The sequence below is a fragment of the Hemitrygon akajei genome, chromosome 2 (assembly GCF_048418815.1).
Source record: "Hemitrygon akajei chromosome 2, sHemAka1.3, whole genome shotgun sequence".
NCBI classification, from domain to species: Eukaryota; Metazoa; Chordata; class Chondrichthyes; order Myliobatiformes; family Dasyatidae; genus Hemitrygon; species Hemitrygon akajei.
In genome coordinates, this window is record NC_133125.1 from 59,829,325 (window position 1) to 59,960,698 (window position 131,374).

General features: G+C 41.1%; 1 protein-coding gene across 2 annotated transcripts; it reads left to right on the forward strand.

Annotated features, from left to right (window-relative positions):
• The first annotated feature begins 69,371 nt into the window (after window positions 1–69,371).
• LOC140737480 (cyclin-dependent kinase 4 inhibitor B-like) lies at window positions 69,372–119,862 on the forward strand. 2 transcript variants are annotated; one of them, XM_073063941.1, is made up of 4 exons: window positions 69,372–69,483; window positions 112,063–112,187; window positions 117,489–117,641; window positions 119,447–119,862. In XM_073063941.1, exons 3-4 carry the CDS (start codon window positions 117,519–117,521, stop codon window positions 119,708–119,710), a joined length of 387 nt encoding a protein of 128 aa, XP_072920042.1. In that variant the 5' UTR covers window positions 69,372–69,483; window positions 112,063–112,187; window positions 117,489–117,518; the 3' UTR covers window positions 119,711–119,862. The 2 variants fall into 2 exon arrangements, with proteins under 2 accessions (XP_072920042.1, XP_072920049.1); XM_073063948.1 differs by lacking the exons at window positions 69,372–69,483; window positions 112,063–112,187 and adding an exon at window positions 115,963–116,064 and having other exon boundaries at window positions 119,447–119,861.
• The last annotated feature ends 11,512 nt before the right edge of the window (window positions 119,863–131,374 follow it).

Here is a 131,374-nt window from a genome sequence, read left to right on the forward strand (position 1 = left end):
ATTCTGTTAGTTTGAAGATAACTATGAATAAGGTTAGGACTGGTCCTTGGGTTGAGATACTAAACTGGAACCAAGCCAGATTTGATTGCATCAGAAAGGATCTGACAATCGTGGAATGAAAACCGTTGTTTTCTGGCAAAGGGATACTTGCTAAGTGGGAGCCTTTCAAAAGTGAATTTTTGAGAGTACAGTGTTTGTATGTTCCTACTGAATTTTTTTTAAAAAAACAACACTAACAGGGAACCTTGGTTTTTGAGGTATTTTGAGGCCCTGGTTAAAAGCAAGAAGGAGGTACTTAGAAGACATGGGCAGCAAGACACTATTGAGGTGCTTGAGGGTTATAAGAAATGCAAGAGAACACTTAAGAGGGAGATCAGGAGGGCTGAAATAAGGTATGAGGTTGCTCTGGCGGGCAAGGCAAAGGAGCATCCCAAGGATTGGGATTGGGACACCGAGTCTACAGAACTGAGGCAAAACAGCAGGGCAGTCTGAACCATATATGTATTACAGAAGAAGAGATGCTTGCTATCTTGGGGCAGATTAGGTTGCATATGTCCCGAGGACCTGACAAGATGTCCCCTTGAACCTCGTGGGAGTCCAATGTAATAATTGCAGTGGCACCAAGAGAGGTATTTAAAACATCCTTAGCCAGGGGTGAGATGCTGGAAGACTGCAGGATAGTTAATGCTATCCATTGTTCAAGAAGTGCTCTAAGAATAAAACTGGGAAATTATAGGCTGATGAGTCTGATGCCAGTAGTGGGTAAATTATTGGAAAGCATTCTAATGCCCAGATATGTAATTATTTGCATAAGCAGGGGCTGATTGGGAATAGTCAGCATGGTCTTGTGCATGGTAACTATATCTAACCAATCTTATTGAGCTTTTCAAGGAGGTTACCAGGAAAACTGATGAAGGAAAGGCAGTGGATGTTGTCTACATGGACTTTAGCTAAGCCTTTGACAAGTCCCTCATGGGAGGCTGGTCAAGAAGGTTCAGTCGCTTACCATTCAGGATGAGGTAACAAATTGGATTCAATGTTAGCTTTACAGAAGAAGCAAGAGGGTGGTTGTAGATGGTTGCCTCTCTGACCAAAAACCTGTAACTAGTGGAGTGCTGCAGGGATAAGTGATCAGTCTGTTGTTGTTTGTCATTTATATCAACAATTTGGATGATATTGTTGTAAATTGGATCACCAAATTAGCTGAAGACACTAAGACTGTGGACATACTGGACAGCAAGGAAGACTTGCAGTAGGATGTGGACCAGCTGGAAAAATGGGCTGAAAATGGCAGATACAAACAAGTGTGAGATGTTGCACTTTGGGAGGATAAACCAGGCTAGGGACTGACATAATAAAACTTAGTAGGACACTGAGGAGAGGAGGAGAACAGAGGGATCTGGGAGTACAGATCCTTAATTCCTTGTAAGTGGCATCACAGGTAGATAGGGTCATAACGAGAGCTTTGAACACATTGACCTTCATAAATCAAAGCACTGAGTACATGACTTTGGATGTTATGTTAAAGTTGTATAAAACTTCGGCGAGTCTAAATTTGGTGTATTGTGTGCGGGTCTGGTCACAGACCTACAGGAACAATATCAATAAGATTGTAAGACTACAGAGAAAATTGACAAGGATGCTGCTAGACTTGAGGATTTGGATTGGTTAGGACTTTATTCTCCGGAGTGCAGGAGAGTGAGAGGAGATTAGGCATATTGATAAGGTTAATATACAACAACACACACAAAATGCTGGTAGAACACATCAGACCAGGCAGCATCTATAGGGAGAAGCGCTGTCGATGTTTCGGGCCGAGACCCTTCATCAGGACTAACCGAAAGGAAAGATAGTAAGAGATTTGAAAGTAGTGGGGGGAGGGGGAAATGCAAAATGATAGGAGAAGACCGGAGGGGGTGGGATGAAGCTAAGAGCTGGAAAGGTGATTGGCGAAAGTGATACAGAGCTGGAGAAGGGAAAGGATCATGGGACGGGAGGCCTCAGGAGAAAGAAAGGAGGGGGGGGGAGCACCAGAGGGAGATGCAGAACAGGCAAACAACTAAATATGTCAGGGATGGGGTAAGAAGGGGAGGAGGAGCATTAACAGAAGTTAGAGAAGTCAATGTTCATGCCATCAGGTTGGAGGCTACCCAGGTGTTCTTCCTCCAACCTGAGTTTGGATTCATTTTGACAATAGAGGAGGCCATGGATAGACATATCAGAATGGGAATGGGACATGGAATTAAAATGTGTGGCCACTGGGAGATCCTGCTTTTTCTGGCGGACCGAGTGTAGGTGTTCAGTGAAACGGTCTCCCAGTCTGCGTTGGGTCTCACCAATATATAAAAGGCCACACCGGGAGCACCGGACACAGTATATCACACCAGCCGACTCACAGGTGAAGTGTCGCCTCACCTGGAAGGACTGTCTGGGGCCCTGAATGGTGGTGAAGGTTAATATACTCTGGCTTTTTCCACTATGGTTGGGTGAAACTAGAACTAGAAGTCAAAGGTTTAGGATGCAAGGTAGGGAATGTGAGGGGGGACTTCTTCACTCAGAGGGAGGTGAGAGTGTGAAATGTGCTTGTAGTGGTGGTTTGATTTCAACATCTAAGTGAAGTTTGGCTATCAACCGGAGGACATGGAGGGCAATGGTTCAGGAGCTGGTCATTGGGACAAGGCAGAATAACAATTCAAAGGGCCTGTGTCTGAGTGGATGTGCTCTGTGACTCTGTGACTCTATGGCTTTGTGATGGTGCACGCTGTCAGACTTTTGTATCTTCTGCCCGATGGAAGAGGGAAGAAGAGAGAATGTCCAGGGTGGTGGGGTTTTTGATTATGTTGGCTGCTTACTGAGACAGAGTCCACAGGGGAAAGTTGATACCCCTGATGTGTTGAGCTGCGACCACAACTGTCTCAGTTTCTTGCAATCGCGTGCAGAGCAGATACCATACCAAGCCGTTATGCATCCAGACAGAATGCTTTCTACGATGCATCATTAACAATTGGTAAGAGTCAATAGTTGGATTTTTCTCAACCATCCACATCCAAACAGTCCTGCCCTCCACTTTTCAACAATAAAGCTCTAACTGCTGTGTTTTGCCTCCGTATGTCACATTTACTTTCTGGTTCCCTTTGGGAGACATTTTCTTGCCTGTGTAGGTCTTTAGCATCACTGAGGTCTTTTCTAATGGTAGCTTAGAAAACAGTCTCTGAAATGGTGATCAGTCCCTGAAGTTATAGACAAAGCTAATCCTGTTTCCAGCTCCATTATCAGTTTTTCGCCGGACACATCTATTGTGACCAATGTGATTTCGCGATCTGCTTCAGTAATACTATGCATTTCGAGGCATGAAAGCTCACCTTTGTCATACTCTGTGTTGTCTAATTCAGTTGCACATTTGGTCACTTTATTCATTTGTTTAGTCTTGCGTTTGAAACTTTTCACTCTGTGTGTTTTTCTCTTTGGCTGTGCTTTAATCTGATCTTGTCTGTGACACATTCTGCAAACTTCTTTGAACCAACAGTCATTTGCATCATGGGAGGATTTGCCACATGGATAAAATTTTTGGCTTTTGGCACCTTTCAGGGACATCTTGTGCGTTTCACATTCTAAACTCTTTTGCTGTAGCTCTGCTGCATCTTTTGCTACAGTCTCTAATGAAATGGCAGTGATCAATGCCTGTTCTAAGGTTAGGTCTCTTTCTGCCAGTAGGCTCATTTGAGTGTGTTGATTATGCATGCCACGTACAAGCCCGTCCCTTAATGCATCTGAACGTCCATCTCTAAAGTCACAGTACAGGGAAAGTTTGTGCAGTTCTGCAATGTATTCAGAAATGCTTTCATCCTTTGACTGGTTCCTTTTGTAAAATCTAAATCTCTCTGCTATTACCAGCATTTTAGGGCTCAATTTACTTTGTAAAATCATAACAATTTTGTTGAACAGCCTTCTTGCTGGCTTTTCAGGAATTACTAAGTTGTGTACAAGCCTTTATGTTTTAGCACCCATTAGCCAAGAAGCACGGTGGCTTTCCTTTCCTCATCCACATTACAATACAGTTCATCTCCCTCGATACACAATTCCCAGTCCTCATTAGCTCTATCAGATTCATCAACTTTCCCAACTAAGGCCATCATCATGTTATTTTCACTTTAACTTTGCTATTCTGCGTCTTTCACTGTGTACTATGCAGTTACTCATGCTTCCCTTTGTTAGGATTCATGACGGTCTTCTCCGTACTGTTTAACTCTTTCCACTGGCTGTCTCTTCCTCTGAATCCTGTCATCCCGTAACTGTTGGTGCTGTTGCTGATACTTACTGACTTTCAGGTTCATACTCGTCACTTATTTGTTGTGTCTGTATAGTTACATACAAATTAAAATAAAAGTATACATGTGGAGATGGCTTTAACTGGCATTCCAATCACAAACAAGTGAAAGAGAGAGAGCGCAGATCAATGCGCATGCGTTGACAACAGATCAATGCATATAGTTAAGTTATCAGTCCATGAGTAGCACTAAGGGGAGTCATTGCTCTAAGAGAAATAGATCCATACATCACAGTTGAAGTAGACGAGGACAAGGGCAGAGGACGGGTGGTTGTTCAGTGGCGTCTGCCTGCATTTGGCCAGTCTTCCGCTCCCCCTCGCCAGCTGCTGACGGAGGAAAGTGCAGGAGTCTTGGGATCCACATAGCAAGGATTGATCAGAGAGGCTGTGTACTCATTTTTGGGGGACTAAAGGGTTCATGTTTCTGGATTCTGGTTACTTTTTTTTGCTGTTTTTGAGTGGTTTGATCAGGGTGATCGATACATTCTAGGGCTGTTCAGTGAAGAATGCTTTGCTTTGCAGCATAAAATGAGTTAGCAGTATGACACTGAACTGAACTGAACTAAACTGTGTACTACTGGACTCCTGGTTTGATATTTGAGACTCTATGTGTTGCCCACTTGCCTTTTGCTGTTTGCAAAATCTGTTCTTTTTTCACATTTTGGGTGTTTGATGTTTTCATTGAGTGGATTCCATGGCGTTTTTTTGTGGTTGCCTCTGGAAAGACTTATCTCAGAGTTGTATTCTGTATTCACACTTCAAAAATAAATGTACTTTGAATCTGTGAATCTTTGAAAAAGGTGGGCAGTTTCAAGTTTCTAAGCAACAGCATCTCAAAGGACCAATCCTGGGTCTGACATATTGATTCAATCAAGATGAAGGCATGCCAGCAGCTAAACTTCATTATGAGTTTGAACAGATTTGGCACATAACCAAAGACACTCACAAATTTCTGCAGATGCACCATGGAGAACATTCTGACTGGTTGCGTCACCGTCCGGTATGGTGTGCCAATGCCCAGGATCAGAAAGGGCTTCAGAGGGTTGTAGATTCAGCTACTTCCATTACAGACACAAGCCGCCCCACCATCAAGGACATCTTCAAAAGGCCGTGGCTCAAGAAGGTGGCATTTCACTTGAAGACCACACAACCCTGGCCCTCTTATTATTACCATCAGGGAGGGGGTACAGGAATCTGAAGACCCCCACTCAATGGTTTAGGACAGTTTTTTCTCCTCTGCCAACAGATTTCTGAACAGTCCGTCAACTCATGAACATTAGCTCTTTTACCCACTTTTACCCACTCAAATATCCTCTGAAATAGCCTAGCAGCCCTTCAGTTGTACCATTACCATTACATTCAAACCCAGAATGAACATAAGCAGGTGGAACCAGCACTGATGAAGGCACTGTTTAACTATAGTAAACTCACTTCTGGTCCAGGGGACCTTGCAAAGTCCTCCTGGACATCTGGGAACTGGTGTCTAAATGGGATCGGAACCAAGCTTGGCAGAGTCGTACCCACAATATCAAAGCTTACAGACAAGGTTTCAGATTCTCCCATCATTACTCTTCCATACATATGCTGCCATCAGTGGAACAGAGGTGTCAGCTCTCTGGTGTACAGGTGGAGGGGTTTGTAGTCCTTGCAATCTTCAACATTGACTCCACACCTTATAAAGTTTCAAGGCATCAGGTCACCCATAGGCAAGGAAACTTCCTTCTGATTATCAGCTGCTATGCTCTTTCAGCTGATGAATCAGATATGAAGCATCTATTGTTGTGCCACGCACCAGTGAGGGTAGAAGCGTGTTGTTTCGGCAGAGAAGCTGAAAAGCTGGTGCAGGGGGCAGGGCTTCAGGATCTTGGATCATTGGGATCTCTTCAGATTGTCAGGTATGATGGATACTGCTAGAAAATGAGGCCAGAGAAATAATAACAGGAGGCAAGGAGATGGCAGATGAACTAAATGAGTATTTTGCATCAGTCTTTGCTGTGGAAGACATTAACAGTGTGCCAGATGCTGAAGGGTGTGAGGGAAGAGAAGTGAGTACAGTTACTACTACAAGGGAAAAGGTGCTCAGAAAGCTGAAAGACCTAAAGGTGTATAAGTCACACAGACCAGATGAACTGCACCCTAGGGTTCTGAAAGAGGTAACGGTAGAGATTGTGGAGAAATTAGAAATCATCTTTCAAAAATCATTGGACTGTAGGATGATTCTGGAAAACAGGAGAATTGAAAATATCACTCTACTCTTTAAGAAAGGAGGAAGGCAGCAAAAAGGAAATTATAGACCAGTTAGCCTGACCTCAGTGGTTGGGAAGATGTTGGAGTCAATTGTTAAGGATGAGGCTATGGAGTACTTGGTGACACAGGACAAGATAGGACAAAGTCAGTATGGTTTCCTTAAGGAAAAATCTTGCCTGATGAACCTGGTGGAATCATTTGAAGAGATTACAAGTAGGATAGATGAAGGGGATTGGGTGGATGTTGTGTATTTGGATTTTCAAAAGGCCTTTGACAAGGTGCCATACATGAGGCTGCTTACCAAGTTAAGAGCCCAGGGTATTACAGGAAGGTTGCTGGCAGGGTTAGAGCATTCGCTGATTGGTAGGAGGCAGTGAGTGGGAATAAAAGGATTCTTTTCTGGTTGACTGTCAGTGACTAAAGGTGTTCCGCAGGGGTCGGTATTGGAACCGCTTCCTTTTATGCTGTGTATCAGTGATTTTGATGTTGGAATATATGGCTTTGTTGCCAAGTTTGTAGATGATATGAAGATTGGTGGAGGGGAAGGTAGTGTTGAGGAAACAGGAAGGATGCAAAGGACTTAGACAGATTAGGAGAATGGGCAAGTAAGCGGCAAATGAAATACAATGTTGGACAATGAATGGCCATTCACTTTGGTAAAAGAAAAAAAATTTGCAGACTATTTTCTAAACAGGGAAAAAATCCAAAAATCTGAGATTCAAAGGGATGTGGGAATTCTTGTACAGAACATCCTAAAAGTTAACTTGCAGGTAGAATCAGTGGTGAGAAAAGCAAATGCAATGTCAGCATTCATTTCAAGAGGTCTAGAATACAAGATCAGGGATGTGATGCTGAGGCTTTATAAGGCACTGATGAGGCCTCACCTTGAGTATTGTGAACAGTTTTGGGCTCCTTATCCAAGAAAAAATGGAGAGAGTTCAGAGGAGGTTCACAGGGACGATTCCGAGATGAAAGGGTTATCGTACGAGGAACATTTGATGGCTCTGGGCCTGTACTTGCTGAAATTTAAAAGGATGAGGGGGGAATCTCCTTGAAACCTTCCAGATGTTGGAAGGCCTAGACAGAGTAGATGTGGAAAGGATGTATCCCATGGTGGGGGTGTCAAGGACACAGCCTCCAGAATAGAGTGCCGTCTATTTAAAACAGAGATGCGGAGAAATTTCTTTAGCCAGAGGGTGGTGAATTTGTGAAATCTGTTACCATAGGCTGCTATGGAAGGCAGGTCGTTGGGTGTATTTAAGACAGACGTTGACAGGTTCTTGATTGGACATGGCATCAGAGGTTACAGGGAGGAGACCAGGGAGTGGTGCTGAGGAGGGGATAAAAGGATCCCCTTTTATGATTGAATGTCAGAGCTGACTCAATGAGCCAAATAGCCTAATTCTGCTCCTATGTCTGATGGCCTTATGAAAGTGGCTTGGTCACACTACCACAGACCATGATGGCTAAGTTCTGCAGGGCTTCGCTGCCAGACTGGGTCTGTAGCAGATAGTGAGAGAAGTAAAGCAAGCAATAGATGTATTTGACCTTGTCCACACCACTCTACCTTTGGCAGATGCCAGTATCAAAGACACCATTGGTTAAAGTGACAACACATGGTCAATGACATCATTGGTCAAAGTGACGACATATGCTCATTGCAAGGATAAAGGACACCCTGATTTGTGCGTGTGGCATTCTAAATGTGCCGGATGGGATAGACTCAGAACACATCTGGCAGCTCAAACATGGACAAGCATGAGGAGCAATAAACCAGAACAACGCAACAGAAAAGTACACTGCCACAATTCAGAAAGATGTGACTGAACCTATCCCTCAGTCTACCTTTGATAACAAGCTAGGTAAATCTACCCGGCCGAATGAGGTGTGCAGAAGGACCTTCTGGGAGCAGAACCAGACATTTCTAAAATGACTGAGGTGCCACTAAAACTACTGAAGTCATGCAGATCACCCAATCAACAAATAGGATCAAAGTCCTATCATATCTAGTCATGAGTATTAGTGGACAATTAAATAGTTAACAAGATGAAGTGACTCCAAGAATGTCCCCATGCTCAAAGATAATCCATTTCAGCTTCTTTCTGAAATTCCACCATCACATTCCAGGCTTCAGCCAAATCAATTGCATATAGTATCAACAAATTGTTAAGAACACTAATTATAGTAAAATCTGTGGGACCAGACAATATCCCAGCTCCAGTGCTGAATAATATGCTCTTGAACTACTTGCTGTTCTAATCCAGTTACAAGATAAGCATCTACACAGCAATGCCAAAAATTGCCCAGATTCATCCTGTCCACAAAGAAAAAAGCTGGATAAACGAATTCTGGCTAATAACCACACACAGTCTGCTGTCAATCATCAGCAAAGTATCAAGCAATGCTTAGTGACTGTATTAATATCCTTCTTTCCAATACTCGGTTTTGGAACAGGATTACTTTGCTCAAACTTCATTCCCAAACATGAACCGAAAAGCTAAGTTCCGAAGATGAGGTGAAACACCAAGGCAGCATTTGACTCTGTGACTTCAAGGTGCAAAGCACCAGTGTTTAAAATCATACCTCAGACAAAGCAAGATGGTGTTGGTGTTAGAGTCTTTCATTTCAGTCTCAGGGTATCAATGTAGGAGTCCATCATAATAGTATCCTGAGCCCTGCCATCTTCACTTGCTTTACTTGTGGCCTTCCTTCCAACATAGGGTCAGAATTAGGGATGTTTTCCGATGATTGCACAATGTTCAACTTCATCCACAGGTCCTTAGCAAGGGAAAAAGCCATGCCTGCATGCAGAAAAACAGCATATGTGTTTGGTAACATTCACATCACAAAACAGCCCGGCTATGATCATACAAAACAAAACAAAACAAAATCTAGACATCTGTCCTTGACATTCTGTGGCATTAACACCACCTACCATCAATAATACAGGATTAACTCTACTAAACTGCAACAAGTGCAGATCCGAGACTGCTTACCTGCTTTTCAAAGTATTATATTTTCTATTACTGTAATTCATTTTAATTTCTTAAAATCCAAAGACCAGTTACTTCACCACAGGTTAGTGTAGATAACTTCATTACTAGGTACATGAAAGTGAACTTTAGACAGTGTAGTCCTATATCCAATTGCAAAATAAACCATAAAGTAAATCAAAATGTCAAAAGTTATTTCAATGTTCCAAGTGCTCACTGTCATCACAAATATCATATTGACTTAATGCCATGATGTCTTTCCAAGAAGATTAAATCTCACAAAGATGCTGATTCATTTCTTCAACTTTACATGACCCTAGTCTTCATCTAAATGTCTGTATTGACCACATTCCTGTGGCTTCATCCTTTACTCCTTGGCCCAGCGAGACTACTTATGGAGGTATGTTAGCAATCTGCTCCTAACATGATTTAAGCATTTTAGTCAAGACACGGTTATAAATTTCATTTTTTCCCCCTCATCTCTATTGTTCTTGACTTAAGAACTTAAAAATTTCTGAGATGTTTTAGATTTTCTGTCTGTCTCGGTATGTAGACAGGTCCTTTCCTTTTTCCTTTGACCTTTTATCGCTGTGATGGAAAAATAAACTAAAGGAAACAACAAATTGATGTAAAAGGGGAGGTGATGGGGTAAGTGGCTCTAATAGTCGATTTGCAATTGAAACTTGCGTTTGTGTAAATGGAGTACTATCAAGAAAACTCTGATCAGTTAATCAGGAGAAGAAGGAGGTAGGTGTTAAGGAATGTCTTAAAGAGGTAGAAGGAAACAGAGCAATTAAGGAAAGAATGTCCAGAAATTCTGTCCTATGCACTTGAATTCAGGAAAGTGGAAGATGAAAGGATTGGGGGGCATAAAATATCAATGCTTTTATAAACAGAAGAGATTAATGATAGAAAGGGAAGAGAGCAAGGTTGAGAGAGAGTAAGCAAGAGAGAACAAGAGGGAACGTGGGGAAAGGAAGAGCAACATGGATGGAACTGAATAATGGAATAAAATTTTAACCGGGGTTTTATAGACTGGGCTGCAAACGGGACAACTAAAACTGGGATAGCAGGTGAGGTGACTGAGTTAGGCTAAATTGGCAGAGCTCAGATTTATCAGGGCAGAAATTGCAAGGCTGACCATTCCAGAGGTTCCACACAAGTCCAGAAGTAGCAGAGGCGTTCGTGAGGTAACAGTTGAGCTGAGGTATTCTGTTCCTTAAAAAATGGTTTGTGGACTTTGGTCCTCATTGGCTTACAGCCAATTTCTAATTTTTGGGCAAATTTTTGGGGGATATTTGGTCAGCACCTTATGATGGCATCAAATAGAAGGCCATACTAGATCTCATATTGGGAAATGAGTCTGGCCAGATGATCAGAGTTTCAGTGGCAGAGCATTTCAGAGCAGTGATCATAAATCCCTAAGTTTTAAGATAATTATAGGTAAAAACAAGGCTGGACTTCAGAAAAAGTTCTAAGCTGGGGGAAAGCTAATTACAGCAGCATCCGGCAGGAACTGGGAATGGTAGATTGGGACTGGCTGTTGTTGGATAATTCCATACTTCACATGTAAGACAAAGGAGGCTGCAAGTGCTTTATTATGGAGCAACACACAAGGTGCCAGAGGAACTCAGCAGCTCAGACAGTATCAGCAGAGGGAAATGGACTATCAACATTTCAGGTCAAAGTGAATCTAGATCAGCGGTTCCCAACCTTTTTTATACCATGGACTATTGCCATTAAGCAAGGGGTCTATGGACTTCAGGTTGGGGTCCACTGGTCTTGAAGCATCCCAACCTGAAATGTTGATTGTCCATTTCCCTCCACAGGTGTTACTTGATCTGTTGAATTCCTCCAGCATTTTGCATGTTGCTCTGATTTGTGGCAGTTGTTTAAATAGCAGCTGGTGAGAATTTTGGACCAATATGTTTCTGTGAGAAGGATGAAAGACAAGAATGGCAAGCTTCATGAACCCTGGATAATGAGAGATGTTATAAACAATCAAAACAAAACAGAAGCATATGATATGATTCAACAGGTACATTTAATGTCAGAGAAATGTATACAATATACATCCTGAAATTCTTTTTCTTCACAAAACATCCATAAAAATGGAGGAATGCCCCGAAGAAAGATTGACAGTTAAACGTTAGAATGCCAAAGCCCCCCAGCTCCCCCTCCAACGTACAAGCAGCAGCAAAGCGACAACCACACCCCCACCAGCAAAAAAGCATCAGTGCCCTCTACCGAGCACTCAAGCGTGCAGCAAAGCATCAATAAAGACAGACTTGCAGTACCCCAAAACCTACTCGTTCACCCAGTAATTCGACATACCACAGGCCCTCTCTTTGGAAAAAAGGGGAAAAAAAAGTGTCCCAGTTTACAGCAAGAGGGGAGACATAACAAACAACTCACTGATTTATGATGTTACAAGTCTGTTGCATCACTTTTTCCAAGCACTGCGCCCAGAGAGTCAGCCCCAAAAAGGCTCAGGTCTCTGAACACACAGCCAGCAGCTAACCCACTGCTCCCGATGTTCTGTGTTCTCCTGTGATGCCTCAGTCGGGGCACCGGCCTGAATCAGCTCATCTCCAGAGCCATGAAAATCCGGCACCCTGAAGGTACGCTAGTCTTCAATCTTCTATCTGAATCTGAAATCAGTCAGAGCCTTTGAGGAGTGTAAATGAAGCAGGACAGAATTTAAACAGGGAGTCAGTAGAGCCAAAGGGTTGTATGAAATATCCTTGGCAAGTAGGATTAAGGCAAATCTAAGTCATTTTATACATAGAATTAATAAAACAAGAGGGTAGATAAGAAAAGGGTTTAACCACGCAGGGTCAAAGGAGAAGATTTATGCCTGGAGCAAAAGGAAGTGGACAAACTGCTCAATAACCACTATGCACTTGCAATCACAAAAGACAAAGATATGGAGGGAGGGGTATGCTGATATTCTGGGGCACATTCTTAAGGTGTTGAGTCTTTTGAAGAACATTAGGTTGATAAGTCCCCAGGGCCAGTCTATTCCAGTTTATTCAAAAAAGCTAAAGAAATTGTAGTGGCCTTGACAGAGAGTTTTGCAACTGCTAGCCCTTCAGGCAAGATCCTGAAGGACTAGCAATAGCCTGTGTTGTTCCTTTAATTAAGAATGACGATAGGGATAATCCATCATCTTAATGGCCAATGAGCTTTACATCAGTTGGAGGAAAATTATTGGAGAAGATTCTTAAGGATAAGACTTACTCACATATGAAAATACATGGACTTCCTAGAGATAGTTACCATGGCTTTTTGCAGGGGAGGTCATGGCTTACGGATCTGACTGAGCTTTCTGAGGACATAACAAGGATGTTTGATGAGTGTTATCTGCATGGTCTCTAGAAAAGCATTCAACAAGGTCCTTTGCACCAGACTGATCTAGAAGATTAAGATGCATGAGATTCACACTGACGTGGTAGATTGGGTTCAAAGTTGGCTTGGCTAAAAAATACGTAGTCTGGTGGGTAGTATTCTGAGCGGAGGTCTGTGACCAGTAGTGTTCCACGATGGGATCTCTGTTGTTTGTGAGTCGAGTGAAAATGTAGCTGAGTTGATTATTAAGTTTGCAGGTGACACAAACATTGGCAGAGTTGTGCACAGTGAGGAAGGTTGTCAAAGGATGCAACAGGATATAGATCAGTCAGAAATGTGGGCAGAGAAATGGCAGATCCAGTTAATCCAGACCAGTGTGAAGTATTGCATCTTTGGAAATATATGTAAAAGGAAAGTTTTCAGTCAACAGCAAGACCATTAGGAGCACAGATGTACAGAGGGATCTTGGAGTGTAAGTCCATAAGTTTCTGACAGTGGCAATACAGGTATATAGGGTAGTAAAAAAGGCATATGGCATGCTTGCCTTCATTGGTCAGAGTATTAAGTTTGAAAGTCATAAAGTCATGTTGTATCTGTATAAAACTTTAGCTAGACCACATTAGGAATATTGTGTGCAGTTCTAAGAGGCAGGATGTAAAGATTTTGGAGTGGGCTCTGAAGAGATTCAGGATGGTGTCTGAGTTAGAGAGTAATAGCCAAGAAAAAGATGAAACAAAGCTGTTTTCTCTGTAGCATCAAAGGCTGAGTATATAAAACTGAGTTGCATAAACAGGGTTGGAAGTCATTTTCCAGGGTAGAAATGCCAAATATCAAAGGGCATGGCTTTGACGTGAGGGGAGAAGGCTTTTTTTAGGAGATTTATGAGGTAATTTTTGTTTACATGAAAAGAGGTGGGGTGCCTAGAACTTGCTGCCAGGGGTTGTTTTGGAAGCAGCCACGATTACAACATTTAAAAGGCATTTACACAGGCATATGAACAACAGGAAATTGAGAGATTAAAGTCCACATGCAGGCAAACGATACCATGGTCAACACAGATATTGTGGGCCATAGTGTCTGTTCCTGTTTCTGTACTATGTTTTAAGTTTAAATTTGTGAGTTATCTGGTTCAAAAAGTGACAGAGTATCAGAGGGTGGCTATAGGTCAGAGCTAGAGTCTGTTATCAAAATATCCCTAAGAAGTTCCACTGTATCTTTCTTGGAACCCACAGTGTCACTGAACATAGCACTGGTAAGCTGACATGTACAAAGTTTGTATTTCATTCCTTCATCCACTCAGTAGCATAGAATTTGAGCAGATACAGCCTCAGCACTGATCGCTGTGCCACTGGTAATTATAGCTTCCCAAGACAAACATAACAGATTTATTCAGAGGGAGTGAAACTACTACAATCTTGTGGTGATATCACGTGTAAGAACGTAATTGGACAGAATTTTAAGCATGCACAGAAATGATAGAAAGATCTGGAAGCATGGCGCTGTAAGACAAGTGTGGTTGTTGTTATTAAATGAAAGTTCTATTCTTCCAGAATATGGTTCTTTATTAGAAACCCATGGTACGTATTAATATAAAGAACATAACATGGTGTCAGAAGTCGATCTGGAAGAATAATACATTACCTAGCATGGGAGAATCCAAGATAATCGAAAAGAGTTCAAACTGTTTTGGTGTTTGCTAACAATTTTACAAATGGAAGGTTTGCAACCTCCATCGACACTTCAGTTGTCTGGGAACGTAGCCGAGAACTGGAGAAAATTTAAGCAACGTTTTGAATCGTGTCTATCGGTGATCAAAGTGGATCAAAAACGGGAAAAAACTAAAGCTGCGCTTCTACTCCACATAATAGGTGACGATGCAATTGAGGTATATAATCATTTTATTTTTGAAAAAGGAGATAATTTAAAGTTAAAATCGATAATGGACAAATTTGAAGCATTTTGTATACCAAAGCATAATGTGACGTATGAACAGCATAGATTATTTACAGGTACGCGGAGAGCTGGTGAAACTATTGATCAAAATGTTACTGAGTTGAGACACTGGAGTAAAACATGCGAGTTTGGAGAACTGACAGACTCTCTCTTTGAAGACAGAATTGTTTGTGGCATTCTGGATAATGGTCTGAGAGAAAGACTGTTAAGAGAACGAGACTTAGATTTGGAAAAAGCTTTGATGCTCTGTAAAGCTTTGGAAACCGTGACATCACAGGCTAAAGAACTTTTCATTGACAGCTGCAATGTAGATGAGTGCGAACATATTAGAAAAAGTAATAAAACGACAACAAAACGGACAGAGAGCAAGACGTCATCTGAGAGAAAAAGGCTATGTGATTGCTGTGGGTGGCAGCATCGGCCAAAACAGTGTCCAGCATATGGGAAAATGTGCAACGACTGCGGCAAGAGTAATCATTTTTCACACTGTTCCAGAAGTAGAAAGAAAATAAAACAAGTGAATGCAGTATTTGAAATGAACATGAGGAGTTTTATATAGATGTGCTTTGTGAAATAAACAAAGTAAGATTGACTGGACTATTCCATTGCAAGTGAACCAAAACAATATTCTGTTTAAACTTGATACTGGAGCACAAGTAAATGTTCTTGCAGAATCTGAGTTTAATGCATTAAAACCAAGACCAAAGTTACATCAGACAAATATAAAAGTGACTGGGTATTCAGGTGCAGACATTCCAGTTAAAGGAACATGTGTGGCAAAAGTATCACACAAAAATATGGTGCACACGCTTTCATTTGTGGTGGTGCCAAGGAATGTACAGTCAATACTGGGTTTATCTGTCTGTGAGACACTGAATTTGGTGAAAAGAGTACTAGTCCTGGACAGTGACACAGAGTCAGAATACAGTGACTTGATGAAAGAGTATGAGGACTTGTTCAAAGGGTTTGGTTGTCTTCCAGGAGAGCACACAATTAAAATTGACAACACAGTGCCACCCGTAGTACATCCATGTAGAAAAGTGCCTTTTGCATTACATCATCATCTGAAAACAGAGCTTGACAGAATGGAATGGCTAGAAGTCATAACGAAATCTCCCAGACCCATCCCTTTGTTACCAGCATCTGACAAAGCATTGCCACCAAAACCAGGAGTTGCAATTTTGACCTCTGGTAGTAACGAACATGCATCAATGGGCCATGCATTCCATCACCTCAGCAGGAGGACAGAAGCCAGACTTGCTGGTACAGTACAATACTGATCTGAAGCCAAAGCGTGACAAGAATCAGGATCCAACTGAAAAAGTGAAAGCACAAGTGAAGGAATTGAGAAGTTTTATTGAAATGATGAAGTCTCAGCATAAAAACGAGATTACACAGTTAATGAATGAATTAGATGAAGAAAAGAAGATTCATATTTCATTACAAATGGAAGTGGAAGGAATTGAGAAAGCTACAGTACTTAAGGAAGTACAACCCAGATCATACATGGTCCAAACAGAAGGAGCAGTGTTAAGAAGAAATTGCAAAGACCTCAAGAAAGAGCCAACTTCAGAGTTTCAGTTAACCTTTGCAGACCAGACAAAACATGGAAATAATAATGAAACACAAGAACTGTGTGAACCACTTAGAAGGTCTACTCATGTTCATAAAGCCCCAGAGAGACTGATAGAGACATGCTAAATGATGCATTTACTATGGTCAATGTTGCTAATTGTTTTTCTTTTTAAGGAAAGGACGATGTGGTGATATCACGTGTAAGAACGTGATTGGACAGAGTTCTGAGCATGCACAGAAGTGATAGAAAGATCTGGAAGCATGACGCTATAAGACACGTGTGGTTGTTGTTGTTAAATAAAAGTTCCATTCTTCCAGAATATGGTTCTTTATTAGAAACCCAAAGTACGTATTAATATAAAGAACACAACAAATCTATCTAAGGGAAACAAGGCATTTTGAAAGTTCTAATGGAAGTCGACATAGATTTACAACAGGGAAAGTGACGTTGAAGTACCTCATCGAGCACCTCCGCTCCATCTGCCAAAAGTGGAACTTTCCGGTGGCCAAACATTTTAATTCAGATTCCCATTGCCATTCAGCATGTCCTCTTCTACCACCATGAGGCCAGCCTCAGGGTGAAGGAGCAACACCTCATATTCAGCCTGGGTAGCCTCCAACCTGATGGCATGAATATCAATTTCTCAAACTTCCAGTAACAAAAAATCTCCCTCCCCATCCCCTCTGCCTCTATTCCTCACTCTGGCCTCTTACCTTTCCTATCACCACCCTCGGGTCCCCTTCTCCTATGGTCCATTGTCCTGTCCTATCAGATTCCTTCCTCTCCAGCCCTTTATCTTACCTACTAACCTGGCTTCACCTATCATCTTCTAGTCGGTCCTCCTTCCCCTCCTAACATTTCTTTATTCTGGCATCTTTTCTCTTGGCATCCAGTCGTGAAGAAGGGTGCCGGCACAAAGCGTTGACTGTTTATTCATTTCCATAGATGCTGCCTGGCCTGTTGAGATCCCCCAGCAATTTGTGTGTGTGTTGCTCTGGATTTCTGGGATCTGCAGATTTTCTCATTTTCTCATGTTTATGTGTAGAAGGAACTAATTGATGCTCTGTGGCCTTTCAGAAGGCCTGTAATAAGGTGTTAAAGAGATTATGGAACAAAATTGGAATGTACAGTATCATGGGTAACATATCAGCATGGACTGAGAGTTATCTAAGGAACAGGAAACACTGCAGGAACAATTGAGTTACCCTTGAGGTGCAAGGCTGCAACCAGTGGGTGCTGGGCCCCTACTATTCTCAATCAATTCGGGTGAGGCAACCGAGTGTAATATATGCATTCTACTGATGTTACAAAACCAGACAGCGGGGTGCTCTGTGAGGGGACGCAGATGCTTTGGCGAGATACAGGGAGGTTAAGTGAAAGGACATGGCAGAAGGAATTTAATGTGAAAACAGGCGAGGTCATCCACTTTTGTGGAAAACTATAGAAAAACAAAGTAATTTTTAAATAGTGATAGATTCAAATGTTGGCATTCAGAGGGACTGTGGTGCCCGGGAACATGATTCACTGGAAGTTATCATGACAGTTCAGAAAGCAGTTAGACATGCAAATAGGAAAGTGGCCTTCAGAGGAAGAGGATGTAATACCAGAGTAGAGAGGGCTCGCTCCAAGTATACAAAGCCCTGATGAGACCACACTGTGCACTGGTTTGACCTTCCTACCCAAGAAAGATTACACTAGCAACAGGGTGGCCCAATAATTCACCAGACTGAAAGTGAATTTGTAATAAATAACCATACAACCATATAACAATTACAGCATGGAAACAGGCCATCTCAGCCCTTCTAGTCCGTGCCGAACGCTTACTCTCACCTAGTCCCACTGGCCCGCACTCAGCCCATAACCCTCCATTCCTTTCCTGTCCATATACCTGTCCAATTTTACTTTAAATGACAACACCAAACCTGCCTCTACCACTTCTACTGGGATCTCATATGCAATAAGATTAGTCCTGTACTCTTTAAATTTAGAAGAATAAGGCAATTTCTTCGAGATATACAAGATTCTCAAGAAGCTTAACAGGATTGATGACTTGATGTTACAGAATAAGGCGTCACACTCTCAGCATACCGTGTGGCCGTTCAGGAGACAGAGATAAGGAAAGGGTTTCTTCAGCCAGTAAGCGGTGATTCTTTTGAGTTCAGTACTCCATATGGAGGTTCAGTCACTAAATATATTCAAGGCATACATTGATTTCTTTCAGAATCAGAGATATGGGTTTAGTGCACATGGCGAGTCTGAGGTAAAGGGGAATGAAACATAGTCTACTGCTTCTGATTCTGCTGATCCTAACACAAAGTGCTCTGCTTATCCCAGATCTCTGTGTTATGTCATTAATTAATCCTCAGTACATGTCAGTATACTGCCCATAAAGCCATATACTATAATTCTGTTTATTAAATCCTTGTACAGCACCCTAACAAATGCCTTCTGAAAGTCTAAATAAACCACATCCCTTTTCTGCTATTCTGGAACAAACTCAAAAATTCCACTACATTTCTCAAACATGATTTTCCTGTCATCTGAATTGATTCTGTTCAATTGCATTATTATTTTCAATGCCGTTGCCATTTCAATGATAATAGATTCTGCATCTTCCTAACCTCTGATGGGAGGCTAAGCAGTCGAGGATTGTTTGTTCACCCTTTCTTCAATATGAAGTTGCATTTGCAAACTTTCCACCTAGGAATCAAGAAAATTCTAAAAAATGACACTTAGTGAATTAATTCTACTGACCACTTTTTTCCAAACTTTATAATTTGGATTATCAGGGCTAAAGGGTTTATTTGCTTCTTTTCTGGACCTGCTGTCTGTCATTATTTCTATTAGCTTTCTTGTATCTTCTCTTGTCCTTCTGTTAATCCATTCCTTTTTACACATTGAAGCTTTAACAATGCTTTACAGAATGTGCTGTACTACTGCATAAATGTGATATATTAAAAATTATCACATTCAAAATCCTGATGGAGGGTTTAAACATATCAACCATTTTACTTAATCGCAGCTCCGGGGAGCATCTATGTAACAAAATGTGTATGACCAATCAGCAATAAACATACATACGTTTCTCTTGAAGAGTTCTTCTGAATGTCAGCAGGAAATTAATATTATCAATGAGCAATTCCTTCTCCAGTATGAAATGAATGCACTGAATTTTTTTGCTTCCGAGAGATAAGTCATATTGGACCACACAGAGACAAGAATTGATTATTGTCCAAAACAACATCAATTGTGCAGGTCAGATCTGGTTTACGTCATCAGCAACTTACAACTTCCAGTTTTTTCTAAGTTACGAGCATTAATATTAAAACATTCCTGAAAATAAAGTTAGCATTCTATTACAATTAGCAAAGTAGATATTTTTCGCAGGTCCCTGCTGGAATTAAGCATAAAAATATCAAGCTTTATCGTTTTACAAATATGTTACTAGCATTCTTCTGGAGAAAAGGTAATTAATTGCTCTTTCACTACAGTAGTATGTAATTTAGTTATATAATATATACCTGGACACTTTGTGCATTTGTACTGTATGGTAACTTCAGTCTTCTGTCTATACCTAACCAAAATTAACTAACATATACCTCATTTTAACAAAAAGTCAGGCATTATGAATCACAGGCAACAAATTTGATATAACACATTTAACTTCATCAACCAATATTTCTTGCTCCTCAGTAATCCTGCATTGCTACTGAACTATAAGAACAATTAGAGTAATGTTAAAGTAATCCACATTAATAGAGGAATTCCTTTCATTGGAGCCAGCAATGAAAAGTGACTAATTCGATATGCTAGATCCAGAACTAAATAGGTAATTACAATTTCACATTAGGCACAACATCTATCCATGGATTATAAAGGTGACAACATGGATAAACAATAATCCTTGAATCAATTCACAGGACGTTCAGTGCCATGTTCAAGAATTAAGCATCAAGTGAGAAGGATGGAAGACAAAAGCAAGACCCACCAAAAGTTTGAATGTAAGTTAAGAAAAGGGCCCTATTACTCAAGGGATCAAGAAAAAGATAGTGAGAGATGTTCTGAGGAGGTCCCTGGAGCTGCCCCTGGGTACCAGACCTGTGCTGCTGTTTGCTCTGATATATTTCTATGATTACACGAGTATCCACTGACCCTTACAAGTGACGTATCCTTCTACTCATTCAGTAAGGTCAATAGAAGATCCTGAAGCAAGTGCCCAGGTCTCATTCCATGTTATGTCTCCATTAGCATTTCTTTAGAAGAGTCTTTTATTGAGCTGATCAAATCTAGATACTAAGTCACTGGCTAGTTAATCAAACATATTTGTGGTAGTTTCCAAGGTCACATTCTTTCCAATGGAATTTGCTTCTCCCACAAGAGGCTCTTTGGTTCTACTTCCATCCATTAGTTTTTCACACACTCTTTCTTCCTTTTCCAAGTAAATTCCAAACATGCCACTTGGCTATGATTCAGGTCTCCTTGTAGATCACATCCCCTAAATCAACCTGGTCATAACTCTGCAGGTTTTCATTCACCACTATGGGCAAATCCATCGGTATTTGCAAATTAGCCCTGACACTGTTTGCATTTGAGAGAGGGCATTATAATCTGATGGCACAGTGCCAGAGCAATTGGCATTGTTGACTCACAGCTCTGGGACTAGCTTCAATCATGACCTCAGATTCTGCCTGTGTAGAAATTGCACATTCTCCACATGACTGCGGATTTCTACTACATCCCAAGGTTCATTGGCCATTGTGAATAATCTTTCAAAATAAGTAAGCAATAAAAGAATCAAAACAAGGAGTTGAAGGACATATGAGAGGGAGCAAAATAAAAAGCTGAATAGGAAACACAAAGTGCACTGCAAATGCTGTGGTCAAATCAACACGTACAAAAGCTGGATGAACTCAGCAGGTCGGACAGCATCCGTTGAAATGAGCAGTCAACGTTTTGGGCCAAGACCCTTCATCAGGACTCCTGGTGTGGATAGGATCAGGATCTTGGTCCAAGATGGATCTAGAGTTGGGGGTGTCAGAGCCTGTGGCCAGCAGGGCACCAGAACTGAGGTCCGAATCAGAAGCGAGTGAGTCCTGACAAAGGGTCTCGGCCCGAAACATTGACTGCTCATTTCAACAGATGCTGCCCAACCTGCTGAGTTCATCCAGCCTTTGTACGTGTTGAAAAGTTGAATAGGGATTGCCCTACTGTGAGCTGACATGGAACTGCTGGGCTGAATAGCCTCTTTCTGTATTGTATGACTGGTTCGTTTAAATTACTTCCATGCTATTTGGACATAGCATATCTTGTTCTGGTCAAAGCTACACTAACCAGATCTTTGATACAATTATAAATAATCCCTTACATTTTCTAAATTTGATTTCTTTGACTGGGTGTACAGCAACACTTTATATGATTTACATCACTGGTCTGAATATTTCAATTCAATATTCATTCAGTTAAAACTACCTTAAGAAAAGTGCCCAGTCTAATTACGGTCAAATTGTAATTACTAAAATTGGTGACTTCTTCACTAACACAATGTTAAATTCCCCACATGATTGGAGAAAATGTAATAAATCAAATCTAACACATTTAGATTCAGAATCAGTTTCAGATCTACTCAGATTTGAAAGAAGAAGTTATTACCTAAAATCAGACCCCAGTATTGCTTTATTCATCACAGTTCCTTCAACCTCTTTCTGTTTGCACTTACAATATATTTGCACCTCCACTGAGGAAATCAAATAAAATGCAGCTAGTTATCACTAGAGATCAAATAAGACATCGCTAGTTGTCTTTTTCATTATCATTGGTGAAACTGCTTTTATTACTCATTTCCACTCTTGACTTCAATACAACAGTTTCAGAAATGTTATGTAATACCAGTCACTACAATACATTGAATTTGAACACGTTACTGGGACAAATCCCTATGCAACCGAAAGGATCAAAGGCCACTCTCATTTTTTTTCTTTGAAGGAATCCAGTTGGCTCATTCGGCCTATACCAGCTCTCAGGGCAATTGCAACATTCCCATTCCTGCACCTATTTCCAAGTAGCTAATTCTTTCACCTGATTCACCTGCCACCTACCTACATTGGGAGCAAGTTATAGTAACTAAATAACCAATCAGATTGTGTTTCAATGTGTTAGGTAACAATAGGGAGCTAAGTAAGTAGCTGAAAAGGAGGACTTAAGGGTAGTATTCTCTGGATTGCTGCCTGTGCCACGTACCAGTGAGGATGATTTAGCAGATGAATGCATGGCTGAGGAACTGTTGTAGGGTGCAGGGTTTCAAACTTCTAGATCATTAGGTTCTCTTCTGGGGAAGGTATGATCTGAACACCAAGGAGGGTTACACCTGAACTCACAGGGGACCAATATCCTTGTAAACAGGTTTGCTAGAGCAGTTGGAGAGGTTTTAAACTAACTTGGCAGGGACGGAAATAAGAGTGATAGAACAGCGAATACACACAAAATGTCAAGTCAAGTCAAGTCAAGTCACTTTTATTGTTATTTCGACCATAACTGCTGATATAATACATAGTAAAAATGAGACAACGTTTTTCAGCACCATGGTGTTACATGACACAGTACAAAAACTAGACTGATCTACGTAAAAAACTACACTAGACTACAGACCTACCCAGGACTGCGTAAAGTGCACAAAACAGCGCAGGCATTACAATCAATAATAAACAAGACAATAGGGCAGTAAGGTGTCAGTCCAGCCTCTGGGCATTGAGGAGTCCAATAGCTTTGGGGAAGAAACTGTTACATAGTCTGGTTGTGAGAGCCCGAATGCTTCGGTGCCTTTTCCCAGACGGCAGGAGGGAGAAGAGATTGTATGAGGGTAGCATGGGGTCCTTCATAATGCTGTTTCCTTTGCGGATGCAGCGTGTAGTGTAAATGTCCGTGATGGCGGGAAGAGAGACCCCGATGATCTTCTCAGCTGACCTCACTATCCGCTGCAGTGTCTTGCGATCCAAGATGGTGCAATTTCCGAACCAGGCAGTGATGCAGCTGCTCAGGATACTCTCAATACAACCCCTGTAGAATGTGATGAGGATGGGGGGTGGGAGATGGACTTTCCTCAGCTTTTGCAGAAAGTAGAGGTGCTGCTGGGCTTTCTTTGCTATGGAGCTGGTGTTGAGGGACCAGGTGAGATTCTCCGCCAGGTGAACACCAAGACATTTGGTGCTCTTAACGATCTCTACTGTGGAGCCGTCGATGTTCACCAGGGAGTGGTCACTTCATGTCCTCCTGAAGTCAACAACCATCTCTTTTGTTTTGTTCACATTCAGAGTCAGGTTGTTGGCTCTGCACCAGTCCGTTAGCCGCTGCACCTCCTCTCTGTAAGCTGACTCGTCGTTCTTGCTGATGAGACCCACCACGGTCATGTCATCAGCGAACTTGATGATGTGGTTCGATAAACCTAATATTTAGTTTAAAGACACACTTCAACCCATCTCACTGACTGCGGTTTTGCCCTATTAACTGCCTATCCTTCCTCAAAGTCTCTACACATTGCATCCATTTGTATTCGAACTGCTCTCAGCCCCTGTTTTATCACAAAGAGAAAATCTGTAGATGCTGGAAATCCAAGCAACACACACCAAGTGCTGAAGGAACTCAGCAGGCCAGGCAGCATCTATGGAAAAGAGTAAGCAGTCAGTCAACCATTGGTCTCGACCCGAAACATCAGCTCATTTCCATCAGAATCTACATCAGAAGATGTAGACTCATTGTGATGTAGTCTTAAGAAACTGCAATTGTAGAAAGATCCTTATGGGAATTATATACAGGCCTCCGAACAGTAGTCAGATATTGGGTACAAATTACAATGGGAGATAGAAAAGAAATATAAAAAGGAAAATGTTAAAACAATCATGGGAGATTTCGATATGCTGGTAGATTGGGAAAATCAGGTTGGTGCTGGATCCCGAGAGAAGGAATTTGTAGAATGCCTATGAGATGTTTTTTTTTAAAGCAGGTTGGGGTTGATCCACAAGGGAAAAGCAATTCTGAAGGATCAGGTAGTGTTGAGGGAGTAGGAAGTCTGCAGAAGGACTTAGATTAGGAGAAAAGGCAAAGAAGTGGCAGATGGAATGAAGTGCAAGGAAATGTATGGTCATGAACTTTGGTAGAAGGAAAAAGATGTAGTTTGTTTTCCATTTGGGGAAAATTCAGAAATAAGAGGTGCAAAGGAATTTGGGGGTCCTCACAAAGGATTCCCTAAAGGTTAACTTGCAGGTTGAGTCATGTTAAGAAAGTAAACTTCAATGTTAGCATTGTAATGTAATGCTGAGGTTTTATAAGGCATTGATCAGACTGCACTTGGAGTATTGTGAGCAGTTTTGGGTCCCTTATCTAAGAAAGAATGTGCTGGTTTTAGAGTGAGTCCAGAGGTGGTTCATGATAATGATCCTTAGAAAGAAAGGGTTAATGTATGAAGAGCATTTAATGGCTCTGGGCTTGTATTCACTGGAGTTTCAGAGAATAAGGGGGCTCTTATTGAAACCTATCAATAACTGAATGACCTAGATAGAATGGATGTGGAGAAAATATTTCAAATAGTGGGAAAGTCTAGGACTAGAGGGCACAGCCTCTGAATACAAGGACATCCCTTTAGAACAGAGATGAGGTGGTGAATCTATGGAATTCATTGCTAGTGATGGCTTTAGTGGCCAAGTCATTGGGTAAATTTAAAGCGGGAGGTTAATAGGTTCTTGATTATTACGGTCATAAGGAAAAAATATACAGTCGGCCCTCCTTATCCGTGAGGGATTGGTTCCGGGACCCCTCGCAGATACCAAAATTCACAGATGCTCAAGTCCCTTATTCAACCTGTCTCAATGTGATGGATCTTAGGACCCAGCGGAACCCCAGACCTTATTTAACCAGTCTCAGTGCAGTGGACATTAGGACCCAATGGTAGAGATCTGAATCCGCAGTGTTTCTGTTCACGAAAATAATCACGATAACGATTGAAAATAAAGTGGAAATAATAAAGCGATCGGAAAGAGGTGAAAAGCCATCGGTCATTGGAAAAGCGTTAGGCTACGTTGGTCAATGATCGGAACAACTTTAAAGGATAAAGTGAGAAAGGCTATGCCCCGATGAACGCTACAATTATTACTAAGCAACGCAGTGGTTTAATTATTGGGTTTTGGGGTTTTGGGTTTGTGATCCTCCACGTCAACCCGGCACGGTGGAGAGCATACTCCATAGAGATCCATCACTAGATCAAACTCGGGAACTTCCCAAGCCCGGTGCTGAAATATACGTTCTTAAGTGTTTTATATGCATAGAAAGGTAAAATATATACTATATATGAATGCAAACGTTTGACTAACTGACGCTAAATAATACCAGATGTACCCGTTCCAACTTACTTAGTAAGAAAACTTCTGATTTTTTTCGATCCTGATCCACGATAACCCACGCACATCCTCCCGTACACTTTAAATCATCTCTAGATTATCTATAATACCTAATACAATGTAAATGCTATGTAAAATAGTTGTTATAATGCATTGTTTAGGGAATAATGACAAGAAAAAAGTCTGTACATGCTCGAACAACAAGTGCTGGAAGAGCACTTCCGGGTTTTCGCGATTCGCGGTTGGTTGAATTTGCGGATAAGGAGGGCCGACTGTATAGCCCAAGTCCCTTCAAACAAGCACCAAGCAAACAATGGAGGGTAGCACTGAGCGAACACCAGAGGGCAGCACTGAGCAAAAACTGGGAGGGACCAACCCCAATTCAGAATGGACTTCAGTGCACCCCACAGAGGTTCTCCCACACTACTTCGATGTCTACTGATCCTACGGCCTAGGCCTCGTCCTCAACACAACTGAGGCAACGCAGCTTCCCTGCCATCAGTTTCCTCAATGAACCACTAAACCGGACTTGCAGTGTTCGACATTACCACTGTCCAAGAGGGTACTGAGACCACAACAAAAACATCCAAGACAACCACTCCAACCTTTTCTGGATGACACTCTATCCAATGGTACAAAACAAGTCTGGGCAGCAACACGGCAGTACGCATTAAGTCCAGCTCCATGATGGGATAGTCCTGCAGTCCCTGATGTTCTTGGTATCTAGCAGTGACTTACCATTGCAAAAAAGACATACAAGATAAACAAATACACCTTTATTGGACCTGGAGTGGCCGCTGCTTCTGTGTGTGCTTACTAGAAGTACTGAGAGTTTCTTCCTCTCTGCTATAAGATTTCTAAATGGTCCATGCATCCATGAACTCTACTGTACTGTTTTGCGCTCTTTCTGTACTGCTTACTTATTTATTGTAACTTATTTAATGTTTTATGTACTGCTGCTGCAAAACAACAAGTTTCACGGCATACCGTATGTCTGTAGCAGTAAACCTGATTCTGATTCTGACTGGCATAAATCATGAAATCTGTTAACTTTGTGACAGCAGTACAGTGATAGATACAGAAAAAGCTGAATTACGCTAAGTGTGTGTGTGAGTGTGTGTGTGTGTGTGTGTGTCAGTGTGTGTGAGAGAGAATGTGTGTGTGTGTTAGTGTGTGTGTGTGAGTGTGTGTTAAATCAGTTAAAATAAGTGCAAAAACAGAAATTTTTTAAAAATAGTGAATTAGTGATCATGGGTTCAAAGTCTATTTAAAAATTGGATGGCAGAGGGGAAGAAGCTGTTCCTGAACCACTGAGTGTGTGTCTTCAGGCTTCAAGTATCTCCTTCCTGAAGGTAGCAATGAGAAGAGTGCATGTCCTGGGTGTTGGGGGTCCGTAATGAAGGATACTGTTTTCCTGATGTACTGCTCCTTGAAGATGTTCTTAGATACTGCGGAGGCTAGTGTCCATAATGGAGCTGACTAATTTTAAAACTTTCTGCAACTTACTTTGATCTTGTGCAGTACCAGATGATGATGGAGCCTGTCAGAATGCTCTCTACAGTACATCCATAGAAGTTTGAGTGTTTTAGGTAAAAAAAAACAAATCTCAAACTCCTAATGAAATACTATATAGCCAATGTCTTGTTTTCTTAATAGCTGCATCAATATGTTGTGAGCAGGTTAGATCCACAGAGATGTTGACACCCAGGAACTTGACATTGCTCACTCTCTCCACTTCTGATCCCTCTATGAGGACTGGTGAATTCCCTTGTCTTACACCTTCTGAAGTCCACAATCGGCTCTTCGGTCTTGCTGACGTTGAGTACATGTTTTTTTTGCAACAACACCACACAACTAGCTGGTATGCCTCACTCCTGAACACCCTTTCCTCACCACCTGAGTTTCTGCCAATAATGGTTGTATCATCAGCAAAATTATAGATGGCATTTGAGCTATACCTAGACACACATGGTCATGGGTGTAGAGAGAGTAAGCCCACATCCCTGTGGACCACCAGTTTTAATTGTCAGCGAAGTGGAGATGTTATTTCCAATCCGCACAGATTGTAGTGTCTGGTTAGGAAGTCAAGGGTCCAGCTGCAGAGGGAGGTACAGAAGACCAGGTTCTGTAGTTTATTGATTAGGACTGTAGGAATGACGGTGTTAAACACTGAGCTATAGTCAATAAACAGCATCCTGACACGGGTATTTGTATTGTCAGGTGATACAAGGCCGTGTGAAGAGTCATTGAAATGGTGTCTGCTGTACACCCTTTGTGGCAATAGGTAAATTGCAGTGGGTCCAGGTCCTTAGTGAGACAGATATTGATTCTAGCTAAGACCAGCCTCTCAAAGCAATACATCGCTGGAGATGTCAGTGCCACTGGAGTCATATTGATTCACCAACTTTAAGCAACTCCTCCTTTCTTTCTGTCAATATTATAATTGACTTCTTTTTTGCTCAGTTTTTCTTTTTTCCTTACTTTTCTTTTCCTCTTGAGTAGACCGGCCTGCTAGACACATCTCACAGTTCATCACCAACACCTTACATAGACAAGGAAGCTTAATCTGATCTTAACCGCTTTTTAACCATGCACGAGATCCTCCAATCTCAACCTATTAGTGACATTTATTCAACACATCCCTCTCCTCACCTTCTCTACAACATAAAACTAACTTGGTTTCCTTCTTTCCCAGTTCTGATGAAGGACCCTGGACCTGAAGCTTTGATAGTTTCTCTTTCCACGGAGGCTGTTTAACCTGCTGAACATCCCAGCATTTTCTGTTTTATTTAAGATTCCTGGCATCTGCTTGTTTTGTGTGTTTTCTTCTGATTAGTTAAATTCCACACCACCCAAGATGTCTAACTCAATGGCACCAGTGGTGCAGGTGATTGACCTGCTGCCTCACCACACCAGAGAGTGGATTCAGTGCGGATCTCTTCTCCCTGTTGTGTACACGTGAATTTCCTCAGGATGCTCTACTTTCCTCCCAATCATAAAGATTTATTGATTGGTAGGTTAGTTGGCCTCTGAAAATTGGCTGTGGGGGGAGTTGATGTGAATGTGGACAAAATAAAGTGCAATCGGCCTAAATGATTTTTTTTACCAGTTGGCAAGGGTTCAGTGAGTCAATTGACTTGCTTTCATGCTTCGTTTTATTCTCGATGACACAACTGACGAGACGCTGGGTGAAATTGGAGCGTAACTTGTGGCCAATTACCCTCCCCACTACAAATGCTCTCACACAGTTTCTCCTTCAATGACACAGAAATCAGTGGGCTTTGATTTTCATTTGAAAACAAGCTAAATACATTAAAATTGTGAAAAATGAAGCAATTAGAAACCAAATTATTCAGGAACCTTGAAGTAATTTGGTCAGTCATTTACTGTATTTCACTTTTGTTTTCATTGCTGCTTTCCTTGGCTCTATCAATCTGAACACGTTTTTCATTTTCATAGGTTTGCATATATACTTTGATCGTAAATCAGCACATCTCCCAACAGCAGTTAGGAATTAGACAATATTCCTCTCTATCCTCCCAGGAAGCAGTGGCCTACTTTTGAACTATGATTGTAGTATAAGCACACTCGGCCAGGATTGCTAAACAAATCTTTACTAACAGTTGCATCAAGGAATCTGTCTCTAGATCTGTTTGCAATTTCACTTTAGATATCTGCAAATACCACAGTAAATCCAATAAAATGCTGGAGGAACTCAGCAGGTCAGGCAGCATGCATGGAAATGAATAAACAGTTGATGTTTCAGACCAAGACCCTTTTTCAGGACTGGAAAAGAAGGGGAACAGGAAGGAGGACAGCTAGAAGGTGACAGATAAAGCCAGGTTGATAGGTGAGGAGAGTCGACCTTAGGAGAAAGGGAAAGGGAAGGAGGAGGGGATCCAGTAGGAAGGTAGGCAGCTGAGAAGAGGCCAGAGTGGGGAACAGAAGAAGAGGGGAAGGAAGGGATTTTTTTTTTTACTGGAAGGAGAAATTGATGTTTATGCCATCAGGTTGGAGACTACTGGCACAAGAAAAGGTCGTGGACCAAAATGTCAGAACAGGAATGGGAAATGGAATTAAAATGTTTGACCACTGGGAAATTCCACTTTTGGCGGATGGAGCAGAGGTGCTCGACAAAGTGGTCCCACAACTTACAATGGCTCTCACCAATGTAGAGGAAGCCCCATCAAGAGCACTGGACACAATAGACGACCCTAGCGGATTCACAGGTGAAGTGTTGCCTCACCTGGAAAGACTGTTTAGAGCCCTGAATGGAGGTGAGAGAGGAGATGAATGGGCTGGTGTAGCACTTTGACCACTTGAGGGGATATTTTCTGGGAGAGAAAATAGTGGGGAGCGACAAATGGACAAGGGAATCAGGGAGGAAGCGATCCCTGCAGAAAGCAGGGGAGGAGGAGGCAAAGAAATGTTTGGTGGTAGTATCCCTTTGGAGATGGTGGGCATTGATCTTATGAATGCAGAGGCTCATGGGGTGGTTGGTAAGGACAAGAAGAAATCTATCACCCTGAAAGTGGCAGGAAGATGGAATGAGCGTGGATGGAGGAGATGCAGGTGAGAGCAGCATCAATAGTGGAGGAAGGGAAACCCCATTCCTTGAAGAAGGAGGCATCTCTGATGTCTGGGAAGGAAAGCCTCATCCTGGGAACAGATGCGGACGAGATGAAGGAAAAGAGAAAAGGGAATATCATTTTTACAGGAGGTAGGGTGGGAAGAGGAATAGTCAAGATAACCATGGGAACCAGTAGGTTTATGAAAGATGTTAATTGACAGTTTGTCTCCAGAGATGGAGAGAGGTGTCAGAAATGGACCAAGTGAATTTAAGGGCAGGATGGAAGTTGGAAGCAGAGTTTTACCATAGTAAAACTCTGCTATTCTGGCACCCTCAAGACTTTGATGGTGCTGGAAAAAATACTTTATCCGCATGCTCCCAGTAACATATTCTTAATTCACTTTCCTTTTAAGATGTTACAGATTGGTGTGATGAATTTTCAAGGAAACACCAAATTAAGAAAAGAGCAAGGAAGCTACCTCAAACTTACATCTGTAACAAACAGGATTTATATGGTAATAAAAATGAGCCAACTTATCCTTGGACATATGGGCCCTATGAAACACCTTAAATTGTATCAAGGCATGTCTAGTGCACATTGAAGAAGAGTTAACTAGTTGGAGAATTTTCTCCCATTTCTCTATAGGTAAAGATACCTGAAGTTCTCTTTCCCATTCATTCTTAATTTTATCAGATGTACCTAGATGAATTTTCGTAATGAGATCATAAATAATTGCTATTAAACTCTTCTGATAGGGGTTTAAACCTAAAAAAATTTCTGTAATTTCAGATTGATGTGATACCGAAAAAGTAGGTAACATAATATTCAAGAAGTTTCTAATCTGTAAATATCTGAAAAATGTGATCTAGACAATTGTTCAAAAGACATGAGACAGTCTTTTGAGGTAGCTTCCTTGACACGTATGTTCTGGTCTCGTCCTCTTTTGGAAAAATATTGGGAAGATATTTTTGATATTATTTCAGCAGTTTTGCATATTGACTTACAACCTCATCCTATTACTGCAATTTTTGGATTACCAGTGATGGACTCTAGTCAATTATCCCCTTTGGCTTACTGATTGATTGCATTTGTTACATTAATAGCCAGAAGACCCATTTTATTTAAATGGAAGGATTCTAATCCCCCTGCTACATTTCAATGGTTTTCCCAAACTATAACATGTTCAAACTTGGAAAAAATTAGAAGTGGCACTATCGACCCTTTGGTTAAATTTGAAAAAACTTGGAGGCCATTTATTCAACATTTTCATATGATGTAAGCCGAATCCTTCTCAACAACGTTTTGTTTGTGTATAGAGGAGTGGTGTTAATGACAAATAATAATTTTAACCAATGAAACAAGGCAGCCCAGCTTTTGTTTTGTTTTGATTTTATTCTGGGTTTTTTTTCTTAGTTTAGGGGGATATTTTTTCTTGTAAAAATCTTTTTTCTTTGAATCTTTCTAATGTTTAGTTACTAAGAGATTGGGAGGCTCAGATTATACATGTTACTTGGAGTCTGTTTATGTATACTATACTTTACTTTATTGTCACCAAACAATTGATACTAGAGTGTACAATCATCACAGCAATATTTGATTCTGCCCTTCGCGCTCCCTGAAGTACAAATCAAAGTAAATATAATAAAAATTTAAATTATAAATCATAATTTGAAAATAGAAAAGGGAAAGTAAAGTAGTGCAAGTCAGGTCCGGATATTTGGAGGGTACGGCCCAGATCCAGGTCAGGATCCGTTCAGCAGTCTTATCACAGTTGGAAAGAATCTGTTCCCAAATCTGGCCATATGAATCTTCAAGCTCCTGAACCTTCTCCCGGAGGGAAGAGGGACAAAAAGTGTGTTGGCTAGGTGGGTCATGTCCTTGATTATCCTGGTAGCACTGCTCCAACAGCGTGCGGTGTAAAGTGAGTCCAAGGATGGAAGATTGGCTTGTGTGATGTGCTGGGCTATGTTCACGATCTTCTGCAGCTTCTTCCGGTCTTGGACAGGACAACCTCCATACCAGGTTGTGATGCATCCTAGAAGAATGCTTTCTATGGTGCATCTATAAAAATTAGTAAGGGTTTTAAGGGACAGGCCAAATTTCTTCAGCTTTCTCAGGAAGTAAAGTCGCTGGTGGGCCTTCTTGGCAGTGAACTCTGCTTGGTTAGACCAAGTCAGGTCATTTGTGATATTCACCCCGAGGAACTTAAAGCTCCTTAAAACTTAACCGTTATTAATGTAATCCCAATCTCTTTGTATCACTATCGTTGTTATGTTTATCTATTTGAAACTTAATTTTAAAAATTGATAGAGAAAGAAAAGAGCATGAGAAAAGGGAGTTTAGGAGACAGGGAATGCTGTGCACAAACCCACTGCAATGAGCTTAAAGGGAAAACTGAAAATGGGGCACCGATCAGTTTAAAAGGAGCATGGGAAACAAACACGGTCAGGTGCCAAACCACTGGATTTCCAGGAAATCACTCAGGGCATCTAGCAATTTATCTAGGGGTACAAGATGGAGCAATCCACAAGAATGGAATCAAAAACATACCCAATATTCCCCTCATCCTAATAACCATCTTCATCTTCATATATCACCTTTTCTGAGGTAAATTGTGTTAATGATTGACGTGAACAGTGAGGGGGCTCTTAAAAGGCAACACGAGTGAATCTGCAGATGATGGAAATAAATAAAAACACAAAATGCTGGCAGAACTCAGCAGGCCAGACAGCATCTATGGGAGGATGTAGTGACGACGTTTCGGGCCAAAACCCTTCATCGGGGGCTCTTAAATATGTTTTGTAAGCAAGCAAATCTCAAGGTTGTATAATTTATGCATTCTTGGATAATAAATGTACTTTGAACCTTTGAATCTTGGAATATGTGGTTGCATGGTGCAGTGTGTGGATCCAAGGTGCAGCACCAAGTGCTGAGGTTCTACCGTCCTGATACTGCAGAGGATGGACCTGGCCCCATCAGTGAGACATTGACTTTGTGGCCGAGTTCTTCCAAGTTAACACCTTCCACCACAAGTCTATGACTTGGTGTTCAGCACAGTCTGTCCTGCAGATATTGTTTGACAGGCACATCTGCAAACTGTTCAAACCAGCTGACATAATGCCACACCACCAGTTCTCGCCTACAAACACCCAGACTTCATTTGGCTAGCAGGGGAAGGGACTTTCCAGTCAAATCATTCCCTGTCAGATATCATATCATCCCCAATGCATTCTGCCCTCAGGATGACTGCATTGGAAAACAGACAGTTACTCACTTCTTTGAAATCTGTAAGTTTTCTACAAAGGTGTAGAGAAGGATGCAAGGATCGGTGTCTCAGTTCATTAGCAGCTGTGTAAGAAAGGACTGTGATCTACAGGCTGCTCCCAAGGTCCCACTGTGCTGCTGGAAGGTCACGCACCAGGTGAAAAATGCCTTTTGCTCCTCCAGCACACTGGGATGTCCACAAAGGAATGCAGGAGTACATGCTGAGGCTTGGAGCAGTCAACGCCAAGGCTCAGCGGGGAAAGCACCACAGTCTAGATTCCTTGCACTCCCACACATGGAGAGGATGAGCTGGGCGGGGAAGCCTCCAACTATGAAAGGGCTTATCATTCCAGGGAGATGACAAGAGCCTGTAGGGTTAGAGTTTTTTTCTTTTAAAAAGATTGCATGACTGAATGTAATGACCATGTAAAATGGTGCACTGCTTCGTCCTTTATTCATTATAATAAATATTTATAAAGCCAATATTTGAAATTTTGTAAAAACCCCAAACAATTGGACACAATATTATTGAAGTAATACCATACATTGAAAAGCTACAGGCCAGAAAACTGTCTGTTCTCTGGGGCTTGATTGGAATGAAAGCAAATGTGTAAACTTATATTTTACTGACATTGTTACTAAAGACAGTTACATTTAACACAGCAACACAACTGGAAATAGAGTCCATCTTGCAATCAGTAGTGGAACATGTGGCAACTTTAATATGTAAACAGTTTGCTCCTTTGGCATCAGTGTTCATGATTTATGCTTTAAGGCTGAGAAACCAAGCAAAATACATGTGTCCAAAGCCCTAAAGTGTCAGGAACTCTTTTCCTGGCACAAATACATTGCGATCCTACAAGAATCATCATGTCACTCTGAGAAAGCTTGAACTAATGACCAGGATTACGAGCAATTCTTGGCGAATATACTTTTCGGACATTAAATGAGAGAACCTGTAGTCTTTTGTTGCTTGGAGGAATATGGGAAATGCTGAAAAGAATGGGCTGACAGTTAAGAACTATCCTATCAGCTAACAAGGAGTCTATTTTCATTTCTCAGCATAGGGAGGGGATACACTGTGAATACAGACATATCAGGCAGCCAACAGCAAGATCAGAGATGGAGGCCACGTGATGAAACCTCCCAGGATATACTGAGATTTGACAATCTAAGGCCCAGGTTAATACCATTAAAATTATGAACTTGTTATTTTATTTTAAAATTGACAGTCATATTTCTATCAAACTAAATAAATTTCTCTTCAAAAAGTAAAAGTTGTGTATGATAAAAATGAATGGTAAATATTATTTGTTTCTATGTTTGCTGATTTACAAGAGCCCTCTTGACCTTTTATTTCAAACTCTTGACTGAAAAGGCAGAGGAGTACTTTAAGAATACAAAAGTTGATTCTTATTGGCAGAAAATGTTTACTGCTTATGCTTCCTCTTAAAATCAGTTAAAATAATTTTGAACCACTGGAAATAATTCATCCACTAAGTTCAATTGAAAATGGAGCTCACATACATCAAGAATTGTTGTGCCAGCAATTGCAATTTATCATTCCTCTCCATACCCATTCTCTTTCACAAACCAGTCCTTTCTTTCTTTTTTATCTTTATTCGTGTTAGTGCATCTGACTATTCCAAGCAACTCAAAAAAAATTACACTTTGAGTCCTGTTCTCTTCCAAACTTACTCTTAGTTGACATTCAAGTTATCAGGCAGTACGTGGATCCAAAGTATATGGTCAACAATCGTCGCTATGTGCTGCTAGGGTTAGGCCTGGCTCTGTTACCTAGCAACGGCCCAGTCAGCTAGGCGTTGTCTTTGGCGATGAGTTCTTCTGAGTAAACATCTTTCACCAACAATCCATATGGCAGTGGTCAGCACAGAACGTCCTGTAGATATTCGGACTACTGTGGAGTGGTTCCCTCGGCAAGCTATTCAAACCAGCTGGCAAACTCTATCCCCTCCTCACACCATCAACGTGGAATTTTAAGGCATTAGTGTCCGCAAATTAAGATTAATGCACTTTTTTCTCAATGCTTAAAAAGTGCAGGTATGCCAAAAATTATTATAAATTGCCAGCTGCATTAAAACTGGTCAGGACACTTTCATGGGATACTTACTCGTGTGCAACAGGCCTTTATAGTTATGATTTGTACAAGTAATCATAACTTGTAACTGCTGTGAAATATCCCCTCTTCCATTTCTAAAATAAAGAACTGGTCTCTTTGGTTTAAACTTACTGCTTCTCAGATTCACTACAGTTCCACTGTGAGTATATGGTATTACTCAATAGCAACTTGCATGATTTAATGGAACATCACTGATCTTCGAGAATCTGATTAACCTCTACCAGATCAGACTAACTTGCTGAAACACCCTACAAAGCCAATGTAGGTACAATCCACAGAGAATTTCTTTTACATCATTTAACATGCAATGAGGCCTCAGTAAATTACTTATTATTATTATTAATATTATTATCAAATGTACTGGAGTACAGTGAACAACTTGTCTTGAATACTGTCCACGAAGATCAAATCATTGCAATGGCCATTTAATGGAATATTCTGGAATTATGTAAATATTAATATAATGGTATTAATTCAAGTAAGAACCAAGGTTCAATTCTTAATGTAAGGGAGCTTTCATTTAGCCTTCAGTTAGTTTTTGTAGATTGCAAGCAGTATATTCAAGTTAAAAGTACATGCTGCTGCACAGAACAAGAGATTACATATGCAATAGCCAAATGTTAAGATAATGGGATTGTGTTAACTGGCTTGCATCAAACCAGGCATCATCACTAAGTTATTTGCATCATTGTGACTGAGTTCAAGCTGGAAGACCAGAAGGATGTTGTTATTTAGCAAATCAAGCACGGTCACATGTATAGGCAATCAATATTTTTGTGTGCTTCCCATATTTGTGTACCCAGAGTCAGCCCTGACCAGAATAATTTTGGATGTCTGACTCTCTGTTTGTCAAAGGTTTTTAGAATATTTGTATTAATTAGTTACTTCCGAAGGTACTTGGACCTTCAGAGGTGTCTTATCAATTACAATGTCCTCCCACTATGTATCTCAAAGGAACCATTTGTCAACCCAAAGTATTGAAGTAAACAATGTCATTGTAACTTGAAATTGTATTGAATCACTTGCTGTTACCTTTGATCTTAAGGGTATCAAACTGCGATGTACCTTTGGGTTTGAGAGCCTCTACCGAGAATGTCTCCAAAATGATCCCTGCTTGTTGGGCTGAATAAAAGCTTCATAACTCACCAGTGTCAGTGTCTCTGTGGAGTCTCCCTTCATAGTCACAACAGGTCCATTGAGATAGTACAAGGTAAAACAATAATAGAGTGCACAATAAAATGTGCTGTGCAGGTTGACAGTCAGGTGCAAGGTCTCAACAAGATGGATTCTGAGGTCAAGAGTCCATCTTATCATACCAGGTAAACATTGAATGCTGCTCTTGAGCCTTGTGGCATGTGCTTTCAGGCTTTGTATCTTCTACCCAGTAAGAGGCCAGGAAAGGAGGGGATGTTCAGGGTGGGTGGGATCTTTGACCATGCTAGCTGTTCTGCCATGGCAGTGTGAAATGCAGACAGAGTTCCTAGAGTAGAGGCTGGTTTCCATGTACCTAGCTGCATCCACAATTCCCTGCAGCTTCTTGTAGTCATGGGCAGAGCAGGTGCCGTTCCAAGCCATGGCGCATTCAGATATAATGCTTCCCATGATGCTTCAATAAGAATTGGGGAGGGGCAATGGGGTCATGCCAAACTTCTCCAGCCTCCTGAGGAAGCAAAGGCACTGCTGAGCTTCCTTGGCCGTAGTGTCAATATGCTTTTGGTGATGTCATTCTTAGTTACTTGAAAATCTCAACTCTCTCACCCTCAGCTCTTTTGATGTAAACAGTGGCATGAACACTGCCCCCTTCCTGAAGCCAATGATCAACTCTTGTTTTGCTGACATTAAGGGATAGGTTGTTGCCATGAAACCATGCAACAAGATTCCCCATCTCCTTCCTGTGCTCGGGCTCATCATCATTTGAGATACAGCCCACTTTTGTGGTTGCCAGAGGGTGCTATCTCTTACCAAGGACTTGATCCAGTGATGATTCATTACTGAGGGTGAGTCAGGAAGGCATAAACATGTCATTCATGATCCATTTGCGAGAAAACCACGAGAGACAATGGTTTCTATCTAGACCAGCCAAACAAGTACCATCTTCATAGGATCCAGTTTCCAGAGCATACATGACAATGGCTTTTTGTCCTCCTATTGAAGATCTTACTCCTGGCTCTTGCACTCCATACTGAGGTCAAGATCATCTCAACTATCAGCTTCCTAGCCACTAGGTCATTCCAAGCAACCTCAGCAGATCTCTACCATGTATCCTCATTTGCTGCTCACCCATGGCTTGGAGAGTACTTGAACTTTTCTCAATGAGGATGAATTTATCTACTTCATTTTCAAAGAGATCATTTCCAAGGCACCAAGATTTGCTAAGTGTGCTGATTTACCCCAGTACAGGCAGCTATTGAGAGCATCTGTGTGCCAATATGAACTCCCCATAATAAGTCAATCATCTCATCAGCAACAACAGAAAAGCCTTTAACTCACTGAACAAAGTGCTCGTGTGAATCATCAAAGCCTCTTCTTGATGGTTGACTGCATCCTGGCAGCATATACAACTCATTCATCCACAGAGACAGTCAGCTGCCAGGTACATTCAGAGACCCAGCATCTTGGATCTTGAAGGACACTAGCCTCTTCTTCCCCAGCTCCTTCCTCCTGTGCAACAGAGCACCACCGTAAGGAAAGCCATAGGAGAACCAGAATCATTGTCTATGCCTTTTGATCTCTCAGGATGTGATTCAGATGCCTCCTTCAAACCAGGAGAGTCCTCCTATACACTCAAATCAATTGCACGGATTTTGTCACGGCACACAGTGTTCTGAAAAATCTACCAATGTGTAGGGCAGCACTGTGTCAAGTGAGAAGCTGAAGATACGCTGGAAGTTAAAGACCCACCAGGAGAGGAAAAGGTCTGAGAATAAGAATCTCCGGCATTAGGGTATGGTGGCGGAAAGGGTGAGAAGACACTTCCTTTTAGAGGAATGCTTCTCAAAACCTCTTGCAAGAATAGAGTTCCATGACAGACAATGCACCAGACGAAGCAATCCGTATTTCTCCAACACACAGCCAGCAAAGTATGTCTGCCTGTCTCTCACTTACTGTTTAGTTGCTGCACAAAGGAAGCTCACTGAAGTTCAATGGAAGAATGCATCACTGCAAATACTCGCTGTTCCCTATAGACTGAAACACATTCAATGGACTGTCACATAGCACTGCGGTTCTTCTGCATGAGCATGCCCTCTGTGTTCCCCTCCACAACAAAAGGGGTGCATGATGGAGTATATGACATCTTTACCACATAGTCTCTCACGACCAGACTATGTAACAGTTTCTTCCCCCAAGCTATCAGACTCCTCAATACCCAGAGCCTGGACTGACACCTTGCCTTATTGTCCTGTTTATTATTTATTGTAATGCCTACACTGTTTTTGTGCACTTTACGCAGTCCTGTGTAGGTCTGTAGTCTAGTGTAGCTTTCTCTGTGTTTTTTTTTTACATAGTTCAGTCTAGTTTTTGTACTGTGTCATGTAACAGCATGGTCCTGAAAAACGTTGTCTCATTTTTACTATGTACTGTACCAGCAGTTATGGTCAAAATGACAATAAAAGTGACTTGACTTGACTTGACTTGAGAAGTGTGTGTAATAACTAGAGGAAAAGACCAGATGAGCTATCAGGAGGAGAGAAAGAACTTGGCATCGGGTCTCAGAAGCAATCTTCAGCAGAACGGCATTTAAGCACTGTTGTGAGTACCGCCATCACTCATTATGAAAACTGTATCTCCCATTCAGCAAGTCCCTCCAATGGGAAGTCGTCAATCAAGTGAGTAATTGTCAAGAGAAACATCCATTTAATAGGCTCCAAGATGAGGCACAGCATCCGCAACTATACCAATTTAGGACACATGGCCAGCTAATGCTATGTGCAAAATAAAAATCAGCAAAACCATTTTTGAATGTGGCTGTTTATTTAAACAAAATTTAAAGAAAATTTTAAGAAGGTATATAAGATGATGAGAGGCATTGATCATGTGGATAGTCAGAGACTTTTTCCCAGGGCTGAAATGGCTGCCACAAGAGGGCATAGGTTTAAGGTGCTGGGGAGTAGGTGCAGAGGAGATGTCAGGGGTAAGTTTTTTTACTCAGAGAGTGGTGAGTGCGTGGAATGAGCAACGGTGGTGGAGGCGGATACGATAGGATCTTTTAAGAGACATGGATCTTCACACTGCCCTTTATCTCCCCCCTCAGTTTCCTTCCCTCCACAGAGTATGCCTTCTTGTTTGTCCCCGTCCTGTAAATACCAATGTAGGATGGAAGGCCCTCACATTCATGCATAACTACAGATGTCTCTGGTGTTGCGCACAGCTGATGAACTCAGTAGAAATGCTGATGCCATTGCAGCATACCCAGGGCAGGTTTCTCATTACACCTGCTCTAACCATTTGCAGCTCTGTGTTGCCTTTGCTCATATATGTTATGGTTAATGCCTGACTGGTGAGATTTTGCCTGCTGGGGCCCCACATCCACTTCTATTTTATGATACCTCCTGTTCCTGCCAGTAGAGTTATCACAGGTCTCCCTTTTAATATTTGGATTCAATGGGGACTGTTGGATTGAGCGATCTGGCCAGAGAGGTGAGAGGCCTAACTGGTGAGGTGAGAGGCCTGGCTGGTGAGGTGAGAGGCCTGGCTGGTGAAGTGAAAAGCCAGGTCGGTGAGGTGAGAGGTCGGGCCGTTGAGGTGAAAGGTCGGGGAACTAATGAGCACTTCTAATTCGCACAGCATAAAAGAGGAAGCTCACTGTGGTGAACTAGATATACCTGTCTGACTGCTCCTGTGGCTCCTCCCAAGACCCTGCTGACTACCCCTGTGGCTCCTCCCACAGACCCCTGTATAAAGGCGACTGTGGCCTGCTGCTCTCCCTCATTTCCCCAGGATGTAGTGTTCTTCAGTCAATAAAAGCCGATATCTCACTTCCTAAGTCTCGGCGTGAGTTATTGATGGTGCATCACTCACTGCTCTTCCCTGGAGTCTTTATGAAAGGACTTAACATCATCCTGTGTGTTTCTGCTAATGGTGCTTGCTGGGGAGAGTGTTGTCAACCTAGTCGTACAGTATAGGTGGCAGCAGAGTGTTCGTCAACTTATTTAACCACAGTGTCTAGTTTGTATAACACAAGTGGTCACATGCCTGCTAAAGGCAGCACTCAACAAGTTTGTCTAAAGCCCAAATTATAGGCATAAATTAACTACAATTACAAGAGAACAACTTATTTGGTACTGAAACACTTAATTTATGCCAACGAAACCTAATCCCTCAGAATAATGTAAAACTGTCATCGGTGATTTTAAGCAGTCACATGCTTCAGCAAGCAATGGTTTAGTCAATAACACAGAGAATGAAGACTGTGGATTCAGAATCAGAGGCAGGCTTAATATTACCAGCATGTGTCGTGAAATTTGAAGTTATGCAGTAGCAGTACATGGCAACACATAATAATAAAAACTGCAAATTACAGGAAGAAGTATAAAAAGTTAAATTAAGTAAGTGCAAAAATAGCAGCGAGGCAGTTTTCAAGGGCTCAATGTCCATTCAGAAATCGATGGCAGAGGGTAAGAAGCTGTTCCTGAATGATTGAGTGTGTGCCTTCAGGCTCCTGTGCCTCCTGCCTGATGGTAACAGTGAGAAGAGGGCATGTTCTGGGTGATGGGGGTCCTTAATGATGGATGCCACCTTTTCGAGGCACTGCTGCTGAAGATGTCCTGGATACCCCAGAGGCTAGTGCCTGTGATGGTGCTGAATGAGCTTACAATATTCTAACCCACTTCAGTGAAACTATAACAAAAAGAAAATTCAGGCTTACATACCAGTGTGGTTACCAATATGTGATGCAGTGTTTGATGGATATATTGATGAGATATTAAACCCTGGCCCAATGAGCTTCCACAGAAGACATAAATAATCACATAACACTACTTCCAGAAACAGAAAGGGAGACATTCCATGTCTCTGAACAATATTTATGCCTCAAAAAACATTACTTAAAGAAGATTCGATGGGAACATACTCACTGTAAATTGGCAGCTGCATTTCCTGCACTATACTAATCAATTCACTTCAAAAATGGGTGAAAACAGCTTTAACGTGATTTAAAACAAGAGATGACAGATGCTAAACTCTGGAAAAATCAAGCTGCTGGAGGAACTCTGCAAGGCTCTGGTAGATCCTCTTGCAGCTGGTTTTCTCACTGTTAGAGATTATTTGAGTTTGATAGAGACGCTTCACAAATGAAGTAAACTTTTTAAAAGTTTGTCCAATCTATTTCACCATCCACAATAATCCAATGTAACTTGGCCCAATCTTTAATTTGCCTTCTGCAAAATGTTTAAAATATTGAGCATTTATAGGTTTTATTTCCAGGTTTCCTACCTGAAAGTTCTTTATTGGCTTTGGTTATTCAGGCATCTTTTTGATAGTACTGCTTTGAGACACCGTAGACCCTTTCCAGGAGGTTCCTGTTAGCAACCATGAGGGAAGTCAATGCCACAGGAGCCACTCTCTCTGCAGGCAGCTCTGATCGGCTTCTGCATCAAGCAGAATTGTTTTTTGGCACCCAAATGATTATGTAACAATGCATATTGTACAACATGTAAATGATTGTAAGCATAATTCCTTCATATTAAAATAATAAAAGTGTACAATACATAAAAACAAAAAAAATTCTAGGTGGGAAATGATTCTTCCATATTCTGCACACAACATGGTGACCTTTCCACATTGTGCTCTGTCTTCTCAATTGAGTCAGATCACGCAGGTTACGACGCACTGCTTGGACTTGTCCTCGGCGGTGAATACCTTCTTCCCATCTGCACTGAGGTTCTGTGGCCACTTGGCTCCCAAATCTGACTGCTCTCACTGCTGTGGCTTCTCTCCTGGGCACAGCAGTAATCGGCAGGCCCCGTGGGGTAGCACGGTAGTGTAGTGGTTAGCACAGTGCTTTACTGTATCAGTGACCCAGGGTTCAATTCCTGTCACTGCCCGTAAAGAGTTTGTACATTCTCCCTGTGACTGCATGGGTTTCCTCCAGGTGCTCTGGTTTCCTCCCACAGTCCAAAGATGTACCGATTTGTAGGCTAATTAATCGTCATAAATTGTTAAGATTAAATCAGCAAACTTTGAAAGGCCAGAAAGGCCCTATTCGGTGCTGCGACTCAATAAGTAAACAATCTGTACATCTTTGGACTGTGGGAGGAAATCGGAGCACCTGGAGGAAACCCACACGGTCACGGGGAGAATTTACAAACTCCTTACAGGCAGCAGTGGGAACTGAACCCAGGTTGATGATACTGTAAAGCATTGTGCTACCCACTATGCTACTGAGGCACCCCAACATTTCTACTCTAAGCTGTGCCCTCTGGTCTAGACTCCGCCACCAGAGGAAACATCCTCTCCACATTCACTCTACCTAGCCCTTTCGATATCCAGCAGGTTTCAATGAGACCCCCTTTCATTCTTCTAAACTCCAGCGAGTACAGGCCTAGAGTCATCAAACTCCCCTCGTGTGTTAACCCTTTCATTCCTGGTATCATTCTCATGAACCTCCTTTGGGCCCTATCCAAAGCCAGCACTAACTCTTTGAATTCTTAGAATATTACCCAATTTCTTTGGTCTTCTAAGAGAACAATTTAATTTCAAAAGGTAAAAAAGGTAAAAAATTGTTCTTGAACTTAATTTTTCTTCATCTCTATATTTAATCCAATTTTCCTTACCTATATTTGTTTTTATGTGTTTAATTTAAATCTAGTTCTTTCTCTGTAATCTCCCCCCCGCCCCCCGGGTATTACTCAATTTTTTTCAGTAACTTTTAAAGGTTAAAGAAATAAATTTTGGTTAAATATGTACAACGTTTGTATATTAATCATGTTCCTAGTAATGCAAAATTTTCAAGCTGAAGAAACAAAATACCTTCTTACAACAAATTTTGTCTAATGTAATAGATCTGCATAAGCTAGAAAAAAAAATTGAAAGCTGACCAGAGAGGATATCTTCACTCAACTCCACTCGCTCCATCACTGAAATGTTCCCACAAACAATGGACTCACCTTCAAGGACTCTTCAGCTAATGTTCTCAATATTTGATGTTTATTCATTTATTTATTTTTCTCTTTCTTTTTGTATTTGCACAGTTTGTTGTTTTTTGCGCACTGGTTGTAGTCCGTCCTGTTGTGTGTGGTCTTTTATTGATTCTATTGTGTTTCCTTGTATTTACAGTGATTGCCCACAAGAAGATGAATGTCAGGGTTGTATATGGTGACATGTATGAAGTTTGATAATAAATTTACTTTGAATTTTGGACTTTGAACTTTGAAACTGCCCCGAAAGGACAGAGGCATCATCCCTGATAGTGCACACAAACACATCTTGCACTGCACGCTTGAGCAGCTCCAAGGTAATCCCAGACCACTTCCGGATGAACTTCCACTAGGATCCTCTTGCTTGGCCAAAGTAAACACTGGAAAAAAAACATGGAGATCCCTATAGAAAAAAGGTGCTGTCTTCTCACACTGTCTCTTTTGGGAATTCAAGGTGGAACTTAACAATAAATTCAACTGAATGACTATATTTCCTCTAAAGCCATTGTTTAAATAGTTACTTGATCCAGCTTAGAGTGCAAATTTATCTTGAGGCACCATCTCCATTGCATACTGCAAAACTCCCACACAGGTCTTGATCGCTTAAGATGGATAGTTTCCAACTCTCTTGCAACAGTAGCATGCCAATCCAGAGAATATGACTCTTGATTGGACCAATTTCTTTATCACTTAATAGCTTGCAAGATTTTTTTAAAAACTGTTAGCATATTGGTTAATAAAGTAATTTTTATGATTTCATTATCATAATTACCTTAATATTGGATTTTTTCAGCACCAGGTGCACGGTTAAAAACTAAAGTGGCATACTGTCCCTTTGAATCCAATGTTTCTTTGACCCATTTGCTATTCTAAATGCTAAATTCAATTTCAAATTATACATTGCACTGGTAATTACATAAAATAGCATTAAGGATACATGCATATTGCAGGCTTAATGTTCAACCTGCCACTGAAGTGATAGGGATTGTAACTCTATGGACAGACTACAGGTGTCATGACATAGTGTCTCAACACAAAATGTCGACTGTCCAGTTCCGTCCGTAAATGCCGCCTGACCCACTGAGTTCTTGCTGCCCTTTTGTGTGCTGCTGCAAATTTCCAGCATCTGTGGTCTCATGTGAATCTAGGCCCATATTACTTAAGGTTTGGCACTGGATTAATTATTAATCCATAATGGTTTTTAACACAGACTTGACATTTAAATCTAATCGCATTTTCATCTGCACGTTCACACGTTCATCTGCAGCCTCCTCCACAGCCAGGTGATGCATTCTGGGAAGTCAGACAAGAAGAGCACAAACGCAGTATCTGGTAGGGTAGAAAGGAGTGCTGATGGACAGAGGGGCTTTGGATTTCAAATCTATATTTCTCTGAAAGCAGCATTTCAAGTCAAAGTCGAGTTTTATTGTCACATGCACAAGTGCAATGAAAAACTTACTAGCAGCATAGTAAGCAGCATTCATTAAAAAAATACAAGTTATAAAAAATATAACAATATAAATATAAATTAAACATCAATTATACACAAAATTGACAGAAAAAAAATTAAAATAACAAAAAAAAAGTCCACTGTGTTAAGTCTATAGGGCAGTGAAGAAGTCATTTGATAAGTTTATCTTCAAAGGCTAGAGCCTATGATATAAAATGTTCGGATATTCTATTGCTACTTTAGAAAAGGTTGACTGGACTGCACTTGCCACCCAGAAGGAAAGATGTCGTTGTGCTAGAAACAGTGAATATCACTAAACACAGAATGAAGGGGAAAATGTACATTAGGGTGTAATATTTGAATTGACATGCTTCAGAGGAAAATTCAAAGTTCATGTTCATTTATAATATGTATGTATTATCATATAATACCTTGAGATTTGTTTTCTTACGGGCATTTACAAGGGGGGAAAAGCAATAACAAAAAATTATACTCAAAGACAATCAATGTACAAAAGAGGACTAATTAGGCAAATAAAAAATAATTCTGAGAACACAAGTTGTAAAGTTGTTAGTGAGTCTGCGGGTCACAGATTCAGTCCAGAGCAGCGGTGCTTGATGTTATCCATGTCGGTTCAAGAACCTGATGGTTACAAGGTAATAACAATTCCCGAGCCTGGTGGTGTAGCGCCTTAGGTTTCTGTAGCTCCTGCTTGAAGGCAGTAGGGAGAAGAATGCATGGCCCGGATGGTGGGGGTCTTTGATGACAGATGCTGCTTTCTTGTGGCAGTGCTGTATGCAAGTATATTCAACGGGAGGGAGGGCTTTGCCTGTTAAACACTGGACCGTGTTCACTTCTTTCTGTAGCCTTTTCTATTTCTGGACGTTCATGGCCATTATAACGGGCTGTGCTGCAACCAGTTAGGATGCTCTACACTGTGCATCTACAGAAGTTTTTCAAAGTTGTTGTGCCATGCCGAATCTAGGCAATCTTCTGAGAAAGTAGAGGCACTGTTGTACTGGTCCCAGGAGAGATCCTCTGATGATAAAGATGATTGGAATCCATAAGTAACAAATTAAAGGATTTCAGCAGTTGAGGGTCTGAAGCAATATGTAGCCTGTTGTTGTTATGGATTAGGGAGTATCAATAAATGGTGGATTAGGAAGTATCAATAATGAGTGGATTTGGGAGTATCAGTAATGGGTGGATTGGGAGTATCAATAATGGGTGGATTAGGGAGTATCAATATGGGTGGATTGGGTGTACCAATAATGGGTGGATTGGGAGTATCAATAATGGGTGGATTAAGGAGTATCAATAATGGGTGGATTAGGGAGTATCAATAATGGGTGGATTAGGGATGAGCGCAGATGTACAGGAAATGGAGGAGATGCAGATGAGGGCAGCATCAGTAGTTGAGGGAGGGAGACACCATTCTTTAAAGAAGGGGGTTCTCCTCCCGTAACCACCCCCCCCCCCCGCCCGTGTTCCCACTGTTCGCTAAACAGTGACAGTTCCTTGAACAGAGTGTTGGCAACAAGCTATATTTTCAGATTCTAAACTGGTCAAACTGCAGCCTTTTAAAGACCCAGAGGAGGCCATGGATAAGCCTGCATGAAAATTATTTTAAGTTACTTTAGTGCACATTGAGGAAGGAACAACACAAATTGCAGTGGGACAGGTTGGTTTGCATAGGTTATCAGAGCCCTACCAGGTATACTATGGTGTTCACCCTCTTGAAAGATCTTTGGACATCAGCCTCCGAGACAGAGATCACAGGGTCACCTGATGCTGCAGGGATTCACACAGGTATAGTTTTATTCTCCCTTTCAAAGCGTGCATTAAAGGCATTGAGCTCATCTGCAGGTGAAGCATCACACCATTCATGATATTACATTTTGCTTTGAGGGAAGTAATGACCTGCAAACCCTGCCAGATCCGATATGCATCCGATTCTGTCTCTAGCCTCTATCGGAAATGTTTTTTCACACTTAAGACAGACTTCTGCATGTCGTACATGGACTACTTTTATAGTTCTGGATCACCTGCCTTGAATAGCACAGAACTAGCCCTTAGCAGACTACAAATTACCTGGTTCATCCACAGCTTTTGATTTAGATATGTCTGGTATGTTCTTGAAGGCACACACTCATCCACACAGGTCTTGATGAAGTGTGTGACAACTGTGGTGTATTCATTCAGTCTCAAAGATGAATCCCTGAATATTGTCCAGTCCATTCACTCAAAGCAGTCCTGTAAATGCTCCTCCGCATCCCTTGACCACCACTGATGCTGCGATCTTTAGTCTCTGCCTATACACTGAGAATAGAAACACCGCCAGGTGATCCGACTTTCCAAAGTGATGAAGCCTTGTTTCAGATAACCCAAGTGTTTTAGCATGGTTTACCTTTGGTGACTATATCCAGGTTTACTGTATCTCCCAATGAATTGTCACAGTGCCTTCTATCTGTTGAAGAGTTATAGAGCTTGCAGTTTCCAAAGCTTTTAATTTTAAAACTCTCTGCTACGCTCTGCTCCTTGGTCCCTTCTACCCCTCCAGGCCCTCTCTGCTGCTAGGAGTACCCCATCCCTCAATCCTTTCTGTAGATTACCTGTCAATGATGTGAAGAGAAGCACATAAGGTATTTCCTGTGTACCTCTTAGTCTTTATTAATTTGTCAATGCTGGTTGTGCAATGGTAAAATATCCCACACATGGCGTTCTGCTTATGTGTGTTCCTGTTAATAATTTTGAATCCCCCACAATGAGAATTGGCAAAAGGTGCATATCCAAATAACATAAGTAGTTTTTTATACCGCAAAACCTGTAACAGTAATAAAATATTGATCCTGTATCTATGTCGGAGCATATAACCCATGACGTTTGAACACTGAAGGCAGGGATTATCATTGAGAGGGAAAATAAATCAGCCATGATTGGATGGCAGAACAGACTTGATGGGCCAAATGGCCTAATTTTGCTTCTGTGTCTTAAGGTCTTAAACATCTTCAAGCAATAAAGGTGTTTTAAAAATAGTACCTGAAGATATTCTGTTTGTCTGGAGCTGTGATAACAATTGTGAAGTGGGCTGAGTCACCCTGGAAAGAAGTAATCCTTTTCAAGGGCCCTGCTCCACCAGATACTTTCTTTTCTGCACACACTGTTGTGTAATGAAAACTTGCATCAATACTTCACCAAGTAGCACATTCTTGCGACAAGCAATGACCCCAAATCATAAACCATGCAAAATATCCCAAATTCAAACTTCCTGTAAAAATAAAAATGGGACAAAATGAAGAGTTCTAAAGTAACAGTGTGTGATTGTAATGTTTTATTTCTAGGACTTGACAATAAACCTGAGGCAAAATAAGCAGAAGTACACAGGAGATAATGATCAAAGGCAGAAATTACCTGATATCTCCGAAGGCATTGGGCCCTGATGGTGTACCTGGTAATACTCTGAAAACCTCTCCCAAACAACTGGCAGGAGTGTTCAAGAATATCTTCAATCTCTCACTGCTCCTGTCGGAGGTTCCCACTTGCTTTAAAAGAGCAACAATCATACCAGTGCCCATGAAAAGCAGTGAGAGCTGCTTCAATGACTATCACCCAGTAACACTCACATATACTGTGATGAAGTGCATTGAGAGGTTTGTCATACCCTCAGTTCTAATTAAAAAGCTCCAAAAACCTCTCTCTGCAACTGGATCCCCGACTTCCTCACTGGAAGACCACAGTCTCTGTGTGTCAAGTCGGAGTTCTTGCTCTTCTTTGAACACGTGCAACTTTTTAACCGGATTCCACTCAATGACCAAACAACTTTTCCTTTTTTCCCCCTTTTATTTTTCGCAAGTGCGGCAGTTTGATAGTTCCATTAGTCAGTAGTCATAAGTAATCAGTCATAGGTCAGTCATTAGTCAAAAGGTGAAAAAGCTGGCTGCCTCTTGGACTTTGTAGATGAATTCAGACCTGCACCTCCGTTTCTCCGTTATGGTCTCCGACCATTATGTTTTCAAACTGGGCAAACACTCCTGAAGGTTCGCGGGCTCTTCTTAAACCTCGCACCGTTTCCAAGAAGTGCCTGCGCACGATGATCCCCGTGCCGAAGCCAGCGCTAACCCAAATGCAGTGACAGCAGTGCTCTTTTTCATGAAACAGTCTCTCAAGTTATTTAAAGTTCGGCATCTTACCGCGGATTCCAATGCTGCTCCCGGATTGCCGCTGTGATGCTGCGGGGTCCGCCCCGCCCCCCAGATGTTCCGGTCAGAAGCAGCCCTCAGGCGGTGGGTCCTGTCCGGTCTATCAGTGGATTCTTCCTCTTACTTTTAAATTTTATTTTCTTTTGCTTCTAGGTCCCAATACTTTCTGGAAACTCAAGTTTGACTTGACACTGTGGTTCGGAAATAACATCTCCTCCTCACTGATAATCAACACTGGCGCACCTCAAGGATGTGTACTTAGCCCACTGCTCTACTCCCTCTCTACACCCACAACTGTGCGGCTAGACACAGAACAACAGTGGAAATGATGAGCAGTTTCAAGTTCCTGGGTACCAACATCTCTATCGATCCTGGGACCCCATCACGCATAGATCAATGAATAATGGTACGGCGAGAGGTGGATGCCGCCAAACAGTGACATCCGTCACTAAGGACCCCCATCGCCCAGAACCTGCCCTTGCTTCATTGCTACCATCAAGGAGGAGGAACAGGAGCCTGAAGACACACACTCAATGTTTCTTCTCCTCCGCTATCAGATTTCTGAATGCACAATGAAACTGTGAACATTACCTCAGTATGTTTTAAATTTTTGCCCTCTCTTTTTGCACTACTTATTTAATTTCATTTTTATATATGCTTCTTTTTGAAATGTATAGCTTTTATTATTATTTATTGCAATGTACTATCTCTGCGGAACAACACAGTTTACGGTGACACTAAATCTGGTTCTGATTCTCTGCATCAGACGTGTAAATTTATTCTCCATGAAACTTTAGAGAATGCAGAGCCACAAGGTGAAAGGAAGTCATGATATTCTCAAAAGATGCTATGCAGGTACGTATGTAGATTTAAATAAAAATACTTAGAGCATCAGCACGGAATCTTTAAAAACTGGCTGTATCACAACGTAATAGAAGCCCTTTCAACAGGCCCTCACAGCAGGCCCTTATAGCAGGCCCTTTCATCAAGCCAACACAGCAGGCCCTCACAGCAGGCCTTTTCAGTAGGCCCTTTCAGCAAGTCCTTTCAACAGGCCCTTGCAAACAGGCCCTTTCAGTAGCCCCTTTCAGCAAGTCCTTTCAACGGGCCCTTGCAACAGGCTCTATTAGTAGGCCCTTGCAGCAGGCCCTTTCAAAAGGCCCTTACAACAAGCCCTTTCAACAGGCCCTTTCAACAGGCGCTTTCAATGGGCCCATTCGTGTGGGCCCTTTCAACAGGCCCTTTCAGCTTTCACAGCCATTTGTCAAGTTATGGAACAAAAGACAAACTGCTGAAGAAAGTCAGTGGGTCGGGCAGCATGTTTGGAGACTGAGGGATAGCTGACATTTCATGGTCGACACCCACATCAAGACTATCTATCCTTTTGTATCCACTGTTGCTCCCTAACCTGCTGAGATCCCCCAGCATCTGCTGTCCTTTGTCTATTCATCAAGTTGCAACTGACCTTCTACCTCAGTGCTATTTTCCTGCCAAATTTCCACATCTCCTGATTTACATTATACCAGAAATCTGTTCACCTCTGTTGCAGGCATTATTTGTGTTTGTACTTACTTTATTTCTTACATCCAAGGGGGTAAAAATCTTTTATATTGTGTCTCCGTCACAATGTACAAACAATAAAGAGGGGAAATGTGGGAGGATATTGGCCAAAGTGGGAGACAGAACAGACAAAGCCGAGACAGGGGAAGAGAGAAGTGTAAAACAAAAGACCGTATGGAAATTAGTTGAGACTGATTGCATGATAAAGATGTTTTATTGATAGCTCTATTTATTATCTTTTGCAAGCGGCATAAAGACTCACAGATACTACATTGGTTTTGCTATGACCATCTGGGTCACGTCCAAGATCTCTGAGTGAGATAAAACACAAAATGTACACATAAGAAGGGTTTTGGTGACATTTAAAGAAGAAAGGACATTGAATATCAGAGACACAAGCTTGGTTCTGGCAAGAAAATTCATATTGACTGATTCACATCATGCTTAATAGCTTCCTTCAAATCAGCCAGGAACAGAAAAGACTTGAATCCGTTGGTATTTAAAACAGAAGGAAATAGCTGTAAAAATAATTCTTCTCCAATACACTTGAGAGTTTATTCCCCTATAATAATCTCCCTTACCAAGACTTTCAACAGTAATGTAGCAATTTGTCTTATATCAGCGTGTATAGGGGCTTTCCAATGCAGATAATATATATCCACACCTCAAAGTCAGAGACCATTTGACCCACAAGAAAATAGTACTACACTTCAGTAAAGTAACACTAAAAAGCATGCACTTGAATACAGATTGAGCTAACTCTACAAGGGAGCACTCCAGCACAAAGTGTATCTTTTCTTTTACTTTTCAACAATTGCAGGATTCTCTCGTGGCCAAGTATGCTAATAACTTTTTTCTGCAGAGATAACAACATGAGTGACAACATTTTTTTTGTCATTGCAAGCAACTTCAGGTGAAATAGGCCTGATGGAACTGTGGAAGCTGCATCTGTAGGCCTGATGGAACTGTGGAAGCTGCATCTGTAGGCCTGATGTGTGGCCTCTGTAGTCCTGATGTGTGGCCTCTGTAGGCCTGATGTGTGGCTTCTGTAGGCCTGATGTGTGGCCTCTGTAGTCCTGATGTGTGGCCTCTGTAGGCCTGATGTGTGGCTCTGTGTGACTGATGTGTGGCCTCTGTATTTAAAAAATAAATGCAAATCCCATAATGGTGGACAGGAATGGACAGAGTTCTCTATAACTGCATGGTGTCCTTAGCAAACTGTGTGTTAGGTGCGAGGAAAAAAATTGCATCGTTTCTAGATCATAATTTTCATTCAGAACTTATTTCCAGATAGAATTTTTTTATGATGAGATCAAAATGATAAGATTAGTAATGGCATCTGCTTGCTGACAATAACAGAGGTGCACCTTAAGGATGCATTATTAGCCCACTGCTCTACTCCCTCTACTCCCAACACTGGCAGAATCTCAGATAGCGATGAGGAGGTATACGGGAGCGAGATAGATTGGATAGTTGAGTGGTATCGCAGTAACAACCTCACACTGAACGTCAGCAAGACCAAAGAATAGGTAGTGGACTTCAGAAAGGGAAGTGAGAAGGACTCTAGACATCATTAAGGGGTCGGCAGCTGAATGCGTGAGCAGCTTCAGGAAGGGATACCAACGGCAACACTGAGTTGGGAGTTGGAGGAGATTTGGCATCAGCAAAAGCTAGCCAACTTCTACCTTCTAACTGATCGCATCACCACCTAGTACGGAGGTTCTATTGCACAGGATTGAAAGAGACTGCAGAGGGTTGTGGACTTGGCCAGCTCCTCCACAGGCAAATGTTCCCCTCCATTCAGGATATTTTCTAAAGGCAGTGCCTGAAGAGGGCAGCATTCACCACTAAGGAACCTCACCACCCGTGACACCCCTGCTTCTCATCCTTACCATCATGGAAGAGCTACAGGAACCTGAAGGTCCACTTTCAATGTTTTAGGAACATCTTTTTCCTTCTGCCATCAGATTTCTGTACAGCCCATTACCATTGAACACTGCTTCATGATCCCTCTTTTGCACTAATGAGTTGTTTTTGATGTTGTAATGTTTTTTCTATATTGTGCAGGGTCCTGCTGCACAGAACAACATGTTTCATGACGTGTTTCAGTGATAATAAACACAGTCCTGAACCTGATTCTAATTTCAGGACATGCAACTCTTGACTGCCCTCTACAATGGCTCTGAGTAGTATGAGAGATTGAGAAAGATATTCCTGTCTGACTGAGAGTGTAACGCCAAGAAACTTACCCCTGGTCAGGAGGTCTTTCCATTCCACCTCTAGAACTTAGTTCTATTGAAACCAACTTACCTGAGAGAAATTTCTCAGCCTGCGCTTTCCTCTCACACATGTAAGCCTCTGACAGTAGACAAAACAACCCCAAACCTTGTAGAATCACAAACACATGAAAATCTGCTGGAACTCCGAGCAACACACATGGAACACTGGCGAAACTCAGCAGGCCAGGACGCTGCCAGACTTTGTAGAACAGCTGGTGAAAATATCGACAGAGTAAATTCAGTTACACCTTTTTAACTCAAGGGATAATCTTATATCCCATTTTCTCCTACACTTATTAAAAATTCACATATTGCAAATCCCAGAAATGGTATCCAGATTTACATTCCACATCAGTGCACGGTTCCTGTATATGATTAATTCCCTGCTGGTTAACTGAGCATGGGGTATTATTGAGGACCAAGAATAATATAGGGGTAGTGACCTCAGGTTTAGGCATTCTCACTGAAGTTCTGATGAAAAGAATACCTGAATCACTATCCACCTTTCAAGTACTTTATTTACAGTATTTTCCACTGCTACCTAGAAACAGTTTTCTACTGATCCACACTAACCGTGGAGGGTATAGTGAGGTGTCCTTTATGCTTCTGCAACACATTAAACATGGTGTGGTTGACTAAAATATGGATTTCCCTCTCTTATCTAGCAGTACAATAGAATGCTTTCTGTCATTAGACTCAGAATACAGCTGAAGGCCTGTCTCATTTGTGACTCAGTGAAATTGGTTAAAATGATCTGGGCCCAGGGCTCCTTGCAGATTCCCAGCATTTATTTCTTATCAATAACCTCTAAAATGATGAGGAACAAAAAAAAAGGATCAATCAATATTTAAAACAGAATCTAAAGTTGTCAAAATTCCTTCACAATGCACTTAGCTAAGAGTTTATTCCCCTGTATTAATCTCCCTCATTGGGATTTTCAACAGTCATACAGTAGCTTAACTTCAGCAGAGATTTAGAGGATCTTCCAGTACAGTTTATATGATCTGGACAATGTACAGAAGCAGTAAGGAATACCCACTTTATCTCACAATAAGGAAATACATTTTAATACACTAACATACAATTAAAATCACCACGAATGTGTTAAGAATGTTATTGGATCTGAAACCTCTCTGCTCCTGTCACACTGATCTCTTATCTATCGGTCCTCCATCTGCTCCTTGCTCTCTGCTGCCCCCTCTCTCTCTCTCTCTGCTCTCTGTTCCTCTCTCCCTCCCTCCCTCCCTCTCTCTCTCTCTCTCTCTCTCTCTCTCTCTCTCTCTCTCTCTCTCTCTCTCTCTCTCTCTCTCTCTCTCTGCTCCCCTCTTCTGTTCCCCTTTCTTGCTTCTCCTCGCTTCACTTTTCCCTGCTGCCTCTCCTTCTGCTCTTCTTCGTTCTTCATTGCCTTTCCCCTTTCCCCTCCCCTTTGTGGCAGACTTCCGGAAGCACTGGCATTGCTGTCAGTTTTAATAAAATGTCCAAACCCAAATGTCTTTCCGGCTTAAAATCCACCCCATTTGCATTGACCCCAGTTTTCCTCTCAACTCCCACATTCTTTTAAATGCAAATTAAAGGATTTAAAACAGCAACTGTGCACACACAAAGATATCTTGTTCATATGAACAACTGTACCAACAGATAGATCGACCTTGAAAATTGAATGAACACCAGAGACCCGCGTGTTGTGACTGCAAGACCGCTGTAAACATCTATTTATGGAATTAGAGTTAAGTAATAATTGCAGTTACTGCGTAATTTTTAATGCAACTTTTGCATGTTAGTCTGTTGAGTTTACAGTCATCCCAAAAGGTAACATTTGAACTGGAAAGATAGCAAGATCTTCATTCCTGTTCTTGCTAAAATGTTGCTCTTTATGCAGTTCTCAAACATAGCTGCATTGTTTCAAGCTGCTTAAGCTGTTGCTGCCTAGATACCTTGTGACATAGTGACTCTCTCAATACCGAATTCTCATTGGCAAACTCAGCAAACAAATAAGATTAGTAGGTGGAGGTAATCTGCAGCTGACGTCAGAGAGCAGCCCTGAAAATGTACAAGTGACTTAAAAGAAAGGTCTCTAGTTATTTGATTGCTAATCCAGTAATTGCAAAGTTAAATGATTTAAGTCAAAATTCACGAGCTCATTGGATTTGATATTTGCAGTTTCAATATGCTTTTGTTCTAGAAATGTGTATAAATCAGTTTACGTGTTCCTGATTTACACAATATTTAATTTCGCAGAGACACGTGGGTGTTTAATTTCCTTTGTGCACTATATATAGTACATTGGTTAATTTGCTTCCTTTGTAGTGTCACCTTTTCATTTTTAATCACTATATTATAGCACTGCAAGGAAAATTTCACCACAAGTCCGTTAAAATGAGTTTTTAGCCACTGTGCCTTCTTCAACTTTAGCATTCTTCCAAGAAATGCACAGCTCTTGGCAAGCACTGCCAAAACAGAGATCTGGGGCTCAATGTCCTCACCAAGCAGGTGAGTGCTTTCAAAGCATACTATATTTTTGTCTTGATATCTTTCAAGTTGGAGGATCTGACTGTGGGGAAATGGCTGATGTTTTAGGGCAGGGCTTGTCTTGACCAGCAATCTCATTGGTCACATCATTAGGAAGTTGGCAGTCAACGTCAGTAAGACGAAAGAGCTGATTGTGGACTTCAGGAAGGGTAAGACCATAAGATATAGGAGCAGAAGTAGGCCATTTGACCCATCATGCCTGTTCCACCATTCAATCATGGGCTGATCCAATTCTTCCAGTCATCCCCACTCCCCTGCCTTCTCACTATACCCTTTGATGCCCTGGCTAATCAAGAACCTATCTATCTTTGCTTTAAATGCACCCAGTGACTTGCCCTCCACAGCCACTCATAGCAACAAATTCCACAGCTTTACCACCCTCTGACTAAAGTAATTTCAATGCATCTCTGTTCTAAGTGGACGTCGTTCAATCCTGAAGTCGTGCCCTCTTGTCCGAGACTCCTCTATGATGGGAAATAACTATATCTAATCTATACAGGTCTTTTAACATTTGGAATGTTTCTTTGAGATCCCCCTCATTCTCCTGAACTCTAGGAAATACAGCCCAAGAGCTGCCAGACATTCCTCATATGGTAACCCTTTCATTCCTGGAATCATTCTTGTGAATCTTCTCTGAGCCCTCTCCAATGTCAGTATATCCTTTCCAAAATGAGGAGCCCAAAACTGCACACAATACTCCAAGTGTGGTCTCACGAGTGCCTTATAGAGCCTCAACATCACATCCCTGCTGTTATATTCTATACTTCTGGAAATGAATGTCAATATTGCATTCACCTTCTTCACAACTGAATCAGCCTGGAGGTTAACATTTAGGGTATCCTGCACAAGGACTCCCAAGTCCTTTTGTATCTCTGCATTTTGAATTCTCTCCCCATCTAAATAATAATCTGCCCATTTATTTCTTCCACCAAAGTGCATGACCATACACTTTCCAACATTGTATTTCATTTGTCACTTCCTTGCCCATTCCCATAAACTAGCTAAGTTTCTCTGCAGGCTCTCTGTTTCCTCAACACTACCCACTCCTCCACCTATCTTTGTATCATCAGCAAATTTAGCCATAAATCCATTAACCCCATAGTCCAAATCATTGACATACATTGTAAAAAGCAGCGGTCCCAGCACTGACCCCTGTGGAACTCCAGTGGTAACCAGCAGCCAACCAGAAAAAGGACCCCTTTATTCCCACTCTCTGTTTTCTGCTGATTGGCCAATGTTCCACCCATGCTAGTAATTCCCCTGTAATTCCATGGGCTCTTAACTTGCTAAGCAGCCTCATGTGCAAGCACCTTGTCAAAGGCCTTCTGAAAGTCCAAGTACTGCATCTCCTTTGTCTACCCTGCTTGTAACTTCCTCAAAAAATTGCAGTATGTTAGTCAGGCAGGATTTGCCTTTCAGGAAACCATGCTAGCTTTGGCCTATTTTGTCATGTGTCTCCAGGTACTCTGTAATCTCATCCCTAACAATCAATTCCAACAACTTCCCAACCACTGATGTCAGGCTAACAGGTCTATAGTTTCCTTTCTGCTGGCTCCCATTCTTCTTAAGTAGCGGAGTAACATTTGCAATTTTCCAGTCGTCTGGTCTCTCATTACAATATCTCCAGTGTCATTTGCTATTAGTCTATATCTACTCTCAACTCTCTTTTACCCTTTATATACTTAAAAAAAGCTTTTAGTATCTTCTTCAATATTAGTCACCAGCTTCCCTTCATCATTCATCTTTTCCTTCCTAATGATCTTCTTAGTTTCCTTCTGCAAGTTTTTAAAACTTCCCAATCCTCTATCTTCCCACTCACTTTGGCTTCCTTGTATGCCCTCTCTTTTGCTTTTACTTTGACTCTGACTTCAGAGTCAGAAGAAGGAACACAGAGAGGAATCAGAAATGGAGTGAGTGAGCAGTTTCAAGTCCCTAGGTGTCAAGATCTCTGAGGGTCTAACTTGGTCCCAATGTAGCGATGTAGTTATAAAGAAGACAAGACAGTGGCTATACCTTATTAGGAGTTTGAAGAGATTTGACATGTCAACAAATACCTTCAAAAGCTTCTATGAGTTACCATGGAGAGCATTCTGACAGGCTGCATCACAGTCTGGTATGGGGTGGGGGGGTGACTACTGCACAGGACCAAAATAAGCTGCAGAGGGTTGTAAATCTAGTCAACTTCATCTTGGGTACTAGCCTACAAAGTACCCAGGACATCTTTAGGGAGCGGTACCTCAGAAAGGCAGCATCCATTATAAAGGACCTCCAGCACCCAGGGCATGCCCTTTCCTCACTGTTACCATCAGGTAGGAGATACAGAAGCCTGAATACACACACTCAGCGAGTCAGGAACAGCTTCTTCCCCTCTGCCATTTGAATCCTAAATGGACATTGAACCCTTGGACCCCCACCTCACTTTTTTTAATATACAGTATTTCTGTTTTTTGCACATTTTTAATCTATTCAGTATAGATATACTGTAATTGATTTACTTACTTGTTTACTATTATTATTCTTATTTATTATTTTTTTCTCTCCTAGATTATGTATTGCATTAATCTGCTGCTGCTAAGTTAACAAATTTTACATCACATGCCGATGACAATAAACCTGATTCCTGATTGCTGTTTCTTGCAACATGCCCCAGGACAAGTTCTTTCCTGAAGATGCAGGCCTTTAGATGATTGGTGAGGCCGAGCACTGCTTCTGACCTTGCCCATCATGCAGTTTGACCCATCCTGCGTTTCACCGTAGGCAACACCAAACTGGAGGAGGAAAATGAAGATTCAAAGGGTCAGGGAGGCTGGAGAAGATTGGAAATAGGGCAAACAAAGAAGATGGGGGGAGGATGACTGGGAAAGATGGAGGAAAGAACTGGGGGAATTGGAGGGGAGGACTGTAGAAGATGGAGAATTGGGGAAGATAAAAAGGAGGACAGCAGAAGACAAAAGGCTGATGAAGTTCCAGAGGGTGGACGTCAGGATATCAAGAGAACTTAGATTGGATTGAACTTAGATATCATGGAGCAACATGCAAGGATCACGATGAGGTAGAGTGAGAGCTCGAGTCCATTCTTATTATACAAGTGATCTCCTTAAAAGAATTATAACAGTGGGTTAGAAACTGTCCTCGAGACTGATGGTGTGTCTTTTCACCTTTTGTATCTTCTACTCGACAGGATGGTGGAGAAGAGAGTATGGCTGAGGAGTGAGGGATCATTACTGAGCTAACAGTCGGCCCTTCATGGATACAGTGGCATGCAAAAGTTTGAGCACCTCGGTCAAAATCTCTGTTACTGTGAATAGTTAGGTGAGTAGAAGATGAACTGATCTCCAAAAGTCATAAAGTTTAAGATGAAACATTCTTTGTCAACATTTTAAGCAAGATTAGTGTATTATTTTTGTTTTGTACAATTTTAGAGTGGGGAAAAAAAGGAAAGGAGCACCATGCAAAAGTTTGGGTGCCCCAAGAGATTTGAGCTCTCAGATAACTTTTACCAAGGTCTCAGACCTTAATTAGTTTGTCAGGGCTATGACTTGTTCGCGGTCATCATTAGGAAAGGCCAGGTGATGCAAATTTCAAAGCTTTATAAATACCGTGACTCCTCAAATCTTGTCCCAACAATCTGCAGCCATGGACTCCTCTAAGTAGCTGCCTAGCATTTTGAAAATTAAAATAAATGATGCCCACAAAGCAGGAGAAGGTTATAAGAAGGTAGCAAAGTGTTTTCAGGTAGCCATTTCCTCAGTTCGTAATGTAATTAAGAAATGGCAGTTAACAGGAACAGTGGAGGTCAAGTTGTGCTCTGGAAGACCAAGAAAACTTTCTGACAGAACTACTCGTAGGATTGCTAGAAAGGCAAATCAAAACCCCCATTTGACTGCAAAAGACCTTCAGGAAGATTTAGCAAACTCTGGAGTGGTGGTGCACTGTTCTACTGTGCAGCGACACCTGCACAAATATTACCTTCATGGAAGAGTCATCAGAAGAAAACCTTTCCTGCATCCTCACCACAAAATTCAGCGTCAGAAGTTTGCAAAGGAACATCTAAGCAAGGCTGTTGCATTTTGGAAACAAGTTATGTGGACTGATGAAGTTAAAATAGAACTTTTTGGCCGCAATGAGCAAAGGTATGTTTGGAGAAAAAAGGGTGCAGAATTTCATGAATAGAACACCTCTCCAACTGTTAAGCACGGGAGTGGAGCGATCATGCTTTGGGATTGTGTTGCAGCCAGTGGCACAGAGAACATTTCACTAGTAGAGGGAAGAATGAATTCAATTAAATTCCAGCAAATTCCGGAAGCAAACATCACACCATCTGTAAAAAAGCTAAAGATGAAAAGAGGATGGCTTCTACAACAGGATAATGATCCTAAACACACCTCAAAATCCACAATGGACTACCTCAAGAGGTGCAAGCTGAATGATTTGCCATGGCCCTCCCAGTCCCCCGACCTAAACATCATCGAAAATCTGTGGATAGACCTCAAAAGAGCAGTGCATGCAAGACAGCCCAAGAATCTCACAGAATTAGAAGCCTTTTACAAGGAAGAATGGGCGAAAATCCCCCAAACAAGAATTGAACGACTCTTAGCTGGCTACAGAAAGTGTTTACAAGCTGTGATACTTGCCAAAGGGGGTGTTACTAAGTACTGACCATGCAGGGTGCCCAAACTTTTGCTTTGGGCCCTTTTCCTTTTTTTTTAATTTTGAAACTGTAAAAGATGGAAATAAAAAAGTAATCCTGCTTAAAATATTAAAGAAATGCGTAATCTTTAACTCTATGCCTTTTGGAAATCAGGTCATCTTTTACTTGCTTAGCTATTCACAATAAGAGAAATTTTGACCAAGGTGCCCAAAGTTTTGCATGCCTCTATATATGCATCCATGGTCTAAATAGTAAACATTTTGCATTATTCTGTCAGTATTTAGAATATAGAACATGGAGCATAGAACCATACAGCACAGAACCAGGCCATTCACCCACAATGTTGTGTCAAACCAATTAATCAGGAATCAAATGCCCAACTAAACTAATCCCTTCTGCCCAGGCAACGTCCGTGTGCTTCAATTTCTCTCACATTCATGGTCTGTAATGAGTTTCCCTCTGCCACCACCCCAGCCAGCACTCGTCGGGCACCCACCACTCTCCATGTAAAAAGTTTGCCTCTCACATCTCCTTTGAACCTACCCCCTCTCACCTTCAATGCGTGCTCCCTGGTACTAGACATTTCAACCCTGGGAAACAGATACAATCTGTCTACTCTATCTATACCTCTCATGGTCTGATAAGCCTCTACCAGATCTCCTCTCAGCCTCTGCCACTCCAGAGAAAGAAAGCAACCCAAGTTTGTACAACTTTTTGTTATAGCACAGGCCCTCTAATCCAGGCAGCATCCTGGTAGATCTTGTCTGCACCCTCTGCAAAACCTTGACATCTTTCCTATAATGGGACAACCAGAGCTTAATGCAATACTCGAGATGCAGCCTAACTAGAGTTTTATGAAGTTTCCTTGCTTTTAAACTCAATGTCTCAACTAACAAAGGCAAGCATGCCATAGACCTTCTTAACCACCCTATCAAACTGTGCATGCAGCCACTTTCAGGGAGCTCTGAACCTGGACCTCAAGATCTCTCTGCTTATCAACACTGTTAAGGTTCTTGACTTTTTAATCATTCTCTGCACTTGCATTTATTTATGGGGGCGTGGTGGTTCACAGAACCTGGATGTACCTCCAATATTTCTGCAGTCCAGGAGCACTAATTCAGGTTGACACTTAACATCAGGGAAAAAGATGATAGAAAGTTCAGATGTCTTTGTTGGGCTACTGAATTTGATGGCTAGCTCTGTTTTGCAGCAGAGACCACCACCCCCCCACTCGATTTGGCAAAAGGATGATCAGAAGATAGGCAAATTGGTACCTACACTCATTTACCTATCTTCCAGCAAGAAAAGCCAGCAGTTGCAAGTTGTAAGTGCCATTACAAAATATGACTTCATTTCAACAAATAATACCAGGTCAAATGTTACGTGATTTAATTATCAATAAATATCCCCCAAATTATCCCTAAGCTGCATTCTAGTAGAAGCTGGCTGTTCTATGTGGGGCAATATTTTTAATTTTTCATGACATTCATCAACTGTAATTGATTCTGTAGTGTTGATTAACATGAATTTTTTCTCAATATTGAACATAGTCAAAGAGCAATCGCATAGAAGCTCTTTCAAAGAGTTCAAAAGCTTTGAGGGTTACATCCAAAACAACTTACCCGTTTATATTGGTTCAAGGCTAAAATCATATTGATCAGGCTACTCAGCCTTAATCTGAAAGAACGTGATGTTTGGCAGGATCTACAAACTGGCCTTATTTTCATAAGTCTCGGTACTAGTAGGCAGATTTTAAAGCATTCACATTTCAAATAATTGTCAATTAGACTGGCCAGTTTATACCCGTGAAAATAATAAATGGTTCAAAGTTGACAATGCTGAAAGCTGACTACAATAAAATAACAAATCCAATCCAGCCAATTATTATTTCAACCAGTCTGCTCTCAATTATCAGTAAAGAAATCGAAGTTGCTGTTAACAGCTCCATCAGTATCCTCACCAATTTTGGCTTGCCAGGAGTGCTTACTTCAGACTTCAGTGTAGATTTAGTCCGAAGATGGCCCAAAGAGATGAATTCCAAAAGCAAGATAAGACTGGCTGCCCTTTACATTATGACAGGAATGGAGAACTCTGGTAAAACTGAAGTCAATGGACAACAGGAGAAAGACATTCCAGTAGCTGGAGTTATACCTTACACAGTGGAAGGTGGTTGTGATTATTAGTGCTTAATCAGAATGTCACTACATCCTAGGCCCAAACATGTTCATCTTCCTTTCAATCCTAAAGTCAGATATTATCTCACTATTGTGAAATGTTGTATTTCTTCCAAAGCAATGAAGGAGCACATACTCATACGTAGGAAGTCCAAGGCCATACTCAGCATACTTCGTCAGTCCTGTTTGTCCAAAACGTTGACTGTTTGTTTCCACGGATGCTATCCAACCTGCTGAGTTCCTCCAGCGTGTTGTACGTGCATACTCAGCATTGCTCAGATGTATAGCGATTAATATTTACAATGCACAAGTAGAAGAACAGTCTAACACCCTACCCTTCACATTTAATAGTATTATCATTGCTAAGTCCACTATCATGGTACTCAGCATCAACAATAAAATAATAATCGTATTGATCAATAAAATAATGTTGTGGACACAAGAAAGGGTTTGAATCTGGGTATTCTTTGGTGAGTGAATCATCCTCTGACATCCTAAAGCCTTTCCATCATCCACAAGGCACATCAGAAGTATACTCCATACTCCCCACTGTCTGTAGGAGTTTAGTTCAAACAACACTCCAGAGGCTCGGTGTCATCAAAAATCATTTCAATAACATCTCATCCACCACATTAAATGTTCACTCACCCTAATACTGGGACATTGTGACGTCACCTGAACTATGTGTTCCTCTCCTAGAATATGTTGACAATATCTTCCAAATCCATAGCTTTTTTTAATCAAGAAAGACAAAAACTGCAGCTACATGGAACAACTACCACATGCAAGTTCCCCTCCTAATCTTACTTGACAAAATATAACCTGTCCTTCACCTTTGCTGGGCCTAACTCCTGAAACCGTTTATCGTTCACTGAGAGAGTATCTTCATTGGAAGGATCGCAGTGGTTCAAGGACAATTATAGATGGACAAGAATATCTGTCTTTGCTATTTTCATCCTGCAAGTACAAACCCCATTTCCAGAAAAGTTGGGATATTTTCCAAAATGCAATAAAAACAAAAATCTGTGATATGTTAATTCACGTGAACCTTTATTTAACTGACAAAAGTACAAAGAAAAGATTTTCAATAATTTTACTGACCAACTTAATTATATTTTGTAAATATACACAAATTTCGAATTTGATGGCTGCAACAGACTCAACAAAATTTGGGACAGATTTAAAATAAGATTGAAAAGTGCACAGAATATTCAAGTAACACCGGTTTGGAAGACTCCACATTAAGCAGGCTAATTGGTAGCAGGTGAGGTATCATGACTGGGTATAAAAGTAGCATTCATCAAAGGCACAGTCTTTGCAAGCAAGGATGGGTTGTGGCTCACCCCTTTGTGCCAAAATTCGTGAGAGAATTGTTAGTCAGTTCAAAAGGAACATTTCCCGATGCAAGATTGCAGAGAATTTAGGTCTTTCAACATCTACAGTACATAATATTGTGAAAAGATTCAGAGAATTCAGAGACATCTCAGTGGTCGGAAAGCACTGTTGAATGCGCGTGATCTTCGAGCCCTCAGGCGGCACTGCCTAAGAAACCGTCATGCTACTGTGACAATTATAGCCACCTGGGCTCGGGAGTACTTCGGAAAACCATTGTCACTTAACACAGTCCATCGCTGCATCCAGAAATGCAACTTGAAACTGTATTACGCAAGGAGGAAGCCATACATCAACTCTATGCAGAAACGCCGGTGAGTTCTCTGGACCTGAGCTCATCTCAGATGGACCGAAAGACTGTGGAACCATGTGCTGTGGTCAGATGAGTCCACATTTCAGCTAGTTTTTGGAAAAAACAGGCGTCAAGCTCTCCGTGCCAAAAATGAAAACGACCATCCTGATTGTTATCAGCAAAAGGTGCAAAAGCCAGCATCTGTGATGGTATGGGGGTGCATCAATGCCCACGGCATAGGTGAGTTGCATGTATGTGAAGGTACCATTGACTGTGAGGCGCATATTAGGATTTTAGAGAGACATGTGTTGCCATCAAGGCGACGTCTCTTCCCGGGACGTCCATGCTTATTTCAGCAGGACAATGCCAGACCACAATCTGCACGGGCTACAACAGCGTGGCTTTGTAGACACAGAGTGCGTGTGCTTGACTGGCCTGCTGCCAGTCCAGATCTATCTCCTATTGAAAATGTATGGTGCATCATGAAGAGGAGAATCAGACAACGGAGAACACGGACTGTTGAGCAGCTGAAGTCTTATATCAAGCAAGAATGGACAAAATTTCCAATTGCAAATCTACTACAATTAGTATCCTCAGTTCCAAAATGATTAAAAAGTGTTATTAAAAGGAACATTTTTATTGCATTTTGGAAAATATCCCAACTTTTCTGGAAATGGGGTTTGTAAGTACACAAATATTTTCTTGGATTTTGCAGATATTGTCACTTTGACCAACAGAACATGGAATCATATTCACGAACCCCAATGGCCCTCGATGACCTTGAGATTTCAGTCTCTGAGGGCAACATGAGAGCATCCTTCAGGAGGGGGATTCCACAGCAAGTATCCGGCCCAGACAGCGAACCTGGCCGAGTACTGGAGGCCTGTGCTAATCAACTGGCTAAATTGTTAACAGACATTCTCAATCTTTTGTTTCAGCTGTCTGAGGTATCCATCTGCTTCAAGCAGGCTTCAATCATACTGGTGCCCAAGAGCGTGAAAACCTGCCTCGATGGCTATCCTCCAGCAGCACTTAGATGCAATGTGATGAAGTGCTGTGAGAAATCCTGAAGCACATCAGCTCTTGCCTGAAGAGTGACCAGGTCCACTCCAATTTGCCTACCATCGCAACAGGTCAACAGCAGATGCCATTTCATTGGCCCTTCACTCAGCTTTGGAACACCTGAACAACTAAGGTGCATACACCAAGATGATCTTCATTGATCAGAGCTCCGCATTCAGCACTATCATCCTCAAAATTAATCACTAAGCTACAAGACCTGGGCTTCAATATCTCCCTGTGCAACTAGATCCTTGATTTCGTCACTTGCAGACCCCAATCAGATTGGATCGGCCACAATCAATGTCAGCACAGGAGAGTCACAGGGCTACTTGCTGTTCTACTCACTTTATACCTTAATTGTGTGCCTAGGTACAGCTCCAATGCCATATTCAAGTTTGTTGATGACACCACTGTTGTTGGCCAAACCAAAGGTGGTGACGAATAAGCATGTAAAAGGGAAATGGAAACCTGATCAAACGGTGCCAAAACAACAACCTCTCACTCAACGCCAGCAAAACCAAAGAGCTGATTATCGACTACAGGTGGAGGAAGCTGGAGGTCCCTGAGGCAGCCCTCAGTAGGGGATCAGAGGTGGAGAGTGTCAGTAGCTTTAAATTCTTTGGCGTTAGTATATCAGAGGGTCTGCCCTAGGGCCATCACGGCAGCTCCTCTGCCTTCTTAGATTTTTATGTAGATTCGGCATGTTACCACAACCTTCTATAGATACACGGTGGAGAGCATCCTACCTGATCAGATTGCAGTCTGGTAAGGAAACAGCAATGCCCAGGAATGGAAAAGCCTACAGATATTGGTGGATACAGCCCAATCCAGCACAGGCAACACCTTTCCCACCATTGGGCACGTTTACAAGGAGTACTGCCACAGGAAAACAGCACCCAGCATCAAGCACTCCCACCATCCAGGTCACGCTCACTTCTCACTCCTACCATTGTGACGAAGGTGCAGAAAACTTGGTTCAGGAACGGTTACTACACTACAGCCATCGGACTCCTGAACCAATGGGGGTAATTTCACTCACCTCAGCTCTGAACTGATTCCTTAACCTGCAGACATGCTTTCAAAGACTCTACACTCATGTTTGCAGTATTATTATGTTCTTTATTTGCAAAATTTGCTCTCTTCTGCTCTGTTTGTCAGTCTTTGTTTATGATTAGTTTTTCAGAAATTCTATTGTATTTCTCTATTCCTGTAAATACCTGCAAGAAAATGAATATTGAGATAGTATATGGTGACATATTTGCACTTTGATGATAAATTTACTTTGATTTTTGGTTTACTTTTATATTCTATCATAATGCATTTATAACAGCACTGAAGCTGAGTAACACAGTGGGCCTACAGCCACTGGAGTCATGGACCTATCATCAGAATATTGGGTGGCACTGAAGTGGTCAGGACGAAGCATGATCAAAAAGCACATTTTTGGCCTAAAATCTGCTACGATTGTTGGGGTGGAGATAAGTCTCTATCAAAGGAGGTGTAAGGCACTCCTTCCTTCCTCTAGCCTGCTGGTCACCCTTAGCCCCCCGATCAGGGTCACGTGAAGCCATGGGAGCAGGTGGTGGATGGTCGTATGAGCAGCCGGTGCATATCACAAGTCCTGGTTATGCAACCACTGACGCCAGGCAGGCAATCTCTGAAGAGTATTGATAATGGCTGGGCAGGGTGGGGGTGGGGGTGGTCACCCGTCCTGTGAAAGCACTGCCCAGAAGAAGCAAATGGCAAACAACTGCTGAAGAAGAAAATCATGGAGAACAATCATGGTCATGGATAGAGAGAAGAATAAGAAGAGCTTGTTAGCAGATGAAAGACAGGTGGAAGAGCATATCATGAAACAACACATAATGATGATGATGCTATAAATGTCTGGAGGGCTTACACTGCTTACACCAATCAATCACTGCCTAAGATGATCAGCGTCTGGGTAAGGGGTGTGGGTGAGGGTGGATACATTTGGGGGGGGGTGGAGCGGATGTTGACAGAGACAAGGGGCAAGTGCTGGGATGGAGGTGGTTGTGATCACACTGCACAACGTGAGGAGAAAACAAAATAGGATACATATTGAACCCTTTGGTCATTTCATTAGTGAAGCCTAGCCTCAGGAGACAGGAATTGTAGGTTGGGGAACATCAACTGGGGCCAAGACTGGTTTCTGCATTTGTGAGCATGGGTCCGGGAGGGGGGGTCCCCTGTAGCGGGGACCTGGAGGTTATGTTTTGGGACCAGCAATGTGATCAGGAATTGGTGGGGAGAGTGATCAGGAGTCAGTTTTGGCCAGGAGGAGCAGTTCCTTGTGACGCATGGCCTGGGTACAGAAGGTAAGTAAAGGGAATTATGTAGGAGTCCTCGGCCAGCGTAGAGTTAATAGCGCATGTTTGGTCCAGGAATGGCCACTGGCTGTTGATTAACAAAGGCCCCCATAACAACATGATTCAATTTCCTTCTCGGTGATCCAGAATAAACATTGCACAGAAATGATGTCATTGAAGTAGTCAATCATGTGATCAGCACAAAGATAAAACACAATCAAAAAACACCTGGTCAAATTTCAGGCATGACGTTAAACACAACATGGCTGCCATTGTTGTCACTTTCTGAGTCATCCTGGATAAATATAAAATGAATCATCTAATACCAACACCAATGTTTTCTGGCATTTTCAAACTCAGCTATCACAGGTAAAAGACTATTCATCTCTATATAATAGAATTAAAATTAACTTATTTTCACCTTTAATAAAACTGCACAAAGTTACCATCCTTAAATATACAGAACTTTGCTTAAAGTAAAGGGAGAAAACTTGATACATTCAACAACTTTGTCACATCCCATTGGCTTGTAGGGGATTTTATATTCCTCATTATTCAAATTAATCTTAATGAATAATTAATTTAACTAAGGCAATTTCAGGCTCAGTTTGTGTGCAGTTTCCCACCTGTGATTAAAACAGAAAATGCTCTTCATCTTTATTACTGTGAGTAAAATGAAATGTTTCATCATAAAAATGAGCAGAGGTGTTCATAATTTATCATTACTTTTATGGTGCAGTCATTAATCCTATAGCCTGGGAAAGAATGTTAAACATTAAATATAATTTGGTTGTTTGAATCCAGTGACCCAAGCAGGATCACAAACTTCTGGCACAAGCACAATGCCACCTGCCTTTGCCTGCCTTTGGCATGTCATCCTTTCATTAACGTCCTCTTGCTGGTCATGAGATTAGTGTTCCATGCAGTGAGTGCGAAACCACACCGGGACAAAAATTTTCACCAGTGTTCTGGCTGGGAAAGTGGGTGAGGGAGAGTGCGAGAGAGAGAGTGCGAGAGAGAGAGAGAGAGAGAGAGAGAGAGAGAGAGAGAGAGAGAGAGAGAGAGAGAGAGAGAATGAGTGCCAGCACTTTCCACATACACAACTGTGGACCCTTGCACAAGAACACACTTAAAATGATGAACAGCTGCTGACAGACAGGCGTATATGTTACTATTTGAATTTGTCCTTAAACAAGTCAGAAAAAGAACACAAAATGAAAGTAAAACATCGCTCATTTGAAAGCAGAACAAGTTCAAATCCAGTCCAGTATTTCTGTGCTTCCCAAGCAGTTCTTTTTGAATTCTGCTCAGCTGAAATGTAAATTTTGACAAGGGCTGTAGAACGCTACTGTTTTCTACAAATTCTGGTTTATATTTAGTGGACTTGTTTGCCCGTTGCTTGAACTTGGTGAGTGGTAATGGATTAATCAGCATAAATGCTTGTTTCCTTTCAATTTGAACTGATCACATGGTTCCAACTGTCATTTCACTGGCTGCGATGCATGTACGGCTGCTGCTGATTCACTGCTGCTGACTGGCACCTGGCAAATGAACGCTCGTTCCAGTCATGACTGAACTGTTTCATTGGGAAAACCTCTTGAAGGAAAGCTGACCAAGATGCAAAGGTAGAGAGAGCATTATTTAAATGTCTTTAAGATTTTCACTGTGTGCAGCTGAATATTTTATTGCAACTGTGATCATTTATTTCAGTAATACCAATATTGAAAGTGACTAACAGCTTCCTTTCCTAGCATCTGAATTTCACGGTGGGTAAACACGCATGATGCTGGTAAATCTCAACAAATAACGACGTTTATTTTCAATAGTTAGAAAAATGTGATTTTCAGCCAAAGAAAACGTCATATCAATGTATTTAGTATTTCTACCACACAATCCAGAAAAGTTGCATATCAATTGTAAAACCTCGCTAGAAACTATAAGTTTCAGCAGTTGCAGCCATTTGATTCTTAAGAGATAATTATTAATAGATGCCATTCATCATAGCTGAGTGATGGACTTTGAAATATTAGGGTCCAAGGTTTCCATGGTGCTCCTGAAGATCAAAGGGAGAGAGAATGTTGTGGGGTCGAGCATCTATGGCCATTTATTTACCTTGGGTACCTTTGTTATGTATAGCATATGATATTAAATATTAACAGCATCCAACCCAGGTCCCTGCCTCACACAGCTACTGGTGACAGCACGAAAAAGAACCAATCAGCAAAAAGGTATCTTGGCATCTTTCAAGTGTAGTGGTTGTCACAAACAATAACTTTAAAGTGGCTGTTAGCCCTTGCAGTGGATGTGGGAGGGGTGTTTCGGATACACAAGTAGAAGGAAGGCAGAGTCTCAGACTGAGCTGTTGAGCACATTGCAGGAGTAACAACATGCAGTCATCCAGGTGGCAAAATGTTCACCTGTAGAGGCTATTTTTTTCTCTGTGAAGTGGTCAGGGACGCTACCAACGTACATCTGAACAGCAAAACTGTTATTTAATAAAACTGTTCAATGAACTTAGCCAGAAGCTTTATTGCAGTTTGATTCATTGGTTTCTTAGCAATTTGAGTTCAAAATCACTACCCAGATATCCCAACATCCTTTTGAACTTCTGCAGCGGTGGAGTAACTATGGGCTCAGTATTTGACCACATAACTCTAATGATAAGACTTAGTGTGGAAGACTAAACGTTTGCATTTTTTCTTGGGTGCCTTAGTGTCCTTTCAGGAAATGTCTTCAAAGACTCAACTTTCTCTGGCATTTCTCAAGGGTAGAAATTATGACTCCAAGATTGGGGGGTGTAGTGGACAGCAAAGAATACTATCATGGCTTGCGGTGCGATCTGGACCAACTGGAAAAATGGGCTGAAAAATGGCAGATGGAATTTAACACAGACAAGCGCAAGGTGCAGCACTTCAGTAGGACCAACTAGAGTAGGTCTTACACAGTGAACGGTAAAGCTTTGGGGAGTGTAGTAGAACAAAGAGATCTGGGAATACAGGTCCATATTTCATTGAAAGTGATGTCATGGGTAGATAAGGTCATAAAGAAAACTTGTGGCACATTGGCCTTCATAAATTCAAGTATTGAGTACAGGAGATGAGATGTTATGTTATGGTTGTATAAGACATTGGTGAAGCCTAATTTGGAGAATTATAAGCAGTTCTGAACACCTACCTACAGGAAAGATGTAAATAAGGTTCAAACAGGAGAGGGAAAATTTACAAGGATGTTGCTGGCACTGGAGGACCTGAGTTACAAGAAAAGATTGAATAGGTTAGGACTTTATTCCTTGGAACATCGAAGACTGAGGGGAGATTTGATAGAGGTATTTAATTTTATGAGGAGTATAATTAGGGTAAATACAAGCTGGGATGGCCCACGCTGTACGTCATTTGCACAAGAGCTCTGTATTCCCCTGAGGTATGGACACGAGGATCTCAAAGCCATCCCAAATGCTTTGTCTCCACGTTGAGCAGTCATGGCCGCAGATTCCCAGGACTCAGTTGGATTGTTGTATTCAAGTAGGTTTTGAGCACATTCTAAATCATCGTCTTTGTCCATCTGGTAATCTCATTCAATGACTCAGATTGGAATAGGGTATGCACTTCAGGTGTCTGGTGTTTAGTCGTGAGGGAAATGTGGCCTGCCTTAGAGACCAGCTAAGTTAGGTAGGATCTTGATGTTGATCTGATGATGGTGCTGACATTGGTTCACTCATTCCTTCTGGTACATTTGGAGGATTTAATGGACAGAACATTTGTGATTTTGAAGTGTCTTAACACATATGATATTGGTATCTGATCTGATAGGACAGCAGGGATCATTATTGGCTGGTAGGCCAGGAGACTTTGTGTCAGGTCTGAGATCTTCATCTTCAAAACCTCTTTTCCTCAAAGGCCATCTTGGTACTGGGGTGAACTACATATACCTGTCTGGACACGCCCCCTGCTGACTGCTCCTGTGGCTCCTCCCACAGACCCCTGTATAAAGGTGATGGAGGTCTGAGCCCGGCCTCTCAGTCTCCAGGATGTAGTATGGTGGTCACTCACTGCTTGTTCCTTCTTCCAGTCAATAAAAGCCGATACCTCGCTTTTACGTCTCAGAGTGAGTTATTGATGGTGCATCAGGTACATAGAAGGTGACAGTGAATTTCCTCTATGACCTTGCTCACAGCTGAGAGGTGTCTCCCAAAGATGTGCTGGTGAAGAAAATAATAGACTACTGTAAATTGCTGCTCATGTAGGTGAGTGAGAGGAGAATCAGGGTGGAGATGTGATGCACCATCAATAACTCACTCTGAGACGTAAAAGCGAGGTATCGGCTTTTATTGACTGGAAGAAGGAACAAGCAGTGAGTGACCACCATACTACATCCTGGAGACTGAGAGGCCGGGCTCAGACCTCCATCACCTTTATACAGGGGTCTGTGGGAGGAGCCACAGGAGCAGTCATCAGGGGCGTGTCCAGACAGGTATATGTAGTTCACCACAAGATGATAGCATTTGAAAGAGCATAGGTTACAGGCAAGTAAGAGGTGAAATAGGGCTGAAGGGAATACACTAGGAGCCTTGATTGATTCAGTAAGTCAGAGTGACTTTGTCTGAATGTCACCTATGCAAAAATGCCTATGGGAAACAAACATAAAATGGAGATAAATTTTTACCTGCAGTCAAATTGAGGAAACTGCTCCATAGCCCTCCCCACTTAGTGCAGTCCAATACATTAGTAAGATTACTAAAGGCATGTGCAGAGGCTGGAACTGCTCTTGTATTTTTCTCAGAGTTATAGTACAGTGAAAGTCATGTTCACTGTGCCTCTATATAGTTAAAATTCTCTCAGTGATTCAGGGAGTAGCTCTTCTGCTAATGGAGTGGGTTGGGATGGGGTGGGGTGGGTGATCCAGCAAAGACTTTCCCTGTGACCGAGAGCAGAGAAACCTGTGTTGAAACCAGCTGGCTTTCTCTCTCTTCCTGATGATGGTGGTCTTCATTACAACTCTGAAGCCATTTTGTTGTTGTCCCAGGACCATAACCGAAGCAAAACTGTGATGTTACCTCTGCCTGTCTTCTTTTTTCAAGCCTCTTGATAGCATGTAATCAATTCCATCAAATGTAGAGCAGCCAAATTATCATACCCCTGAGGCAGTGGACCAAATTTTAATATCAAGGTAAATTAGAAAGATTACGACCTAAATATAGAGCAATATGGAAGAAGGCCACTTCTTCTGGCTTTACATCTGATCCGCTGGGAACTAGCTGCTACCACCAATTTCCTCTTCCCTCGAGCTCAGCTCACATGCCTACAGTCACCCGAGGCTGTGTTTTACTATCTGCACAACTGCTACACTGACTGAGTCTTGGGTTATAATCGGTGATCACATTATGCTGGTAACACACCAACGATGCAGTTCTGGGCAACTCTTGTCTGACGGTTATCATTAGCTACAGGGCAATTGCTGAAAATTGGGGCACAATGCACTTTCTCAGCAGCTATATTGGGAGGGATGGAGAAGTCTATTAGTGAGAGGTTGGCATCTGACCATCTGATATGTTAACGCCAAGGAACTTACAGCTACTGATTCCAGACTACTGACCCCTAATGAGAACTGACTCATGGGCCTGATGTTACTTCCTCCTGTGATGCACCATCAATAACTCACGCTGAGACGTAGGAAGCGAGGTATCGGCTTTTATTGACTGGAAGAATGAACAACACTACATCCTGGGGAATGAGGCAGGGCAACAGGCCACAGTCGCCTTTATACAGGGGTCTGTGGGAGGAGCCACAGGAGCAGTCAGCAGGGGTCTGTGGGAGGAGCCACAGGAGCAGTCCAGACAGGTATATCTAGTTCACCACATCCTGATAATCAGTTCTTTGGATTTTTTTTTTTGCAAAAAACTATTTAGCCAAACTATTCCAGTAGAAACACAGATTGGCATCTGCAGTTCTTCTCTGATGGGCACTGTTAGCCACAGGGCCAATGCTGAAAGTTGCACACAGTGCAATTTCTGGGCAGCTGTACTGGGAGGGACAGGGAACATCCATTTTGAGAGGTGGCATTGTCTAAGTGTGAGTCAGTGCCTTCAGGGAACATCTGGAACTGAAATAGATGGTCAGACTAAAACATCTGTAAACTAATAATTGCAAAACCAATTTTTTTCATAACTCCCAAATTACATGTCTCACTTCAACCCAGAGAGTGGTAAACAGCATTCATTCAACGCATTTTGTGGAAAGTAATTTTAAAGGAAGTTGATTTGTATCCCTTTGTCAAATGTTGCACTAAATTATAATATCCATGTTACAACCGATATATTTTGAAGTAACATGCACTAAAATAGGTTTTCGTTGAACCTTGGCCTGGACCCTCTTTACATTGCTTTATAGTAATGCACTACTTTGAAAGCTTTTTCAGTGTGCTAGATGTTTTAAAGGATGTAACAGTGTTCTTCCAATCAGCACTAGTCAGTACACACATCCTGTAATCTTAGCCAAATCACCACAAAAATATGAAGAAGTGACACTGAATATTTGAACAACAGTTCGATCTAAAACCAGTGAATTATGCCTAAACAATGGAGACTGCAATGGAATGGGGGAGGATTTGGCTAGTGTAGACTGGAAACACAGACTATATGGTGGGGTGGTTGAGGAACAGTGGGAGACTTTCAAAGAGACTTATTATGATGCTCAACGAAAGTATATTCCAATTAAAAGCAAGGACAGTAAGGGTGGGGAGAGCCAGCCTTGGTTAACTAAGAAAGTTAAAGAAGGCATCAAACTAAAAGCTCGTGCATACAAAGTCACCAGGAGTAGGAGAAACCAGAAAATTGGGACAGTTTTAAAAAACAACGAAGAGCCACTAAGTGAGCAATAAAGAAAAGGAAGATAGATTATGAAAATAAAATATAAAAACGGATAGCAAAAGTTTTTATAAATCATATAAAGCAGAAAAGGGTTGCTAAAGTGAACGTAGGTCCCTTAGAGAACGAGAAGAGGGAACGAATATTGGCCAATGAGGAAATGGTAGAGGCTTTGAATGACTATTTTGTGTCAGTCTTCACTGTAGAGGACACATCTAACATGCCAAAGAGTGATATTTTAGATTCGATGGTAGGTGAGGATGTTGATACGATAGCTATCACAAACTTGAGGGCCTGATGATAGACAAGTCCCCTGGTCCTGATGGAATGCATCCCAGGGTACTGAAAGAAATGGCAGAGGTTATAATAGGGGCTTTGGTGATAATCTGCCAAAATCCCCTGGACTCTGGGCACATCCCGGCAGATTTGAAGACGGCAAATGTCACACCACCATTCAAAAAAGGATGTAGGCAAAAGGCAGTTAACTATAGGCCAGTTAGTTCAACATCTGTAGTTTGGAAAATGTTTGAAGCTATCACTAAAGAAGAAATAGCGAGGTACTTGGAAAGAAATGGATCAATCAGGCAGATGCAACATAGATCCAGCAAAGGCAGATCCTGTTTGACAAACTTACTGGAGTTCTTTTGAGGATATAACGAGGGCAGTGGATAGAGGGGAACAGATGGATGTTATTTAGTTGGATTTCCAGAAGGCGTTCAATGGAACTGGCTCGAGGGGCCAGATGGCCTACTCCTGCTCCTATTTCTTATGTTCTTATGTAGCAGGCAGGAGGAGAACTTCGGACGAGAAAGAGTCATTAAACTGAAGGACTGTTGAAAAAAGAGTTTTGAAGATACTGAAAATATAGATAAAAAGAATCACTCCAATAATTTCAACAAATAGAGAAGTGCTACTGGCATATCAAATTTTATTGGCTGAAGAGATAGCATATAAGACCATAAGACATAGGAGCAGAAATTAGGCCATTTGGCCCATTGGGTCTGCTCTGCCATTCAATCATGTCTGATCGTTTTTCCCCTCCTCAGCCCCACTCCCCAAGCCTTCTCCCCGTAACGTTTGATGCCATGTTGAATCAAGAATCTATCAATCTCTGCCTTAAATACACCAAACAACCTGGCCTCCTCAGCTGCCTGTGGTAATAAATTCCACAAATCCACCACCATAAAGAAATTTATCCACATCTCTGTTTTAAATGGATGTCCTTCTGTCATGAGCTGTGCCCTCTTGTCCTAGACTCTGCCACCATGGAAAACATCCTTTCCACATCTACTCCAACTAGCCCTTTCAACATTCGAAAGGTTTCAACAAGATCTCCCCTCATCCTTCTGTATTCCAGCGAGTACAGACTCAGAACCATCAAATGTTCCTCATATGATAACCCTTTCATTCCCAGAATTATTCTTGTGAATCTCCACTGAACCCCTCACCAACGCCAGCACATCTATTCTTAGATGAGCCCAAAACTGTTAACAATTTTCAAGGTTAGGCCTCACCATCACATCCTTGCTCTTGTATTCTAGACCTCTTGAATTTAATGCTAACGTTGCATTTACCTTCTTCACCACCAACTCAACCTGCAAGTTAACCTTTAGGGTGTTCTGTATAAGGATTCACAAGTCCCTTTGCATTTCTGATTTTTGAATTTTTTCCTTGTTTAGAAAATAGTCTGCACATTTATCTCTACTACCAAAGTGCATGACCATGCATTTTCCAACATTACATTTCATTTGCCACTTTCTTGCCCATTCTCCTAATCTGTCTAGGTCCTTCTGCAGCCATCTTGTTTCCTCAACACTACCTGCCCCTCCACCAGTCTTCGTATCATCTGCAAAGTTGGCAACAAAGCTATCTATTCCATCATCTAAATCATTGATACACAGCATAAAAAGAAGTGGTCCCAACATCAACCGCTGTGGAACACCACTAGTCACTGGCAGCCAACCAGAAAAGGATCCTTTTATTCCCACTCGCTGCCTCCTACCAATCAGCCAATGCTCTAACCACGCCATAACTTTCCTGTAATACCATGGGTTTTTAACTTGGTAAGCAGCCTCATGTGTGGCATCTTGTCTGAAAGTCCAAATATACAATATCCACTACATCTCCTTTATCTATCCTACTTGTAATCTCCTCAAAGAATTCCAACAGGTTTGTCAGGCAAGATTTCCCCTAAAGGAAACCATGCTAACTTTTTCCTATCTTGTCCTGTGTCATCAAATACTCCACCACCTCATCCTTAACAATTCGCTCCAACATCTTCCCAACCACTGAGGTCAGGCTAACTGGTCTATAATTTCCTTTTTGCTGCCTTCCTCCTTTCTTAAAGAGTGGAGTGACTTTTGCAATTTTCCAGTCCTCTGGCACCATGCCTGAGTTCAATGTTTTTTGAAAGATCATTACTAATGCCTCCACAATCTCTACCGCTACCTCTTTTAGAAACCTAGGATGCTGTTCGTTGAGCCTAGGTGACCCATGTACCCTTCGGTCTTTCAGCCTTTCGAACACCTTCTCCCTCGTAATAGTAACTGCACTTACTTCTCTTCCCTCACACCCTTCAACGTCTGGCGCACTGCTAGTCTCTTTCACAGTGAAGACTGATGCAAAATACTCATTTAGTTCATCTGCCATTTCCTTGTCCCCCGTTGTTTTTTCTCCGGCCTCATTTTCTAGCCGGCCTGTATCCACTCTCATCTCTCTTTTATTTTTTACATACTTGAAAAAGCTTTCACTGTATATTTTGATATTGTTTGCTAGCTTGCTTTCGTATTTCATCCTCTCCCTCCTAATGGTTCTTTTAGTTGCTCTGTATGGGGTTTTAAGGGCTTTCCAATCCTCTGTCTTCCCACTAATGTTTGCCTTGTTGTGTCCCTCTCTTTTGCTTTTACATCAGCTCAGTGGCCACTTTATTAGGTACACCTGTACAGCTTGTAAATGCAAATATGTAATCAGACAATCATGTGGCAGCAACTCAATGCTCAATTGCCAACATGATCAAGAGGTTCAGTTGTTGTTCAGACCAGACATCAGAATGGGGGAAGAAATATAAGTGACTTTGACGGTGGAATGATTGTTGGTGCCAGATGGGGTGGTTTGAGTATCTCAGAAACTGCTGATCTCCTGGAAATGTTACACACAGCAGTCTCTGGAGTTTTCAGAGGACAGTGAGAAAAACAAAAGCCATTCCATAAGAGGTAGTTCTGTGGGTGAAAATGCCTATTTAATGAGAAAAGTCAGAAGAGAATGGCCAAACAGGCTCAAACTGATGGGAAGGAAACAGTAATTCAAATAACTATGCATTACTGCAGTGGTGTGCAGAAGAGCATCTCTGAATACACATCACGTCGAACCTTGAAAGGAATGGGCTACAGCAGCAGAAGACCTTAAACATACACTCAGTGGCCACTTTATTGGGTAATGGAGCTAGTTAATCATGGTTACCTAAGATATCTTGTGGAGTTGACTATATATTCAGCGTCCTAGTGCAAAGAGCAACACTGGAGCATTCTCAGTCATATTCAGCCAGAAGATCTAAGAGGATGACACGCCTCAGCTTCCCACAGAGATGGCACAGTTGCTGAAACCTGTTGTTTTACATAAACTTATATCAAGATAAAGGCTGTTACTGTGCTGTAAGTCTCCAAAAATGTTTCTCTAAAAAGCTGAAAGCACTGAATACAATGAAAACTGCAGGATCATGCAACATCCTGAATACCAGCATTCTGTATCTCACCATGTATTTCAAAGTTCAGAATAAATTTATTATCGAAGTATCTATACATTAACATATATTACCTTGAGATTCATTTTCTGACAGCATTTATGGAAGGGGGGTGGGAAGCAGTACAATGGAATTTATAGAAAATTATACATATAAAGACTGACAAATAACCAATGTGAAAAAGAAGACAAACTGAGCAAATAATAAAAAATAATACTGAGAACATGAGTTGTAAAGAGTTCTTGAAAGTGAGTCTGTAGGTTGTAGAATCAGGTTAGAGTAGTGGTGATTGAAGTTAACCATGCTGGATCAGGAGCCTGATGGTTTTAGGGTAATAACTAGTCTTGAACCTGGTAATTTGGGACCTAAGACTGCTGTACCTCTAGCCCAATGGTGGTAGTGAGAAAAGGACATGACCTGGATGGTGGGTCTTTGATAATGGATGCTGCTTTCTTGTGGCACTGCACTATGTAAATGTACTCAGTGGTTCTGAGGGCTTTGACTGTGATGGAATGGGCTGTGTTCATCACTCTCTTTAGCTTTTTCCATTTCTGGACATCGGTGTTTCCATACCAGGCCATGATGCAACAAGTCAGGGTATTCTCAATTGTGCATCTGTAGATGTTTGTTGAAGTTTTTGACATGCTGAATTGACTCAAACTTTTAAGAAAGTAGAGACATTGTTGAGCTTTTTTTTGTGATGATACTCAAGTGATGGTCCCAGGACAGATTCTCTGACATGCTAACGCCAAGGGATTTAAAGCTACTCACTGTCTACCACTGAATCCCCTAATGAGAACTAGCTCATGGATCGACAGCTTCTTCCTACTGTAGATGATCATCAGCTCTTTGTTTTTTTTCCAAACTACTTGGCCAAACTATTCCAGTACAAACACAAAATGGCATCTGCCCAATGATATGGAGAACTCCTCGGGTATGTCCTGTGTATAGAAAGCAAGAAAAACCTAATCCTTCTAATTATTGCCCCATCAGCTCTCAATCATTATCAAAATGGTCAAAGGTGTTGTTCATGATACTATCTATCCAGCAACACTCACTAATGGCCTACTAGTCAACAGTTTGATTTTACTAGGACAATTTGTCAGGGCAGCCTGGTACCAGCTGAATTTCTGAAGTGACAAAGAGTGAGTGCCCTTGGCACTAAAGTAATATTTGAGTGAGTGTGGTCTCATAAAACTGAGGTCAATGCTAAACAAAGGGGAAGTTTCCCAGAACTTGAAGTCCCACCTTTTCAAAAGGAGAATGGTTATGGTTGTTAGTTTTGTTTAGGCAGTCCAAACCGTGGTTTCCCTTTTTCATTTTAAGATGCTGAATATTGCTGTGATGATTTCAAAAGGAATTATGTTGTTCCTGCATTCTGGAGAGGCTTTTAGATGTCTGTGAGAAGTTCTGACCAATTGCACCTGGAAGGGCATGAAGTATTTTTGGGGATGTTGTAGCTGTACATGCTGAGTGTATGAGTTTGATGGCCAGTACATGCTGTTAACATCACATGGCCCAACTGCATCCATTTGATCCCACCTCCTCTTGTTTCTGCTTCTGCATGTTTCTGTAGGTCTAAATATATTACCCACTTTGTCTATTTGGTTCTGCCCTCAGTCTTGTCCATCTCTCTGCAGGTAAAAATTGCAGATTAGTTGGAAAAGGAAAGATCTATCATTCACCATTTAGCCTTCAGGGGGGAGAAAAAACAAATGCTGAAAATCTGTAATAAAATGCAGAGGCCACTCAGTAGGTGAGACAGCAGCTGTGGAGAGAGTTGATAAAGGGAGTTCGAGCTGAGATGTTCACCCTGTTATTCTCACCAGAGATGATGGCCAACCTGCTGAATGCTTCCTGCATTTCCTGTTTCAAATTGGCTCTGAAATTGTTAGCAGGGTGGGACATCAGATTAGTCATCTGTAGCCAGACCATGAAACAAGTTGAACTGGTTTTCAAAGAGCCTTAACAAGAGCAAAAAGGTCTGTCCTGACATCACTAGAAACAGAGACAGTCAAGTATAAATGCTCCAAGTTGAAATGTAACAATGGAATTATTGTTTAAGGTTATATCAGATATTTTACATAGTTTAACAGACAAGCTGCTGAAATGTGTTCATGTATTTTGTTTCCTTATCATATTAAATTACATTTCAAAGTTCCAAATAAATTTATTATCGAAGTACATATATGTCACCATATACAACCCTGAGATTCATTTTCTTGTGGGCATACACAATAAATCCATAATAGAATAATAACCATAATAGAATCAGTGAAAGACCACACCAACTTGGGTGTTCAACCAGTGTTCAAAAGACAACAAACTGTGCAAATACAAAAAGAAATAAATAATAATAATAAATAAATAAGCAACAAATATCGAGAACATGAGATGAAGGGTCCTTGAAAGTGAGTCCCTAAGTTCTGGAACATTTCAATGATGGAGTAAGTGAAGTTACCCTCTTTGGTTCAAGAGCATGATGGGTGAGGGATAATAACTGTTCCTGAACCTGGAGGTGTGAGTCCTGCGGCTCTTGTACCTTCTTCCTGAAGTGGTGAGAATGGAGCATGACCTGGGTGGTGGATGCTGCTTTCCTCAGGCAACTCTTCATGGAGATGTGCTCAATGGTGAGGACTGAACCATATGCTCTACACTTTGTAGGATTTTCCATTCAAGGGCTTTAGTGTTTCCATACCAGGCTGTGATGCAGCCAGCCAGTACTCTCCACCACACATCTATAGAAATTTCTCAAAGTTTAGATGTCATGCCAAATCTTCGCAAAATCCTAAGAGAGTAGAGGAACTGCCATACTTTTTTTCATAACTGCACTTATTTGATGGACCCAGGACTGGTCCTCGGAAATAATAACACCAAGGAATTTAAATTTGCTGGCCCTCTCCCTCTCCAATGAGGACTGGCTCAAGCGCCTCTGGTTTCCTTCTCCTGAAATTAATAATCAGCTCCTTGGTCTTGCTGACATTGAGTGAGAGGTTGTTATGGCACCACTTGGTCAGATTTTCAATCTCCCTCCTATATGCTGGTTTGTCACCACATTTCACTTGGCCTATGGTAGTGGTGTCATCAGCAAATTTCAGTATGGTATTGGGGCTGTGCTTAGCCACACAGTCACAAGTGTAAAGCAGATAGAGCGGGGGGCTAAGCACACAGGCTTGTGCTGTACTTGTGCTGATGGAGATCGTGTTAGGAGATGTTGTTGCCTATCTGAACTGACTGAACCATTTGTGTTACCATAGTAACTACTTCATTTTAAATTCCTCTAAACATTTCATACAGTTAAATGCAGATACATGAATACAGAAACTGATATTATGAATAACAAGATTATAAGCAAATATAATTTTATATTTATCTGAAACCTAGGATTCTGATACAAATGTTTTACAAGTAAAATAATTTTCAAGGCCTTTGTAATCCAGCCCAATAGGTAAGTTAGTCTGTTCCTATATCCTTACTTCATTGGTTTCTGCAAATAAAACAAAGTGAGGTGTTTTATGTTTAACAAAACCCGTGATACATTTTATTAAACTCCAAAATCTATGCAACAAAAACACTCTAAAATCCTTTTATGTAATAACGTCATCACATCAAGCCAGCCTCTTAAACGAAACCCCAACTCAATGTGGGTGGCAGTAAATTATGGACATTACTCCCAATTATGTTACCCGACAAAAGCCACTCCAAAATTAATTAAAACTGGGCCAAGTGTTCCATGGGTGGAGGAACTGCCGGAGCTGCTGGCTTGGCCAGGGGTGTTGCCAGGCTCATGGTCATGTTGTGTTGGCAGGGGCATGGTCATTTTGTGTTGGCAGGGGCATGGAAGTGGAATACTCCAAATCTTGGTGGGCCAGTTTAAAGTAATCTACTGAAATACCTTCAGGTTTACCCATCCTATCTGTGATAAAAGTCTTTTCTCCCCGTTCCAAAACACAGAACAGGCCATTGTGAGGGGCCTAAGGGTGTGTTGGTGTGTGTCATGGCGGACGAGAACAAACGAGGCGGAATGTAGGTGAACTGGAACCCAAGGGTGTTGCACGCCATGATGGGACGTAGGAATAGGTGCAGAGGAATTGAATTCACTGAGGAGGGTGGAGTACTGTTGAGAGGTCACAGTTCACCACGGTAAGGAGGTGACAGGAACTGCAGGAGTGGGGAAGAGGACTAACAATGCCCACATTCACATGGTCAGACATGATCAGGGACCTCAAAAGGTGCCAAAGGCGCCTGGATATGATGGTTAATTTTTGCCCACTGGCACTCAACAGAGGCTGCAATCAAATCACACACGTCCTTTCTGAGGCCATGCCACCCAAACTTTAGTGCAACCAGTTTCTGTGAGGCCTTCTGACTCGAATGCGAGAGGCCACGTACAGAGTCAAAAAACAGTCCACCTCCAGTTTGCGGGCACTATGTCGCTGGTTGTGAATTATGTACATTTCTCTTGTTTACATCACCCTACAGCAGCCTTTCTCAACAGTTTTGCCCTGGAGGAACGCTTGAAATAATTTTCAGGTCTCAGGGAACCCCTGTGTAAAAATTATAACATCTACAGCTCACGGTATGTTAGCGTGATCAGGAATTTGTAGATATAGTAATCCAAAAATAATTGTCAATGCTCTTTTGAGGAGAGAATGTATTTTTAGCCAACCTTTTTTGGAACAAAACAGGTAATTAAGTTTATCTTACCATTCTTGAAATTAATATCTTTCTTTCCCTTTCATATATTTTAAAAACTCATAAGGCAAACATAATAAATGTCTGTTAAGTAATTGGATAAGCCAACAAGGGATTTAATTTTTCTACAGGTGGGCTCAGTAGATGTAATTTTAATAAAGACTGTAAATTGATTTTAATTAATGCTATTTACAACATGAAAGTTTATTGACAATGTTGAATAGTAAAGTTACTAAAAACCATAAGCCGAAGCAATATTAATAAAAATATAGCCTAAGACACAATTTTATACAAGACTTCAATAAAACATTTTCTTACTAAGTGACATGATCAGGCTCAAATAGAGGCCTAGCATGTGAAACCTGTGCCTGTTTTTTGCTGCACAAGTACTCAATTCTGTGTTGAACTCAAGATAAGTGGCAGGCAGCAGCTGATTCTCAGCGCATAAAAATTATTTCTTTAGAATGAAAATTTCCCTCCAATTTTCTACTACAGGGGTAGAGTTCGTTCACTCCTATAAGTCAGTTGGTGGCGCGGAAGGGTAAGTTAGGGAGTTAACTCAGGAGGGAGAGGCTGACGTCACAGCCCAAGTTGGGCAAGTCCATTCAATGCTTGGAAAAAGCACTTCACACTCCTCTTCAGCCTACTGTCCTCCCCTCCACGCAATACAGCGCTCATCAAATATCAGCGGCCTCTCCTACCTCATGTCAAAAACTGAGCATGGACTCAAGCAAGTAATTACGGTCTTACTGCTCACTGTCAGACTGAGCTAAGAAACCTCTAACGAGATTGCTAACTGGGCTGCTCGGTCACTGCCCACCACTGCGAGTGCTGGCATCGCACATTGCACAAAGTTCAAAAAACCATGTGTTTTTTTTAAATCACAGCCGCTCACAGAACCCTAGGGTTCCAGAGAACTCCAGTTGAGAAACCCTGCCCTACAGTGTCCTTTTGGTCTTTGGACATTGAAATCCATTTTGATAATCTTTTACATGTCTAATTGTTTTCAATACTGTAGTCTAGAAAGATTTAGCTAAGTGTAAAAACTTCATTAATTTTGGTTTCAATGTCTTCTTCACCTCAAACTGCTTTATGGGTGCAAGGATGCCTTAATCCTGTAGGTGCTGAGGTGACTGGTGAGGCGGGGTTCACCGAATGCCAGACCAGAGGCACCTAATGCTTAATTGGCCAAGCCTCTAGATGTTTTAAGTGTTAAACTTCACAGCCATAGGGAGAAATAGACAAGATAGTCACGAGAATGAATTAAGTGGCTACAACACGAGTAATTCATAAAATAGTTTTAATATTAACTTCAATATTCTCAGTATGATTCTCCATAAAAAAAACACTAAAAATGCTAATCTCTGTCAAATGGGGTTTGTTTTTGTAGTGGTGTACTAAGGCATAATTGCGTAAGTTAATGGCCAAATGAGTCATAGTTTATCCATCCCTGCAAAACAATATTTGAATAAATGGTATCTAAATCCTTCAGAGAGATTATTTCAAAATTCCATTCGTTTTTGTAAATTCACCTTTGTATGTTTGTTTCAGGAGTCATTCCTTTTACCTTAATCCCCATTTTAAGTCCCATTCACGCTCTGTGAAATATTTTAGACATAAGAATTATAGATAAAAGCAGAAAGCACTAGGAATGTTGAATATTTCAAGCAGCTTCCTTGGTGAGAAGTGCCACCCTGAAACATTAAACCCATTTACTTCTCTTCAGCTGCTGTCTGACTTGCTGAGTACTTCAAGAGTTCTGTGCTTTTATTTCAGATTTCCAGAATTAATAATTTATTGAAATATAAATGAGATTTCCCCTTCCTTCCTTGTTATTCTTCTGATTAAGTGCTCGACCAGTTCATTGCCACTGTCTACATATGGTGCCTAATTATAACTTGCACAGGAAATGAGGCAGTCCATGCCACAGAAAATGCTGAGCCTTTGAGAGGAGAGCTAACATGATATTGAATATTTTATTACACCTTACCATCCCAAAATGACTGGCAGCCAGGGATCAATTCTAGTGTGAGGAACACAGCAGTCATAGGGTGTAGGCCAACCTCCCACTGCTCCACCACTCTTGAGCCATGTACTCACACTCATGGCTGCCAGCTTGCCCTCCTTCTGCCACCTGTTTGTCCGTCTTCTTCCCCCTTCCTTTCCAGTCCTGAGGAAGGGTCTCAGCCTGAAACGTCAACTGTTTATTCATTTCAATAGATGCTGCCTGGCCTACTGAGCTCCTCCAGCACTTTACAGGATGTGCTTTGCTTTTCCATATAATCACCTTCGACTACACTTGTCTGAGGGATGAAGATTTAGCCAAGATGCTCGGGGTAAACAAGGCCACAGCAGATTTTATGTCTACCTGAGCAGGTATGTTAGGTTACTGACAGATGGCACCTCCAGCATTGTAGCACTCCCTCTGTGTGCACAAAGGTGCAAGTCTGCATTTTTATGCTTAAACTTCTGGACTGGACCATATCATCTTCTGGCTCAAAGGCTCAACTGCTACAAAATGAACTGCAGGTCATTTTTTCATAGATGTGTTTCTTTAAGATTAATGGCTAGCACCTTCTCTTCCTTGCTGATTAGAAAATCTAAATCACCATCCATTACGAATGCTTGCAAACTGAGAGTCTTGGAACACTACAACACAGAAACAGGCCCTTTGGTCCATCTAATCCCATGCTGCTCATATTATTCTGCCATCAATCTGCACCCAAACCACAGCACCTCCCCATATCCCTCCCATCTATGTACTTATTCAAATGTCTCTTAAATGTTGAAATAAAAACCACATCCGTCACTTCTGCTGGCAGCTCATTCCACACCCTCAACGCCCTCTCAGTGAAAAAGCTCCCCCTCATGTTTCCCTTAAACATTTCACCTTTCACCCTTAACCCATGACCTCTAGTTCTAGTCTTCCCCAACCTCAGCAGAAGCCTGCTTGCATTTACCCTATCTATACCCCTCATAATTTTGAATACCTCTATCAAATCTCCTCCCATTCTCCTACGCTCCAGGGAATAAAGTCTTATCCCGTTCAACTTCCGCTGTAACTCAGGATTTCAAGTCCTGGCAATACCCTTGTAATTTTTATCTGCACTCTTTCAGTCTTACTGATAGTTTTGCTGCAGGTACTGTAGGAACTAATTATTGCTAGTTCCTCATGAGCATTCCAAACTTATCATTGAAATATTACTTAAGTTTCATGGGCCCAAGCCCCTGTAATTATTGATACTCCATCAGGACAATCATCCAGCCCAGTGAGAACTACACCTGAGGTACCAAATGAAAAGAGCTTGTATTCCAAATTGTAACAGGAACTCCTCAACTATTGCATATGTGAATCTGAAGGCTGCTCTTCAGCGCTGCTTTGTAATGGAGTTGAGTTTTCTACTGCAGTTGTGAATGGATTCCCACTGATCTGATGGTAAATTATAAATGCTCCTTTAGAGTAGACTGAACTAATCCCATATGCAGCAGAAAGGAAGGTAATTATTCTGTGTGCCCAGAGGTGCTGATTCTGAAAACTGACTGTCCAAACTGATTTGTCTCCCATGTTTAATCACTGAACTAAGATATTGTGGTAAACTATGTATACCTGTCTGGACACGCCCCTCTGCTGACTGCTCCTGTGGCTCCTCCCACAGACCCCTGGATAAAGGCGATTGGAGGCACTGCTCCTCCCTCAGTCTCCGAGATGCCGTGCTCCATTTTGCTGCTAATAGAGCCTATCGTTCACCTCCCGTCTCTGAGAGTTATTGATGGTACATCAGATACAGAGAGCTAAGGACTGCTTCCTGTTTAACAGTTCAAATATAAATACTGCAAGATCCAGGGAAATGAAAAAATGATTATAGAGAAAAATAACCAAAAAATTACTTATTCCCATACTAAATTCAACTTACATGACTAGCATTAATTATTAGGAATGCACACTCCAAGAAAGTTTAAGGAAATCTGTGGTCTACAAACTTTGTAATGGGCTGCTGGACAGACTGCAATTTTTTTTCCCCCAAATTTACTATTAAACTATTTGAGGAGATTTTAAACTTGTTGTCCAGGATGCAAACTCACAAGAACATCAATGGAATATTCTTTAAAGTGGGGCAGAGTTCCCACTCTCATACGTACTGCTATACACTGGCAACCTGTCACTTTGCCTCTCCTGTTAATTTCATAGTTGCTGCTTGATACATTGAATTCCTCCAGTACTCTGATTTTGTACAGCACCTGCAGCCTCCTGTCTTCATACTACCAACAATTTTCATGTAATTTCTTTAATGCACATTCAGCTGATTTGTTTCTGACCAGCGCCAGGTTCATCTTGCTAAAATCAGTCTTCCATGTGAATGCAGCCCTCGGTTAAGGGAATTAACAAATAAAGCGAGATCTCAAATTCTCCTCTACGGAGCAAATTGCATCAGTTACACTGTAGCTGCAATTCAAAGCCATTAGGATTGCAGAATCTGTAATGTAAGCCTGCAGAGCTAAACAATACTTTGATTGCACTGAATATAAATTTAAGATTTCCACCTACCTTCCTTGTGTTACGAAATTACCTTCCTCTGTGTAATCTTGATGTGTCATTTGTTTAGATGAATGGCACTTATTTATATAGTATATGGCAAACTAGTTTCAAATTTTCTCACCCTTTTTAAATAAATGGTTACACTCAGAAAAAGGGACTTCTAAATTTGCTCAAATGAACTAATAGCAATGATACATTCTACACATAGTAAATACTCAGCGGGACAGGCAGCATCTATGGAAATTGATAAACAGGAGGTATTTTGAGCCAAGACCCTTCATCAGGACTGATATGGGTTCCAGCTTCTGCAGAATCTCTTGTGTTGTACATACAATTCTTGCTGGCAAAAGGATAATGGACAAAAATTCTGCAGTCCTAAATTTCAAGTATGAGAGTCATAGCACGTCACAAATCATGAGTTGTTTATGACTATTGGCAGGATTCTGAAACTGACTTGCTGTTTTAAACATTGATGTACATTATACTAATTATTGAATAGCAAATAAGGAAAAAATGCTTTTCTAACTGCCCTGTGGTGGACACATTGGAGATTGCTACAATTGCAAGGTTTAGTTGAAAGAATATTAAAACTCCTTGTGATCTTAAACCACAAGGAATACAGTATCATATGTCATTTACAGTAGTAAAATAGAACTGTTTTAATCTTTGATTGGGTAACAACAATGAATCCTTGAATTTATATTACTCGTGAATATATACATCCCAAAATATTACCAGCTTGTTATGTCAGTGAATGGCCCAGAAGATACCCTCAGCTGTGAGAGACGGTATTAATCAGTCTATGAAATCCAGAGTGTCATCACTCCTATCCAAATGGTTGCTTGTATATCTGTTTCCTCTCTTCTGCTGACATATCAGTTCTTGTCGGGGCTGTGATGCCACAGGCAAAAAGTCCCCTTCAGCAAATCACTTACACGAAGCACTGGCAGTAGCAAACACTCCAAAGATTCTCTGGGCCCACCCCCGAGTGTGGCTTGGTAGCATATCACTGGCTGGCTGGCCACAGCCTGAAGTACACCTGCCAGGTCGGGTCCACAGCAGGCGATCAGTAAACAAACACAAGAGAGAAATGTGAAGAAGGCAGATGGCTTATTTGCCTTTATTGCATAAAGGTTAGAGTTTAAAAATAGGGAAGTAATGTTAAGTTTATATCGGGTACTGATGAAGCCACACGTGGAACATTGTGCATAGTATTGATCCTGTTATTTAAGAAAGGATGTATCAGCAATGAAGGCAATTGAAAAGTGATTCACCAAACTAGGAAAAGACAGTTATTCTATCACAAGCAGCTAAATAAGTTTTAGATCTATATTCTTTGGTTTTGGAAGAATGAGGGGTGATCTTATTAAAGCATATAATATCCTGAGGGGCCTTTACTGGGTAGATGTTGAGATGTTTCCAGTAGTGGGAGAATCTTGAACAAGGGAGCATTCTTACAAGACGAGTTAACAGCCATTTAAATCTAAACTCCACTTCACAGAGGATGATGAATCTTTCGAGTTACCTTTCCAAGAAGTTTGTGAATGCAGATCATTGGTGTTAATTAAAGGAGTGGCAGATAAATTTTGGAAGAGCGGGGTATTGAGGCTTATATACAGGAGAAATTAGGCCCGGAACATTTTGGCAAGATTGTAATGAATGGCGGAGTGGTCTTAAGTGGCCTACTCCTCCTCTGATTTTCTTGTGAAAGTGTCGGCTTTCTTTTAATGCCCACATCTTCACAATTTCCTGTAACAATCAACCAACAACAATCAGATGTAGAAATTTTGGCTGTTGCCCAGTTAAATTGGTTTGACTTGTCAAAAAGCACAATCATAATTGCTGACATGATTAAGATTAAACTGATAGGAATTTGTCAAATCTTTAAGTATTAATGATTTGGTTGCACAATGAGTCACATGGGAAACTGCATTTTTCTTATGATGATCTGCACATTAAACTAAAAAGTGATTTTATTTTGATTTTAATATTCTACATTTAATATAATAATAGTATAATAATATTTAATATTGGTACTTTCTTAAATTCCCCTGTCAAGTTAGTTGATGTAAAATGAGGTTATCTCAATCAATGGATTAATAAAGGTGTTAAATTGGGGTACGTTCTGTCAGAGATAAAATGAAAATTCATTTTGCACAAAGAAAGGGAATTACCTCTGCTACCCATATGAATATTTATCATAGTGTATTTAAGATCACTGAAACAAGCTATCTGGTAATTAAACCCCACCCTTTACAAATTGAAAGTTGCATTTCTATTGTTACAACAAAAGATAATTCAGAAGTACATAAAGCTGCAGTGTAGAAATAAATTATTACTCTCTTCATGGTTAAAACAACAGGTAACACTGTCCTGATATCTTTTTTTTTTGCTCCAGATGTGATGTTCTAATTCTGTTTCATTTACTTATCCTGTAATTTAATCTGTTTTCTGCCTAAATCCTTAATCCCAACATTCTCTCATAAGCCCTATACTTGAAGCATTTTCGTTGCACACCAGGGACTCGCAACTGGCAGTAAAGGGTCTTTTTGGGAAGATGTGAGTTAGGCATTTGAATGCCATGACTCATCTGCTGGTGTTGGTGTGGTTTTGTCATGGTGGCGATGCTGTTCATGTTGGCCTCCTCCAGTACACTGGTATTAATAAATAAATATATATAATATTTATTTATTTATACTTTTTTCCTCAATGATTTGAGATCTCTTCTGGGGAAGGTATGACCTGTACAAAAAGGACGGGTTACATCTGAACCCAAGAAGGACAGATATTCTTGTGGCAGGTTTGCTAGAGCTTTTGGGGAGCATTGAAATTAATTGGGCATAGGGATGAGAACTGGAGTGAATGGGCTGAGGGTGGAGATGTAGGTTTACAAGTAGATGAGGTGAAGATGAACAGACAGGTGATAGGGCAAAATTGCAGTCAGTAGGATGAATTTCCTCTGCTACCCATACGAATATTTATCATACTGCATTTAACATCACTGCAACAAACCAGGGGCAAAATTGAAAAGGGAGATGAATACACGACTGAAAGTGTTATATTTTAATGCATGCAGGTTATGGAATAAAGTAGATGATCTTGTAATGCAGTTAGAGATTGGCAGATATGCCATTGTAGGCATCACTGAGTCACAGCTGAATGTATACCACAGTTGGGAACTTAACATCCAAGGATACACCTTGTATCAAAAAGACAGGCAGGTAGGCAAAGGGGGTGGTGTGGCTCTATTGGTAAAACATGAAGTCGAAACGAAAATGCTTCAAGTATAGGGCTTATGAGAGAATGTTGGGATTAAGGATTTAGGCAGAAAACAGATTAAATTACAGGATAAGTAAATGAAACAGAATTAGAACATCACATCTGGAGCCAAAAAAAAGATATCAGGACAGTGTTACCTGTTGTTTTAACCATGAAGAGAGTAATAATTTATTTCTACACTGCAGCTTTATGTACTTCTGAATTATCTTTTGTTGTAACACTAGAAATGCAACTTTCAATTTGTAAAGGGTGGGGTTTAATTACCAGATAGCTTGTTTCAGTGATCTTAAATACACTATGATAAATATTCATATGGGTAGCAGAGGTAATTCCCTTTCTTTGTGCAAAATGAACTTTCATTTTATCTCAGACAGAACTTACCCCAATTTAACACCTTTATTAATCCATTGATTGAGATAACCTCATTTTACATCAACTAACTTGACAGGGGAATTTAAGAAAGTACCAATATTAAATATTATTATACTATTATTATATTAAATATAGAATATTAAAATCAAAATAAAATCACTGTCAGAGATGACAGTAGAGCAGTAATGGCTGGAGATCCTGGGGGCAATTTGGATAGTGCAGGATAGATACATCTCAAAGATGAAGAAGTATTTAAAAGGGAGGATGAAGCAACAGTGGGAGACAAGGGAAGTTGAAGACTGCGTAAAAGCAAAAGCAGAGGCATATAATAGAGCAAAAATTAGTGGGAAGGTAGAGGATTGAGCAGCTTTTAAAAAACAACAGAAGGCAACTAAAAAAACATAAGGACTGAAAAGATGAATATGAAAGTAAGCTTCCAAGTAATATCAAAGAGGATACCAAAAGTTGTTGTTTTTTTTCAGATATATTCTTTCCCTGCAGTTTTGCAAGCTTCTTTTGCCTCCTTTTCAATTCTGATGAAGAGTTTCTGACCTGAAACGTTTATCATTCTCTGCCAGCATTTTCTGTTTCTGTTTTAAATTTCGGTATCTGCAGGAGATTTTGCCACCTCCTAAAATGTGTAGTTTCACGTGTTATAATTAAAATCCTGTTATTCCTTTGTTTTTTTTAACAGAATGGATGATAAAATGTGTGAATGGAAGTAACACAGTATTGTCGTTGCAGAACTAAGAATTTGATTCCCACAGTACTCCCACCTAGTCATTCTAAAAACTAAGCATTTTCTAACACTGGCTAACTGGCGAATATGATAATGTGATGATAGTTACATGTAATAATTGCATTATAGTGTCATTATTCTTTTGAACAAATCAAATGATATCGTTATTAAGTTCTAAAGTGTGGTTTTTATTATAGACATAAATTAAATAATCTTAGTGCATTAAGTTATGATTGCCCAAGCGTGACCACGTTAAATAACTGAAAAGATTTTTCTGCAGCTGTTTATTACTATTTCACTTGCAAACAAAAATCTAATTGAATCTCTAAGAACACTGGGAAAACGTAGCCCCAAATGGTCTGGTCCCACAGAAACGATAAAGCTTTTTTTTTGTTTCAGTAATGCAAGTAGTTCTGGGTGCATTGAGCTATGGAAGTGTTTATTTTAATAGTGTGTTATACAAACCCAAGACACTAATTAAATTGTTTAGAGTTGTGTAGGTTAAGATGGGCCTGTTTCTGCCTTTTCCAGTTCTTTGCCGAAATCACTCTGCGGCCAACCTAAGAGATGGGTTAACAGTTATTTTTGGTCTTTCTTCAAACGGTGAACTAACTGTCCAATGAACTACGCGGTTCTTGGAGTGCGAGATGGAATGTTTTGTAGTGCTTGATCATGTATAATATGTATGAAGGCACTCGATACGTTCCAGACTCAATGGTATTTACAATGTATCAATTGCGCGCAGAAATCCGTATGTTTATCATTGTGGCAAAGTCAGGGAAAGAGAGAAAGAAAAAAACACAATGCCTGATTGATAGTGCTTTACGGTATTCTGTCTGGAAAAGTTCGATGACTCATTAACTAAGCCAGATGCAGTCTGTTCCATTTAATAGGTGAATGCGATAATAATTCTCTCATTCTCTTTGGAATTGTGGTCGGTTTTTTTTTCAATTTCAAACGTGTGCAGAATTAAAATGGCACAGGTTGAGCAACAATTGGGGAATTAAATTGGTACACTCTTTCATTTTCTGCTTTCAGTCAGAAATGCCATTAATGGCCCTCACATTTTAAACTATGCAGCCAAATGCCATTTTGATTTTGCATCCATCCTGTAAACAGAAAATAGTTCAGGTTTATAAACGGCGGCAAATCACTTCCGTAGCAACACGAGCCTTTTATAGTGAATTTTAATGCAGGCATTTCCATGGAATCTTTAGACAGGTCTAAGTAGGAAAGGAATTAAATAAGAGGAGGAAAGTAATTGGCCATTGGAATTGGATCCGGGACAGTAAATATCGGGAGTTTACACAAATGACCTAGTTCAAAACTCTGCTACCGACGATCGTACAAAACAGGAATAGTTGAAATCCAGAAGTGGTCGGACACAGGACCATAAGGGTATTTTTTCAGATATGTGACGGAAAATAAAGGTGTGCCTTTGAAAGCTGAAAAGTCATCGTAGATTTAATCTCCGTCTATAGTAATTCAATTCCCGCATTGTACACAAAGCTGACAGGACGGGATTAACGCTTTTGCTAAAACAAGAATAATACATTGTCGCTTCCGGAATATTTACCATCAGTCAAATCGAGAAATGCATGAAGACTAATAATATACTTGGTGAATGACTATTTAGGTTGTTTCATCTTTAATAAAGGCCAGGGTGGTCTGGAAGTAAATCAGATTCGTCAGCGGGGATGGTCTTTAACTTTATTTTGAAAAATTCTCGTATGGCAGCTTCTTCGGGGAGTTTTTCTCACATCCAGGTTATGTGACCAGTGCCACCTGATAAAGTGAAATGTAACTCGCATTATTTCCTTTTTAACTGAATTACAACATTTGTGTAAAGGATGATAACATTTCAAGATTATCTACACGGATTAGGTACATGGAGCCTTGTCGCTGGAAATTAGATTCCATCATCAGGGACCAGCACCGCCCGCGTCATGCTTTCCAATCAGGAAGAAAGTACAGGATCCTCAGGAATCTCACCACCAAGTTCAGGAGTAGTTTCTACCCCACGACCGTCAGGCTCCTGAACTAGTGGGATAACTTCACTCGCCCCATCACTGAACCGGACTCACTTTCAAGGACTCTTCATCTCATGTTCTCGACATTTATTGCCTATTTAATTTCTATTTTCAATTTCTTTTTGTATTTGCACAGTTTGTTGTCTTTGCACACAGGCAGTCCGCCCTGCTGGTGCGGGCTTTCATTGATTATATTACGGTTATTGGATTTATTGAGTATGCCCGCAAGGAAATGAACCTTGGTGTTGTATATGACATATATGTACTTTGATAATAAATTTACCTTGAACTTAGAAGATTAGTATTTTTGAGTTCCTTGTTGATTATTCCTCTTCTTTATTGGTACTAACCTCTGATTTATCATGAAATGACCTTGAAGATCCCCTAACAGCAGTGCTTCACACGCGAAAGGTTTTGGTAAATAAAGGGTGTGTGTTTGTTGTTTGTTTGCATTAATGAAAAATACTGGAATAGGGAAAGACCACATACGCTGTTTCCAAGGTATGTTAATACCTTAAAAGATTGGGTCTTGAAGCAATCGAATAAATTGGACTTCAAAGAGCGCCAGTTACATCTTCTGCTTAAAGTCACAAATCGCTTCACGGATCTCAGAAAGTGAACCCTGTTTTACAGAGCTGAGGGGGAGAAAGGAAGTTATTTTAGGTCTCAGCACAAACCCATGTGGAGTTGTGCGGGAGTTGTGGAGGAGAGTGACGAGTTAGAAACAAAGCGAGATTTGTTTTTCTCCCCTTAAAAATAAGGATGCCTCTGCCAGACTCAGGCCAGGTCTGGCCTGCGTTTTGCTTTGTGGAGAGTAACTGTTAGGCCCTGTCATATGCGGCTAATTGAAATAATCAAATTTTAATCCATCAGAAAAACGAAGGGAAGATGTAGGAAAATATTGCCGCAACATATTCATAGCTTGAAATACTTATAAAGAAAAGACCGACTAATGGCAAAGTTCGTGCTGGGTTTTGTTGCCTTAAATTACCAGGCTACAGTTCATTTTGTAAATCTGTAAACTTCCGAACACGGGCCCCTCACAGCATTGAATCGTCATATTCATCAAACAGGCCGACGCTGTGCCAAATTCTGTAATGTTTATATTGGCGTGGGCGACACTCTTTGCAGTGTGTCCCGCCCCACAGGCTAGTTTGCGCCATGTGCAAAGGGTTAAGAACCATCTTCAAATATTTCAAATGAGTTTAAAATGAATAAATGTGCAATATTCCAAATCGCTGTGTGGAGTCCGGCTACAGGGGGCGCTGTGGCGTGAAATGAATGAAAACGGTCGCTTCTGTTGAAATACAATGAAGAAAGTGCAATTTTGGTAGCACATTTTCCGTTTGATCTACAAGCACTGAGCTAAGAAATTAATATTAATATTTTTATATTCTCTACGACAGTGCATCGTAGATAGTGAGGACAAAATATTAAATATTTGCAGAATCGATCGTATAATTTGAGTAAAATGGAGTGGAAAAACTAAGGCACTATAGACAACTAATTTGCTAAATATCGAGATTAACAATGTTAATACGCATGAGAACGCTATAACTGTTCGACCTTAATTTGGAATTGGTTGTTGGGAATTGTGTAACACAAAGAAGATATTTCAGTCTGTTATTTTAATTTGTGGTGCTGTGCATTCGGTAGAATATATTAGGGTACTTTTACGGCGATAAACATACTTTGATAGCAACAGTTCGGTTCCTGAAACTACTTGAAGCATGTCCGAATATGATTGTTCATTGGATAAAAAATGAACATTTCGCGTTAATGCATAACCGTAATTGCTGCAAATTAGGGAGGAGAGGCGGGAAGGCGCTAAATGTCACTCAAGCAAGAAAACGCGCGTTCAAATAGCATAATGTTTTGTTTATGCTGTGGTTTATTATGAAACTTCTGCAGAAGTGTTTTTGTTTTCGGAGAAAAACAACCTCAACTAGCAAAATAATATTCTAAGAAACTGGTACTGAAATCGCAATTGACTGCAGTACTGGTGCATGCCGAACCAGCTGGAGTCTGTCTGAAGCATAAGTGAGACCTGAGGTCCTTCAAAATACCCTGCATAACGGTCGTTCTGAGCGGTCACATGCGCTCTGCCGAAAGCCTTAGGAAGCAATGACTGTAAAATGCGTTCAGTAGCCATTGCGTTTTCCCTTTCTGATCGATAAGCAGGATTGAGTCCTGAATTACCAGGACTGGCAGGTGTATTTTTTTGTTTGATTTGAAGAACTGGCTTGTCAAAAATGTACTTTCATTTTTTTCTTCCAGCCTGTAGTCATATTAACTAATTCCCCTCCTCCATGCTGATATATTATACAGGAGTCATTTTGAAAAGGAAGTTAACAGGTCAAAAGGAAAGCCCGGCTCTATTTTAATCTAGCCATTGGTAATTTCAATTTCATGACATTATATACAATGTTAGGTAACCCCGTTAAAATATTTATTTGAACAGTTGAATCGATTGTTCGGACATCTGCATTTTCAACCAGCAGTCTTCATTTATAGGAAATTAGTATTCTTTTTATCTCAAGCTACAATGAATTGCCAGAATACACGTTGGAATAAATCTACCAGCTAGTTGAGAAGATGTTTGTTTTGCCACACTCTGAATCCAATAATTCAACATGCCGTCTTTTTTTTCTATCTAATTGCAAACTAAGTTTAGTACATTTATTTTTATCTGCAGAAAATTATTTCCATGGAGATTAAATAACGCACTTTATTGTTATATCTTTAAAAGTAAGATTCACGGGCGCCTTTGACCGGTTTGCATACCCTGGAGCCTCCTCCTCACCAGCCGACTTGCTGAATTTGTGTGTGTGTGTGTGTGTGTGTGTGTGTGTGTGTGTGTGTGTGTGTGTGTGTGTGTGTGTGTGTGTGTGTGTGTGTGTGTGTGTGTGTGTGTGTGTGTGTGTGTGTGTGTGTGTGTGTGTGTGTGTGTGTGTGTGTGTGTGTGTGTGTGTGTGTGTGTCCTGTAAGCGTAAACATACAATGCAGAAATTTGATGTTTTAGTCAGTTACTGAATAACAGAAGACGTGCTAATTTCCGAAAAGGTGGTTTCACACTTGAAACATGAATGCCAAATTAATACAAAATAACAGGGCGAACTTAACAGTCAGATGGAACCGGGAATTTGAACTATGGGAACGAATTCATCGCCATTCGGAAAAAGAAAAATAGGCCGAAACTCGATTTGCTTGAGAGTACTTCTCCCTAAAATACTGTACAATACTCAATAATACTGGGCAAAGTCTGTGGTGCTGGGAGCAGCTTTTTTGATAAATTCACCGGTAATTCTCGACAATCTTTGTAGGAAGAAAGTGCGCCGTTTTTAGGAGTTAAGATTCAAAAAAACATGAATTGACTGGTTTCCAGTTTTATTTTTAACTATTAACGATCAGATCTGAAGTGACTTCCTGAATCGACATCTGCTGTGGATCCACGATTTACTCCTGTTCCTGAGTTAGATGTGGCACTTGATGAAGCACAGTCAGAGCCCGTTCACATTGCCGCTCCAAAAACAGCGCGTGGCCTTTTCCAACGCACGACTTTGGGCTGAAACAAATGAAAACCAGGGGTGAAACAAAAGTCTCCGATTTATCCTGTAAAACCAAGAAAAAAAAAACAGAGAAAGCAGTAAAATCTGTTTAAATTTCTAATCAATAAAACTCGAGAAAGTCTAAAATGGAACGAATGTACACAAAACACTTGAAGCTGTTTATCAATCCTAAAAATCCGGCATTTTATTAATGGAAAAATAATGGAAAATATTTATATTTCCCTCTGTAATTAAGATATCTGCAGTCTTAATCAATTTGTTCCCTTTTTTTATTTTTTTGGAATGTGAGTATCACTGACGAGGCCACCATTCATCGCCTGTTCCTAATGGCCTGAAGAAGGAGATGCCGAGCGGACGTGTTGAATCCCCGCAGTCCTGCGGGTGGATCTCCCTTGCTGCCGCTGCGCCTTTGTGGATTACAGTTTTGTAGCGGAGAAAAACTATTTAGAATTTTGATTGTATCAAAATTAATTTCATGCAGACTTTAGTAGTTTCTAACAAAAGCCCTTCATGAAAATTGATAAAGTTGATATTTTATAATTGAAAACTTGATATTTTATTTCTTGCAAGGTGATATGCAAACACTGGGCAAAGCAGCCGCTTTAGTTTGAGCTGGGTGATGTATGCGTATTTGTTGGTTGATGTTGTAGTGCGATTACTTTTCATCAACTGAGGGCTCAGTCTTTGTGCGTTTGCGATAATCACACATGCAGTTTCTGGCGTAATTCACACACTGATTATTATTGTCTTCTGTGGTGTTCAAAGGTAAAAGAATTGCTGAATGTGACATTACACACGCGGCTTTGAGGCGTGTGCAATGGCAATCTCTGTGGAAGGAATCTATTTAATATTAATAAGCATTCAATAGTTCGGTGTGTAAGCACAGATTTTACCAGCTTTGATCTACCGCATCTGCTTCATTGATATTTTCACACACAGCGGGTGTTTATGTAGCATACAGGCATCCGGTGTGCTTGAAAACTTGGTTACTTCAGTCACACAACTTGTAGAGATGTCAAAACGGGAATCAATCCAAACAAGTGTATCGTGCCTCGTAGTTGTTCAGTATTAAAACGGGCCCTTCGGCCTACCTAGCTGCTTGTTTGCTATAAACCCATATCCCTCTATTCAAGAGCCTGTCCAGAGGCCTCTTAAATTTTGTTCCCGTTCCTGTCTCCAACGCCTGGCATCTCATTCCAGATATCAACTGCACTTAGTGTGAAGAATGTACCTGTCAAAACTCCTTTAAACCTCCATGCCCAATGTGGCAGACATTGATTATCTACCCTGTCTCTCACTCTCATGATTTTATATAGTTTTATCGTGTCATGTCTCAACCTCCTTTGCCCCAGAGAAGACACAGCCGGCCTATCCAATCGCTCCTCACAGTTCAAGCCCTCCAGTCCAGGTAGTATCCTTGCGAACCTTTTCTGCGCTGTTTCCAGCCTAATGAAGCTCATCCCTGTAGTGTGGTTACAGAAATGCACTGAGTACTCCAAGTGAGGCCTAGTTGTCATTTTGTACGTGACTTCCCGAATCCTATAGTCAGTGCTTCCGTCATCGGAGTAAAGCATGCCTCTATCACCGTGCTCCACCCTCCATCATGTCCATCTGAGTTTCCATTTTTCGGGAACTATGTATTTGCAATCTGTTCAGCAACACCCCGCAGGATTCTGCCTTTCACCGTGAACATCCTGCCTTGATTTAACTGCATCACTTGGCACTTGCCCAAATTAAATCCCAGCTGTAATTCCCTTGCCCACTCTGCTAATCTAGATCCTGTCACAACACTGGCCTTCTTCACTGTATACTGTACCAGCTATGTTATCTGCTATCTTAATAACCATGCCAGCTACATTCTCATCTAAATGATTGCATATATACTGCATGAAAAATCACAGGGGCCCAGCACCTATCCCTTCAGCACACCGCTAGTATCAATCCTCCGATCTGAAACCACTCCTCCTTCCCCGTCCCACAACCATCTACCACTAAGTCAGTGTTGTATCCAATTTGCTACCTCGCCATGGATCGCGTATGGCCCAGCCTACCGCGCGGATATAACCCGACAGAAAAACGGTACATTTTAGCGAGTCTAATCCATGGTCAAGCAGCTGTTGAATTTAAGATACTGTAAAAAATATACAACTAAAACCTTCCAAGTTGTTATGAAATATTTGGCAGTAGTAACTATTAACTTTATCCAGGCGTGCTGCTGAGTAAGTGAAAACTGTATTGATTGAATCTTCTATTGCAATCCAGTGCTTCGTGACAAGAAACACGTGTGGACCATATCCCGAGTACGGAACAGAAACGACGGAGGGGAGACACAATCTCTGTCTTCCAGCCGCTGGTCTGTTACGTCGATGCGTTGTTATTAATATATTCCATTCATCTCTGGATGCACTTTTAATTCCTTTTGGTCAAAGGACAGATTCTGATCCAGAACATTTTGAGAGATATTGTCTTAAATACCAACTGCCTTACTTTATCTGCGCACTAGCATCCGATAACATGGAATTATAGAGTAATCCAGCAAAAAGCATTCAGACCCCTGGTCCAGCAAGTCATCGCCAGACATTAAGCGCCCTTTACACGAATTTTAATTAAATTCTGTTCGCTTTACCACCAATTTCCCCCGGGATTCTATCATTCGTCCGTAGATTTGGGACTATTTATAAGGGCTAATTTATTGAACAATTTTTGGTGATGTGGGAGGAAACGGGAGGAAACGGAGGAGCCGGGCAAACACCACTTAGTCACATGGAAAGTAAACAAATTTCACTGACAACGCCGGCGCCTGGGACAGCATTCAGACCGCTGGTGTGGCACAGTGATTGGGATATTTTGGTTTTCATAAGGCTATAACACATTGGAGCAGAATTAGGTTAATCGGCCCATCGAGACAGCAAAAGTTATAAATCAACGTAATAACCGGTTAAAAAAAAGATCAAAGTGCGAATCGCATCCAGAAATAAAGACAAGATGTGAAAGATGAATAGAAAGGAAACAATGGGTGTATTTTTGGGGTGGGGAGAGAGAAATTGAAATCCGAACCTTCCCCATACCCACTCACCCCCAAGCAATCGTTTGAAAATGGTCGCACTTTTGTGTGTGTAAAATGAATCGGTTTGGAGAACCCTAACCCAGGCAAAGCAGCTATATATAAATGTCTGCGCGCAAAAAGGAGATAAAGAGTAGGGGAGTTACAGGGACTGTGAGGGAGGCTCTCAGATTCCGCACAGACCCACTTGCGCATCTGCAGGCTACAGGCCGGCTAAGTGACTTAGTATCTAGGCGCAGGATGTAATGGGACGGGTTAGGGAGAGAGGGAGCGTATATCAGGGGGGAAGAAAGAAAGATGGGGCTGATTGTCCCTTGCTTGCTAAATCTGATAAACTCAGCCAATCAACATTAGTCGGAGTGACTTTCACTTGCACATCACCCACAGTTACAAAATTGTTTTCAGAACAATAATGAAGCCATAAATGCAAGGGTTCAAAAACACAAAAAGTAGCTCACACAACGTGCTGGTGGAACGCAGCAGGCCAGGCGGCATCTATAGGGAGAAGTAGAGTCGATGTTTCGGGCCGAGCCCCTTTGTCAGGAAAGTAGCTGTCGCGGCTAGTAGAACACTTTCTGACTAGGGGCTCAATACCTTTCTTGAAGGCATACGTAAATAAGACCGTTTTTCTTGGAATCCAATGATAAAATTCAGAGTTAGTTAGATGTGAAAAATATATGTTCCTTATTTACATTTTATCAAAAAGGAAAAGCGGTGCAGTTGTTTTGGCTTGATGGCATATTTTCTACTGAGTACAGTGAAATAGAAGCTAGAAATAGACTGGTTCGTTAAATTTACACTCAAAACTATAACCTTCACCTTGTAGCCAATCCATTCATTCACTATAGACATAAGGTCATTCCAGTGTTTGAGGTGTTGCATTATGCTGGCTCAGAAGTTCAAGTGCATGCGGAGCTGCACCAGCGATACACATGCAGCCGTTACTAGGACGCAGGATAAAACGCAGTTGCCGGGATCTGCAGCAAAAGCAAACTGCTGAATGAAGCCAGTGGGCCCAGCGGCATTTGCAGATCGGGAGCTGGTGTGTCGGGTCCAGATTGAGTAAAGGGAATGTAGCCAGTATAAACAGGTGAGAGGGACACTGGAAAGTGATAGGTGAAACTGGATGGGAAGACGATTGACAGGTGAGGGAGGAGGAAGAGGAAAGCCAATGATAAAGGTTAGTAAGTGAAGGTTTACCTGAAATTGCTGCCCATCACCCACACACCTATCCACCTGTGTTTCTTATCCTTTATTTCACCTTTCCTATCCCTTCTCCTGCTTGGAGTTATCTGCCCATCAACCCTCCGCCCTTCCTTATCTGATATGACCTATCATCCATCAGCCTTTATCTCTACACTTCCTTACTCACCCCTATTGCTCACCCAGATCCATCTGACTACTTTTATCTTGTATTTCCACCTATCACCTAGCACCCTCTGTCTCACTCATCCCTTTCCCTCCTACGTACAGGCTACCTATGCTCTACACTCAATCCTATTACAGGGCTTGACTTGAAATGCCAACTATCCCTTTGATTCCATGGATGCTGCCTGACCTTCTGAATTTTCCCAGCAATTTGTTTTTTCCCCCATGGTTCAGTGCATGTCTGAAACAATGGTAGGGTGCAGTGTGCCCCAATATGACTTACTATATTATCACTTGTGCACTACATGTAACTTCAAGAGTTTAGAGGAAAAGTGAAATATAGAAAGTGCCAATTGATGGCATTACTGTCCCTATAAAGCAGGGGATCTGAACTTGGGGTCCATGGACCCACTCAGTTAATGGTAAGGCTCCATGGCATTAAAACATGGTTGGGAACGCCTGCTCTCAAGAAAAGGTGTGCATTGCCTGCTGTCATTGGTGGAAAGCATTGGATGCCATGAAAGATTGCCAGTTGAATTGACAGAGCAGAGTAGGTTACAGTCAGATGGATTTTTTGATGTCAGTCTTCAGTATTGATCAAAGAGATGTTGTTGAGGGGAGATCATCTTAATATATAAGAGTTCAGGAAGTCCTATGGACCAGCTTCACAGCTACAATTACAGAACATGTCTAAGGTGTCTATGCCAGGAATAAATCATCTAGGACCAAATACAGTGATGTTAACATGTAAAACATTAGTATGGAAAGGTGTAAAAATATCAGGGTTGTTGAAACTGGTGACTTCAGCTTCCCTAAAACACACTGCAGCTTCCTTAATGAAAGAGGGTTGGACAGGGCAGAACTTGTGACGTACATCCAGGTGTTTTCCTTCAATGAATTTGCAGATATCTGAACAGGAGGGAGAACCAAATTGGACTTAGTTTTGGAAATGAGCTTAGCCAGGTTACTGGCCTTTCAGTGGGAGAAATGTTAGGGAAAAGGGATCACAACTCCTTAAGTTTTAAGATAGTTATAGATAAGAATGGACCTGTGGGAGAGTATTAAATCAGAACAGGGCAAATTATAAGAATATTAGACAGGAACAAGGGAAAATTGATTGGAAATTAATTGACTTCTAGGGCAAATCCACATCTGACATGTAGAGGATGGTTAGAGACCAGCAGGACAGGTATGTTCCAGTAACAAGGAAAGACAAAGATGACAAGAGAACATTGCATATTTGAGAAAAATGGTAAATTTGGTCAAGGAGGAAAAATAAGCATTTTGTGAGGACTAGGAAGCTAAAATTAAATAGAATTCTTGAGGATTATAAAGAAGACACAAAATAATTTGTGAAGGGAATTATGAGAGAGACGGGAGGGGACCATGGAAAGTCCGCAGCAAGTAGGGTAAAAGAAACTCCCATGGTATTCTATATGTACATCATGCAAGGGGATGACTATGGAGTGAGTAGGATCACTCGGGATAAAGGAGGGAACATGTGCTTGGAGGCAGAAGATGTGAGTGAGATCTGAAATAATATTTATGTCAGTATTTATCAAGGAAAAGGATGTGGAGGATAGGGAGATTAGTGTGGAGTGTGCTAATATGCTAGTATATTCTGAGATAAAGAAGGAAGTAGGGTTTTCTGGAAGAACATTAAGGTTGATAAGTGTCCGGGGCCTGATGGGATATAACCCAGGTTATTAAGAGAGGCAAGAGATGAGACTGCTGGGGCCTTGACCAATATCTCCATGTCCTCTCTAAACACAGGAAAAGTTCACTACTTTAAAAGGAAATTAGGTATAATCCTAAAAACCATAGTCTGGTGAGCCTCACATCAGTGGTAGGAAAGTTACTAGTGAGGATTTCTAGGGATAGGATTTATGAACATTTGAAAAGCTGTGGCCTAATTAGAGACAGTTAGCAAGGCTTTGTACAGGGCAAGTTGTGTCTTACTACCCTGACTGAGTGTTTTTTCAAGAGATGATGAAGATAATTGATGAAGGTAGGACTGTGGATGTTCTCTACATGGACTTTGCAAGGTTTACCACAGTAGGCTGAACGGAAAGATTAAGAAGCATGGGTGTGTTCCTTTGCTGTCTTCTTCTATGTCCTCTGTATTCTGAACTATATTGTACACTTATTCATTTCCCCATGCTGTGTATATTCTCTTGTTCAATAAACAGTAATCTATAGCCATCACTGCAATCACATGCCCCACGAAGGCCTTATGTATTTACCACCAAACCAACACGTTTACACGTTTCACAAGTTACAAACTCCCTGTTATCAAAGCAAGGCAAACACATTACACACTCATTATTCCCATTTTCTTGCAGAAGGAACTATCATTCGACTATTTCCAGCCATAAATAGACTGATGACGGCCAGTCCACATTCACAGTGATCCTGAGGAGTGGGTACCCTTGGCCTTTGGAAGGGCACTAGTTTTTGAGTAGTGGTGATGAAACAGTTGTTGGGGATATTTGTTTATTCAGATCTAGTTTTTCTTCTCTCAATTCACTTCCCCTCATCCCAAAACCTATTTTGGTTTGCAAAATGGTGATGACTGAAGACAATTTAAAACACTTCTTCCCTTCTTCTTCAGGCCTTCACAGCCAATGATGTCTTTGCCTTGGAGTGAAATGCTACTCTTCATCTCAGTTTGAAATGTTGCAAGAAATTCCAATATTATTTAACAGTCCTGTTCAGTAAACTGGCCTCAATTTACAACAGATCTGCAAGTAATTGGACATCTATTTAAATATTGTGAATAACAGGATTCCTCCTGCTGTTGGCTTCATACATTCTCACAAGTGCTATTCATACATGGAATTAGATTTTGAGTTTGTGGCTGCATGGCCATTCATCCTCTTGTGTTTGCCCTCTCAGCTCTCAAGCTCCTTTATTTTATATGCAACTCCAAATTTTGTTTGCTTAATGTCTTATTTGGCTTTTTGAATTTATTCTCACTTGACTTCTGTTAAAGGGTGGTATTAAATTACTTACTTTTAGTGACACAGAAGGGTGCCATTCAGTTTGCTGGGTGCATGCCAGCTCCCAGCAGAGCAATCACATCAGTGCCATTTCCCCACCCCCTCACATTTTTCTCCCTTTCTCTGTCTCTACCCATTACTCACCAGCTGCTGGCTCCCAACTCCACCCTTCCGCCCTCCCCCACATGATTCCATCTGCCAAAATCCCTCTTCTCTCCTGGTTCCACCTATGAACTGTCTGCCCCTGCCTTACCCCTCCCACGCAATGGCGATCTCCCCTTTACACTCTCAGTCCTGACACAGAGTCTTGACCCAAAAAATCAACCATTACTTGGCCTCCACAAATGCTGCCTGACCCACTGAGTTTGTCTACTACAAGGATTCCTGACCATGGACCCCTCGGTTAGGGGTAGACATCCAAGGCATAACAAAAGGTTGGGAACCCCTCCTCTGAAACATTGTATATTGCTCTAGATTCCAGCATCTGCAGTCTCTTGGTCACTGTACAATCCTTGCTTGTCTGAAGACTAGGTGTTATGTGGGGTTTAGCTTTGCTTTGGGAATTAGGCAATAATTGTCATTAGGATTAGTTCATTTAGATTTTACACTGCCAATTTTAGAGCAAATATAATAAAAACACAGCATGAATATTTGCAGCATCAGCTGCCTAACCTACACAGTTCTGAAGTTTATGTGAGAAATGTACAGTGAGCTATACAATTCAATTTCATGAATATAAAGAGGGATAATTCAATGTGACTAAAATTCCCTTTGAAAATTCTAATCAAATCAAGACATGCAGCCCCAAATAAAACTTAATGCACAATCAAAGTTCCAGGTACTGTCCCATGGAAAAGATGGTAAATATATGTTCTGTCTGTGGATGCAAAAGGTCATTCCACATGCTTTGACTGATGGTTCATTGTCTGTTGACGAAATTCTCCCTTCAACTAATACTGCAAAGAGAAAATTATCAGGTTATTATCTAATTTAGTGTTTGTGTAACTATGTTGTTTCCAAATGCATTGCTGTATATGTCCTCATGAAATGAGTTTACAGTAAACTTTAACTAGTCCTTTTGCAAGGGCATGATAAAATCCAAATTCTTTCTTCCTGTACATATGGCAACACCAAAAGATAAGAACAGATGTGAAATCATTTAAAGCATTAAGTCAAAGTTCAAATTTATTGTCATTCAACCAAATTCATGCACATTGTCAAATGAAATAACATTCCTCTGGACCATGATGCACTGCACAGTACATATAACTCATACACCAGACATAAAGCAATATTACTTCAAAAAAATTAAGAAAGCAAGTTTAAAAAGTAAATGGTATAATGCTACTGGCACTTCATATATGATGAGACTTGGGTGGTGACAGGGAACTCAGTATATCTCAAGGCCTGGGGTGAGAAGCAGTTTCCCATCCTAGCAGCCTTTGTTCCAATGCTATGGTACCTCCTGCCTGATGTTCGGGAGTCGACAAGATTGCTGGATGGATGGGAGGGATCATTGACAATGGTAAGGGGCCTGCGTATGCAGTGGTCCTGATAAATGTCTCTGATGGGTGGAAGAGAGACCCCAATGACCCTCGCAGCTGTCCTCGGAATCCCTTGTGATCAGATGCCTTGCAATTTCTGTACCAGACAGTGATGCAGCTAGACAGGACACTCTCACTGATGCTCCTGTAAAAATTGGTTAGAATGGGGAAGGCGGGGAGCCTCGGTCACCGCAATCTCCTCAGGAAGTGGAGACATTGCTGTGCTTTCCTGACTAAAGAGGTTGTGTTGAGGGACCAGGTGAGATTATTAACTATATCCCAATTAAAAAGTGTCATGCTTATTGAATTGTTTAGGTATCACTACATTATGTGATGATTAATCTTGAGAACTTGCATACTAAACAAATTCTACATCAATTTACACACTTCAATGACACACAAAGTTACAGAATGGCTAAAAAAAATGTCCATTGTTAATCATAGCTGACCTGTGGTTTGTAACAATCAACAGATACTGCAGCTATGTGATCATAACGTGAAAACTGTCACGTTTCACAATCACAAGTCGGCCCATAAGATTGGTACACAAATCTAAATAGATGTAGAGGAACATTATGTGTATGATAGGGAACGTTAAATGTTAAATATTTGATATTTGACTCAAAATCTTGTATCTTTTGGGCAGAACATAAATATCACTTGCAATAAACAAACTACATTTACCTCTGCTATGTTCTCAATGGGTTGTTTCTTCTTCCACATTTTGAACTCTGATGAAACAGTTTTTGATCTGAATCTTTGAACCTGTGTCTCTCTTACTAAATGAGGTCTATGAGAAATACCAAACAGAGAATTGCTACAAGTTTCTACACATAAAAGTATGTTTATTTTATTCACTTGTATTGGCCTATAAAAATTAAATAGGGCAGACTATGTAGATTGCAGAACAGGTTTATCAGATGCCAATACTGCACTGCTTTTTGTGATAAATTCAACTTGGCTACTCCATAATACAGAGCTACTGAACACAAAGTATTTATTATATTTCCAAAAGATATTTTAAGAGCTCAAATCGTAAAACCAAAGTAAATATTTTAAAGCAAAACACGTAAAGTTCTGGAGGAACTCAGCAGGTCAGGTAGCATCGTAGCATCTATGGTATTGAATAAACAGGTGACATTTCTGGCTGAGACAGCTCATCAGGGAAGGAAGAGAGAAGATGACAGAATAAAAATGTGGGGGGAGGGAGTGTAGGACAAGCTAGAAAGCGATAATTGAAGCCAGATGGGTTGGGGGGCGTGAGGGTTGAAGAAACTGGGAGGTGATAGGTGGAAAATAAATAGAAGAAGGGATCTGATAGGAGAGGAGATGGAACTATGGGAGAAAGGGGAGGAGGGGGTGGGGGCACCAGAAGGTGGTGAGAGACAGGTGAGGAGAAGAGGTAAGGTGGGGGGGGGGGTGGAGAACAGATTGGAAAATTGAAGAAGAGGGATGGGGGATGGACAAAAATGCCTGAAGGAGAAATCGACATTGATGCCATCAGGTTGGAGGCTAACTAGACAGAATAAGAGGTGTTGCTGCTCCACTCTGAGTGAGACCTCATCATGGCAGAAGAGGAGATCACAACCAATATGTGAAGATGGTAATGGGGATTGCAATTAAAGTGTGTGACCATCGGATGGAGCAGACATGCTCGACAAAGCAGTCCCCCAGTTTACATCGGGTCTCACCAATGTAGAGGAGGCCACATTGGGAGCACTGGATACAGTAGGTGACCCCAACAGATTTGCAGGTAAATGTTGCCTCATCTGGAAGGACTGCTTGGGGCCCTGAATGGAGATGATGGAGATGTATGGGCAGGTGTTTAAAATATTTTAAAGTTGGTTTTAATGAACTTCTGAGAGATAGTAATATTATTTTACATTAAGACATAAGATAGCAGAAATAATAATAACTCTGTTTCAGTTCGTACTCTGCTTCACTGAGGAGACAAATGTGATACCAGGAGGTGAAATTAGAGAGGTTTAACTAGATTTATATAAAAAGGAACCCTTCAGAATAAATGTATCAGGCTCAAAGAGGACACAAACCCCTGTTGCATATGAATTACATCATTTAAAAAAAGAATTTAGGTCAGAAACTGCAAAGTGATATTACACATATTTAATGATCTTTGGCAAAGAAAAGTGTCGTGGAAGGCCAATCTAATACCTATATTTAATAAAGGAGACAGCTGTGTAATGCATTAAAAGTGCCTGGTTAACACTGACAGTGGGGTAAAATCCTGGTAGCTCTGTCACAGGCAAAAATGAGATGATGTAGGAGAAATGTAGACGGCTAAAGACAAAGGCCAGAGAAGAATGTGACAGGTGACTGAAAGCAAAAGGCTCCTTTGAAAAGCGAATAGAGGGGTTCTGTAGTTACCCAATCTGTGTTTGTAGAAGTAAAAAATTGCTTTACTGGGTAACAGCAAGTGAAAAGTGGGGTCTCTCAAAGATCAGTATTTAGAGGTCCCACAATTAATAATTGATGTTTATCATTTATATTTACAATTCTGGATTATGCCATACTTGGGGTGGGGAATCTTGTAAATTTCAAGAATATGATTTTAGATCTGTGGAATGGGTATACAATTGGAATTATAATGGAGATAAATGTGAAGTAGCATGTGTTCATAAGAAAAATGCTGAGGTCGCAAAATGAGATTATAAACAGCAGTATAATTGTAAACAGAAGAGGGAATTAAAATCATTAAAGTTATCAACGCAGATCAAGAGGAGTAAAAAGAAGACAACTAGACACTAAATTCTAGATGTAAACGAAAAGTAAAGGATTTACACTAAACCTAACTCATGTACTTCGGCTAAACTTCATATTGTGAAGAGAAGAACCAGAAGCCTTGACAGATACAGGGGGAAAAAACGGAAATGCAGCAAATCTAAAATATAATAATAAATAGCTAACGTGAATTTCAAAGGGGATATCTTCCTGGATCAGTCCCAATGAATTTTTTAAAGAGTTGCTGTAATGCAGCGTATACGTTTTATCTAAACGCAGGAGATATATTTTATCTAAATACGACACTACACAGTGGATAATAAATTCACGGCATCTAAGGAAAGATGACAAATAGCAGAACAGATAAGTTCTTGACTTCAAGAGTCTTAGCAAAAGGCGAAAAAGTAGTAGAGGCTGGAAAATTAAAACAAAACTAGAAAATGCTAAAAGCACTCAAAACGTCACCAATGAAAAAAAGCAGGCTCGATTACTTTGTTTAGGCAGGACACAAAATGCGAGAAAGCAAGCATGGTCTCATTTACACAGAAGAGGGTGGGTGAAGAAAGATCTGTGAAATGGCGGACACGAAAGTTGTTGAAGTAACAATTACTAAACAATAGCAGATGGAAGGGGAAAAACAAACAAGAGAAAACCACAGAGTCACTGTGAAACTGAATGGAAAACTCGGAAGAAATGACTTAGACGAAGAGCGGACAGAAACGTGAAACCTGCTTCCGCGTTCAGAGCAGTCTAGATGAAGCGAGAAGGAGAGAAAAATTGGACAATATGCATAGAGTTTACTAAAGAAACTAGAATACTCTGGTGGCGGTCAAACGCTGCTAAAGCTGCAGACCCTTCCAGAAGTGACTGAGACGTGTAAATCGTCTAATTTCAAGTTAGAAATGAAAGCATTTAATACCTGGAAACCGCGTGTGTTGTCAAAGAGCTGCTGAATTCAGCCTGTACTTGTTTTTAATTCTGCGGCATTGTAGCGATATCCTGCATGTTATTTCATCTTCCTCGTGTCTTCTTTTCTCTGAGTGCCCGCACTGGACTCTGTTACGTTCCATATTTATCGCGTATCATTTGTATCGTTACTTTAATCAGCTCCAAGCACCGGAAGAGCATAATTCTCTTCATTCAGTTGCTGAAAATGAGAGAAATTCTTGTTAGGAAAATCAGGTGGTATTCCGGAGAGAAGATGAGGACCACAATATTCATTTAGATCATAAATCATTTCATGCGCGTTTTCCAGTCATCAACACCTCTAACTTGAAATCAGATGTATTCATTTGATCGAGTTATTTCTCGGAGCGTTTGATCTTTATTGAACTATAAATTAATCAGTCGTGTTCTGAAAATCCTCGCACTTGCCACACGCTTCTTTCTACATAATTGGGTGATTGGTAATGATTAATATTGATAGCTTTTTAATGATAAACTGAATGAACTGATCCGAATCTTTCCGCGACGCATGAATGCGGGGTTGAACAGATTTAAATGAGGCAATGAACAAATAGTTAAACAAGATAACCTAATAATTTGTTAGCGCTGAGTGTGACACACGAAGTAATACCTGACCGACCATATTGCCGACTCGCCGAATATTTGCATTAAATCTTTATTAATTTTGCACTTCTCGTTTGAACATTACATTGTTGTTCTTATCCATGGCATCTCGCTGGGAGTTAACTTTTTTTACTGTGAAATAATATTTTCATTATTTTGTGAGCGATTTGTATGGCATTAATACTGTAAATATATTCTGGTTTGCCTCGGGCACTCCGGACGGCCGAAATGGTTTGTAGTTCTTAGAATTCTATCAGTCTCGCCACTCTGTGTAGACAATACTAATCTCGTGAGTAAGGGAATTAGGAGCACACTAAGTGTGACCTGCGGATTAAAATTTAAATTGATGTTCTATATTGTAATGCTGCCGATAGGTTCCAAGCGATGGAAATGGAGCTACACATCAAACGAGTAAGCGAACGAAAAAAAATACTCCGGCAACTCAAAATGAAATTTCACAATTTTACTGTGTCGGTTTTCGCTCTATTATGTTCATCACTGGTAACAGAGGGATAAACGGTAAATACCCGTCACCTAACCACAAATGTTGACAAATGCCGTGACTCTTCACTGATGCTCATTTCCAACTGCTACACGGTGGTAACTAATTACACTTCTTCCCCGGTCTACATAATTCACGATATTTAAATTGTAAAAGGTAAAAAGTATCAACACTGATATGTAAAAGCTTTTGATCGGATAACTTAAACTCGGTTCATTGCATCTGGCTAAACATCCCTCTTTTCTGATAAAAATCTTCAATGTAAAAGAACAACTCATTATTTAACTATACTAATTGTGTGCTCGCAGATTATACTGCGTTTTATGGTTAAAATGTCTCCACCGTGTAGCTGTCATGGAGCATTAAATTGGACACCCTAATAGTTGCCAGTTTTTATTCCAAAGTTGCCACATGCTGAAATATTTTCAATTTCAATTCCCATTTGCAGCTCAGTGCTGTTTCATTGAAAACAATTGCATATTGCATCCTCCATTTGGTGAGCTCATTGTTAATGCCATTACAAAAAGATCGCCAGATTGTTTTCATTGGATCAAATGATTGAAAATGGCAATTATCAAACTATTTTTATTATTTTAGAGGTATTCAAATACTAAGCGACAAAGGAGATGAACACAGAAGATGGTGGAAATACCGTAACATCTGTAAAATAAATGAAACAGCTAAGGTTTGAGAACGACAATCATTTATCTTCGACCAAAAAGGTGAGTTAACGCTTCCGACTTGAAACGGTGCCTCTTTTTGTCTTTTACCTGATGTTCCCTGTCTTTCCAAAATGTTCAGCTTTTACTTCGATTTCCAGCACCTGATTTGCCCTCCGCTGGCCAAGTACACCGCCCTTTCAGTAGGCTTATGTGTTTTGTACTTAGATGAAAGGGAGTAAAGGGGATGTTGTTACATAAAAGAGCTCGGCAGTGGACTGTCCGAAGCCCGGCTGGACTGGAAACACCATCCTGTTAAAACCCCAGAGCTGCAGAAACACCAGCAGGAGCTCCAAAGACCGCAACCATGGAGAGGAAGGGGAAGATGGGCTCCACCGGGATAACTTGAAAGACTGGCCCAGGTCAGGGAACTCTGGTGAGCTGTTGTCGACGGTCAAGCCCGAATTGTAGTGATGGGTTCAAGCTAAGATTGCCTAAAAGCTAAACTGTTTGAAAAATGAAACCGCACAATATCACCATTTAAGAAGCTTAGCTTTAAATAACTGTACCCAGCAAGTCACGTTGCCAAGTTATCAACGAACAATGGTCACATATAACAGTAAGAACAAAGATAAAACTTTAGAGGTACAGTACATTTTATCAAATAACATAAAATATCCCAGTAAATGTATTCGAAACCTCTTTGAAAGTTACCCGCTCAGTTACTTGAATAATGCACACTTCAGAAGTGGAAATGCGAAATGCTAAGGAAAGGCGAAACAAAAAGCTAGTTGCAATATGCGCGCATGACCAACAGCTTTAGATATATTCTAATTTTAGGGGGAATTTAAGTTATCAATGTTGTTAGTTTTAAAAATCTAGTTTCTATCTTCGAGTATGGTAACATCAAAACTACCATCAGTATAAAATAAAGTTGCATTGTCTGCAAATGGTACATCTATGCACTGAAGAAAGGTTCTGGGTTGTTGAATAAAGAAAGAGCTGATTGTAAAATCGGGCGGAGCAGGATCAATATCAAGCACGAGTGGAAATGGGCTGTTCGTGTTTCAAAGCCATGGAAGCACTGACGTCCTTAATACATACAACAAGACCGCTTCCCTTCTCCACCAATTTCCCACCCTCGCTCAGATTTGAAGGAACACGTTTCTGGCTGGGTTGCGGGTGCAAACCACATGAAACATAGAAAAACCTACAGCACCATACAGGCCCTTCGGCCCACAAAGTTGTGCCGAACATGTCCTTACCTTAGAATTACCTAGGATTACCCATAGACCTCCATTTTTCTAAGCTTCATGTACCTATCCAGGAGTCTCTTATAAGACCCTATCATTTCCACCTCCAACTCCGCCGCCGGCAGCCCATTCCACGCACTCACCACTCTCTGCGTAGTAAAACTTACCGCTGACATCTCCTTTGTACCTACTTCCAAGCACCTTAAAACTATGCCCTCTCGTGCTATCCATTTTAGCCCTGGGGGAGGGGGGGAGCCTCTGACTATCCACACGATCAATGCCTCTCATCATTTTATACACCTCTCTCAGGTCACTTCTCATCCTCCGTCGCTCCAAGGAAAAAAGGCCGAGTTCACTCAACCTATTCTCATAAGGCATGCTCACCAATCCAGGCAACATCTTTGTAAATCTCCTCTGCACCCTTTCTATGGTTTCCACACTGAGAACTGAGCACAGTACTTCAAGTGGGGTCTGACCAGGGTCCTATATAGCTGCAATATTACCTCTCGGCTCTTAAACTCAATCCCATGGTTGATGAAGGTCAATGCACCGTATGCCTTCTTAACCACAGAGTCAACCTGCGCAGCAGCTTTGACTGAAGAAGCATCAACAAATTTCATATAGCATTCTTAAAAGCTGAAATAAACAAGAGATGGTGTGAATGTAGGAAATCCATAGAAAAACACACGAAATGCTGGATGAACTCAGCAGGTCAGTCTGCATCTACGGAAATTAATAAACAGTCGATGTTTCGGGCCAAGACCCTTCATCAGTACTGAAAAGGAAGGGGGAAGATGCCAGAATAAGAAGATGGGGCAAGGGGAAGCATGTGGCATGGGACAAGCTGGAAGGCGATAGGTCAAGCCAGGTGGGTGGGAAAGGAAAGATAAAGTAAGACGCTGGAAGGTGGAGGAGGAATAGGACTGAAGAAAAAGGAATCTGATAGAAGAAAGTGGACTGTGGGAGAAAGGAGGAGGGGCAGCAGGGGCGGTGATAGGCAGGTGAGAAGAGGTAAGAGGGGTCTAGAGTGGGGTAACAGAAAAAGAGGGAAGGAAAAGGGGGGAATAATTACCAGAGGTTGGAGAAATCAATCGCCATATCATCAGGTCCAAGACTACCTGGATGGAATATGAGGCGTTTCTCCTCCAATTTAAGAGTGGCCTCATTGTGGCAGAAGAGGAGGCCAAGGACCCACATGTCAGAATGGGAGTTGGAATTAAATTGGTTGGCCACTTTGTCAAGTGCCTTTGCTCCATCCATAAAAGGCAGGATTTTTTCTTCCTCTTCTAACCTTTAATGGCGGTTGGCAGTCCAACTTTAAGGTAATTACCGCCACCAACTGGACTGGAGTATAGTGTAGAGAGTTGGGAAATAAAACCCAGTCTAGTTCTTTATCAAATGAAAACTAAATTACCCCAACAAGCCCGACAGATTGTAAATAATGGAAGACAATATTGTGAGTGAATTAAATTAGTCACTTTCATAACAGAGTAGCGTTTAAATGAAAGCTATCAACCCATCAAAAATAATAGTGCAGCCTGAATTTGCTTTCTTTCAACCCTGTATGTTTCACTTTGTAAAAGAATATCTTCAATTGTTTCATAATGACAAAACCTACACACCCCAGAGTGATGTTTTCCAACAAGATACAAGGAATAACTAAGTATAGTATGCTCAATTCTCAGTCGAGTCAATATAATTCCTTCCCTTCTTGTCTTACCCCCTTCTCTCACCAATCCAGCAGTTTTATGTTCTCTGTAAGTGTGTCTCCCCTTATTCCCATTATCCCACAAGTCTTGCCATAATCCCAATTCTTAGCCCCACCAGCTCCTGAGCTTTTAATTTGCTAAGTGGAAGATTTATATCCACAGATGAACTGAGAACAGCTTTTTTTGGCCAAACAATCAACCCACTCATTCCCCTCAACACCTCGATGTGCAGGGACCCGTAAGAAAAAGACAAGTAAACTAATACTATGAATATGAAATAAAGTTTCAAGAACTTCCAGTAGTAAATCTGACCTACTGCAAGAACGACCTGTTTGAGACTCATCAAAACCAAAAACGAATCTGAGCAAATTACTACTTTGCAAGGACAGACTTCCTCCGCCCACTGTAAGCCCAAAATGATAGCAACCAATTCTGCAGTATATACTGACAAATGATCAGTAAAACATCTCTTTATTGTTAAAAGCAGTGTCCCCCAGTGTCCAACTACTTTAATTTGTACAACCTTTGGTTACTTTCTCTAAGCCCTTCCCTCTTCTTCAATTCCCCACTCTGCCCCTTACCACTTCTCCTCACCTGCCTATCGCCTCCCCAGTGGCCCCTCCTTTCCTTTCTCCAATGGTCCTCTCCCCTCTCCTATAAGATTCCTTCTTCTTCAGCCCTTTGCCTTTTCCACCTATCACCTCCCAGCTTTTTACTTCATCTCCCCCCCCCCCACCCACCCAGCTGGCTTCACCTATCACCTTCTAGTTTGTACTCCTTTCCAATCCCCCACAACATTATTCAGGCATCTCCCCCCCCCCCTCCAGCCGTGATGAAAGGAATTAGCTTGAAACATCGACTCATTCCTTTCCATAAATGTTGCCTGACCTGCTGAGTCCCTTCAGTTATATTCTACATCTGTTGGTTATCAACAGAAAGTGATCTTCTTCCCGTGAAGGACACGGACCAGCAAACCAGGTACTGATAATTTATTGTTGTTAAAACTTACAAAAAAAAACTGAATTTAAAGCGTTTACAGATCTGCTTTTGATTACTTTTCGCTCTTTTAAAGGGGAAAAACACAATCAGTTTCCCTGCACTGTTAATACCTGAGAGAAGTGAAAATTCAGAAAAACGCAGATTTCAACATAATTTATAAAGCATGCGTATAAAAAAGGAGACATGATCACACTATTTCACTTTTAAAACTTGCTATAATCGTCATGAATTACCAGGAGTCATACTCCAGATAAAGCGACCCCATATTAACGTCACCTCAGCGAAGAGTTATCTATTTTACAGTCGCCTTCCTTAAAGGTATTGGTATCACAAATATCTTTCTATTTTTAGGTTTTTTTTCTGTTTCTGAAAGCGAACTAGCACGAGTCTGTATTTATTATAGCGCCTTTCGCAATCTCCGGTTATCATGGAGGGCAACGGATTATAAACTGGAGTGCGGTACCTCTGAAACCGTCGGAAACATCGATCAGTTTCTCCAATGTACGGCTGCAATGCACGGGCATTTTAACCAGTTCAGGGCAGGGCTAACGTGTTCAAGTCTTCGGAAGGAATAAGCTGGGAAAAATAAATTGTATGCGCAATTACAGAATGGTTGGCGCAGGTGGGAGAGTCCCGATACAAAAGCTTTACAAATTACAACAGAACCCTAATTCTATAAGGAATTAAGAACTCAATATGTCAGCGGGATTCTATTTAGTAATCTGTTTAATGAAATTAAATTCAGTAAAAACTATGCTGCAAATAAAGAAAGTTTTTTTCAAACTGCAGAAGGCGCCGACCGGAACCGCTTCTAACCTGAATCAATGCCCCCCCTCCCCCGCTTCACCCCAAAAGTAGCCGCGAGTCCGGGGCCAGGTCCGCATTCCACGGCCTTCGTGCCCCTGGTCCCCGGGCACTTTCCGCCAGAGCAGACCCCTGCAGCGGCTAATACCGACATTACTGGCCGTGTGTGTGCGCCGTTAACTCTAAAATTACTGCAACGCGCTCTGTTCGCGCGCACGCTGCCCGCCTCCAGAACGCGCCAGAGGGCTCGGCGCAAAGACGCCGCCTGCGTCATTGGGCAGCCGGCAGCCGGCCCTCAATGTGCGCAGGCGCCCTTCTCCTCCGAGCTCCATGATGTCAGCACGCAGACAAGTCTGAACATATCGAGGCGGGTGGAAGTTCACTAGCTTGGGACCCCGACCCCCATCCCCTCCCCATGTGAAAGGAGCCAGCGAGCAGCGGTCGTAACTCTCCTCCTTTCTTTCCTTCAATGGTATCGCCCCATCTTCCAAAAGTATAAAAATACACTAACCAGGGAGACCTGTCTATTGGTGCTTAACAGGTTGGAAGAGTAGCGAGCTTGAATTCATTGTCGCTTATTGAACTCATATTCTAAGCAGCTTAAAAGGAAAACGAATTAGCTGGACGTGATGGCTGATATCGAGAAACTTACAAGAGCAGCAGCCAGCGGGGACAGCAACGGGGTGAGGCAACTGTTGGAAGAAGGAGTAGACCCCAATGATGTGAATAGATTTGGCAGGACTGCTATACAGGTACATTTACCCAGTCAATAATATGGTTATTAATCTCTACCTGATTATTTCTTCTTGTTAGTCGCCTCACCGCCAGTTTTCATGTATTTTGCTGATTCAAAATTTGAAACGAAATTTTACAGGAGGGGCTGCGATTTCACGGCAAAAGTATACAGTATTTTTTAAAATATTAATGCAATAGTAGCCATGTTAAGTAATTTGACTACACAGGGGCATTTGAACGAGTCTCGCGTTTTTTAAAGGGAACAAAGCTGAACATAAAAGCTCTAAAAACGACATGTTATTAATGCTGAATTCTTCTTCTTCTGGCGCCCTTAACTCCTGGTGGAGTCGTTGGGCTCCGTCATGACAAGATTTGCACCATTTTGGTGTGCTCGTTGTGCGGTGTGTCTTGGGCAATGCCGAATTACAAACTTTAAAATATGAATTTTTGCAGCTTTGTTTAAAAAAACGGAATTGTAAAGCAAAGCTGTTGCTAACCGTTAATTTAAACGTATTTTATAAGGTTACTATGTTTCGATATTTACTTGAATAGAGAGTAGATGTACAAGGTGATATTTATCCAAAACGCCTTCCAAAGTTTGATGTGTTGCAAACTTGAAACAAAATTATAATTCGATGAAAGCACTCAACTCGGTAGAGTTTAGTTTCCCTTGAAATGATCTAATATGTTATACTAAACTCCAGCAGGGGAATGTTACGGTATATTTCGTTTCATAATCTTTAATTTTCTATAAATGCTTACCGCCAATACTCTATTTATAAGTTAAATGGTACATTTTATTCTTTAACTAGGATAATGGAAAATACTGTAACACTAAAGCGCACTTTAACGGTAAAGATTTTTCCAAGGCTCGTTTCAGTTAGATTAGAAAGTTCGACGCCCATAAGGGAATGCTGGTTGGGGGGCGGGGGGGTGTTCTTGCTGCAAATAGGACAATTAATCTCCATGTTATTCTAAGTATGTTGTTTGATGTTACAAATTCTAGATACAATAATTTTCTTTGTGTATTAATTTTATTTGGAATTTCAACATAATATAAAAACATTGTTTTATTTCTGTAATTAAATTTGAAGTATGTGCGTGGATTGCAAGCAATTTCCACCAGCATAGATGTTTTAAATGACAAAAGTATGTAATTTTGTCGTCCAGTTTCTCTTTGAATTATGAATTAAGGCACATGAGTGCAAAAAAAAAGCGAAATAAAAATAAGAAATTACCTCAACAGATTTTGATTTTTCTCGCAATCGGAACGCACCTCGGCGCTTTAAATACAATCCGGTCAGTTTTATTTTTGGGGCAATTCCTTATCGTAAGTGGCATAGTTTTTAATTTTCCATTAGAGCTTTAGGAAATGTAATCAAGTTATAACAAAATTAACTGCAGGACATCAAACAAAAGAGATAAGACATAACATCTACCGTGCATACAGCATGGAAGCGAAACTATTCGATTTTTTTAAAAAAAGGAGACATAAAATTAAATTAAGAGTCTTCCGTATCCGTGTAGTTCATTCGTTATTAATAAATGTTATTAATATTTATTTATTAACACGGCATTGAAAATTTAATCCCGCCTTAACAAATATATACCAATAGCATGTTAATAAATTTCATAGAAATGAGGCAACCGATAGATGCAGATGCTTCCTGTACAGGGATATTTTGAGGTTTATTATATAAAACTGACACAAAACCTTAGATCTATTTCTTTCTCCGCGGAACTTGTCTGATCAGCTGAGTATTTCCAGTATTTTCTATTTCACTTTCCACTTAAAGCAATGTTCTGTCCGCTTCCATCTCAGGTGATGAAAATGGGCTGTCCGGATATTTGCCGATCTCTGCTGAGTCGCGGAGCGAATCCTAACTTGCGGGACCGATACGGCAACGCGCTCATCCATGATCTTGCTCGCGAAGGTCATCTGGATACGTTGATCGTCCTGGTAGAAGAAGGAAAGGCTGATATCAATCTCCGAGACCGAAACAATAAAACAGCTAAAGACTTGGCGGAAGAAAATAACTACCCTAACATAGTGAGCTATCTGGTTCAGCGACACCGAGCTACTTAAGTAGGTGTCTAATGGCGTACCATCTTGGCTATACTGGTCAGATTTACAGTAAAAGTTCACTGCAAAAATTGTAAACGTCGCAATGTGAACATTCCAAATAAAATACTGCAAATATATTATATACATAAAAGGTTAGTTTATTAAAATATTGAATAAACTACTTCAAATATAATTTGGAAATTTGTTTATAAATCAATTGTTAACATTAACATAATTGCTCTAGCTCGTGATATCCGTAATATTCCAAAGTTTCCGCTGCCGCTTTCCCCTTTTTATCCCCGTTTCATAGACATTCGATGTTCTGCTGCCGAACCTTGAACGATTTTTGGACTGGTGTAGTTTTACAGTAAGTTTTTATATTGAGGGAATGGAACCGAGATCTTCTCCCGGTATCCCAGGCGATGATAGTCACGATTCCGTACGATTGACTGAACCAGATGGTCGACTTGGCCACAGGTATACTTGTTCCGTAGTAAAGTCCAGATACCGCTGACCTCTTCTTCATAGAAAATTCCGTTGAAACTCTGATCGCTCCTTGATTTGTTTCTAATGCATACTTTTAGAAATTATTGAAACGAGAATCTGGAGAATTTGTACAACTATGTTTAACGCGGAGGAAAATATATTTGTTTAATCATAAAATGTTAGAAGAGAATTCTAACCAGCATTCTGGTTCTTCTGTGGTCTGGTTGAAAAATAGGAGAGGAGGGGTGCTCCGTCCTTTAACCTGTTGCCTTCTCTCGCGCTGCCGGGATTCCCGTTAGAAGACAGTATGGAATACTGTACGTACAAGTTTTTAACTCTCACAGCTGAGCTAATGACGTTCAGCATCCAAACAGAATGAGCCTCGATGCAATTGGCGCATAAAACGGCATACCCACTGTTGGTTTCACACGAAGATGACTCGGCGTTTAAAGATGAGCCGGTGGGTATTTCCGAGTTATGTCGTTGAGAGATTAGCTGAAGGTTTTGTCAGTATTTCATAGATACTTTTAATAATGCTAAGTACCACTGCTTCGACTGAATAGCAATTCATTCATAAAGACGAACGTTCTTTGATTGGATGTATAGGGTTGACAGTTTTAATTGGGTTATCTCGATAGCTCCCCATTTGAACAATACATATCTGTGGGAATTATTTTAAAAGAATAATATGAGTTTCAAAGAATATCTCAAATATCTACATTGTGCCCGGAATCCGCATCTTTCCGTGCGGGTATTATTAATGTCCGGCAGAATTCGTGGAACATAAAGCTTTAAAACCGGTCCATTAAATTCCGGTTCCAAGGGCCGGCCAAATGATTTTTAATACGCCTGCACTGTTACCAGCACGATGCGATTGAGAAACACCTACCGTCGTATAATTGAAATTATTGTAATTTTTACTGTGCGCATTGTTTCAAACTGCAATGTTTCCTCTGTATATGTCGTTTTCAAATTCTATTACTGAACCGGACATTTAAAAATTTAAATATTCCCCTGATAAGTTGTCTTGTGGGCTATCGCCAAACAAGTGAAAGAATAATGTAGGATTCTGAAGAAAAACGAAAATGCCGGAAGAACAGCAAAAAGAGGATATATGAAAGTTTGGCAAGAGATATTAGTCAGCACTGGTTTCATTAGCCTTCAGCCATCACATGAATCATAAAGTGTAGATTAGCGGGGGGAAATGTAAATGACACACTCCATAAATGAGAGAATCTGCAGATGCTGGAAATCCAAGCAACGCACACTCCACAGCAGGTTAAAAAGTAACTTAAATAACCAACTGCATATTACAAAATAATCACAAAACCAAATTCCTCACGAAGTGACAAAAGGGGTTTTCACTGCACAGGCATGGCAGCAGAATTGGGACAATCTGCTCACGGAGACTGCTCCGCCGTTTCATCGTGGTTGATTCATTATCCCTCTTAGCTCCATTCTTCTGCCTTCTTACTAGTATGGGACCTGTCAACCCCTGCTTTAAATATGCCCAATGACTTGGCCTCTGCGGCCGTGAATGGGAATGTGATTTTAAAGACAGCAAACCACTGCGCCTTATCTTGAACTCGAAAGGTCATTGCTAAATAATTCATAACAAACAATCTAAATATCGTCGAGAATCATATTTATGTTAAGCAAGGTAAAAAAAAATCTGACCAAACAGGCAGATGACAATTTTTATGTTCTGCAAGGAAGACGACAGAAGAACGAGAAATAGGAATTAACATTTCTCGTCAATGACTTTTCATCAGAAATAAGATAAATAGATTTTAGCCTGCAGAGAAAGGGTAGTGGTGTGCTGGTTGGGTGGGAGGGTTGCAGAGGGTTGACAGAAAAGGACAAGGTCTGTGATAGGCTGCAAGACAGCTACGATGAAACGGCTGAAGAGGATGATAGTGCAAGCTGAAAGCCTTTTTGGGACAAGAAAAAAACTGGCCACATAATCCGACCTGATGTCCACTCACCTCTCACTAGATAGGCTAGTGGCTTCACCAGTTAAGTTTGAGATGAAAGATTATTCCACTCACCTCAACTCTGAACTGTTTTCACAATCTATGGTCTCACTTTCAAGGACCTGAGTACTCATGTTCTCAGAATAATTTATTTACTTCTTTTTTTATTTGCATAGCTTGTCAGTCTTTGTGTGTAGTATTTCTCTGCACTGTTTTGAATGCCTGCAAGACAATGATTCGCAAGGTAGTATATCGTGGCAGGTACATAAATAGATAATAAATTTAATGTCACTTTCACCTGATGTCCAGAAACGGAATCAGGTTTAATATCACTGGCATATAAAAGGAAATTTGTATTTTATGACAGCAGTACATTACAATACATAATTTAAACTATAAATTACAATAAGTATATATAAAAATTAAATTAAATACGTAGTGCAAAAAGAGAGAAAAGTACTCAGTGTTCATGGGTTCATTGTCCATTCAGAAATGTGATGGCAGAGGGGAAGAAGCTATTCCTGAAACATTCAGTGTGTGACTGCGGGCTTCTGTACCTCCTCCTTGGTGGTCATTATGTGCTGGGTAATGGGGGTCCTTAATGACAGATGCTGTCTTTTTGAAGCATCGCTCCTTGACGATGTACGAGATGTTGGAGAGGCTAATATTCATGATTGAGATGGCAGAGTTTACAACTTTTCCCAGCTTTTGCTGATCTTGTGCAGTGGCGCCTCCATATCAGACAGTGATGCAACCAGTTAAAATGCTCTCCACTGTACATCTGTAAAAAAAAATAGTGAGTGTCTTTGGTGACATGCCAGTTCTCCTCAGACTCCTAATGAAGTTATGGACACTATTGTGCCTTTTTTGTATTGCTGTTGGGCCCAGGATAGATCCTTGGGATGGTGGTACCCAGGAACTTCAAATTGCTCACTCTTTCCACTGCTGATCCCTCAATGAGGACTGGTGTGGGTTCCCTCAATTTCCCCCCTCCTGAAGTCCACAATCAATTCCTTGGTCTTACTGATGATGAGTGCAAGGTTGTTACTGCAACACCACTCAATCAGCTAATCTATCTTAGTCCTGTATGCTACCTTGTTACCATCTGAAATTCTGCCATCAATAGTTGTATTGCTGGCAAATTTATAGAAGGCATTTGAGCTGTGCCTACCCACACAAATGAGGGCTAGAGAGAGTAAGTTCAGTGGGTTGAGCACACAACGTTGAGCTGTGCCAGTGTTGATTATCAGCAAGTAGATGATATTTCCAATCCCCACAAACTGTGGAATGATCTAGTTGCAGAAGGAGGTACAGAAGTCCAGGTTTTGGAGTTCTTTGATTAGAACTTCTATTCATCACACCCCAGGGAATATCAACGATCCTGCTAATCTCCTGTTCAAATTCACCTTCAGGAGCCAGTGAAAATTTCACATCACATTAGTCACACTAGTGAGTCAGGGAAGTCACACAAATGTTGATGCAACTTCATGGATGATTGGTAAAGGAACCCTGGCCAAACGTTGCTTGGTTGTCTCCTATTTTGGGGTTGGATGGGGGGAAAGGGGTCGGACTTGTATATACTCAATTTTCCAAAAAGCCAGGGACATAGTCAAGAAAACAAAATCAATCAATCCTGTTGAACTGTGACTTGGTAATACAATGCTGGTCTTCCAACTTGAACAACTCATTTGAGTTGTGAAACGCGAATGGAAATATTGATTCCAAAAGCAATAGAAGGTGAAAACTATTGTGCAGTTATTAAATTTGTTGTAGCTGAGAAAAACAACTATTTGAAAAACATACTAATTAAATTGCCCTTCCATTCTAATATTTTCCGGGTCACATTATCTCAACATGAACCATTGGGATATTGTTCTCAATTGTACAACTTTAGAAACAAATTTATTTTCTACCATTAGAGTTCAAAGGCATTCAGATGCTGAGTGTTAGTCGCACTTGAAAGAAAAATTACAGAACCTGAAACTAAAATTTTCCTTGTGTCTCAGGTTCAATAAAAGCCAGTGCCTTCCGTCTCAATGGAATGCAAATGATCATGTTACACACTATATTGAACAAGTACATTGATATAAACATGATAACATTTTTGTAAGTTCTTTCAATAAACATCAATAGATCAGGTTGAATAAACTATTAAAATAATCTGTGTTTACAGTGGATTATCCATAAAGCCGTAAAAATATCCATAAATTTACGCCATTCATTTACCCCTCGCTCTCGAACGTATCATCAAGGCAACGGCGAAGTTTGCTCGTTGGTAAAATGTCACTTCTGCAGTGTCGAACATTTTCAGGACTAGTTGCCACAACAAAAGTGTATGGAATGCAATTCCCACAAACTCACTTGTGATCAAGCTATCGTTCTTAATCCCATAAAGTGAATATCACTGACCCAGTAGGCCAGGACAACATCAATTATATATTCTTAACAATGCAGGATCCTTTATTAAGTACCCTGAGCATTGCTTGACGTGTCTGATTTTCATCCGCGCTGACATCTAAATTTACAAGGAATAATCATAACTACAGGTGGATGCCACAAATTCAGATTTAAAAGCAGAATTAAAACATGTCGCTGATTCGCTGCGCTTCGCCGCGCCGCGGGATGCACGCTTGTCTTTCCACGCAAAGGTGAATGTCCAGTCTGGCTCCCCTTTAAAAAAATCTTTGTTCAAACTTTCAGAATTCTACTAGCCATTAAATGTGTACATCAAGGGCCGAACTTATAAAACGACATGGACTGAATGGGACACAACATATCTAAAGCAACAACATTTTCAAAGAGAAAACTGCACTTAACAAGAAATCGTTCAAAAGTAAATCGGCGCAGATGGTAATCTGATAGATAGTATAACTGTAACCCATACATACATAATTTCCGTTTCCTTCTGGACAAATGTTGGGGCGTGTCACACAAAAGGCTTGACATCCCGCTCATTCGTTATTAAACCGAAGGTATAAACAGTAGAGGATAGCTCAAAAAAAGAATAAGTTTAAATTAAACTTCTTTTCACACTCAGTTAATATTCGTCATTATTAATTGAGATCAGCCTGGTCGTTCTATGATCAACTCTTTCAATTTCCTACAGTGTTAAGATATTGCGGCGAGTATTCGGTCCCCTATTTTTATTGTGACAAGCACCAAAACAGACCGGGCACTATGACCCGGGGAGAGAATTCACTCAATCACATACATACGAGAGAGGTGATTATTACACACCCCGGTTACAGTCAGGGGGACCCAAAACCACACAAGCGAAAAACTGTATAACCCAAGCTAAAATGTAACATCCCACCATAAACACACGAAAGCATTTTAACACAAGAACAATAAATAACACTGGTCATTAGGAATGCTGGGGCGGGCAATCGACCGTGCCCCTCCCCCACCGGAGCGCCACGATATGAGATCAGTTAATATGTAACTTTGGGCGCTCCGATTGTTTCAACCAACACGTTTTCGTAGAAACTGGGTATAACGGAAAAGGGCAATTATCCAAATTTCACGTTGTAGGTCTCCTGAAAGCCGGCAATGGTCTGCAACTGATTTTAATATTGCAAAGTCATTGTCAGCTGCAGTTTGCAATTACTAATCTGGTTTATTTTGTCAGGGTTGTTTTTCTTTGACAATATCTTATCTAGAATCACTGTTATGGCCAAATGTGTACCGTCTTTCGCAGCAGAATTTACAGTTCCTCTCAAAAAAAAAATCAATTGCGATTTTACTGTTCCTGTTTCACATACGCTTCAGCATAATTTGTATTTAGGCGCAAGTGTAAGCAACGTTGCTCTTGCATTGAAGTAAGCGCGTACTTACGATTCTGACAGGAAAGTTCGTTCCTGAATGCTTATAGAAAGAGCAATGAAAAAATAGCGCAAACTGCAACAGAGTTCAAAGTACATTTATTGCCACTGTACATATATGTCACCATACAAAATCCTGAGATTCATTTTCTTGCGGGCATACACGGTAAGTCCATAAAATAATAATAACCATAACAGAATTAATGGCAGGCCGCAAGAACTTGGGCGCTCAACCAGTGTGGAAAAGGCAACGCACGGTAAAAATACAAAAAGAAAGAAAGAATATAAATAAATAATTCAGCAATGAATATCGGGGACAAAAGATAAAGAATCATTGAAAGTGAGTCGGGGCAATGATGGGGGCAAGTGACACGAAGTGACGTTATCCCCCTTGGTTCAAGACCCTGATCTTTGACTTTGATGTTCCTGAACCGGGTGGCGCGAGTCCTGGGGCTCCTGTACCCTCATCCTGCCGCACGTTTGGTGTAGATGTGCTCAGTGGTGGGGAGGGCTTTACGCGAGATCCACTATTTTTCGTAGGATCTTTTGTTCAAGCACATTGATGTTTCCATACCAGGCTGTGATGCAGCCAGTCAGTATACTCTCCACTACACATCTATAGAAGTTTATCAAAGTTGTAAATGTCATGCCGAATCTTCGCAAACTCATAAGGAAGTAGAGGCGCTGTCGGGCTTTGTTCGTAATTGCACTTAGTTGCCGGGCCCAAGACAGCTCCTCCGAAATAATAAAACTGAGGAATTTGAAGTTGCTGACCCTCTCCACCTCTGATCCTCCAAGGAGGGCGGGCTCATCGGCCCCTGGTTTCCACCTCCTGAAGTCGATAATCTGCTGCTTGGTCTGGCTGACATCGAGTAACAGGTTGTTGTTTTGGCTCCACTCAGGCAGATTTTCTATCTCCCCCCAATATGCTGATTCGTCACCATCTTTGACTTGGCCTTTTCTTTATTGATGAAAGTTAAGTAGTTATTTTGTATCGAATTGATGAAATTATTTGGGGAAAACTGGCTATTGTAAAATTAAGCCTTCCAACCTTACCTTGATAAAACATTTACTGAAACCTATACAGACACAAAGGAACTTATTGTCTGTCTGTTCCTATTTACGTCCATTCATCCACTCTACTTTCGGAAGTGTGTCTTGTGTTTTTAATATTTCAGCAATATTTGAGTAATATTGTGAAGATCGCTTGAGTAAGCATTCTCGTTCTTTTGAATGGTTCATTACGGATTACGTAAATACGTGATACGTGCGCGTCTTGCTTAAAGTAAAAAAAAACACAAGTACATGAGTTTTTCCCAGGCACCCGGCTTTTACTTTCAACTAGATTAATGATTTGGCGTTACAAAATATAACAGCGGCGACGAGATATTTTTAAAATGAAACCCAGGCGGCTACCGAACTGTAAGAGCGCAGCGAGAAACGGTAGAGTTTTTTAAAAAAGCAGTTCAGTACTTGCACAGGCAGTCGAGTTTAAAAAAATGGGAGAAAACGGAAGAATTTACAGTGAGTGCAGGGTAAAAATAATCATACACAAAGATGAGCAGAAATGGCTGGCTACATCGAAAAGACTGACTCGTTTGATTACAGAATAGATAACTAGATTTTATACACTGAACGGTTGAGCAGTATTTTAAAGCAAATGGAATAGCCAATGAGAAACAAGTACCAATTTTGCTGAGAGCAATGGATTTAAAGGCAAAAAGTTTATTTTGAAGTTTAACTGCAACGATCAAACCAGCCGAAACGAGCTTGGCTGATATGGTGAAAGCAATGCGGGAACATTTGGAACCAAAACCATTGTTGATTGCAAAATGTTTTAGGTTTCATAGGCAAAATCGAAAACAAGGGGGGTCTATTTCAGCATAAGTGGCTGAACTGAAGAGATTGTCTGAACATTGTCAGTTCGGTAATTAGTTTAACGATGTACTGAGAAACTGTTTAGTTGTTGGATGCTTACAAGAAAGCTTTCAGAAATGCTCCTAAAAGAAGCCTAACTTACATTTAAAAGAGCAGTTGAAATAGCTGTATTGATGGAAACTGCAGATAGAGACACAATTGAGTTGCAGTCAGGAATAACAGAGAGTGTGGACAAAACTGCAGCTTCTGGATGGAGGCCTACCCGGCAAACAAATTGAGTCACCATTGAGGCAGGGGCTCATATACACCCAACCAGTACAGGTTTAAAGGAAAAACTTGCAAAAAATGCAACGATAGTTCACATACAAAGAGCAGGTCAGGCAGACAAAAATAAATGGACTCCACAGGGAAGAGATAAAGATAAAAAGTCAGGTTGCAGTTTCAAAAAGAGCACTAATCTGCATATTGTTGATGAAAATCTGACGATGATGAGAGTGACACAGGACTGGGTAGAGAGACCCAGATGGTATGTTGCCTCCGAGATGCCAGGGTCAAGGATGTCTTGGATCACAGCCACAACATTCCAAAGGGGGATGGTGTACCTGGCATCTTGGTACATAGGAAAGATGTAGGAAAGAAAAGAGAGGAGGTCCCAAAGAGAGAATTTAGAGAGCTGGGTAGAAAACTGAAAAACAGGACCTCCGGGGTAACAATCTCTGGACTGCTGCCTGTGTCGTGCACAAGTGAGGGCAAGAAGAGGATGAATGCGTAGCTGAGGAACTGGTGCAAAGAGTATGGTTTCAGATTTATGGACTATTGGGACCCCTTCTGGGGAAGCAATGGGCTGCACCAAGACCTGAGGGGACCAATATCCTTGTGGGCAGGTTTTCTAGAGCTGTTTAGGAAGGTTTAAACCAACTTGGCGGTGGGGGGGGGGGGAAATGGAGTGATAGGACTGAGGATAGGGATGTTGGTTTACAAGCAGAGGTAGTGTATAGTGAGACTATCAGCAAGAACAGGTAGATGATATGGCAAAATTGCAGTCAGTGGGATGGTTTGCCGTGTAAAAGGAGACCAAAACTGAAAATGGTTTCAAATACAGGATTCAAGGTGTTATATTTGAATGCACTTAGTATACAGAAAAAGGTAGATGATCTTGTAGTGCAGTTAGAGATTGGCAGGTATGACATTGTGGGTATCACGGAGTCATGGCTGATGGACGATTGTAGTTGGGAGCATAATATCCAAGGATCCAGAATCTATGGAAAGGACAGGCAGGTAGGTAGAGGAGGAGAAGTGGCTCTGTTGGTAAAAATATGAATTCAAATCTTTAGAAAGAGGTGGATATACAATCAGAAGATATAGATTCATCATGGCTAGAGTTAAGAAACTGCAAGGGTAAGAAGACCCTGATGAGAGTTACTTATGGGCCTCTGAACAGTAGCCAGGATGTGATCTACAAATTACAGTGGGAGATAGAAAATGCAAGTCAAAATGGCAAATTACATTAGTCATGATAGATTTCAATATGCAGACAGATTGGGAAAATCAGGTTGATTCTGGAGCCCAAGAGAGAGAATTTGTGGAATAGCTCAGAGATGCCTTTTGGAGAAGCTAGTGGTTGAGCCCACTAGGAGATCAGCAATTCTGGATAGGGCATTGTGTAATGAACTGGATATGATTTGGGAGCTTAAGGTAAAGGAACCCTGAGGAAATAGTGATTTTAATATCATAGAATTCACCCTGATATCTGAGAGGGAGAAGCTAAAGTCAGATGTATCAGTATTACAGTGGAGTAAAGGGAAGTACAGAGGCATGAGAGAGGAGTTGATTAGAAGAGGAGACTAGCAGGGATGATAGTAGAGCAGCAACGGCCAATGGTCAGAACCTCTGGGATCAATTCTGAAGGTGCAGAATAGATACATCCCAAAGAAGAGGAAGTATTCTAGAGGCAGCACGATGCAACTGTGTCTGAAAAGGGAAGTCAAAGCCAACATAAAAGCAAAGGGAGGGCATACAGTAGTGCAAAAATTAGTAGGAAGTTAAAGGATTGGGAAATTTTTAAAACCAACAAAAGGAAACTGAAAAACCATAAGGGGAAAATTAAGTAAGCTAGCCAATAATATCAAAAATGATACCAACATTTTTTTCCAGATATAGATATTGGAAAATGACACCTGAGAGATAGGGACAAGAAAATGGTGGAAGAATTGAATGAGTATTTTACATCAGTCTTCACCATGAAAGACACAAGTAGCATGCCAGAAATTCAAGAGTGTTGGGGGCAGAAGTGAGTGTGGTTGCTATTACTAGGGAGATGGTGCTTGGGAAACAGAAAGGTCTGAAGGTAATTAAGTCATCTAGACCTGATGACCTACATCCCAGGGTACTGAAAGAAGTAGCTGAAGAGATTGTGGAGGCATTAGTAATAATATTTCAAGAATCAATTGATTCTAGCATGGTTCCGGAGGAATGGAACATTGTAAGTGTCATCCCACTCTTCAAGAAGGGAGAGAACCAGAAGAAAGGAAAACATAGGCCAATTGGCCTGACCCCAGTGGTTGGGAAGATGTTGCAGCCAATTGTTAAGGATGCGGTTTCAGGGTACATGGAGGCACAAGGTAAAATAGGCCATAGTCAGCATGTTTTCCCTTAAGGAAAAATCTTGCCTGCAAACATGTTGAAATTCTCTGAAGAAATAGCAAGCAGGATAGATGAAGGACAGTCGGTGTATGTTGTGTACAGGTGTCCCCCCCCCAACCCATGAAACCTTTCTTAAGCCGAAATGGCGTAAAGTGAAGAACCATTAACTTATATGGGAAAATTTTCGTAAAAGCGAAAATCCTCTTTGTAATGTGAAAACAGGTTACTAATGTAGGTCTTTTGTAAAAGTGAAGCAGCGTAAAGCGAGCATTCGTAAAGCGGGGGACACCTGTACTTAAATTTTCAGAAGGCCTTTCACAAGGTGCCACACACGCAATAAGAGCCCATGGTATTACAGGAAAGATACTAGCATGGATGGAGTATTGGCTGATTGGCAGAAGGCAAAGAGCAGAAATAAAGAGATCCTCTATGGATTGACTGCTGGTAATTAGTAGCGTTCTGTAGGGGTCTGTGTTGGGACCACTTCTTTTTATATTGTATGTCAATGATTTGGATGATGAAAATGATAGCTTTGTGGGCAAGTTTGTGGATGATTCAAAGATAGATGGAGGGGCAGATGGTGTTGAAGAAGCAGAGAAGATGTAGAAGAACTTGGACAGATTTGGAGAATGGGTGAAGAGGTAGCAGATGGAATACGGAATAGGGAAATGTATTGTAATGTACTTAGGTAGAAGGAATAAGAGCACAGACTATGTTGTAGACTGGGAGAAAATTTCCAAAATCTGAGGCGCAAAGGGATTTGGGAGTCCTCGCGTAGGTTTCCCTAAAGGTTAATTTGCAAGTTGAATCAATGGTGAGGAAGGTGAATGCAATGTTAGCATTCATTTCAAGAAGACTAGAACATAAGAACAAGGATGTAATGC

Bases quoted from the DNA above. Each gene is read 5' to 3' on its own strand.
- LOC140737480 (XM_073063941.1), top strand. From the start codon at position 117,519: ATGGCTGATATCGAGAAACTTACAAGAGCAGCAGCCAGCGGGGACAGC. The intron at 117,642-119,446 runs GTACATTTACCC...CTTCCATCTCAG, and splicing joins TTGGCAGGACTGCTATACAG to GTGATGAAAATGGGCTGTCC.